This window comes from Tetrao urogallus (genome assembly GCF_951394365.1).
Source record: "Tetrao urogallus genome assembly, chromosome: 3".
In the NCBI taxonomy this organism is placed as follows: Eukaryota; Metazoa; Chordata; class Aves; order Galliformes; family Phasianidae; genus Tetrao; species Tetrao urogallus.
Window position 1 is genome coordinate 11,559,204 of NC_136815.1, and position 144,179 is coordinate 11,703,382.

At 44.0% G+C, this 144,179-nt stretch overlaps 6 protein-coding genes across 7 annotated transcripts; 3 read left to right on the forward strand and 3 right to left on the reverse strand.

Annotated features, from left to right (window-relative positions):
- Positions 1–3,465: 3,465 nt before the first annotated feature.
- Positions 3,466–6,090, forward strand: ZHX1 (zinc fingers and homeoboxes 1; the record flags this gene model as incomplete). The annotated part of the gene is made up of 1 exon (XM_079533414.1): positions 3,466–6,090. One exon carries the CDS (start codon positions 3,466–3,468, stop codon positions 6,088–6,090), a length of 2,625 nt encoding a protein of 874 aa, XP_079389540.1.
- Positions 6,091–21,699: 15,609 nt separating this feature from the next.
- LOC306944715 (uncharacterized protein C8orf76-like) lies at positions 21,700–29,514 on the forward strand (the record flags this gene model as incomplete). Its single annotated transcript, XM_079533304.1, has 6 exons — positions 21,700–21,813; positions 21,946–22,041; positions 24,922–25,065; positions 25,837–26,348; positions 28,109–28,241; positions 29,308–29,514. 6 exons carry the CDS (start codon positions 21,700–21,702, stop codon positions 29,512–29,514), a joined length of 1,206 nt encoding a protein of 401 aa, XP_079389430.1.
- Positions 29,515–34,569: 5,055 nt separating this feature from the next.
- FAM83A (family with sequence similarity 83 member A) lies at positions 34,570–44,345 on the reverse strand (the record flags this gene model as incomplete). The annotated part of the gene is made up of 4 exons (XM_079533056.1): positions 34,570–35,113; positions 38,913–39,037; positions 40,256–40,423; positions 43,773–44,345. 4 exons carry the CDS (start codon positions 44,343–44,345, stop codon positions 34,570–34,572), a joined length of 1,410 nt encoding a protein of 469 aa, XP_079389182.1.
- A 3,675-nt stretch (positions 44,346–48,020) lies between these two features.
- TBC1D31 (TBC1 domain family member 31) lies at positions 48,021–74,361 on the reverse strand (the record flags this gene model as incomplete). The annotated part of the gene is made up of 22 exons (XM_079533845.1): positions 48,021–48,163; positions 48,832–48,948; positions 50,878–51,028; positions 51,447–51,641; positions 52,642–52,782; positions 54,244–54,336; positions 55,167–55,302; positions 56,335–56,487; positions 57,085–57,317; positions 58,383–58,562; positions 59,133–59,266; positions 60,248–60,381; positions 60,754–60,900; positions 61,003–61,082; positions 61,864–62,040; positions 63,229–63,429; positions 63,659–63,818; positions 64,224–64,375; positions 69,435–69,613; positions 71,418–71,533; positions 72,081–72,227; positions 74,285–74,361. The coding sequence occupies 22 exons, from the start codon at positions 74,359–74,361 to the stop codon at positions 48,021–48,023; spliced, it is 3,246 nt and encodes a 1,081-aa protein (XP_079389971.1).
- A 359-nt stretch (positions 74,362–74,720) lies between these two features.
- Positions 74,721–86,973, forward strand: DERL1 (derlin 1; the record flags this gene model as incomplete). 2 transcript variants are annotated; one of them, XM_079533847.1, is made up of 8 exons in its annotated part: positions 74,721–74,873; positions 75,854–75,965; positions 79,475–79,539; positions 81,182–81,208; positions 83,417–83,512; positions 84,165–84,221; positions 85,426–85,472; positions 86,835–86,973. In XM_079533847.1, 8 exons carry the CDS (start codon positions 74,721–74,723, stop codon positions 86,971–86,973), a joined length of 696 nt encoding a protein of 231 aa, XP_079389973.1. The 2 variants fall into 2 exon arrangements, with proteins under 2 accessions (XP_079389973.1, XP_079389972.1); XM_079533846.1 differs by having other exon boundaries at positions 84,165–84,217; positions 85,362–85,472.
- A 23,647-nt stretch (positions 86,974–110,620) lies between these two features.
- ZHX2 (zinc fingers and homeoboxes 2) lies at positions 110,621–113,110 on the reverse strand (the record flags this gene model as incomplete). The annotated part of the gene is made up of 1 exon (XM_079533588.1): positions 110,621–113,110. The coding sequence occupies one exon, from the start codon at positions 113,108–113,110 to the stop codon at positions 110,621–110,623; it is 2,490 nt and encodes an 829-aa protein (XP_079389714.1).
- Positions 113,111–144,179: the final 31,069 nt, after the last annotated feature.

Genomic DNA, 144,179 nt, shown 5'->3' on the forward strand with positions numbered 1-144,179 from the left:
GCAAACATAATGGCCAATATTAAATGAGAGAGCAGAGGAGGAGGACATGCAGAGAATTACACATCAATTAACAAAATATTCGTACCCAGAAATATATAAGACAAATTTACTAAAAAAAAAAAAAAAAAGCTATCTTTAAGCACCTAGAGAGTGAGATTTTTTCTTTTAAGGAAAAAAGAAAAGGTGAATTTCTCAAAACCAAGCCCCACACACCACGCCAAGCCAATTAATTTACTTTCATTCCCTGTTAAGGGAACAGGATGTCACAGACCCTGCCAAAGACAAAGTACATGACGGGGCTGCACTTGGTGTTCTTGTAAGAAGTACAGAAAGGATGTTTTAGAGGAACTTAAGCACAAAGGTGATGCATAATTGCTTTGATTTTTTATGCAAGTATGAGTTTTCATAATTACCTGATAAAGTGAAAGAGCACATCAAGCAGCATGCTGCAGATGAAGTAATCCCATTGGTAACCAGTGCAAGGGAGTGGAGGTTTCTGTACAGTTTGTAGAGGACAGAAGGCTGAGAAAGGTTGCAAACATCTGGCTTTGTTGAGATTTTAGTGAATGCTGTTGTAGCTCTTGACAGCTCTTATTTACACAGGATTCTAAAATCACAGTGTCCTGTGGGGAAAAAAAAAAAGAAAAAAAGAAAAAAAGAAAAAAAAAGTAGTGTAATGAGTATCATAGAACAGTTTGGTTTAGAAGGGATCTTTAAGATCATCTAGTTCCAGCCCCCTGCTACAGGCAGGGTCACCTTCTTCTAGACCAGGTTGCTCACAGCCCCATGCAGCCTGACCTTGAATGCTTCCAGGGAAGGGAGGAGAGTATAGGAACAGTTTCCTGCTCAGTAAACAGCAGAGGAATGGGATAATCTTCTGTGCACGGTGAGCAAAACCAAACCACAGCAAAAAAGGGACATGTTACAGAGATTAAACTACAAAGGCACAGATGATCCAATTGCACGTAGGCTTATAGGCACTATGAATGTTGTTTGCTAAGGGAGGGAATAGGGGAGAAACGCTTATTGATTTGTTGGACAGGGTTTGCACTTTATTTATTATCTCAAGCTTTATCTAGGCATGCTGCAGTATTGTGTGTGAGGTCAAACATTGCTTTCTTTCACTTGTGCTCTGGGCCAGCCCACTGTGCCCCTCAGCAAGCCCCTGTGCCCGTGCAGGCAGCCGCATACTGATGGATCCCATGTTCTCCATTCTGGATGGGTACTGCAAGGCATCTTAGTTACCTTCCAAACTGCAACTTCAGCCAGCTTTCCTGGCTGCCAAGAAGCTTTTGAAAATTGGTATTCCTGAAATTGTACTCAAGATGGCAGAAGGATTAGGTAATACCACCCAGCTCTTCTCCAAGAGAACTGCTCAGCGTTCAGTTTTGGCCGCTGTCTGCCTTTTGTGATGAGCCCTCTGGCTCCACACAGAAGCAGCACAGTTAATGGCACCCTACCTCTCATCCCTCAGAACGTGGAAACAAATGGATCCATTTGGCTTTGCTTCCTGGTTTTCTCGCTGCAGAGATAAATGAGGTGGCCTGTGATGTATACTTTGTATATACATTAAAATAAATACTTTTTGCACCTCTGTGCTATTTTCCAGAGTGCCAGCACTAGTTTGTGGAATACGAGTGTCTTTCAAGTCTGGTGCTGTTAAACAATTTCAATCCTGAAATGATGATCACCTAAGATTTATCTGTCAGCGCTGTTGGTGTCCTTAATGCTGTGTAACCACACCCTTGGTGTAAGGAGTCCATTGTGCCAGGCTGTGCAGAGAAGAAATACAGGTAGATTTGGAGATCACTTACAAACATTTGGGGAGGATTTTTGCAGGAAAGTGTGGTGATGTGCACAGTGTCAAAAACAGAGTTTACAGAGCAGCGCTGTCTGGTAGCTATAGATGAATACTAATGTCTTCGGCCTTAGGAAAAAAATGTGAAGTTAAGAACAGCCTTTGCTGCCCACATAATGAAAATTTTGTGTTTGGAGTGGAAATGGTATTTTTTTTTTCCCCTTCTCACTTCTTTACTCTTCCTTTTAACTGCTCTTCTTTTTCTTTTAAGATTTGGTCATGAGCAAAACTGGCTTTCTTTCTGTTTTTAACCTGTTACGTGCTGTTACCTTCATAAACCTTCTGAAACAGCTGCTTGAACCTTCCTCTTGCACTTGAGCATGCTACTGCTTTGGGAAGTAGGTTATGTCTTGCTATCTAAAAATTCATGAATCTATGGGATTTCTGGCACGAGAAATCAGTGTCTCATTTTATTTTAAGAAGGAAACTATTACAGAGTTTATAACCCTTTTCAGTAGCTTGTGCATCATTTCCAATAGACTAGTTATGGTCCCCATGGGATAAAAACTCACTCCAGTCTGGGCAATTTAAGAACATATTTATTCTCTGAATTTATGTAGGCATCAAATTTAATTTGTACTTCTGTAGTTTTTTCTTAGAAATGAAGTAGGAATTCTGAATAGAAAATATATAATTTTCTTTGGCTTCTGCCTACTGTGTCACTATTTAATCACTTTTCTCTAGTGAAGTTTGTACAGTCAGTCTTGTCCCAACTAATGCATGGAGCCATGAAAACAGTGTAGTTAATTGCCACATGCTAACAATTTATTGGCCTGGGATTGGCCTTCAGTTGGGAGAATGACATCTGGGGAGTAGGATGAGAGGACTGTCATCCTTGTCTGTTGGAGTGCCTTGAGAAGGCAGTGTTTTGTCTGCTTTCAAACTTGGGAGAAATGACCCAGAGCATGCATATATGTACATACATAATGCAGTAGAAAAATATGCTAAACATGCCTTTTCTAGGAGCCTTCACTCCGTTGGGCATAGCAAACAAGATCATCGTGGAGATGTCATGCTGGGGATGAGTTTGTGATGGGAAGGACTTGAGTTTCCATTGCAGCTGAGAGAGAATGTCGTAGCCTAGATAAAGCAGCCCAAGAGTAAGACTGCCAAAATGATGTAGGGAAACAGAAGATTACATTTTCTATGCCATTCTCTGTCTTATGCCTTTCGTTGCATTCATTGCATAAATTTCAGCCGATAATAAGTGGGTTGGAATTTGCCTTTCTTACTCTAGCTTTGAGGATCAGTCTCTTCTTGGAATGGGTCTGCTGGTTTCAGGGGTGAACAGTGGAAGATTGAACACCAAAGGGTTGAATTAAATCATGCTGTATATCAGAATAGAATGTACTCTTTAAATTGAACTAATTATACTGTCTCTTCTTTGCACAGGTGGTGGATGTGGACTTTAAAACAGTGTCTCAACATTTCATCCTCAACTGTCCCTTTTTAATCTGATTGCACTACAAAAGAAAAGCTGCTAATGGGATAAATGTTGAGACGTTACAAGAACTGACTTGAAGTACCAAAAGCCATTATTATTAATCAAGAAGAGCTTGAAGCTAAGTCTGTATCTGACCAGTCAATACCACTTTCACCTAACAGGCATGGCAAGTAAACGAAAATCAACAACACCGTGTATGGTCTTAGCCAACGAGCAAGATCCAGATCTGGAAATGGTATCAGACTTGGAGGAAGGACCACCTGTAGTCACGCCAGCAGATAATAATCCTACAGCAGAGAGCATAGCAAGTGAAGAGGATGTTCATGAGAATGTGGATTCAGACAATCAGAAAAGTACAAATAAAGTAGAAGGTGGTTATGAGTGTAAATATTGTACTTTTCAGACTCCAGATCTCAATATGTTTACTTTCCATGTGGATTCAGAACATCCCAATGTAGTATTAAATTCATCCTACGTTTGTGTAGAATGCAATTTTCTTACCAAAAGATATGATGCTCTCTCAGAACATAATTTGAAGTACCACCCTGGAGAGGAGAATTTTAAGTTGACCATGGTGAAACGTAATAATCAGACAATCTTTGAACAAACAGTAAATGATCTCACTTTTGATGGGAGTTTCGTTAGAGAAGAAAACGCTGAACAGGCTGACCCTTCTGAGGCCCCCTCCGCGGGGATCTCCATTAGCAAAACTCCTATTATGAAAATGATGAAAAACAAAACAGAGACTAAACGCATCGCTGTTTTCCACAATGTGGTCGATGACATTCCTGGTGAAGAGAAGGGAAAGGAAAATGAGCCAAACTCCGAAGAAGCAGTAGAAAACCAACCAGCACCGGCAGTTTCTGAGTCCAAAGCGAGCCATTCGGTTGTTTGCGGTGCAGCCGATGTAGCTAGCACGGTTGTGACCCCAGTGATTCAGCCTGGGGTGGCACAGGTTATAACAGCTGTTACAGCTCCACAGAACTCAAACCTGATCCCCAAAGTCCTGATACCTGTAAACAGCATTCCAACCTATAATACTGCTCTGGACAACAATCCTCTTTTACTCAACACCTATAACAAATTCCCGTATCCAACCATGTCGGAGATCACCGTTCTTTCCACTCAAGCTAAGTACACAGAGGAACAGATTAAAATCTGGTTTTCTGCCCAACGTCTGAAACATGGTGTGAGCTGGACACCAGAGGAAGTGGAGGAAGCAAGGAGGAAACAATTTAATGGCACAGTGCATACTGTGCCACAGACAATTACCGTTATTCCGGCACACATTTCCACTGCCAGCAATGGTTTACCTTCAATTTTACAGACATGCCAAATAGTTGGTCAGCCAGGACTTGTTCTCACTCAAGTCGCAGGTGCAAATACGTTACCAGTCACGGCCCCAATAGCTTTGACTGTAGCAGGAGTCCCAAACCAAACCCAGCTACAGAAGAGTCAGATTCACACTGCTCAGCCTATCGCAGAAACCAAACAAGTCGCTGCCGTTCCAGCCCCTCAGCCTATCAAAAATGAAACTGCACTAATGAATCCCGATACCTTTGGCATGCGAGCAAAAAAAACCAAGGAGCAACTGGCAGAATTAAAGGTCAGCTACCTTAAAAATCAGTTTCCTCAGGATTCAGAAATTAGTAGGCTTATGAAAATAACAGGCCTGACGAAGGGAGAGATCAAAAAGTGGTTCAGCGATACACGCTACAATCAGAGAAACTCAAAGAATAACCATGGGATTCATCTCAACAGTGACTCATGTGCCACCATCATTATCGATTCAAGTGACGAAATGAATGAGTCCCCAACAGGAGTTGCTCCACAGAACAAGCCGTCCTGGAGTGCATTTCCTGACTTCACCCCACAGAAGTTCAAAGAGAAGACTGCTGAGCAGTTGCAAGTCCTCCAAGCAAGTTTTCTTAATAATCCTGTCCTTACTGATGAAGAGATGAATAGGTTAAGAGCCCAAACCAAACTTACCAGGAGAGAGATTGACGCCTGGTTTGTGGAAAGAAGGAAATCTAATGTCTTAAAGGAGGAGGGAACTGAGATGAATGAGAGCAATGCCAGCAGCTCGAAAGAAGAAGCTGGAGAAACATCTGCAGGGGATGGAACAGCAGGGTCAAAATCAGGGGGCTCTGCTCCAAGCAAAATAGGCAAAAAATCACCAGAGCAGTTGCACATGCTTAAAAGCTCCTTTGTTCGTACTCAGTGGCCATCTCCCCAAGAATACAACAAGCTGGCAGAAGAAACAGGGCTCCCAAGATCAGAAATTGTGAGTTGGTTTGGAGATACTCGCTATGCCTGGAAAAATGGGGGATTGAAGTGGTATTATTATTACCAGAGTGCCAGTGCAAACAGTCTGAATGGCCAGGGCTTCTCAAGGAAGAGAGGGAGAGGAAGACCAAAGGGGCGAGGAAGAGGGAGGCCTCGAGGGAGGCCTCGGGGAAGCAAGAGGTTAAATTGCTGGGACCGAGGCGTGTCTGTCATAAAATTCAAAACTGGAACAGCAATCCTGAAGGACTACTATATGAAGCACAAATTCCTTAATGAGCAAGACCTTGATGAACTTGTAGCTAAATCTCACATGGGGTATGAGCAGGTCAGAGAGTGGTTTGCAGAAAGGCAGAGAAGATTAGAACTCGGAATAGAGCTGTTTGAGGAGAATGAGGAGGAAGATGAAATGTTGGAAGATCAGGAAGATGAAGAGGAAACGGATGATAGCGATACTTGGGAACCCCCACGACATGTTAAGCGTAAACTTTCAAAATCAGATTGATGTGCAGTTTGGAATCTCGGAGCCAAAAACCCGTGAATTAGGCTTGATGTTATGGTGAAGAGCCAAACAATTTTTCACGGCCTTCAGCTTCAGCAAGCACCTGCTTAGCATCTTCGTTGCACCTGAAGGAACGTGGGCAAGATGCTGTCTGCGCAGGCAACAGATATTTGCTTCCTTGCTACCAGAGATGGACGTCCTCGGGCCTAGCTGAGCATGTGGGGTTATAAATCAGCGCCAGTTCAGCTCCTCCTCTTCCACGTGACCAATGGGAAGGTTCATCATTCACGTGACTGCTTCTCAATATTTAATTGCCTTATCTTGTTTAATTCCAAAAAACAAACCACAGACACATTTTTTTGTTGTTGTAGGAGAACATTACCTGCTCGCAAAGGAGGAAAATGCAAAAACCTAAGATGTCTTTTTGCAAACATCACTTCACCTGAAAGGTTTCAAGGCCTGGGTTTATTTCTTAAGGAAAGAATTCAAAAGAGAAGGGGAAAAGTGTGACAAAGGAATCAATGAACATAGGGGTGAGGATTGCTTGGTTTAAGAAAATGAGGTGATTTTGGCACCTTTTGCGTATCTTCAGAGTGTTTTGGGTTTACAGAACTTGTGTTGAAATGTTTCTTGCTGATAATTACAAGCTAACTGAATGAGTTTACTGCTAGAACATGCTTTTTGTTAAATTTAATCGGCGTATCTTACATCAGTTTAATTTAAATGCCTGGCAGACTTGATGCAGTTGATAGTAACGTTCATTTTTAGCTTGTGCATTCTTTACTTTTTTGGAAAATGGTTAGAAGCTATTTGTATTTCTAACGAACATGAGTAATTTCTTGAAATCTTACACTGTATTTTAAGGTAAACGTGAGGTGGGAACTGCCTAAAAGTCGTTCACCATCGCTTAGGGTTTTGTATGAATACACAGATACAGAGATGAAAAGTGTCTTCAGGTGCTAGCAAGAAAGGTTTTCAAGTATGAGGTGGCAGTGACCTGCTTTTTAATTTTCAAGCAAAATGAAGCTATATGCCTTTTAGGTGCTTAAAAATGAGAAACAAACCAGTGTTCAACTGTTTGTTAACGGTAGCCCAATTGAATGTTTTGCGTGCAAGTTTAACTTAAAATTCATCCTACTGAATTGAGCTCACCGATATAACAGCCCTGTTCTTAGGGCTGTTGGGTGAACACTTATTTGTAGAGATGGTTTCATCTACGTGAACTGAACTCCAAAAGTAGTCTAATCTGATAGGGAACATCTGCATCTTGAGTAAGTGCTTATGTATATATATATATAGAATGGCTTTTTATACGTGTATAAAAAGCCATTCAATTTCAAGGTAATGAAATAGTGGCATAACCAACTTAAAAATAATGGGCCAAATTCATGAAAGCTAGGCTATGCAGATATCTGACATCATAGAAAACTGGTACTCCAAGAAGAGTAGTTTGTGTTCTGGCTACTGTCAGTCTGTATTTTTTAGGGGTGAGTTATATTTAGATGTCAAAAATGGATGATGAGTTGGTGCTGCTGTCACCAGCATTGTCTGCTTTACATGGGCACTACCAGGAACTATCCTAGTAGCTCCCTTTACACCTCCGCCAACATCTTCTCTGCAGGCATTTGCATCTATTGACCTACAAGAGAGATTAGCGTGGAGAAAATGTTCCCTAATACTTCTACATCTCCAAGAAATACTCTTTCTTCCTTACTGTGATAACTGACTGTCCAGAGTCCAAGGAAATGCTTTCAGTGATGATTTTCCGAAGCAGAGGAGTTCGTGTTAGATCTGTTTTTCATGTCAGATTGTGAGTGAAACCTGGGTGAAAAAAAGAAAGGGGATAATGTCTGAGCAAAAAAAAAAAAGAAGTGTTGTTAACTTACCTGACTCACCTTCCTCCCTGCACACGTGTAGCTACCTTTCTGCTCTCTGATTGAATGGGCTGCCTGAATTGCAAGACGATGTTCCGCTTGAAAGCCTTTTTCTGACCTTCTGAGATTGCTAGAAATACTGATGTGTGTGACACAGTTTTGGTTATCAAACTGTTTCCTGGCATCCAAGACTCAGGTCAGTGAAACCAAGGCACAAAGCAGCCAACAGTGTGATGCCTTTATCTCTTGATGCTTATCACTGTGAGGACAAGCCTAGAATCCCTCAGCTTGACTTTGGGGTGGGAGAGAAGCAGAGCTTTGTTGGCAGTGTTTCTCTGGAGTGCTGTGACTTTGGGTGCAAGGTGATGTAAGAGAGATCTGGGTTTCCAGCATGAATTGCTACAGTGACAAGGAAGTAGAGAAAGAGATGCTGTTTTTAAATTTATGAAAAAATTAAGGCTAATCTTTAAACTGCTTGGGAATATGCTTTTAGCAACCAAAATCTGGAGTTGCCTTAAATCTTAAGGACAAGCCAGAATTAATTTTCTTTCCCCCCCAAAAAGACCCAAGAAACCTGTCTGAACATTCCCATTTTTTTTAGCAGAGATTTAATGTAGGTTATCACTGCATCGAACCTTCTTTAGAAGATGGGAAAAATAAGGATCCAAGTTAATTATATGATTAAACTGGGAAATTTTCCATTTTGGCAGTGTTCTGTTAAATAACACTGAATTATAATGGTAGGCCTTAGTACATCTGATCTCAAAAACACAGGAAGAGGAAATGCATTGTTTATCAGACTAAATATAGTTGGATTGGGTATCTTCTTTCCATAAAATGGTCAGAGGGGATGGCTGATGTATCTGGATTTTCAAACACCGTAAACATTACAGTTCTTTGTATTCCAGTGTTTTTAACAGTATTTGCAGCCCATTGAGACCCCATTTCAGAATGCAGATCTGAATTAAACAAGCTCTGGGTTGGATAATGAGAGATGCAGGGTACCTACATTTCCTCTAGGCTAGATGCACATTGTAAGTCTTTCAATTATGCCAAGGGTGAGAAGAATCCGGGTGAGTTCAGATCTGAAAACATCAGTTGTATGCACTTATTATTACTTATAATCTGTTTTGTTTTAAAAGAAGAATCCATTAATTACCAGTTTATTTCATGTTTACAGCATGTATGTATTTGCACTGTGTACTGTGGGAGAGAGGGAGACACCTTCCAGAGGCCTCCTGCATCAGAAATGACAAGAAAAGCACTGGAAAGAGCTGTCAGCGTGCTGGTGGCTGACAGGACGGACTGCTTTGTCTGTAACTTGTGGTCGTGGCTGGTTGGAGCTCAAAACTGCTGGTGACTGTGGTTAGTCCAGATTCATCTCATCTTATGTTAGGCTGCTGTGCTCCTTACCATGGTGCCCAAGGCATACTGCATAGTCTGAGAGAAATAGAAATTGTCGAGGGGATACAGCACATCTTCATTCTCCCTGAATTGATGTGAGCATCAGTTCCTCTGGAGCGAAAGTTGAGCTTTCTCTTTCATCTGCTGTCTCTGCCAAGAGTACCTGATGTTACGATGCTAGTTAATGCTGTCTTTGAAATACAGTTAACTGAGGATGAAGGTAATCCTTTGCTAGAGTTGAGAGGGAGAAGGGCTAAAAGCAAGCAAGCAGTGTCACAGCTGGTGAGCCATCCACTGTCCCTGGCCACGGTGCTTCATAGCATGTTCTGCTCTTGCTTCTGAGTACAATGGAAAGCACAGTTCTGTCTAAGTAATGCTGGCTTCCCAGTGACACCCTCTTAATAACCCCAAGATTGGTGTGAGTTAGAAAGTCGGAGTTACTCTCCCTTGCTTTGAATGAACTAAGGGAGTGCTTGTGTGGTGTGCAAAGAAGGGAAAATGCAGAATCTTGAAGAGACTGTCTGTTGCTTGCCCTGCAGAATTCACTTACCTAGAACTTGCTGAGCAAAACAAATGTCATTCTTGCTGTTTTGACAGAACAAGTGTTGCAGTCTTTCGTGTTTAGCATGTAGAAATTTCTGCTTTGATTTGAAAGCAAAAGAAAGATATCTGGCACCTCGTGATTAGAATTTACTGGATTATCTCTAATACACCTTAGTAAATTAGGCCATTTGATTTTTCAGCTTTGTCCAATAATGATTTTAAAACTTTTTTTTTTTTTTTTTTTTCCACAGCATTATATGCAGTATTGTTTCTGTCTGTAACTTTGAAGGAAACTCATGCAGAATCCACACATGGCATGAAATGTTTTTTCTCATGCATGACTTCCTGACTTTGGGCAAAATCCTGTTTTCCTCCTGCTCACCAAGGCAGGCAAATACACTCCCTTCTCCTCCTCAGAGCAGAAAAAGGACTTTTGAAGCCCATGCAAAGTGATTCACAGCGCGATGCAGTCCCAAAGGCCAGAAAGCCCCAGCATGCAGACATTCTCCTCCTCCTTCTCTATTTTCTCTGAAATGAGAGCACAGCAGTAACTCTGACAACTGGTCTCTGGCTGCTGAGTAATAAGCTGTAGTTTAAGGTCAGGAGTATTTTCCCTTTTGCACTTAATGGAGTACTGTGTATTCGAATTGGATCTCAGTGTTTGCTTTTGTAGATACGACGGTCCCAATTTGCATCCTCCACCACCTCCTCCTCTCTGTATATTCATATCTCCCAAGGAGAGAAGATAATTGTTAAAATTCCGTAATGTTAAATATCCCTGCCCTTACCTGAATACACACAAATGTAGAGCGCAATGAAATATAGTTGCTTTCTTTAATTTATTATTTATTGGAAGATAATTTTGCCTGCATTTAGTAGTAATGAAAATATAGTATTGATGAGAGAGCAGTAAAACAGTTGAGAGGTGTTCACAGTGCCTGGGATGATCGTATAAATTCCGGATGGGAAAGGCAAGTGCAGGGCTCATTTCCCTGCCCTGAGCAGTGCTGCATTATGCCTGTGTTCTCCACCAGGCTTTTGATATCCTAGGGCTGAGTAGATGTGGTATGTGGCATGACACAAACTTGTTGGGTCAAGTGACTTAAGGTTTGTGATGTATTAAAACTAGGTAGGAAATGAAAGCTGTAGCAGAAGGCGAACATTTCTATAACTGTACGTGCTCAGTAGCTTGAATTTGTGTATTATTATCTCACTTTTGAAAAGGGAGGTTTTGAAGCACAGGCAGTTTGTAGACAATATTTTCGAGCTTTTGGGTTTTTTCCTTCTACAGTGAAGAGCATCTGCATTTTTTTCAGTGGATACTCATTTAAAAATGACTTAATGCAGCATTTAAAATGTGGAATGGTAACTGTGGATCCCACGGCACTTTTCATGAATTAAGGTGGGATTCACCTGATTGTATGTCGATGTCTGCACGTGAGCAAGGCACCGCAGTAGCTGATGGGTATAGCTAACGAGTGCGTGTCAGCAGCTCATCCTGACCGCCTACAATCGATCAGACGAGCTGCACCCTAAACTCCACTGACTGTTACAAGTGGCTGGCAGACACTGGAGCCATCTGAAGTTAGGTGAGATGCAGCCTCACCTTGGAGCGTGCTGGCTGGCTGGCAGCACTGGGCGTTGTGCCCCGTTAGGCTCTCCTTGTGGTTAGCCGTGGTTCTGTCCTCCGCTGCCCACCTGGTGCATGTTGGGAGGTGTGAGGCCTTGCTTTGGTTTTGGTTGTTATTCTAGAGCAGGCGGCACTGCAGTGGTGGATAAAGTAACTGATCCTTGGTTAAAGAACTGTGGCGTAAACATGGCTTGGGGGTTTCTAAAGTTTTCGAGAACCTTACTATATGAACATCGGATTGTGCGTATCTTAAAATGTGGTAAGACAAGTAAGGCTTGTGTCCCCACTGATCAAAGCATTTCCTCACACTTAGTCAGTATTAGATATCTATAATGAAAGTTATTGTAAAGAATCTGCCAGAATGACGGAAGATTCGAGTTGTCTTCATTTGTGATACAAAACAGCCAACCACAAGAGCTCCACTACGATTCGGAAATGTTCCCCATGCTTACAGTTCCAGCTTACAGAAGCATTTCCAATTCTGCTTAGTTGGTTATCTGCATGTATGCTTACAGTTTGTACAGAAATGCACTAAAAATGAGTTGCCCGACCCGGGAAGGCTTTATATTGTATAGAAAATGTGGCACTAGGTACTGCTCTTCATGTGCACAGGAGAGTTAACAGGTGTCGATCTCGTTTACAGAAATGATGGAGCTTTGCAATTTTCTATAATACATTGCAATATATTTAAATGTCCTGTTTGACATGTGAATTGAAATTAAGTTAATGCATCGTTATGTATTTGAATATGAGGAAGACGATTCACTAACGACCAGCAAGGTTTTTAGAAGGTGTCCAGTATGTAGCAGTCTGTGTGATCTGTCTGGTGTATGTGATGTTGTTAAAGGAAGCAACACTACTAGTATCGTTTAGAATTAAGAGTTTCTTACGAGTGATGCAATAGCTTACAGTGTCTTTCCTTTGTAGCTGCCCAATGTGGTGAAGGGGAAGCAATTGTTGAAAAAGTTCAAGATAACTGGTTAACTGTGAATGGGCCTAATCTTTCGTGAAACCAAGAAAATATTTGGACACACACAGGACTTGAATACTCAAAAGGATTGGAACTTAGTGTTGTGCCAAAGTTAAACTACTGCAGTTGGCAGAAGTTCTGCACTGTAAATAGAAGACTGATTAAAAGACAGCTTGTAAAAAAGAAAAAAAGATCAAATTTTAATACACTACGTTTTTATTCTGATACATGACGGAAACATTCTGTTTTAGACCTTTTTTGAAGAGGCTTCAGTGACCACTAGATTTTGTCCTCTTATATTTTGTTTGGCCTAATACTATATGTTCTAGTAAGATGGGCTTTACTGCCTGTGTTCTTTGATACGTGATTAAGCTTATAGCTTTGAGTGACCAAACATTTTACAGAGTAAAAGTTCTTAGAAACACTATAACGTAACTGATATTTCTGTGTCTTATTTATCAGGCTCTGCACAAACTTGGGAAGTTGTGCTGGACTTGTACAACTTACATGTGGGAACGCAGCACACTGCTTGGTATTACAAAGCTAAGCCTTTGAGGCAGTACAGATCTTGTCTTTGGATTTATTTTTGTTATTTTTTGAGGCAATGAGATGAACGGATGCTGCTGTAAAATATTTGTAATATTGCCATTATTGCTTTCTGTAGCAACTACTGCTTTTGTTTCAACAGATAAAGAAAATAAATCAGAGATAGAAAAATCCCAAAAGAAGCCGGTAGAAGAAAGGATCACGTGGGAACTTCTGAAAATAAACTTTGTACCAAAAAATTTGAAAACAGAAATAATGGAATAAATGTCTCCTTACTGACTGTGTGCTTTTTAAAAAGGATGTGCAGAAACCGGCAGCCGCGTTCGCATGAAAATGTCACCATCTTCTTGAGGTGTCTTTTTTCCCCATCCACAAAGCCGAGTGTCAGCGACGCCTCAGGTGCGTTAGGTTTGGAGACGTGTCCTGGCTGAGGAGCCGGCACGAAGCAGCCTCACGTGAGTCAGTACAGCAGGGTGGTGCTGCCTCTTCTGCCCCATCAGCAGGCCAGGGCTGCGTGCAGCATTTTGCTCTGCGCTCACATTGAAAGTACCTGGTGTTGGAGGAGCAGGGGCGAGCAGCAACCACTTCACTTCCCTGCTGGAGTCCTTGTCGGTTGGATGTCACGCTTGGTGACTTCAGGGCTGCTGTAAAATGTGTGTTTTCCTCCGAGGGGACCGGGTCTGAGCACGTTCTGTTGAATGCCGCATCCCGGCAGGGCGAGTCACTGCAGCGCTCCCTTGGAGGCAGCAGCGCTGCCTTCCCTCAGCGGACGCACTGCCCCACTGTGTGGTGCCCTTCTCGAGGCCCAGCTGGAGAGGAGCTGGCACCCTGCCCTCAGCTCAATCCCTGCATGAGAATAAGCTGAAGTCCGCAGAACCGTTCCCGTGCTGTGGTGTGGGCCAGTCCTGACAAATGACAGCCCTGGCTGAAGCGGTGACCTGTGCGCAGGGCTGGAGGCGAGCGCTCGCCGTTGGGACAGCTTGGTGCTGGGCCAAACAGTTTACTCAGTTCAGTGAAAAAATCAGGAGGGAAAATAAAGAATGTTTGTTCTAGATTCCATCAGCTAAAGAGAGAGTTATGAAAAGCTTTGGGCTGTGTTTCTTTAAACAGTTACCTTTTTGTTTACCGTGTTGTCAATGACTCCAAAACACTGCAGCTCAGTCCCTATTTTGACAGGAGACCAGCTGGCCCTCTGGCTTGTTTCTCCTCTCCCAGCCTTCTCTTCCCAGCCCCTTCCATCTTCCAGTTGTTCTCATAACAATACTGTCAACTGCTATTTTTAATAATTTGAATACCACTTTGTGCAATGCTTTGCTTTTCTCTCTGCACCAGAAAGTCCCTTCTGGAGTGACGTTAAGTTGCTTCCTGTGGAGTTTGCTTTGCTTTGAAACGCTGCTGGTGGTGGTCTTCAGGCTGTTTGACTGTTTTCCAACATTTTTGGTTGTTAAACAACTTGTTGCACTTCAAATATGCATATTTCTACTGCAGTAATGTTGGACTGTTAGCATTGTGGCTGTTTCCTTTCAGTCTCAGATAATATCTATTTGGTAGAAGAAAAAAAAAGACAGGAAAAGGGAGATACATTGGTTGGCTTATCTGGATGATTTGGGTGAAGATCAAGGTTGGTGTTGGTAGTAATTCACTGAGTGATTTCTTATTTCCCTAAATGAAAACCAAACAGGAGAAAACATAATTGCAGCAAAGTCCATCTTAAGTGACTAACGTGAAAGAAGCCCCACAAAATAACCTCTAGTAGTGGCACGCTCTGAATCAAAAGAGACGGTGCAAATATTAATACAGTTGTTAACTGCTCTCAAACCTTCAGTTCCTCCCCAGCGTTGCCCAGTGCCTCCAGGTGAAATCCATCTGCGAAGATTTCTGTGCAGGCATTGCCCCCAGCACACACAGAGCACAGGGACTGGGGCTCACTGACGCCCTGTGAGGGAAATGCCTGTGCATTTTTCTTAGCAACGCCACAAAGGCAGAAACTGCACCACAGGTATAAGTTGTCTGGTGTTCATTTCACTTCCAATGATTTAAGGAAGGATGTAATGGTGGGAAAAGTCCATTCTCAATTTCTGCATTTTGTTTGCATGTGTGCATTTAACAGTGCTTTCCCTCTGCTTTGCCTCGTGCTTTCTGCAGGCATCGATACTTGGACAAGGCAAGCGTGAAAGCCATATGAGCTAAATTTAATAGCAGTTTCCACTTGGTGCTTTCCAGCTCAGCATGGGAAACAAGGCACTGGAGAATCAAAAAAAGCCAGACGGGTTACTTCCATGTGGAGGCAGTTACCTCTCCATACGGACAAGGAGATGGGGACTGGAGAAGCCCACAAGTCACTCAAGGGCAAATCCTGAAGCCCTGGATCTGTGTCTTTGATGTGCCTGTTTTTTTCTTTATCTTTTTTTGCCTCTAATTCTATTGATTTGTTTCTCAGTTCCTGCAGAACAATATTGTAGGGTGTCAGCTTAGTTTAATGGGTGCTGTACAACAGAGGTGTGCAGCAGCCAGATGCTGATGCTTCAGTGATGTCCTGGAGGAGATGCTACAGGAGTCCTCCCAGTCCCAAGGACCTCGTAGCTGTGAAGTTTTAACACAGCCTGATTTAATCCCAAGTAGCAATTAAGCAACAAGCACAACTGTTGCCATGTTGCCAGGGGAAGTTAATGAGTTTTCAATGAGGCAAACCAATAAAACTGAAAAAAAAAAAAAAAGGTGCACAGAAGGAGGCATACACATCTCTCTGCAAGTCTGGGGTTTGGTCCAGTTAGAGCAGCAGGTCAGTGATGCCTTTGTGGTGGTTTGTGTGTCAAGTTTGTATCCGCTGATTGTCAGGTGCAGCCTTAATGCTTGCCACAGATGGCTGAGCAGCATCCTTGTGACTCCTGTCAGTTCAGGAAGCGTGTGGAGCTGCAAGGGAGGATCACTGCTTGAAGACTGTCCCAGGCATCTGATCACCTTTCTTTCCAAAAAGCCTAATTCCTGTTTTCAGCAGCATTCCTGCCCAACCCAAGGGCGTGCTCGTTCTGCTCAGCATTCATCTTACAAGACATGAAATAGTTGCAGAGCCCATTAATGGCCGAACACATCAGTGCTTAGCGCACCCTTTTGGCAATAACAACTTCATTGGGTTTTGTGAGACCTGAGGGGGAAGGATTATGGCCTAGTTAATATGGCTTACCAGCAATTTGAAAGGCTGCGCTGTTGGAAGGTAGATAAGCAAATGAACTGTCTTTGGGGGATGCATCCTCTCTTATCCGTCTTAAGATAAGGGAGATCTTCTGGCTTCTGTTACCAAGCAGTTCTTTTTTTTTCTTATTTCTGTGATGCACAGCCCTTCATCTCCCCATTCATTTTGGTCCTGTCTTCATAGAACTGTGAGCTGGCTGGCTGATTTACACAGAAGAGGAATTCCATGGCCCACTGGCCTGCACACTCCTGCTCACGCTACTCTGGTTTCAGAATCCTGTCCTCCTGTTGCAGACTGTGAGGGTAGGGTGTTGGAGCAGTTTGTAGGGTGAGGAACCATTTCATCTCCCTTACTTGCCTTTCCTTAGTGCTCGCTTTACCTTCAAGGACAGACCTACACTTAGCAAATGAAGCTTTGTCACATTTGGCTGGTTTCTCAACAAGCTTGAGATAGATGGAGGTTCATCCTGTTTCTACCAGCCCTTCTTTGAAGATATGCTGAGTTTGAGACAAGTATCATTTTTCTCTAATTTTGGTTGGTGGCATCTGGGAGCTTAGGCTCAGGGGTCAGACTTTCACCACTCTCAGTGTGACCGCCTATTGCTTGAGAACAGACTGCGCTTGAGGTCTGCAGTTGTGTCTCATACTACTGTAGTAACATTTGCTAGTGTTCATCAAAGCTCACCAGAGCTTTAACTGCAGTTTTGCTTGTTGAATCACTTTTTCTTGTCTCTTAGTTTGTACCAGAGATAGCCTTGGTATGCCCTTAGCCATGAAATGCTGTTTGTGTTACCCTCCTGTGCCAGTCATGGACAATATCCCATTATGTTTGGCACCACGCAAAGAGGATGAAAGATGGTTTCTGCTGTAGAGATCTTGCAGTCTCAATAAAAGGCAAGAGACAATAAGTGCGGGGAGAAAAGGACACATCAAGACGATGTCAGCAAATAAAGAGCTTCTCTTCATGAACGTGTTTAGAGAAGAGCCAATGTTATGACTGTCGAAAAAGAAAACTAGTCTTTCCCCCAAGGTATGAATATTTCACAATGTCTGGAAGATCCCACTTGATGACTCAGGAACCGCCCATCCTTTGAGGAACGCTGCCTGTGGGCCTGAGTGCTCTCTGCACTGCAGGCAGCACGCTTTCTTTGAGGAGAGAATGAGTCTCTTGCTTCCTTCCAAGGGCAGCTCCTTTCCAGTCTGCTTTATTAAAACTATAAACGATGTCAGAGCTGCATTATTCCTTAGCCGACGTGTGTGGGTAGTGCCTACCAAAACAGGGCCCTCATTACCAGCCGGGATTTCTCCTTTCCACTGTGTGTGCTTGATGGTCTCTTGAAACCTCTGTGGTGTGTGTTCTCCTCCTGGAACAAGTGTGCAGGCTGTGGCAAAGACCCATAGAGCCTATCACAATACAAGAAATAATATCAGGAATTAAATAAGCACCAGTGGAGGGAATTCTTTTGAATTAATTCTGCCTCTGACAGGGCTAAAGAAAGGTTGACAGGATTCAAACAAGCTCTGTCTGCCACGCTGTGTTTTCTTTTCCTGGCTGAAAGGCTCAGGTCCTATGGCAGCAGAATGAATTCCTGCCTGTCCTTTGAGATGCCTTTACTGTCCAGGCTTCCTCTGGGCTCACCCTGATGGCAACGTGGAACACATAGGCTTGCCTCCTTGGTTCCATTGGTCTGATTTTCATACGGGGAACTGGTGCTTTAGGCTAGCAGTGCAGCGTGACCTTAGCTGTCTTTAGGAATATTCATCTCTGGCTTCTTTTTATCCGAGAAGCTGCCTACACACAGCAGCTGCAGCAGTGTGGGCTCCCATAGGGCTCATGTATCTGCAAGCCCCTCAAAGCTGCTTCTTCCAGGGCTGTTGGTTTCTGCTGCATGAAGCGAAGGCTAACAGCACCATGGCAAATCATGCCTCGCAAGCTCAGGCAAACAGCTTTACTTAAGTAAAATGGGAATTTGTATTCTGGCAGCTATACTGATGACTTGGGGCTTGCAGGAGAAATTGAGCAAATCTCCAGTGCTGACAAGGCAGAGGAATTTCTAACAGTTGCACTTTTTTATATTGTAACTAATACACGAGGAGCCTTGTAAATGTCTGAGGGGAGGTGGGGGAAGGGGAGAGCCAGGGAAGGAAGAAAGAAGAAAAGCAGTGTTATGCTGTGACTTATGACTCAAACCATGCAGTCAGCTGCTAGGCCCCCTGCGTGGTGCTCAGGAATTGCTTCTCTCCTATCATTGATTCACCAGACAAAGGCATTTTCTGCATTGCAACACACAGCCTTTGCAGACCACGTTGGTATCCTCACAGGCAATGGTGGCTGAAACCCTGAGCCCTGCAGGACTCCTCAATCCGAGCTGGCAGCCAACGGGCTGCTCTTGGATTTGCCCCTGGGAGCGCCTTGCAGTTTGTGTTCTACTTTGTGCTGGGGCCGCATTTCACTTTGATTACTCATGATTCTTGTTCTGTTTTTCTTCTTTTCCATTTGTTCCTAGCCGTCTTGCTGGATTTTAGTGCTGTACTCAGACTGGTGTGCTGCAGCATGACTGGCAGTCCTGGAGGACTGGGAAAGGAGCGCGTGTGTCCGGTTAATGCGAGGAGAAGCGCAGATGCTGCAACTGTTCAGACACCAGAGCTGATGACTGCAGATCCATTTCTGTGTGCTCTGCCTGTCCTGTAGGAGCTCAGCATACCAGTCTGCGTGCAGAGGGAAGCTGGAAGGCTTTTGTGTGCACATATAAGAAGCCTCAGCTGTACTTGCCTACCCTGACATAACAAAACAATCAAAAGCATCATGTGGAGCAAACTCCTGTTTTTCTCAAGACTCACCTGTTAAGCAATTTCCTATGTTCAAGAGCTCTTCTTTGCCAAATGTCAGTTTAAAAGCAGAAGAAACCTCAATTTGATCAAATCTACCTGCCAGAGTATAGTTAATATCCAGGGATTTATGCCAGCTTATCATAGACTCGTGGAATCATTAAGGTTGGAAAAGACCATTAAGATCATCTACTCCAACTGGTTGGCCCATCACCACTGTGCCCACTAAACCATGTCCCTAATGTCTTGATGCTACATCCAGGCATAGCTATGCTCGTATGGAAGATATTTTGAGCATTTATCCACCATCACCACCACCACCACCAAACCAAAACCAAACATCTCTATAGAAGGAACCCTTTCAAATGATCCAAACAAGAACTATGGCCATAAAGGATGTTCTAGTAGGCACAGGTTCATCAGTCTACTTTTTGGATTAAGGAGATACAAGGATAACTTTTCATCTCAGCCTCTCTGAACCTGTATGGTAGTCAGATGGGAGGCAGCAGGTCTTCCTGGAGGAAAGGACTGCTGGGGCAGGGTGAGGAAATAGAACTGCAGTACGCCTAAAATACAAAGCACCTTGTGTCTGGCAGTGCCATGAGGCAGGACAGACAGCTGGAATGGCAAGGTGCTGTTAATCTGCAAGGTTGTCTGAGCCTTTAAGTGTTGCAGAAGCTCTAGGATGGGTCTTTGCAGTGTACCCTTTTCCCATAGCACAGCAATGCAGTCTTGGGAGATTTGGAAAATTCTGTCTTCTGAAAGCTTGAGATTTCACAAGTTTCCCATTCTGCTTTGGGGAAGAAATGAAATCAAATGGAGAAGTTACTGAAATACACTCCCATGGACACTGGCATGCACAGTGGACCAAGATGCTAAAAGAATAATTCCTCAAATGTGCAAATAATTTAAGCATGGGAAACTTCGGTTTAAGTGTTTGTTACAGTATCTTATGAAGTTTCCATTAAGTTGTCTGGTGACCAAAATGTTCACCAGGACTATGGAGAATGCAATGTTCCTGTTCCAAAGGGGAGTACAAGCTTCATTCTCTTAGCACCTTCCTCCCAAAAAAAAACACTTCACAGATGCCAGCAACCAGGTGCCATCAGCTGTCCCAAAACATGGGATCCTTTTGCTCTCATTTTGGTCAGAAAAAATGAAAAGGAAGTTGGTTGGAGAATGACTGGAGAGTCGCAGGCAAAGGGTTGTGATTAATGCTCTATGTCCAGGTGGAGGCCAGTGACAAGAGGTGCTTCCCAGGGGTCTGTCCTGGTACCAGTACTCTTCAACATCTTTATCAAAGATAGATGATGGGATCAAGTGCACCCTCAGCAAGTTTGCAGACGACACCAAGCTGAGTGCAGTTGATACAACAGAAGGAAGGATTGCCATCCAGAGTGACCTGGACAGGCTTGAAAAGTGGGCCTGTGTGAACATAATGAGGTTCAACAAGGCCAAGAGCAAGGTTGCACTTAGCTCAGGGCAATTCCAGATTTGTACACAGACTGGGGGTTGAATTCGCTGAGAGCAGCCCTGCTGAGAAAGATTTGGGGATCTGGTGGATGGGAAGCTGGGCATGAGCCAGCAGTGTACACCTGCAGTGGACAGTTGAGAGCATCCTGGGCTGCAACAACAGAGGGCTGGAAGCAGAGAGAAGGAAGTGATTGTCCTATTCAGCCTCATGAGTACTGCAGTACTGCATCCAGGCTGCGGCCCCCACCACAAGCGAGATGCAGAGTTGTTGAAATAGAGGGCTGTGAAAATCAGAGGGCTGGCGCAGTTCTACAGCGTCAGGCTGAGGGAGCTGGGCTTGTAGAGAAGACTCCAGAGAGACCTTTTTGTGGCTTTCCAATATTTAAAGGGAGCTTATGATCAAGAGGGAAGTCAGCCTTGTATATGGGTCCACAGTGACAGAACAAGGGGGAATGGTTTTAAACTAAAAGAGTAGAGATTGAGATTAGGGGGAAGACTTCTACTGAGAGGGCGGTGAGGCACTGGCATAGCTGCACAGGGAGCTGTGTTGCCCCGTCCCTGGAGGCTCTCAGGGCCAGGCTGTACAGCCCCAGGCACCTGATCTGGTGGGGGGCAGCCCTGCCCATGGTGGGGGGTTGAGAGTGGGGGATCTCTGCAGTCCAACCCACGCCATTTTATGATTCTGTGATGGTAAGACCCCCAGTGCCACACAGCATTTCTGAGTGATGACACTCTCGCAAGGTCTATTCCAGCACGACCACCTCTGATCGTCCTCACGTTGACTGGGGCTCCCCCTGCCTCCTGCGGGACGGCGATACCCCGTTACACACGGGACAAACCCCAACGCTGAGGAGCCGGCACATAAGAGGCGCAGCCCGAGCTCTATGGCGATATCCCCGCACCACGGCGTCTACGGGGCGGCGCTACCAAGGGCAAAGCGGCACGTCTCCCGCCCACCCCGCCACGCCTCAGCGCGTCGCATCGCCTTCCCAAGATGGCCGCCGCCGCCCCTCTACCCCACCGCACCCCCAACTCGTTGACCCCGCGGCCGCGCCGCCCGCCATTCTCGAGCCGCTCCCTCACGGCGCCTCCCGGCCCGGCAGGGGGCGCGCTGCCGGCTCGCGGCCGGCGGAGAGCCGCTCTAGGAGGGGATGGAGCTGCCGCTGGGCTGGGAGTTCGAGGAGGCCGTGTTCTCCCAGAGCAGGGAGCGGGGCGCGGGCGGCGGGGCCGGGCTGCCCTACAGCGCCAAGCGCTGCGAGCCCCGGGTGAGGAGCCGGGGCGGGGTGGGGCGGGAGGCCGGGGCCGCGGGGCCGGGGCCGAGAGAGCTCGTGGGAGCGACTCGGCATGTGGCAGCCGTGGGGTTGCAGATGCTCTGTACGGGTTTGTTTGTGCTGCAGTGGTTCTGCGGTGAGACGAGCGGCGAGGAGGACGCCGAAGTACTGACGGCCCAGAAGTTCCGGGCTGACCTGGCCTACAGGGAACGGGAGTTTGAGGTATTCTCGTGGCTCCTGTGCGCCGGGGCTTTGGTCAGCGGCCGTGGCTGGAGTGTAACTTCAGGGCCTGTAGTCCTCGTGTGTTTAGTGAATATATCTGTGTCTGAACAACCATAGAATATCCCGAGCTGGGACCCAGCGAGCATCGAGTCAACTCCTGGCTCCATCCCTGCAATCCCCCAAACTCTGTGTCTGAGCACTCCCTGGACCCCAGCAGCTCAGGGCCGTGCCCACCCGTTCCGTGCCCACCGCCCCCCGGTGCAGACCCCATCCCTGACCCCCACCCGCCCCTCCCCTGCACAGCTCCATGCCGTTCCCTGGGCCCTGTCGCTGTCACACAGAGCAGAGCTCAGCGCTGCCCTCCGCTCCCTGTGAGGAGCTGCAGCTGCCATCAGGCCTCCCATCAGCTCCTCTGCGCTGAGCACACACAGGGACCTCAGCCCCTACCTCACATATCTTGTCCTCCAGACCCTTCATCATCTTCATAGTGCTCCTCTGGATGCTCCATGCCCTGGAGATGCTAGGTCCTGTGGTATAGAAGTCCAACTTGATGGCACTTTGCATCAAAACCACCCCATTCACCTGAATGAAATCATGATCTGAGCAGGAATCACCGGGCTAGTTAAGATGTGTCCAGACTGTAACAGTTAACTTCATTTTGGCAAGCTTTCCCAGCTGGATGTCATCTCCTTCCCCCATTGTCATTGTGAAGCTGATACAAACTGCGCAGCTCAGCAGAAATGGTGTTTTTCACTTGGAACCAATTCATACCAAAGATATACATCAGAGTGGTTCAGTAGTGGTCACAGTTGCTGTTGGCAATCATTAAAATGCTGTTCGGCCATAGTTCAGTGTGCATATTTATCCACTCGTGGAGATAGTGCCGTGTTCCACCAAGGCTGTCAACATCACATTCGCCTTTCTCAGAGCTCCCCCTGGCTGTCAGGTTACAGCTGGCTGCAGTTGTCAGTCTCCTGAGAGTTGGCTTGTGCGTCATTAGCTGTCCTCCCCCTCTCTTGTCTCTGGTGGCTGGTTATGCTTTTGAGGTGCTTCCATGTTCCCCTTTTGGGTTTCTGCCTGCTGCAGTCCTGGACTCTCTTCTCATGCTGCTTCCTTAGCTTCATTGCTAATCACTGATGATATCTTGCCTCTACCGTCCTGGTTCTAGGACCCTGTCTTTTGTTCTCCCAGATTTGTTTTCTGGTGACAATCAGCTTCTTCTGTCCATGTTTCCGCTCTCATAGCTTCTTGTTCCAGGCTATGGTTTGCATTGCACTCTCCCTGATATCAAAGCCACCAGGACAGCGTCTGACTGCACTCTTCTTGCCCTATCCGTTGGATTACTGGATCTGGTTTTGATTCGGCTTTTTAACATTATTCCCGTGTTGTTGTCACCTTATCTGTTCCTGACAGACATTTTCCAGTCTGAAATGAACGATGATCTGAAGGAATTCACAGAAGTGTGCAGAGAGAGAAGTACCTGAGGCCGCATCAGGCACCCTGCTCTGGCTGCTGACCTGCCTGAAGGGAGGTTTGCTCCCTGCCATGCGCTCTGATTCCCTTCCCTGAGAAACTGACACAGAGAACAGAGCGTCCATTGGCTTCTGTCATGCTGATTCATGTTGGCAGTGTCTGGCGTCAAGTGTTCTTGGGTCTCTGTGGCAGAGCCAGAACCAGGGGGGAGAGTGACAGATTTGAGAATGCTGCCTTAGATCGGTGCCTGGAGATAAGGAAACGGGAATCTCTTCACTCACTGTGAAAAGTGTTGATGCCAACCTAAGCTACTGGATGGGAAATGCCAAGGAGAGCAGTGATCTAAGCCATGCTCATTTTTAGGACAGAGCTGACTGCAGAATCTGCTTGGGATTTATAATGCCGAGTCTGCCAGCGTCATACTCCTTCATTGCATAGCAGAGCAAGCAGAGTGTCCTGCAGCCCTTCTCTGGTCTGTCTGGACAGAGGGGAACTCTCACTTTGCTTGAGAAGGATGTGAGCTTGGCAGGGGAAGAGACATACTTCTGCCATTATGCCAGGAGCTACTTAGGGTATATTGCCTAGAGGCTCTTCTTGTTAGAACTGATCAAATTTGCAAGGAATACCTGAATTTTCATTTTGAGAAAGCTCTGCTCTTTGGTCTTTTGGTTTGAGCTCTCACACAGTGGGGAAGGAACGAATATTCCAGTCTTAGCATCACTGAATACTTAATGTAATGTATTTAAATGTTAATTGGAGTCTTGGTGAGTGCTCTGAGCATTAAGATACAGCATATTGCTCATTCTTGTCTTTTTCCTGGGGCCAATTAATATTTAATAATTTCATGCAAATTCCAATGACCTTGTGAGGAATTTATGTCAGGAATGATGGAGACTCACTTTCCTTGTGGTCTGCTCCGACTGGCTGCTTATTCTGATGGGCTGAGGGACAGACTTTCTGGTTCTCACCTCCTGTTTCTCTCACCAGGGAGTGCACGGGTTTGAAGTGAGGCCTCTCAAAATCAGGATGAGTGCTCTGATCCCTGATTTAGTTGGGATAAAGGTGCCTTATTTCACGTTTGGCCCAGGCCTGGGGGTGAGCTCATACAGTCCCTTCTGCATCAGGCATTGTGTGGGGGAGAGGTGGAGAATGTGAATCCTTACAGGGCTGAGGCATTAATTAGGACTGGGGCTGCCCATTGCTGTCCAGGCTGGGGCAGCTTGGAGCTCAGCTCTTGGCCTGGCCATGTGGTACTGGGGCCTTTGTGTGCTGCTGCCAATAGGTGCTAGCTGAGTTGGGATAAAGAAAAATCGGTTTGGGGATTGCTTTTAAATGAAAATCTCTCATGTTTTTAAATGAAAATGTTTCACTGCTTTGCTTGTCTTTTCTTTTTATCGATGCTACTAGAAAGCTCTGTGTGAATACTCAAACTGCTTGCAGCATTTGCCTCCCGGTAACATTGCCATGAGGCGGGACGTCCAGGAGGGCCAGGCTCGCTGTTTGTCTCAACTAGGAAGGCACAAGGAAGCTCTGGATATTGCAGAAAGAATGGTAAATCACATCCTTTGAACACAAAAAATATTACCAGTAGTTCTTTTATACAGACCATTTTCTGCAAAAATAATCTGTGTGTGTTTAATCCTTCAGGATGTTCAGTGCTCAGAGTATTTGGTAAACAGAGGGTAACTGTCACTGCAGATATAATCACTCTTTAGAAATCAGAACACCCTGTACCACAATGAGTTCCCTGTGCAGGGAGCTGGTAGTCCTGGAAGGGACTAAATATCATGCTCTGCCAGGCAGAATTAATGTAACGTAATAGGAATTATAAGAAAGGGGATAAATGAATGCTTAAGTCTTTCCACTATAAAAGCATCGGTTCAACACTTCCTTTTATTTCCATGTACTTTTCTGCCAAACTGCCACCAAGAAGAGTATCTAACCACAAATGGAGTTTTTCCCATAAAAGAAGATGTCCGGAGGCTCTGAAATCTGCTGATTTTATTGCTGCTGATCATTGTATATAAAAGGTGTTCATATTACTAAGAGGGGCGACTGCATAACATAAGCAGTAATGCATGTAAGCAAACAGCAGTGTTCACGGGCTTCTTTCAAACTGTGATGAGGCCACTGAAGGGATCGCTGCCTGCTTGATCTTGCATGATCTGTATCATGTTGTATTGTTTAAAATTAAGAGAGCGGTAGTGAAAGCTACCTTTAGAGATGTCTGTCTGTCATTACCCGGGGAGACGTTTTCTTAAGCTCTGAAGGATGGTTCTGTTGTTCTGCTCCTGTTATAATCCTTTTTTCTTTTGTTTTCAGAGAAACGGTGCCACAAACACGGATCACTTAACGACTGTTCTCAACCTGCAGTTTGCCATTTATCGGGATCTGGAAAACGTAGAAAAAAAGATCGTGTGTCTGCAGCAGCTGATCTGCTTACATCCCTTCAACCCTTGGTACTGGATGTCACTTGCTGAAGCTTATATGGACCTTTTGCAGGGCTTGTCTCCATTATGCATTCCAGAAACAAACCTACATTGGTCCAGAGAGGTTAGTGATGGTAGTTTCGGAATATCAGCTGGAGGAGAGATTAATCTCCAGCCTCACAGATCGGACTGCCGGAGCGAAGGCCCTCGGTCCTGCCCAGCTGCAGAAACAAAGAGTGAGAGCTCAGCGACCTGCAGCAGCAGCCAGGCTGTAACAGAAATGCTCTGCACTTCAGACAACACTGGAAGGAAGGCTGAAGGGAAACAGGCAGCCTGCGAGTCATGGGAGCCGGACTTGGCAAAGCATGTTGGCGTAAAGGCGTGTGCCTCTTTTGTTAGAGCAAGGTAACAAAGTACACTCTTAGAATGGTGTGAGATTCTCCCAGTCCAGAGCAATTTTAAGCATGTTATTCCCCAGCCTTAATGTACTCAGTTTACATCTCTGATTTAAAGATTTGTTCCAGCATTGGTAACACCAACCTAGAAAGAAAAGAATGGACTCGTAATTGAGATGTAAAAAGTGAAACTCACCAGCATGGTAGCTATGAACAACTGACATTTGGGTGGAAAGACAAAGCCGGTGTCACGTGTTGTTGAGAAGTAAAGCATTTTTTAAATAATCCCATTATACAACTCCTTTCAAATAATTATATACAAAAGGATTTTTTCTCCTCTAAATGCTCCTGCTAGAGCGTGGCTGTTCCTGCTTTGGTATTGAAGATGCAGCAGCTGAAGTCCCCCAAAGGGAAGTGAGCCCGTCTTCCTTCTGCAAGTGCCACCTGGCTTGTTTGCCTGCAGCCTCTTGCCTGAGCGAAAATGTATTATTTTAATAATACACCAATTTGCATAACGGATGAGGTTGAAAAATGAACTCTGTGGCAGCTGACTGACAGGGCTGCATTAACATGCTCTTCCTCTTTATTCCCTCTCTTCCTAAAATTCTTGCACACAACAAAAATCTCCTAAATATAATAGTTCAAAGAGATAATTAGGAAATGTTTCTTGTTAAAAGAGTCTTGTTTTTTTTCCCTCTTGCCTCTCAATAACATATCAGTACTGAATGTGATTAGTGCAGTTTTATGGACTTCTGAACATGTTTACAGAGAACACCTTATAACTGCTCTCTGCGGGCAACATTTGGGAAACATAAAGACAGTTTTTATCTGTACTTTGAAAGCAAGTGACTTTATTTGCTGCCTGGGAGAAGTTAACAGATTGAGTACTGGTATCTAATAAGCTAATTCGTATTAAAATAATCTGTGCTTCTCATCTCAGTGATGAACCAGACGTACTGAAACAGTGGAGGCAGTTCTGGGATTTCCTTGCTTGACTGCACGGTGGTGGTGTGCTTTGTTTCCAGGCTGGATGTGGCTCTGGGCAGCCTGGTCTGGTGGTTGGCAACCCTGCACACAGCAGGGGTGTTGAAACCAGATGATCATTGTGGTCCTTTTCAACTCAGGCCATTCTGTGATTCTGTATTGGCATATGCACTTCTCTATGTGAACTTCCCATCGCAGGGTTACGTTTTAGCTTATCTGGTGCTTTCAGCTCTGCTGGGTTTATGTGAGACGTGGGTGCTGCATGGGTAAATTCACTGCTATATTCAGTGAATGAGGATCGACTCCTCAACTTGTGGGCCTCTGCCTTCAACTTAAGAGTGGTGGAAAGTTTTAGAAAATACCCCCACACTAACCTGTGCGAGGATGTTTGGTGTTTGTTGAAACAAAACCAAATTTCTCTCTTCTCAGGTTGCGAAGATGGCCGCTGCTGCATGCAGCAATGCACTGCTGTCTCCTTAGGCCTTAATGAGGATGAGGGATACTCAGTACAGCACTGCTAATGCTCAGTGCCCCAACTGCACGGGGGGAAAAATGGTTGTGTAGAGGCACCAGAGATACTTGGCATTTCCTTATTCTGAAGTTCTTCTCTGTATTTCTTCAGTCATTGTGTGCACACAGAATGACCTTAATAGATCGATATGGATGTATTCAGTTTCCTCAGCTGGCAAAGGTCAAGAAGAGCTGTTTTAAAGTATTGTCTCGTAGTTGGATTTAGTTTAGTTTAGTGCCAGTTGTACCCTTTCTAACTGCTTATTTTCATTCCAGGCTTTTACTTCAGCTTACTCAACTGCAACAGTCATCCTTTGCTCTCGAAAATAACATAAAATGTCAGAAAGAAATTGATGACAAAGTGGCACAGTTTGGTTTAAATGAAAACTCCCTGCTGCAGGTGACCAAGGTAAGAGAGTGTTGTCTGCATGTGTGTTCGCCAGGTCCTCGTGGAGGGACGTGGGCCAGCTCATGTTTGCAGGTGCCTGACTCTCCCCTGGGCTAATTAACCGTGCCAGGAAGCAAGGTACATTAGCCAGGGCGATGTCCTGGTACTGCATTATCTGGGACTGACTGTGATAGCTGTGTAGCTGGCTTATGTCATGCGGGTGTATCTCTGTTCTGCTGAAATTCTCCTTACAGGAATGCTCACGGTTGTTAGGTTTCTCGCTAGACTTGTATTTGCAGGTGCATCATTGCTGTGCATTTCCTGGGAAGCAAGTTTTATCTCTGCCACTTTAGATGCCACAGAGTGAATCACATGTATGAAATGCAAATGGAGATGTCACCGAGGGCTACTGGATTATTCAAGTCTTCGTTCTTTCAGCAAATTTTCAGAAAAAGTTCCTCTTACATTGTTTCTTTGTTCCATTTGATGTACTGGGTTCTAACTTAAAAGAACCACAGAGGAGGAGAATGATGTTGTATGGCTTTATTCATAGAGCTTAAACATTTCTAGCGTCTATGGAGTTCTATTTAAAAGAACAAAAGGAAGCCAAAAAATGTTTAACTTCACTGTCAGCATTGTCAGGCTTCAGTTAATAAAAGCCAAGTCCTTGCCGAGTTGGCAAGCGAAGCTGTGGGCTTTCATCCATGAGAGGGCAGCAGCATGCAGACTATCCCAAGTTTCCACAGGGCTGCCGACGAGCAGCTGCTTTCCTCGCTTCCCTTGGTCTGAAGCCCCCGGTGAGAGATCGCTGCTGGTGCTCCTGGGGCAGGCGCTGATCGCAGGGCTGGCGATGGGGCTTGTGCTGCTGTTCAGAGGGCAAAACTCCCCACGTACAGTTGTACCAGAAGTTGGGAGGGGCTGTGCAGCTGCGAAGGTTGGGCTCTCAGTCCTCCATATTTATGACAGTGCAGCAGGCAGACAGCTTGGTTGTGACTTGGAAGCGCTTCCTAGATGGCGGATGGTTCTTGTGTTCTGTTATTAATGTCACATTACTTGTTTCCTGTCTTTGTTCTTACTGCGGTTGCAGGTGATGGGAGCAGATCTTATACCAGAAAAACTAAAGGAGGAATTTCAGGGCGAGGTAAAATGCATAGGCTCTTCAGCACTGTCATCACTGGTAACCGCATCGGCCGCGGAGTTTGAAATCAAATGGTTCGATATTCTGCGAGATGATTTATGCCACTTGGACAGGCAGTTCTCTTCAGAGACACACACCCCACCTCTGGCAACGTAGGGCTGTTGTATTTATTGTCATGGCTTCAGAGGATTATGGAATGATGCACGCAAAACGTTCGTGTTGTATTTTTTACGTTTTCTTATAGTATGTATTTCAAGAAAGTAAATCTCTGCATTTGAAGTCGTGGTGTCTGATAGTTTTTTTTTGTTCACAGATTTGTTTGTATTCAAAATAATAAGAGATCCAGTATAAAATGGAGTTTTCCAGGGTAGCTGTCCATCATAAACCTCACAGTGTTCTTGAAGCACCAGTGATTTTTTGGGGCCTGTGATGCAGCTCTTCCTTCCTGATGTCCAGTTAGAAAATGTTTTGGTTTTGAATTCTATGTTGTTGCACTTGGAGCCACAGAATTAGCCATTTTCTTAATTAAAAGTGGTAATATTTCTAGATTAATTGACATCATAGTGATTTTCTTTTCAGAGCTGGATGGCTGGATCTTAAATACATTTATGCTGTGAAGTTGTCAATAGGAATAACTTCATGTTTTTGGGAAAATATCTAAATAGTGACTGTTTAACTTAGGAGTGGAAGCAGATTTCCTCTAGGCTGAATGTTTTTGCAGGCACACAGCTCGCTACAGCCCGCTCCTCAGTGTGCTTACACATGGAAAGCCAAAGCTGCCAGGGTTGTTTATATGTAGTGAAGAGTGTTCAGTCAGAGCATATCCTCTGTAAAACCCTGCGAGGAAGGAAAAGCCTCTGCTGTGAAAATCAGCAGCATTGTTCCTGCATCGTGCAGATCCTTACCTGTGCTTTCAGCTCACAATGCCACCACTTTGCTTTATGTTCTGAAGTGCTGATGTTACGTGCTTTGGGCGTGCAGAAGGCAGCAAATATCTTCTTTCTTTTGTTTGAAACAATTTACATTTGAGGTAGAAGTGTGCTCTTGCCCCATTTGATCCCATTAAACTGTGACTCTTACTGGCTTTTTGTAAACCTATAGTTTATAGTGTAAAAGGAGGAATCTCTCAGATGTAATTGACTTTTCTTCATGTGTCTTTTCCTCATGTTCTCTTGGGGTTTCATTCTGCAGTATTAAGGAGTGCTGAAATTTTCAGTAACTCACAGTGGAAACGTACTTCACTGTACATGTACAAACTTTTTAGATGCAGCTGCAACTTTGAGATGGGTTTTAAAGCTTTAAGGTGCATGTTAAGACATCTGTGCTAACACTTGGTATAGTGTATCCTCCTGCTAAACCGGCTGTAAAACGTCTCCAACAAAATGGAATATTGCCTTCGGCCATGTCGAATTATCTTTGATAGTTTGGTGACTTAATGTGATTAAACCACATCCTGGCCAGCTCGTTACGAAAGGTGATGCCTTGGCAAGTACACATGGCTAAGCATTAATTCATAACATATTACAGAATATTCATTTTAGTCATGCGTGTGTTTGCTAGGTGGAAATTGTTGTGTGTGTGCATGAGTTGAGCAGGCTGGGATGGCAGTGAAGCCCACCTGGGATGCACACACTGCTTTCATCAAGCAGCCTGCCCTTGTGTTTTCAGTAGTGACTGTCCTTAATGGATTATAAATTAATTACGATGTTGCCATCAACAATAGAATGCATTAAAACAAAGGCACAGCAAACATAATGCCAAACATATCAGCAAAAGTAGTTGAGTTACTGGAACTGGGACTTCTCCCAGTTTCTTCTTAAACTTATGGTCATGAGCAGCCTCAGGGGACATCCCACAGCTCCTAATCAAGTTCCATAGTTACAGTGTTGGAACAAGCTTTTGTGGACCCGGGTTTGTAGAGATATTTCATGGGAACTCACCAGATGATTTGGCTCCACTGTTTAGAAGGTGGAAATGGCAGCGTGTGAAATGCTTGCCAAATGCTGTCATTTCATGGCTGAGCTGTCTGAAACACACAGTGACATGGTCAGCCCCATTTGGGGACTTTGGTGTGTGTGGCTGGTGAACATGTGGCTGTCTCACACTGGCAGCACAGCAGTGAACTCCCCAGCACTTGGCAGGGCGGATGCAAGCAGCACTCCTCAAGAACAGGCACAGTTTTCTCAAATACAGCAAGAAAGCAAAAATGTTGTTTTTAACCACTGCAAAGAAAACAACATGAATGTTGCTCCGAATGCGTTGCATAGTTACTGCTCAAGTCAGCAGTGTTTATTGTGCTGGGCTCTGGAACATTCCTTGGTCTCATTGTGCTGGCTATCTCTCACCTCTGCTACTTGCACTCCTCCTTTTCTGGCCCACTCCTCACTTTCAGCATGCCATCTCCAACCCCAGCTTTCTGCTTCTAATCTCAGAGGGGCTTTGCACTTCCATCTTGTGTCTGAATGCCTCAGCATCACTTCAGTGCTCACATAACTCTACATCTGCCTGCAACAGCTTTCTTTGTGTTTTGGCTCTTACAGTATTAATCTTATTGGTATTAATACTTGCACTGGTACTCCACACTGAGTAGTTACATAGCAGATTTAGCATTGCCAACTCCAAGAATCTGTTAACTGTTGCCAGGGCTGGGCTTTGTCATTCTGATGATCTCTCATGATCCAGGCCCTGGGGCAGGACCCTCTAACCCCAGTCCTGATGCTCCTGGAAGGATCAGTGTGTGCAAGCACAGGCTCCTGAGATGTTGTGCTGTTGAGCATTTGAATCCTGCTGCCTGCTTCTGAGGTGAAGGAAGGCATTACTGCTGGAACTAGCGAGGCTCACGCTGCTCTCAGCACACAGTAGCGGTGTTTGTACCAGCCCTTCCCTTGCAGCAGGCTGATGAGGGATGTCAGCATCCAGCTCCAACCTTTCCAACAGGTACTTTCTGCAGCTGCCTGTAAGCACACGTTCCCTTCATCGCCGAGCGATCGAGCCTGTGGGAGCCTGCGAGCATTTTTGGCATAACTCCTCACTGAAATGGTAAACTCTTGATTGTTTTCCATCAAAACTGAAATTCATTCACTTAACATTCGGGTTCAGCTGTCATCTGAATTAACGCAAGCTGTATCTCTGGTCCAGAGCTGAAATTGGCTCTTAACTCACAACACTCCATCAGTGCTGTTAGCATGTCCCTCACCTACTTCTCATTAGCTGCCCTCTCTGAGACTTCTGCAGGCAAATCGTGTGGGCACAGTGATGAGAAGGGCTTCAGTTTGGATTTCACGGGTCGTGACTGGAGGGAATGAAGGCTTCAGAGTGAGAGAGCAGTGAGCCCACAGCCTCCTCCATGCCACCCACAGCTGGGATGCAACAGGATCGAGGGACTGAACCAAACTCAGAAGAAAAATCACAGTTAGGCAGTGGGGACACACGCTTCATCCTGCTCCTGACAGTTTCAGAAGGAACAAAATGCAATTCCTTATCAGCTGTGCTCTGGCTGTATGGAAATGATTTTGGAAACAAAGATAGTAAGGTGCACAAGAGAAGATGAAGCAACAAAATGATTCTCAAAGGCATTTTAATGAAAGTCTTCTCTTTTATTTACCATGTTGCCTTGTCATATTTAGACAACTCAGTAGAATTCTCATAGGAATGAAAACTTCCCTTCTTCCCAAGGAATCAAAAAATGTTGTTATGTACAGACATTTACAATGATATGCAAGGGTTTAGTGTTATTTTGTTCTCCAAAATCTGACTCCATAAGTAAAAATGTTCACATGCCCATGTAGCATGCATTGTCTTTTACCTTTTACAATGTTCTGTAAATGCTACTGGTGTATTTTTAAGGCTGTAGCTCTTCCAAGGGTGAGAAACTCCTCACTTAAAATTTTGCTGCTGCGTGCAATTTTCATCATCCACAGAAAAAGAATGCAATTTAATTCCTTAACCTTACTGAACAAGGGACAAGCCAGCGAGGTGCATCAGATGAGCAAATGTGTTTGGGTTTCTGGCTTTTGTTGGGGTCAGATGAAAGATAGAGGAAAGAAGATTAGAAAAACAACGAAGTGCCAATACATCAGTAAATTGTGTGTATCGAGTGACTCTGGGACATGGATGGACATCCCTTATGTCGTTTATATTTCAAGAATTATCTCACTATTTGTTGCTTTGAGCTTACAGAAGCTTCCTTCACTCTCATGGGTTATCCGACCAAACATTTCTCAGGTTTGCAGGCATTCTGGTTCAAGCTGCTGAACCCCTGTTATGCCCTTTTATTCAAGGCATTCCTTTACATCACCTTTATCTCCAACTCAATGTTCTGTCAAACAACCACTGAGAGCATTTCCAAGATCCGTGTACTTTTATATGAACTGGAACTCAGTACTGGAAAGATGTGTTGCTAGCAGGACTTTGCTTCCTTCCTTGGCTTCATTTTCCAGTCTGAATCTACACAGCTGCTCTGCAATGAGGAAAATTGCTCTGAGCTGGTGGGACTGGAGGTTTTGACAAAGCGTGCTGGAATGCACCCATGTTGCTAATGAGTGAAACTGAGCGTAGGACGGCTGCAGGATGTCCTCTGTGCCCTGAGCTGTTGGTCTCCATCCAGTTCATGGCCTGCAGGCCTGTTCAAACAAACCCTGCAAACAGGCACCCTTGTTGCACACCTCAAGCAGACAGCATCATGGACAGCACGAAGGTGGGAGCTGTGCTTTCCTGTCAGCCCCCAAAGGAATCCTCCTGCATTGAGACCAAGCTGTGATGATGGAGTGAAGGTAGACTGCTGTGCTAGCAGCATGTCAGTCCGGCACGTAAATAGCAGCCTTCACCCTCCTGAATTGGCTCCTTACGCAACTGCTTGAAGTGCAGAGTAAGAAACTGACTCAGCCTGCTTTCAGGTGCCTGGCCACACGAAAACCACCTCAATCTATTGATACACAAAAATGGTACCAAGGGCAGGTGCTTGGCAGCAGCAGTGTTGCACTGTGAGCAGCATCGTTAGGTTTGTTCTTAGTGGGACTGTAATGCAGCCAGTGTTTACATGACAGCAGGTGGCTTTTTAATTAGGGAAACGAAGCATCTATAAGCACCAAAACAAGAGACCTGAAATCATCCTTATTTTGTATTATGCAGAATTTCTGTGTTCGTCAGTGTACAAGTGATTGCTAAACAGGTCCTCACTAGGTTTACTTGCAACTCAAAACAAGGTGGCGATTATGCAAACAGGTTGCCTTTATGGAGGCATCTCCAGGGTGAGTTTAAGCCTGTCCTGTTTGGTTCCTCTTGTCTAACTCTTACAGGTCGGTAAATGTTCATGTTGTTATAAAGAGCTGTGGGGCTGTCGGCCACGTAGTGCGGCTGGTAGAAGTTAGCCTGGATGGGCTGTGCTGGGGGGGGTGTGAATGAAACAAAGCTGTGGAAGGAATTAACTCGATGCAGAGGTGACGGGGGGGTGAAATTGCTGCTGAATATGAGAGTTCTTGGGGTTTGCTTGGTCTGATGGTTGCTTCCAGTTGAGAGGCTGCTCAAGGGGTCTGAAAGAGTGTTAGCACTTCCCTCGTCGCTGTCAGGGAGGCTGCGCGGCAGGGCCCAGCTCTGGCTGAAGAGGAAGGGCATGGTGCGTGGTGGAGACTTCGGTCCCCTCACTGGCTTGGACAGTGCATAGAGGTGGCGGAACTCCTCGTCAAACAGCTCCACAACTTGACCAGTGAACTTGGAGAGGAGGTTGCGGTGAACCTGGCCACATAACCATGTGAAGCTGGAAGGAGAGACATGGTAAGGGTTAGCCATTGGCAATGGGAGGTCCCCAGTGAGTTGGTACTGAGGCTCATGGTCCAAACACAGGACGGAGGTGGTGTCCTGGCTGAATTTTAGGTCAGTTCATATCAGTGCTCTCTATGGCTTTTGGGTCAAACCTTGTTATTGCAGCTGCCGCTAAAACCTCCAAGAAACTCTCTGTAAAGTTTTACGGCCTCCTAAAGGGAGTGGTGGAAACCAGGACCTGTATCCATGTCAGCACATCTCAGATGCTTCGTGTTTGGCTGTCTGTTCCACAGCCTGGCTTTAGACCCCTATTTAGGAACCGCTCTTCCTCACGCAGTGCTTGAATTAAGGTCTTATCATGTCTTGTCTGCAGAAACATAAATTGTATCTTCCCTGCACAACAACATGCTCATTTGTAAATCTCACTCACTCAGAACTGACACGAGGAAAACTAATGAAGAACAACTGTTCTTTGTCTGCACTGTGCTGTGCGTTTGTTTGCACTGGTCAGGAGAAGCACACAGGAACCCAACCTTCCTGTGGCATCCTGCCCCCACAACGCAAACCACCACACCTGCATTGACAAGTTGAACAAGTGCTCATTTCCTTCACTATAGGTAGAATGAAATGAAAAATATTTCCACAGCCTTTACAAAATTAGTAATAATAATAATAATAACAAACCACCTACTTTGCTGTAAAGGATAAACACTACAGCAGTTTTTATTCTGGGATCCAGAGACACGCCTCAGAACACTCCATGGCCTGTAAATGATTTTTCTTTTACACACTACCCTAATCCACTCGGCAAACATACATCTGTGCTCTTTTTCCAAACCACAAGCTCACTCAATTGAGCTGTGCAGACTGCCTTGTGCCACAGCATCATCAATAAAACAAAATGTAATTACTCCCTGAGCTGAGCGGGGCTTGCGTTGTGCAGCAGAGGCTGTAGAGCAGCGCTGGTTTTGAACCCAGGGTTACTCAGTGTCAAAAAGAACCAAAAAAACGTGTCCCAGTTATTCCTGTGGGAATTTATTAGCTATGCTGGATTTGCAGAAGCATTACCAACAGCCAGATTTGGCTGTAGGTGTGTGCACTTCACATCCTGTTGTTGCAATGTTTTGACAAAACTCCCGTGAAACTCAGAAGGGCTGACGGCCTCAGCTGACACTTAGACACAGTTTGCATCTGCTGGTTTGGGGCATTCTTGAAGAGGGTTAGGTTTGGGATGTACATTGTTTCTATACTGTTAATTCAGGAGCAGGGGGAGGGGTGAAGGAACCACAACTTGGGCAATTCATAGAATCACAGAATGGTTTGGGTTGGAAGGGACCTTTAGGATCACGTAGTTCCAATCCTCTGCTATAGGCAGGGACTCCTCCCTATAAACCACGTTGCTCAAAACCCCATCCAGCCTGGCCTTGAATGCTTCCAGGAAAGGGGCATCCACAATCTCACTGGGCAACCTGTTCCATCACCCTCACAGTAAAGAATTTCTTCTTACTATCTAGTCTAAATCTACTCTCTTCTGGTTTGAACCCATTTCCCCTTGTACTGTTGCTACCTGCCCTTATAAAAAGTCCCTCCCCAGATTTCCTGTAGGCCTCCTTCAGGTACTAGAAGGCCACTTTAAGGTTCCCCCAGAGCCTTCTCTTCTCCAGGCTGAAGAGCCCCATCTCTCTAAGTCGTAACATACAGACTATACATTTTATGCCTGAGCATGACAATGCACAGTAAGTTACTAAAATGTGGGTACTACTCATCCACTTTAGGGAAATCATTCTAAACACCTAAAACCTTGAGAGTTGAGGTAAGCAGCCCAGCAAGCCAGCTCGCTGCTGTCTGGTAACAGCTGCTGCACTAGTGTGGCATTGACTTTATTCACAAAGAAGCATTCGGAATCTTTCCCTGTCCTCCATCAAACTGTTAAGAAGACTCCAAACAAGAAAAAAAACACAGTAAGTGCATCTGGTGAGACCTATGTGATGTTAGACGGCTGCGTGTGGATGTGTGCTGCTTCCAGCTCTGGTGCTGAGGAAAGAGGGACAGCTTATTCAGGAGCTTCTTCTTGGTTCTTGGCGGAACCAAACGTACCCGCATGACTGAAGCAACAGATTTTTAATGTGCTTTTAAACACTGCTCTGGAGCAGGAGATCCCAATACGTTCAGTGTGGTTCATTTTCCTCTGATTGCCAACTTCAGCCCCCCTTGCTGTCTTTGAGGCCAACACATTTTGTTCCCAGACACTTTGGCTGCGAGCAAAGCAGCCCCAGTCCCTTGCAGAGCACTGGGTACCAAAGGACTATTTTATTACCTCAGCCTGCTGTCAAAAAGTCATGCAGACTTTTTACAGTTCTGTGAGTTTTCATAGACTCATAGATCATAAGGATTCTATCCTTAGAGTTGGAAGAGAGCTCTGAAGGCCATCAAGTCCATCTCCCCTGCAATGAACAGGGATGCTACAGCTAATCAGGTTGCCCAGGCCCTTATCCAGCTCCACTCTGAAGGTCTCCAGGGATGGGGCATCAACCACATCACTGGGCAGCCTGTTCCAGAGTCTCACCACCCCCACTGTAAAAGATGATTTCCTTATATCTAACCTAAATCTACCCTCCCTGAGCTTGAAGCCATTTCCCCTTGTATTTGTAAAGGTATTTGCTTTGAGGTATTTTGTGTTAGTTTTGAGATCTACTCAAATTTCCTTTCCAACACTGCAGAAGAGTCTGTTTTACTCTCTTTTAAGATCCTTATTGTTTACACCTGCAGAGATTGGTGGGAAAGATGTGGTGATGATAAAACTTTCAGATGAATGAAGTGAGAGCCAGAAGCCTACAGCAATGCCATGTATTGATTGCCGTTTATAAGCTGTGTGAATCCACAAATTGAGCATGATGAAGTCAAATAGCATATGGATTTGTTCCTCACCATTATCTCTGCTTGCTTGCTGCATAGGAGATAATGGATAACGTAGGATAACTTTGACAAGGCTCTTGAATTTAGAAGATAATGCAGCAGCAGAAAAGAATGAGAGGAGTGACTCTGCACTGCAGGGGACTTGAAGGGTTTTTCTTTTTTACTCTCTTTTTTTTTAATAGGATATAAAAGCCAAAAGGGTCCTTCTTGGCTAGAGAAAAGTTGTCCTGCTCAGTCCCTTTTCTCCCACATATCTTCTTCTATTCTCCACAAAACTCTGTTTTTGCACTTCTAAATAGATTTGATGAGAAATTAAAACAAAACTGAAGAACAATTAAGCTGTAGAGTCCGATAAATCAAACAGAAAGCCAACAACATGGTTTGCTCACTCCTTGTCTGACAGTTCGTTTGGAAAGTGAATGAAAGAATGGGCGCCTGCCTCTGGAGACAGCTGAGCTCTTACAGCCTTCGCTGTCCCCACGTGTTCACATTTACCTTTGTTCTTACAGTTACATAATCTTCCTGCTGGCACAGTTTATCGAAGCAATTAAGTTCCAAATCACAAACCTGGATTAAGGAAAACAATCTCATCCTTTTAATTAAATAATCACATATGTAATTTTTTCCCTTGTCTTTTTTGTATCTGAGTTTCTAGGATACACCTCAGTCATTTGTGATGCTTATCTACGTAGCCATGAGGCTTAGGAACTATTTATTTGATGCAAACTCAGAGTCTCATGAAATTCCCTGACCTGAGGATTGTGGACCTTAATGAAAGGCCCAGTTGAGATGCTACATCCTGTGCCTGAAATCATCAAAACAACTTGCAAAAAAGGAAAAAAACAAACAAAAAAACCAACTGCAGTGGTGCATCTCACCTGTAGGATCCAGAGAGAACGTATCTCCAGTCAGAGATAAGAAATTTTTCTTGTATTTGTCCTGAAAATTTCCTGCCTGATTTGGCACAGTATACCTCTCCAGTAACACTGCGGACTGAGATATTCTAGTAAAGAGAAAAGAATTATTTGAACAGAGTGAATTACATGTTTGTTTGTCTGAACTAAAAATCAGAAGGAAAAGGCCTCTTTTCCCTCTTGTCTTCAACACTTCACTTCCCACATTCCTGTTACGGTTTCATCATGGACTCCATTGTTATATTTAAAGGTTTGGGCACAATGGAAGCCCAGACAAGTTTTCAGGGCTAATTTTTCAGTGGGAAAATAAACACACAGGAAAATTTGCACAGAGGAGCTGCAAGCTATGACAATATGGCTGCTCCCCCTAGTCGAAAGAGTACTAGAGATGTGTCTATAGCCAAGAATAATCTGTCACCTCTGCTGACATCTCAGCTCTAGATCTGATCCCTCTTGTTTTACACTGATCAATGGCACAATACAGCAGGGCAAAACCTTTCCTCTTCTAATCAGTACAGGCAACTGAATGGCTGGTGAAGTCCAGACAAGCCATCGATGTTGTATCAAATGTAAGTATATGTGAATGGAGCTGAAGGTGTCTTCGGCCCATGGTATCAATTTGTAGAATCATTTCTATGGCTGGAAAGACCACTAAGAGCTCCTAGTCCAACCATCAGCCCACCTCCACTATGCCCACTAACCATGTCCCTCAGTGCCACATCTCCATGGTTCTTGAACACCTGGTTCAATGGTTAACTTTAAGGTCAATTTCCTCCAGCAGGGATGATGTTGGATTAAGCTAGCAGACAGCTAAATTTGAGGCATTACCCTTAAAGCAAAGCCTGAACAACATAATTTTATTACATTTCATGCAAACACCCAGGGAATTCAACTAAAACACTGAGGCTGAGGATCAAGAGCAGCAGTCAAGTGAGCCAGGCAATGCCAGCAGAACTCAGCCCTCACAGCCCAACTGAGAGCACCCAGTTCAGTCTTTCTGGCCACCCAGGATTTTCATATGCAGGGCTACGTGTGCAGGTAGAGCTTCCTACTACCAATGGCTACCAGACCACCTTTGGGTCTAATGGACATCTAATGGGCATCCAGTCTAATGGACATATAATGGAAATGCCTTAGCTTCCTCAAAAAATGCTTGGAAAAGTGTAGGCATTTTTAGAGAATAATAAGATTACAGTACCTCTGGAAATCTCCTTCTCTGCTTTAATTACATGCTAGGGATGTTAGAAATGACCCTAGCTTAACTGTGCTTCTAACCCAAAGCCTAAAGAATTTCAGAGCCACAGTACCTTGAAGAGATCCTCAGCAATCTGCAGCTTGTCACACATCTCCGAGAAGAGATTTATATTGCCATGGTCCAGCAGCAGGTAGACAAACACCATGCGCTTGTTGGCTGCCTCCAGAAGGTCACAAAGGATCTCAGTGTCTGTGAATACATCCATCACGATAGCCAGCACCTAGGGGAAAAAGCAGAAGCATTAGTTGATGTCATGGTTGATTAGTTGAAGTCATGGCTGCCTGAAATGCACTGGGTATTTCATGGAATCACAGGATCATAGAACGGCCTGGGTTGAAAAGGACCACAATGGCCATCTAGTTTCAACCTCCTGCTCTGTGCAGGATCACCAACTAGCAGACTAGGCTGCTCAGAGCCACATCCAGCCTGGCCTTGAATGCCTCCAGGGATGGGGCATCCACAGCCTCCTTGGGCAACCTGTTCCAGTGCCTCACCACCCTCTGTGTGAAAAACTTCCTCCTAATACCTATCCCAAACTAAACCCTGTCTCAATTTAAGACCATTCCCCCTTGTCCTATCACTATTCACCCTCATAAACAGCCATTCCCCTTCCTGTTTATGTGCTCCCTTCAAGTAGTAGAAGGCCACAGTGAGGTCTCCTGGAGCCTTCACTTTTTTTTTTTTTAACTCCAACAAATAAAAAATTTGAAACATATGTGTGGATATTTATTCTGTTTCTCCATGCATCACTGAATCAGTGAGACACGTTGCTTCACTGTTTTATTGCTCATATAAATCCAACATAACACGCAATGTACACACTTCAGTTACGTTCTTTTCATCACCAAACATAATGTGAACCAGCAAATTGTAGGTGAGATTTCAGCACTGGGAAGGATATTAAAACACTAATCAGAGAATAATAAGGATGTAGCTAAAATAAGAGACCTCAGCTCTTGCCAAGTGACTTTCATAAGTCACATGCATTTAGAAAGTATTGAATGATGCTTTCCCTGTTACAAATTAGGTCTGGAGCAGCCCTGTTTTTAAATCCGCTCCCTGCAGTTGGTAGTGGGCTGACAGACTGCAACAGCTTCATGTTTATTTCTTTTTATATCCAACTTTCACAATGATTTATGAGCTAATTGTTTCAGTTTAAACATACATCCACATTTCCAAAGTCACAAACGGCAGGAGCATGTGTAAAAGCCTTGGAGCAGCACGGACTGCCCGTTAAAGACCCTCCAGCTGCTTAAATTCACAGCCTCCAGGCAGTGCGTAGTTGAAGGAGCCATAAATGTGCTGTAAAACCAAGCTCATGCCACAGCCACTAGGCTCAGCACTGAGGTCTCACCATCCTCCCTGCTGTTGTCCACAGAAAGAGGTGTCTGCCAGGGCAGCTCAGTGCAGCCATACCCACCTTACCTCCAGGAGGTAACAGCTGGAGAGGGAACCCCTCACAGTTGCCCTCACAGGGCATCACGTTCAATAAAATACAGCCCATGAAAACAATTTTTACAGATTTCTGCAGATCTGCCCCACTAATTTCTTTCAACTTTGGCTCAATCTTACAGAAAGCTTATTCCCTTTCCACCCCCATATATAAATCCCGCAAGACCAATTGCCAGATTATTTGAGTAGCAGTGAGGATCGCACAGCTTCATTCTGCTGCCGGAGCACAGTGCTTCAGAAAGGGCCCTGTCAGGGCCAGGTAATGGCCCAGTGCTGCCCAACACCTTATCCTCACACTTTGTTAGCACATTTTGGACCGCGCTTGCGTTTATACACAGCATAGAACTGCTGTCTCACACTCAGCCTCACCACAGCTCCAGACCACTCTGCTGCTTCTTCACCGGTTGTTCTCAATTTATGTTACTGCACTTGGCACTTCTCTCTTCCTGGCAGTACTCCTCATTTCTTTTGCCTGAATTTCACTTTACAGTTTGTGCCTCACAAGGATGTTAGGGTTACAGAGTCATACAATCATTAAGGATGGAAAAGACGTCAAAGATAAACTAGTCCAATCGTTCATAATCCAACTGATTACAGACTCTATTAGGATTGTAGTACTCTCAGCTCTCCAGCCCTCCACAGTTTGATGTCATCCACAAACATATTCCTTATTCTATTTATGCTCTTAATGGATACCTTAAGTACTATGGTATCCAGCATGTCCCCGTATCACACACTAACTATTCCCATCACTGAGAAAGTGTACTCAAACAGCAGTTGCCAAATGTATACTGTCAGCAGCCCATTTGAACCATGGATGTATGGTTCCCCATACATTTCCCATTTCCCATTTTTTCCCCTGGAATTTTTCTCTTCTTGAGATAAGACGTTTTTCTCTGTTAATACCTTTAGCATTACTAGTGCCAGCTCCAACGGCTCTGACTCTAGAGGGCTCCACAGCTGTTCTGGAGAGCAGGACCCACAAACCTCCCTTTCCACCTGGGTATGTATGGTCTTGCCTATCTCCAGCCAGCAGAAATTTGAGACTGAAGTTTTTGGAAAGGAATAATATTTTGTTTACTTAAAAGCTATGGGTGCGATCACAATCGCTAAAAACACAGTTTTCAAGAAGTCAGCAAAGAGCACCATTTCTCTCGGAAAGCAGCTGTGTTCCCAGCTTTTGGGCAGGGCCTCTAGCTCCTCACCTAAGGCTGAGGACGTGGCCAGTACTTTGCCATACAGAAAGAAATGCAAGAAAATAATTCCTTGCATCCAATGTGGCCCAGTGCTGTGACCCTTACACCCCGCTTGGGGATTTCATTGCTGCTCAGGAGGCCCTACATTTCCCTTCTAATACAGCAGTCACAAAGAGTTTGTTTCTGACCATTCATCTGTGAGGCTGCCAATGGAACCTCAAGTTTACATGGGCAAAATCTCTTAACAGTAATAAGGAAAGATCTGAAATATTTTCCCCTGAAAACTGAGCTGAGCTGTCACAATACCACCAGAACACACCACTAAGGGTTTTTGTCCCCTTCAGCTGTTTGTCCTCAGATTTTCCACTTGTGCACACTGTGACAGGCATCTCTCCATGTCCCCGTAACTTGTCTGTATTAGACTTCCCCTGCACCTCTCCCACACTCTGAGTGAGGCTCTGAGGCTCTGTATGGAGCCTGTGTGACATTTTAGTGGCACTGATAAAGTACTGGGGATGAGATGCCTTCTGAATGGGTTGTTCCCTGGGGACATCTCCTGGCACACACGTGCCCCCTTTTCAAGGAGCTCTGTCCACCCACACCTCCCACCAATCCCTTAAAACGACCACTGTTTATTCAGAGCTTGCTTCAGCTTAATTTTCATTCACAGTAGGACAGCGCTGTGCACGGCTCCTGCAGCCTGGCACTGAGGTGCTACAGGCCAGTCCTCCATCATGACCACAGCCAGGCGGATGCACTGAGGCAGTGACAGCGATGCACTTGTTCAATAGTGGGCTTTTTCTAGAGCAAAGCTACACGGTAATGCACAAGATTGGCTCTAAACACACACCACCTTTACCCAGTCTTTCTAAGGGCAGGAGGACAAACACATGCAGAGGAACACGAGCTTTCTCTCCATACCTGCGTGGTCTTGTTGATGTATCGGCGTATGATGTCTCTGATGTTGCTGTTCTTCTCTGTCTGGAAGTACACGGTGGCCGTGGACTTTTCCTTTAAATAGGGCTTGTCCGCTGTAATCCATGTGTGCAGGAGAGCAGGCTCACTGCTATCAGAAATGGTGGGGAAGTACGTCCCCGAAGGCAGGGAGCCGCCATCGTTCTGCCTTTGCGCGGCTGCCCCATCCGTGGGGGATTCCTGTGCATAATAGGACTCCCGGGCGTTCTCCTTGATGTACCGAGCTTCCACCGAGGAGAGGAAATCCACCTCTCCCTCTTTGCTTAAAGTCTGGAGATACGAGTCTGTCCCACCATCCAGGAAAGCGTCCGTGGCCAATCTGATGCTTTCGTTGTGGCTGAAATCTGCTTTTGTCGACTTCAGGGACTGGTTCTTGATGTCCTCCAGCCGCTTTTTTATCTTGCCCATGTGTCTGGGGTGGCTCATGGCTCTGTGTCTCAGCAGCCGATCTGCAGAGTAGGCACCATGCATATGCGTGGTGCAGGCGACGCAGTCGCCCGTCGTGTTGGGAGTCTGCATCCTGGCGTAAAATCACCTTGACCGAACGAATTAACTCTGAATAAAAATAAAGAGATCTTATTACCTCTGGCAAATTCACACTCCCTGATTCTGTCGGTACAATTATCTTCAAAAAACAACCCAAGCTTACTACTCAGGTGGTGGTGTTCTCCAGCAACACTCTGCTTCCAGATGGAACACACGCACAAAGCTGATTAGATTACTTATCTGTGAGGCACCCACCTCACCCCAAGGGAATCCGAAGGATTTGCGTCCAATTACCAGGGCTGTTTGATTTGGCTGTATTTCCCTACTCGGAGCATCCTGTGAAATGCGAGCAAGGAAAGTATTCAAGCAAAAGCAGGTAGGCTCCCAAGTATCGTTGCACAATCTTCAAAACAGCTTGAGGCTTCTCTGTCCTCCCATAGCATTTGCTATGGAGCAAAAACTTTAACTGGGACAAAGACATCAGCTGCATCCATAGCTTCGGAACAGCAGAAGGGGCTACGGACTCCTGTCTGTACCTACATGCTGTCAGGCAGGCTTAAAAATAAACCTGAAATTCGTCACTGAGCCCCGTTCACAGTATGTTGCTATTACCATGGACGATTCACTCATTTATTTCTTTAAAGCTTTGTGACTATGCTGTCCTATTAAAAGAAAAACACCCCTTCCCAAACATCCTGAGCATTATGTGGAGGAAGGGTTGTGAGCTGGCCTCAAAGCATCAGAAATACAAACACTCATCATTTGATTGTGCACATTTAGCACTGTTTGTTTGGTTTCCTATTTTTTTTTTAAGGCTGCAGCTCTGGAGTCACGTTGTCACCGTGGCAGCCTGGCTGCTGTCATTAGCAGCACAGGGGTTCGCATTGGGGTGAGAGGCAGCGCCTCTGGGAGCCAGGCGGACTGGTATGACTGCGCGGGGCGAGGCGAGGCAGGGTGTGCAGGCACCGTGCCCCAGGTGTTCCATAAATACTTGCGTGCATGCTTTTACACAGAGGCACGTGTGACACACTTTTATCACACAGGTCGGGTTCGCCATCGCTCTGCTCCACGCTGCTTCAAGGTGCTGTGGCTTTGGAGGGGGCCATAGGCAGAGCAGGGTGGAGCAGACATTGCCTGGCCTCATGCAGGGGAAGGGCTGCTCAGGGCACCTCTGAGCTGGAAGGAGTGCTGTCCCTCTTACCAGCAGCTCTGGAGCACAGGTGTCCTCAGGGCTCGTCAGAGGCCTGTTTTTCCAGGGTAGCTTCCCAGATTCTGTGTCTGTGTCCCCACAGTCTATTTTCAGACTCCTTATGGAAAAAAAAAGAAAAGAAAAGAAAAGAAAATAATTATATGCCAGCACGACACAAGCATCCATATAAAAACAGAGAGGAGCGTGAAATGGTTCCTATTTCACGCGTAGATCTCTGGGGGAGGGAACACCCACCTCGGGTCGGAGAGGTGGTGTGCGGGCAGTGCAGCTTGCAATGTGACTTTAGGAACTGTCCCCTGCCCTCCCCCCACCCCGACATCCGCCCACAGCTGTCAGACGCAGCAAAAAGTCATTAATTATCTAGTGACCTGCTCTGCGCAATTATGTTGAAAAGGATGCCGCCTAATTAATGTGACGTGAGAGATCGCGCCCTGTCAACACCAATCAGGTCCTCCCCGGGCCCTGCAGGGACATCACTGCCCTGCCTGCCGTCCAGCCCCAGCTGTGCCAGCACTGCCACCTTGGCTCTCACAATCAGCATAGGGTCCAATATGGTCACCAAAGGGTCCCTCATGGCCATCCCGATGTCCTGAGGTCCTTGCATGCCCACCTCAAGGCCCACACTGTCACCACATGGGGTCCCTCCTGGTCACTTTGGGGACCACACAGCCAAACCAGTGTCCCCACAGTTACCCTGGAGAAGACCACAGTGTCAGGCTGGGGCCCCATAAGGTCACCTCACGGCCACCTTGAGGCCCTACACTATCACACTGACAACATGCACAGCCACCACAGGGTCCCACACTGTGACCTTGGGGCCCCACGCTGCCACACCGATGACACCCGTGGCCACCACAGGCTCCCACGCTGTCACCTCGGTGCCCCACAGGGTCACCACGAAGAGCCATGTTGTCTCCACAGCCCTACACACTGTCACGGCGGGGTCCTGTATGGTCACCACAGGATCCTACACGGCCACTGTGAGGCCCCACACAGACGCCATACGGCACTGCGGCACAGAGCCCGTCCCAGCAGCCGCGGGAAGGGCCGAGCTGTTTCTCCAGCCCTCTTTTTCCCGTACTACAGGCAGAAGAGGCCACCGTGCCCTTGGCGACCGGGAAAAGGAACACCAAGATTCACCCCAGCATCGCAGGGCCAGGCCAAGCTGGATAGTCAGCGGGGGAAGAACGCTTTCAGCCGCCTCGTTAGCGCAGTAGGTAGCGCGTCAGTCTCATAATCTGAAGGTCGTGAGTTCGATCCTCACACGGGGCAAAGGCGGGCGATGTTTTTCTTCTTAGTTTCTGGTTCCGACCGCGCTGTTGCCCGCGGCGAGGTGTGCGAGGGTCGCGCCGTGGCTCGTGAACGTCCTTTGGCTGGCGTTACTTTTTCAGAACCCAAGCTTTTCTCAGCATTTGGGAGCAGAGAAAGTAGAGGTCAGCGCTGGGAGCTCAGAGGTTGTGCAGTCCGACCAGAGGAGCAGCAGGCATCGCCAGCTGCACCCAGCTACGGCTGGGCTCGGCTTCCCCCTGCAAACCTATCTTACGCACAGTGCTAACATCTTTACAACCCATAAGCGTGTGCACATAGCTGCCAGCCAAAAATGTATTATTTAAATATAGAAATAATCACATGCAAATCCCAAGATTTCTAAGTGTGGAGGCCAACGTGATGAACAGCTGCCTCTGTGCACTTAGGTGTCTGTGTGATGCGATGGGGAAGGGGCTGCTGCTCTCTGCCTCGCGTGCTGCCCTGCCCTGCAGCATCAATGATCATCCTTTTCATTCAGCTTTACCAGTGTGTGCATTACTCATTACAGAATGACAGAATGTCCTGAGTTGGAAGGGACTCATAAGGATCACTGAGTTCAACTCCTGGCTGCTAATATATATATATATATATTTATATATATATATATATATATATATGTATAACAGCACATCTCCAGCAGCTCAGGTTGTACAGCCTCCCTGTACCCTGCTTTTAGCACTGTGATGGTGGTTTGCTTCTTCACGCAGAATGGCCAGAGCTGGAAGGGAGCTCGAGGATCATGAATCTCCAACCCCTGCCACATGCAGGGCCACCAACCTCCCCATTTAATATCAGATCAGGCTGCCCAGGGCCCCATCCAATCTGGCCTTGAACACCTCCAGGGACGGGGCATCCACAACCTCTCTGGGCAGCCTGTTCCAGCAAGTTCCTGTTCTTCAAGTCGGGGCTTTGACTGGAACAAATAAAGCATACAAATACTCTATGTATATGCTATAACTTAGTGATAAAAAGTCAGTTTATTTTAGAAGTAAAAATAATATTACAGTTATGGAGAAAACAGTGAGGTTACAAATGCTGCACATTTGTCTAGCTAGAATTTTATTTTTATATAAAAATATTTCCAAAAGCCTTTATGATAAACAATCTCTAATCGGTCCTTAATCACATCACACACAGTCGGGGTTTGACTGATAATCTGAAAGTACAGCTGAGGTCCAGAGCAAACCATCTCAGGTTGTCCACCGTGTGGGTGAGACATGAGCTGGAGGACGCCTGGTTTGGGCCCGCGCTGTCAGCTTCTGTCTGAGCTGCCTGACTTCTGCCATCAGCTCCCGCTCCTGGCGTGCCAGCTCTTGTCTTCTGTCTAAAGATGCTTAAATGGAAGAAACTCAGGCTTAATGTTGCAGCTATTTTCCCACAAATACCACAGATGCTTATTAGGAAAAATCCCCTGGACAGATAGGCTCTGCGTTATTACAACCCCTAAGCTCCTTGAAATTGGTACCATGGCAGTGTTATATTTTGTTACAAAAAGGTTGGATGTTGCTGGGGTTCCCTGGCAGCTCCAAAGACGTTTCCCGGTGCATGCAGGGTGATACAGGTAACATGCAAGGGATTTTAAAGTGCGCCTTCATTGGCTGGGACAGCCTGGAGTAGATTATTGGAGACTACTTCTTAACTGTAACTCCGCAGGATTTTCATGCAGGATGGTTCTACATATGCTCAACAACCCCAAATCATACATAATTATGAAGCCTGAGCAAATATAGGTAAAATGATCAGGTCAGAACGGGACTAAACTAGGTTGAGGCTTAAAATGACTGGTCTCATAATGCAACACACTTCAGGCATTTCCTACTGAGCTATTCCTGGCAGTGATTCATTTTTTATGTTTTTCAGGTGTGAAACAGAAGACAACAATAAATGGGTTTACTACCCACTAAGCACCATGAATAATGACTCAATCACCCAGCAAGGTGTTCCAGTAATGCCCCTCAAGTTAAACGTGAGAAAAAAGGGGGCCCTCACTTAGAATCTTACTGTGCGATGACGACTGTGATGCAGATAAATCATTCAGGCAGATGTTCCCAGACTTTGGCACCTGCTGGAATTCTACCCCTCTCTCTGCATGTCTGGCCCTTAAAGCACGCACTCTCTCTGTTGGAAATGCAGAGAAAGCATTGCTGTGCATGTTTGAATTTCTAGTGATTTTTTTTCACTTGAGGCAAAACAGTTTTTCTCTAGGGAGTAAAACTGGAACAATATCTCACTCCAGCTAATGGCAAGTAAAATTTGTTCAGAATTTAAAGACAATTTTTGGTCTATGGGGCAAAGCCATGCATCACTGCTTTTCATTTTAACAAATTACAGTTCCATATGTGGTGTTTCTTGCCATATAATTAATCTTCTGACAAATGGGCCACTGAATTCATGTGGAATATGGCTACTCGTACTTGCTATTTTAGGAGACACTCATTTTAATAACTTGCAGTTGCCAATTAGTCCATGTTAAAACCATCAGACAAATTAGGGCAAAGTCTGAAAAAGCTTGCTGGAAGCAACACCAATCAACTAATCTTAATACCAGTCACTGGTATTCTGCTTGTCTTGAGGAGATGGGATATGTATCTGCGAAACTACACAAATGCAGTATTTCAGAAGGATAACAGAGTCATGGAATCGTTTGAGTTGGAAAGGGCCATTAAAAGTCATCCAGTCCAACTCCCCTGCAGTGAGCAGAGACACCTACAGCTCAATCAAGGTGCTCAGAGCCCTGTTCTGCCTCACCTCAAATGTCTCCAGGGATGGGCATCCTCCATCCCCCTGGGCAACCCATTCCAGTGCCTCACCACCCTTATTCTAAACATCATGGTAAGCCCAAGGTGTAGGTGTCTTCTGGTAGAATAGAGTATTACAGGTTGAGGTTTTCAAATTGATTAAAAAAACAGTGCAAACTATCCTAAATTTTCTGTTTGTATGTGCTCTACAAAAAATACAAAATAATGTACTGAGAAAAGAATACCCTGATTTGGGGATGCACAAGGCCAACACTGTGTCCTTGAAGCCAAGAATGCCAATGGTATCCGGGCTTGCAATAAGGAATGTGGCCAGCAGACCAAGGGAGGTTCCCTTCCCTCCCTATGCTGCCCTGGTGAGGCCACATTTGGAGTACTGTGTCCAGCTCTGGTCTCCTCAGTTGAAGAAAGACAGGGATCTTCTAGAGAGAGTGCAGTGGAGGGCCACAAAGACGATGAGGGGCCTGGATCATCTCCCTTATGAGGAAGGCTGAGAGACCTGGGGCGTTCAGCGTAAAGAAGACTGATAGGAGGGATCTTATGAATGCTTACAAATATCTAAAGGGTGTAAGGCAAGTGGATGGGGCCAGACTCTTTTCAACAGTGCCCACACTGGAAATTCCATATGAATATATGGAAAAGCTTCTTTACTTTGAAAGTTACAGAGCACTGGAACAAGCTGCCCAGAGGGAACCACAGACACCTTAGGGTTGGAAGGGACCTCTGAGAGACACCTTGTCCAGCTCCCCTGCAATGAACAGGGACATGCACACCTAGATCAAACAGTCGAGGCCCTTATCCAGCCTCACCTTGAAAGCCTCCAGGGATGGGACATCAACCACAACAGTGGGTAACCTGTTCTAGTGCCTCAACACTGGCTGTGGAGATACTCAAAACTCACCTGGATGCTTTCCTGTGTAACCCACTGCAGGGAGTCTGCTTTAGCAGAGGATTGGACTAGATGATCTCTAAAGGTCCCTTCCAACCCCTACAATTCTGTGATTCTGTAACAAAGTTTAGATTCCCATCCATACAACAAGATTAAAGTAACCTTATGAATAATTTATAATGCTGCATCTGATGGATATCAATTGAGGTTCCTATCCAAGCATGGCTTTATACATTGGTTACATGAAAGAATACTGCCAAAAAACACTCATGTAAAAGGAGTTTAACCGATGTTTATCTTTAATGTTAGATACTTTGTTTGTTTTCTGCTGATCAATCCAGACCTTCACACCAATATCCAGTCTGTTGATACTGGAAAAAACTGCATATTCTACATACTCACCAAAACAGCCATCCTCCCTTTGCAGCTTTTCAGCCAATTCTAATGCATCATTCATTTCATCTCCTAAAAACTGCTTCCTGTGTTCATCTGCAGCAGCAGCTGCCTTCTGCTCTTCCTCCAGTTGTGCTTTTCTCCATGTAACTTCTTCCCACTGTGCAACAGAGATATTGGGTACATCCTCAACAGATTTATTACAAGAAAAAAAAATAACACGTAAAACCATCTGGATTATTACAGACTACACTTCCTCTTTAAATCAGAAGGTGTACTATTACACTGAGCGAATGCTTATTTTTTGAAACATTTCTCCTTCAAACACCTGGAGTTTGGTGAAAGTCTTGATATAGAGAAGAAATGAGAGAAGCTTACACAATTAGGAATGCGCCTCTTAAATCTAAAATATCCTCACTAGTTTGCTCTAGACCTTCCAGGAATTTCAGGCCGAAACAAGAAAGGAATTACTTAAACTATTTCTTCTTGTTCTACCTGTTTTATGCTATTCTACGCTATAGGCAGAAAACAGTTACACTACTGCCAGTCCCACTTAGGAAAAGTGGAAATGCAGATACCTTTTTTTCTTCTGCCTCCCTCATGGCTTTCAGCAGCTCAGCTTCTTTCACCCTGTTGTCATGCAGGAGCTTGGCTATCTCTTCGTAACGCTTCTCACGGTCCTCATCATCGCGCCTTAGTTTCTGCAGTGCTTGCAGCCTCCATGCGTTGTCAATGCAATTCTGCTCTGCTTTGGCGAAATTTTCTTCAGCCACCTAACAAAGTATTTTTCTTAACAGGACTCCATTTATTTTATTTCCAATATATAGCCTTACATACAGATAAGGGAAGGTCTTTTTCTGTCAAACTGAAGTATCCTGTGGTATTGCTGTTAGACATCCTTAGCAGGAGTCTGCACCTGCAGTGCCACCCCTCCACTCATAGCAGGCTGTCCCTTCTGCCAGGGCTGTCTTCTGCTCCTTTTTCATCCTTGTTATTCTTTCCTTCGCTGAGGGCCTTCTAAATGAGACATACACCCCCTCCACGATTTAGAGGATTTTGCTATCTTAGCATGGATTTCATATGACTTGCAGGTGCACTTAACATGAGATTGGTACCTGAATGCCAATACTTCCACCCACGTCCATATGCTTCCAAGAATTGAAGGCTGTTTACAAAAATTCAGGCCCATATGTTTATTTCTAGACAAAATATAAATGCAGATGCCAAGCATATGGGTAGTGGGTTAGCTGCAACTATTTTTCCAACTGTGCAGTTACAAGTTCTGAGCTTGAAAATCCGAACAATTCCTAATGTCAAACTATGCACATTCATTACTGTGATCAGAAAGACAGCTCCTTGAAATTCATGCCAAGTGCCATCAACTGAAAGTTCCTTTGCGGCTTCCTTTTGTTTTAGTATGATTACAAATAAAACATGTTTCCTAATAGGAGAATGAGTTATTCTGAAGAGCACTTCTGAGTTTTTAATGCCTTTTAAGTTCTGGAAAGTAACGAAAAATTAATATATGGTGGTCCCAGGGAACTTCAGCTTTGCATATCAGTTTGGATGCTTCAGGCAGATTTTTGAAGCCCTCAAAACTTTGAACAAGCCACCCTGATCTATTAAGATGGGTATCTAGAAACTCGATCTCCTTAAAAATATTTTCATGTTAACTTGTATTAGCTCACTGCAACAAATACTATTAAATAGTGTACCAGTTAACATAACTGACTCCCCCATGTGAAAATCCATGTGAAAATCCAGCCATCTTACCATCTGAGCCTTCTGTCTTTCTTCTTGATCTGTTTCTACCCATCTCTGAACAATGTGGTCTTCAAGATCTGCCTTTCTTTGTCTATCATCTCTCTCTTCTCTCATTTCCTGGGTAATTGTCTCTCGATCTTTGATAAGACGCTGCCAAACATACAAGCATAAATTACTGTTGCTATGCTACTAACCATAATTTTGATTCTCTCTTTAACAATTATTAAAACTTAATTAAACTATTATTTGAATACATCCACACATCTCGTTCCATTGCATAGCATAAACTACCGTAACTGTCCAAGAAAGTGATATTCCCTGCTGCTTTACCCACTTGGAATTGTGCTAAGCCTGAGTCATCAGAGTGATCTTCCAGCTTTATTCTGATGTAATTCCATCCCATGGATTACAATGGGGCATAGAAACAGAATTTCAACTGAAATTAATTAGATTCATCATGAAAATGTTCTTCACTTTTATGGCATATGTTAGCCAAGACCTCAAAATGTTTCACAAATATAAATCAAGTTTTGTGGTACTGAGACTTACAATAAACACAACTGCAGACTGAATGCAAAGCAGTACGAATCCACTCTGGAAATAGAAATTTCAATTCTCAACAGTTTTTCCTGATATTTTCAGGAAATTTATTGTTTTCCTGATATTCATCAGGGCATATCTATGCTATTTTCTGAAGAAGGCATAATTCTCTCCCAGTCCTGCTGGAATCTGCTGAGTTGTATCAGCAGGGTACAGAAGCACAACTGACATACACTGCCTCTCAACAGGCCTTCCAGCCCTGCAAATGGCCTCTCACTGACAGCAGTAAAACGGTCAGTCCAGGGCATGGGCAGGGAAAGCCTGCCTGAACAGGCTCTTGTGGGCAGACATAGCCTTGGTTAGTTAAATAATTGCAGTCTTTCTAGCCTAAAGAGGATGGTCACTGAAGAAATAGCTCCTTTAAACAGATGACTTTACTGGAACACAAGTGATCTTAGCTTGGTTTGTTTTATGTAGCCATAGGACAGCTCTATTTAATGCTAGAAGAGATTTAGCCCAGTTATGCTCAGCATGAATGACAAAAAGTATACAGCCAAAAGCTTTAAGAAGTAAAACATAAGGAGACACATGCTTCAGAATAAGGTTTAGCAGTTTTGATGGCCACTTCTGTTTGCTTTCCAGCCAGATGTGCACATGTGCAAGAGGGGGACACACAGCTCTGGTTCTGATAAAAATGGACATTACTAATGTCTTTGATTGGCAGTCTGGCTTTTCAGTCATATTTAATTTTACATTTAAACAATATTTATTGATATAAAAACCTTTAACACTGAATAATGATCTTTCTGGACTACATGTAAGGCATTTGAGAAAGGAGGCACACCTTCCCCACAAACCACCCATTCTGTTTTGCTTACTGATGCTGCTAGCATCAACTACATCAATCTGTTATTAACTGAGGGTTTATTCTAGAAAAGGTATCAGAGAGGAAACTTAAAAAAAGCCTTTCTTTTCCCTCACATAGTCTGATAGAACGAATGCAACCAAATCTGAGAACTGCATAGGAAGAACCACTAAATATAAACATCTGTATGGTTCCCTAGCAATTACCTGTTCAAAAAGCTGTCTTTGTGATTCAAGTTCCATCTGTCGTATTTCTATATCTTGAAGAGTAGCAGCTGTTTCTTGCTCTCTCATGGATGCCTTGAGGAGAAGAGAAACACGTGAAAATGGAGCAAGGAAGAAAAAAAAGCAAGAAAATCCAAAACCTGAAGTGACATTCCACTTCTAAGTCCTAGTTAACTTTCTGTCGTATGATGAACAGTGGAAAATACTGAACATTGAAAGTATAGGACAAGGTGAAAGCAAGAGGCACAGGAATAATTTTGAATCCAGTCACACATTAGGGAAATGTCAGGCTAATGCTAATAACCTGCAAGATACAGCCACAAATTAAATAGTCTCTGAACCCAAACTGCTGTGGAGGACAGCAGAAAGATGCAAGTGGCCACCTGGGCTGAGCTGCAAAAAGAAGAATCTGACAGTGCCCCAACTCTGCAAAGTGTGCTGCTGAGATGCACAGAGTAGCTCAGCAGAGACTAGATTTGTGCCCACGAGGTTCACAAGCTCAGGCTCTGCTCTCTCTCGGTATGGTGCTTGAGCTGCTGAGCCTGCAGGAGCAGAGGCAGACCTGGCCAAAGGTTGTTCCAGAGTTAATATGCAGTCTGGATATACAGCTCACAGACAACCGATAATTGACGAGTCCTTTAAGGAGTTAATTACATTTTTCAACACTGTTAATATAGAGATATATTTGGCTTTTCCCAGGAATTCTGCCAGCTAAAACAAGACACGGGAACATAGGAAGTGCCAAATAAAATTGTTAAATTATGCATTTACACTTTAAGTCATCTACCTCATGCTAAACACACCCCTGGGCTCACAAATCCCAGTACATTTTAGCTATGCATTTTTTTCTTGGTTATTGTTCCCAATAAACCTTCAAGAAAAGAACTGCTTGAGCAATACTCAGCCTTTCTTGCAATGTCATCATCAAGACGTTTCAGCTCCGTCTGACGCTGATCTTGCTGGTATTTCAGAAAACGCCTTCTTGAAGCATCTAGAAATTGTAGCTCCTTTACTTTCAGTTCTCTTCTCACAGCAGCTAGTCTTCAAAGCCAAAAAAAATCAAAAGCGAGGGAATTTGTATGTATGAAAGGTCAGTAAAAAGGGACACAAGCTCACACCACAGTTACTCACCAGTTTCTGTGAGCCAATCCCTAAAGCACAAAGCGCAGGGCAGTCACTTTCATTCTTGTAAACTACCCGGTTTTCATTTACAAGCCAAAATTAAATTCAGAGGCACACAGGCATCCTCTAATGGCAATCTCTCCCAATTATGCTTTGAAGCCCCGTGTTCTGCTCCTGATGTACTTTAATAAGCACTAGTTTAGTATTATAATGATCCAGACCTGGAAACTGTTCCTTAGAATAATTGTCAGCACCCTGGTACCTCTTTCAGCACAAAATTAGTCCTGAATTTATTTGCAAAACATCAAACCCTTTCAAGGAACAAAACCACAAACTCAAGAATTAGTTTGCAAAGAAAATCCCACTGCTCATTTCTTAGAATAAGAACCTAATTTGTAGGCTGCAGAAGCTTAAGGGAAGTATTACTTTTAGTTGATCTAATAAACTGTGTTAAAATTCTCTTAAGCCTTCACAACTGCAAAATGTCTGAGCCACCAGATTAACTTTGGTACTCCTACAACTGTTTGCTCAGCAACTTATACATAAAGCAGCCTTTTTTCTAACTCCACTAGAAACATAAGAATCTGTACAGTATATCAATACTTCCAATACTGTAACTTACTCTTGTATTTGTAGAGTAAGTCTGTCCACAGTGCAAGTATGACAATTAGCTGTCCAAAAGCATTCACAATCTGAAGTGACTAGGCACAAGGCTCAGAGCTGAGACAAAACACAAGTGTCTTGGCCTCTGATACATTCTATTTCCTTGGGCAAGGCAGCAATACAACCCAGATCACTTCATTCTCACCCCAAAATCTGACCTACCAGATCACACTGCTCTCCCGCACTACAATTTATAGAAATTAGTGGCCATTAATCCTTTACTCATGGTTAAAAATGTAACAGCAGGATACTGCAGCCAGGTCCCTAACGTCTGCTATGCTGTAATACCTCCGCCTCCGTTCTGCCAGCTTTTCTTCTTCTTCCAGTACCATTTTTCGCCTTTGTTCTTCAGCTTCTCGGAGCAATTCCTGCTTTCGGTAGAAGGCTTCATCTTCTGCTTTCCGTTCCTGTGCTTTAGCTTCTAATTCATGCATTAATTGCCTAAATGGAATGAGATGAGAGGTGCGTTCGTATATCAAGAAGTCACCTCATTACTTTGAAATTTATATCTGTACTAGCAAATTAGTACTGAAGTGTGATGCCACGAGAGAATGGCAGCCCTCTTTATGCACTGATAAAATACATGGGAGTTACAGAGCTGACTTTCACAAACAGCAGGGCTTTTCAAATAAGTGCAAGCATTTCCTTCCTCACATTCTTAACAAAAAACCGGTTTCTACAGGTGTCTTGTAATCATGGCTCTCACTCATTTCAATGGTGAGCAAGGAACACCTGGCCCTACACAGAGTTGGATGTGACAAGGTTAAGGGAGATTTAGGTTCTGACTTCTAAACTTTCAACTTTGAAGTCTTTCAGCCCAGTATTTTCTGTGAATTTATAAATACATTTGGTTTAAGATAAGACTGCCTATTTAACTTAAAGACCACGTCAAACCCAATTGCTATTCACAGGTTCTTTAAAGTCATCTTCCCTACATTTTTTTAAATTATTGCCTCTTTTCTCAAACATGCACATTTTAACAGAAAAACTGAACTGTGTCCACTAGCCCCTCCCAGTCTTCAGCTTTCCCATCAATACCTCTCTCTTAAGTATTCAATTTCATCCTGTCTGATCCTCTCCCGTTCCCGAGTTTGATAATCCACTACAAACTTGGGGTATTTATTAAATACAGGGTACTGTCCTTTCGTAAGTGGCATGAAGTCATCAAGCACACGTTGCGGATGGATATCTGGTGGTGTAGCCTCCATAAGATGATAAGCTCGTTTAATCACAGTGTTAATGTCCAGGTTGTTGCGGTGATGAAAGAAATACTGTAAGAGACAGGCTGCCATTTACATTCTACAAAAGATTAAGCAAGTTTTTAATACGCCTATGTAGGAATAATTAAGTAGATTAGCAAATTCTACATTCCAGAAGTTAAAAAAAAAAATAAAACAAGGGATTCTTTAGTTAGCCCTATCAGTTATTAAAATGTCATGCGCTCAAGTGGCTTGAGCCAAACTTCATCCAAGTTCTAAAAGTGTCCTTGGGTTCTTTTTCTTGTGTTCCAACAACAGTTGTGTAACACACCTGGGAACCTGGGTGTGACGTGAGAGTGTCACACTGCCCACACAGAGGTTCGTTCTGCTGGGTAAACCTCACTCAACATTTAGTGTTTACACATGAAACATGGAAGTTCCTCTTCCAACAGGATTATTCTTCCTGTCAAAGTCTTCACCAGGAAAAATTTCCAGTTAGCTTTGGAAAGATCTGATGCCTGTCAAAATGCTCACAAGCGCATTTCCAAGGTGAAACCATTTGTCTGCAGAGATGTTTTCACATGAACAATCCTCCTCCTTCCTTCTAAGGCTAAACATGAGAAAATTTTAATTTAGCTTCAGAGAATGTCAAATAATGCTGCCTAATTTTGCAGTCTGAAAGCAAAATAATGAAGCATAACAGAATCACTGCCTTTTTTTTCACACGCACAAGTCAATATTAGAACCTCAGATAAAAGGCAGAATTATTGTGGCTGATGAACCACAGACACTTACTAGGCAATTTTTAGTGGCATTAGAAAGCTTATGAAAGCTGTTAGAGATTTTACTGCATGCAACTGCAAGAAATTAACTGGGAATAGGTGAACGGTTGGACTGGATGATCTTTTAGGTCTTTTCCAACCTTGGTGATTCTATGATTCTATGATTCTAAATTGCTGAACTTTTTATTCATTTATTGTACATTTGTCAGGTGTTAGATGACTGTTCAGTAATGTAATAATATATTAATATGGCACTGAAACACCTTCAAAACTCGACAGCAGCAGATACGGTGTTCTACACTTTTCTGTAGCCACACTTTCAGATGATCAGCTTAAAAAAAAATCAGATGTTTACCTCAAAATCCTGACTTTGATTACAGAGAAGCAAAGGAGTTCTGGAACAAATAATATAGGCAACGACAATCATTAGGAAGTATGAGGGATGGTTGGAGAAGATATTATCGAAGACTTTGAGCCATTCTTCTCTTGTTAGAACCTCGGAGAACAGGGTTTCTAGAAGAGGCCAGGCATAAACCTGCATCATTTGGGAAATGTGACAAAATAATCCATTAGCAGAACTCACAGGAAAAAAAAAGAAATATTCCTGCCTTATACCAAAGATCTATTTAGTTATGAAAGAAACTGAAACCACACTAAAATATAAGCTTTATTACCCACTATAAGCATTCAAAATAATATGAGACAATAATTTTCTTATTTCACTGGATGTTTAAATACTCTGTTCAGCTTTGTGAAGCTAAAATAATCCTTAATGCTAAATATGAATAATTATGGCTTAAACTAATTTACAAAATTCACTACACCTATGTCCAATTAAAAAAAATAAAAGTAAACATGCATTTATAATTTGCCCAGTAGATTTTCAAGCAGTGTGCACCTGAAAGGGAAGGAAATTTAAGAACCAGTAGCACATATATGAGATTTATGACCATGCAAAAAGAAAAGCTTCAGGAAAACAATGATACGTTCTTCACTTTTGTATCATTCATTATTATTTACTGAAAACTCTCGTAACAGATTTATGTCAAAATAAATCACTAGTGCACTACTGTTCCCAGTACTGACACTTCATATAGGACATTACCTGTGAAGTCACACTGTATTTTATTAAATGCTGAAGGAGTTCTTTGTCATGATGTGCTAAAATATTTTCCACCATACTAAGGATATTAACCGGAGGATTGGGAAAATATTCAAACCAGTGCTGACAAAAATTAACTAAAAAGAAAAACAAAACACAGACCACTGTAATCCAGAGTGATACTCTTGGCAACCTTAAGGCTTCATTGAAAGACTGCAAACATAAGAGGAAATTTTAAGCAGCAAAGCCTATTAAGATACTCCTATCTCTCTTCTTTCCAACCATTTATACTGAAATCACTCCCACAGCTCACTGCTCCTCCAACTGCACAGGCATGAGTGTTTGGTCAGTGCACTGTGAACCAGACTGGGGAACTAACCTGGCTCAAAGGTACAATATAAAAAAGTTGGTGTGCTGTGGGACTAAGTGGTTGGAGGCAGGTGGGAATACTTCAACCAGTATTTCTGTCTCACAGAACTGCAGCCTGGATCGAGTAATTGTGAACACAGTAAAGAAAAATTCTGTGAGCTTGGCTACTTATTCACTAACAGCATGTGTTTGCAAAGTGGATGTGTATGCTTGGCAGCACATATCTTCTGCAGACTTAGCAACAGCTGCAACAAATAATTTAAGGGTAGTGCACTTTAATTTAGTGTGTTTCTTCAGCAAACAGCCGTAGCGAGCTTTCAGCCAAATGTCTAATTTTGAGTTACCATGTGTTTAAGACAGCTAAACACAGTAAAATTTTATGAGAGATCATTCCCTTTTGTCTGGAGTGGAGGTGGGTTTAAGTACTTTTCCCATGCCTGAGATACAGATTTTAGCTATTCAGTATGATACCATTATGCATGTTCTTACTGAGACTTTGCAAATAGTACAAAACTGCTAGCTTTTGCTATAAACACTGTAGAAGGAAATCTAGTATCTTGTTTTGATTTAAAAACAAATTTTGGACTTCAGTATACAGTTGCTACATATTAATTCCTGGCAATACCTTTAAAAGTGAGTCTGCTGAGTAATTAGGAAACCACCTCATTCATTTCATCTGGAAAAGATTTTTTGTATAGGAAAGCTTAAACATGTTGCTGCATATTTGACTTCTGAAAATCATTGCTTACCTACCACTGTAGCAACAACTTCAAAGCAGATCAGCTGGTTGTTCTGGAATAATTTTACAAATGGGAATGCTAGCAAAGGAATATAAGGTGTCTCACCAAAGATAGCAGACCAGTGAGCTAGAGCTGATAAGGTCCTATACACAAAGGCAAGCAAAGATGTAGAAAACATGGTTACAAAATTGAACAAAAGTATCATGTGCATTTTAAAACTATCGTTTAGAAAGACTGTAAACTTCAAAATAGATGTAGGCTTATACCAGTTATAAAAACAAAAAAGCATTAGGACACTACTACTGCATTTTAGCTGATTCTAGCTACGGGATACATTTTAGATCACTTATGAATATATGGCAGCCTGGTCTGGGTGTTGGAAACCCTGCACAAAGCAGGGGGGTTGAAACTAGATGATCGTTATGGTCTTCTTCAATCCAGGCCATTCTATGATTCTGTGATTCTATGAAAATATGAATCTACAATATTTAAATAAACATAAATGCACATTTTACCTCTGTAAAACTCTCAGCAGTTTCCTGCTTTTGATGGGATACTCATTCTGAATATTCACAAACGCGCTGTGGGTGCCCTTATCTATCAGGCTACTGAACGCTAAGTGGTTTTCAGGAAGTTGTAACAAGGAACGCCAAACAAACATCCTGTAATTAAAATGCAGACTTAGTCAAGCAACTTCTCTTTCACAGGCCATTAGACACAAGCAAACTGATTTTGTGCAAGCATGAACATGCATACAAACATACCTGTATTTTGCTGGATACTCGCCATATCCTTTCAGTAAGGCCTGTAAGCGTTTCTTGTTTAATCCACCTGGCAGTTCATTCTACAAAACAGGAAATCAGCAGTAAATGTGAGGATTTCTCATTCATTAGCTCTTTCCTTGCACTCTATTCAATGGCAGTAGCTAAATATTGAAATTCCTAGCACATCTTAAAAATATATAGTGTGTACAGCTATATTATCCTAAGTCTTTCAACGACAGAGATCACTCATCTGCTTAAGTCAAGAACAGCTGCCACGGATTTCAAATCAGACCCTGCCTGACTATAAACTATATATAGTTAAATGATTGATACAGTCAAACATAAGACATACGTCAATGAAATAACAGATTACATTGTGATGAGTATTACAGGAGAAAAACAAAGTATGTGTGTATACATATTCTCATATATGCATATATATACACATGAGACTCGAGACAGAGACATGAAGAGAAGGCAGCACAACAAGGGAAAGACACATACCAGTAGTACATCTTCTAAATGATCAAGAAAAACAAAGTAGCTGCTAGGCAGATATTTTAGAAGTGCAGTTTGCTAGCAGGGAAGCAGATTGGATTTAGCAAATATCCAAACGTGGCACAAGTTGAACAACTTCAGAGGTGCCCAAACCTGACTGGAGCAATGGTAGCTGTGGTTGCATCACATAATAAAGGAGTTATGGACACAACGGAAAGAAGAAGCGGTGTTAAATCTCCTTTAACTCTGCTCAAACATCCAAGTGAATCAGTGCCTGAACTTATTCTTCAAACTTTTTCTTTCTTTTTCCCAAGGAGCCTTAAATGCAGACTGGAGAACAAAGTATTTGCAACTTCTTCCCACCTCTTTATTTTCAAGTGGTGTATTCATTTGCACTTTCAGCAATCTGGTTTGAATTTTGCTTCCTTTGGATTTCCAAGGCTGCTCTGACCTTCCTGAAGTCACTCTCGTTGTCAGCTTGTTTGCTTCTGACTTGCACTTGGGCCAATCTTCTACTACTTTGAACAGTGGAGGTGGAGGCTAATATTAAGTGAAAATGACTCAGTTAACATCTTGTAAGACAGAATAAATAACGCTATAATTTGATGTCTATTTTATATGCAATATCCTTGAGCTTGAAGGCCATAGTACAAAGAACAGAGACATATTTATAACAGAAACAAATACATGTGATCTGTATACTCCTAAATACACATGACAGTGAATTAAACTACTGTAATAAATAGAGAGACTGTGAGAATGTATACACAGCTTCCAAACATCCACTCAGACATCATGTTATTTCCTTGTTTAGCAAACACTGAAATATAATTGAAACAGTATAAATGCATATCGTGTAGTGTTCGGGTTATTTATTTCAGTATGTTTCTCAGTGTTACTAAAAGATTTTGCATTTCCATAGAACCTATTAAAAAGAACACAAAAGACTTTTACAAACCTTAATTAATCTTCAGTGTTAGGTAGGTATTAATTCAATTTTAGAGACTGGGAAAACAAGGAACAAAGTGGATATCCCAGTTCATGTCAACCTGGCAGCAAAAGTGCAAATGGATTGCATATGTGACATCTTTACACATCCTTCCTCAGCTCCAACTCCTTCATTATCCAAAGTTGGTTACTGTTTACTTCAGTGACACAGTGATTAAAGATATGTGTAATTCTGGATTTAGAAACCTGACTCCCATTAATAAATTACTTTAATAAAATAAGAACTGGTATTTAGAACGTTTATTATTTAGGGAGGACTGGGAGTATGATTGTGCCATAATGATGGATGCTGGGATCGAGTAACACAGCAAGAACCATCCAAGCCTGCAGTTTAAGAGAGCATTACTTGCAAAACATTTCTTGGTAGGAAATGGAACACAAGCAGCACACTGTTGTGCTGTTTCCGTCTCTCCCAAAATGTCATTACAAAATAAAATCAGTCCCCATTAATTGCTGCAGAAAGAAGTAACATCTTCCCTTCCTCCCAAAACCAAAACCAGAGTGATACACTTTAAAAATACTGCATTACCTGGCAGGCTGCAATAGAAATGAAGGTAACTCAGCAAACCACTTTTTCTGTTTTTGTAGGGTTAAGTATGGCACTCCAACACTTCTAATTCAATGACATGTCAGCAAACTACTGCTGATACAAAAGTTATGTGGACAGGTGTCATCCTTAATGGGATCTACTGCAATTATAAGAAATATAAAACACTGTACCTTATTCACCTCCTGAGTCAAAGCTTGGACACTGTATAAATTAAGGCTACCATTTTCCATTACTGATGCAATATACCGTCCACTGGGGCTAATTGCTGCTGTACTAATTCCTTCTTCATGACTCCCAATGACAAAAAGAAGTTTGTATGTTTCTATACTGATAAATCTCATAATATTATCTTGACTTAACACTCCAAGGACCTATAAGTCAAAAGGATTAATCAATAATGCTGTCAATGTCAAAAGAGAAATACCAAATTAAGAAATGCCATTCCATTAAGCTAGAGGAGCAATTCAACAAATATTTAGCACAGCATCTTTCCTTTGGGATGGCAGGGGCCCACCTCCCCACTGTCCTCAGAAAGCCCCTAAAATATATGTGTTGAATCACGTAATCAAACATCCATTCTCAAGTTTGTATGTAACTGACCTGATTGGAGCCCCCATCAAAACTGTCAGGGAGGAATTCCAGGTGACGGACAGCTCGTACTTCTGTAGGCATCTGGATTATTCTCACCAACTGCTTTGATTCTAAACACCATAAGTGAAGATGGTTTGATTTTCCACCAGCTACAAAAATCCGGCCATCTCTGGGTCACAGATGAAGCAAAGTTTCCATCAGAATATTATAGTTTAAGCTACAAAGAAAGAGATCATACATTTCCTGCTGTGCCCTCATATCACCTTAGAATCTGATATTATTCCTGTCATACTCTCCTGAAAGTACAAAACAGCTTCTAAATAATAACATTTCTTTTTCATAGCTTAAACCTTATTTTACTGGTCATTAAATCAACTTCATTTCAACTGCTATGGGATTGTAATAAAAACTGCTATGGAGCCTTGCTGCAAGTATCAGTCACAGCAGATTTCAAATGTTTATCACTGCATACTGTTCAATACTTCCATAAAACATTTCATAAAAGAAAAGCAAACCTGTTTTAAAATTACAGGTTTTGTAGTCTGCCTTTAGAATGTTTAAAATAGCAACTTACCTGGTAACTGCAAAGACCTTATACTGTAATGCAGAACCTTCTACTGCAGTTGGCAACTGATATTTACAGTGAAGAGTATCAAATTCCCAGGCAAAAACAGAATTATCTTTGAAACAGCTGAGGATGGTGTTACTCAACGGAAGAAAAAAAACCTGAAAGAATATGAAAAAAATAAAAAATGGAATAATGTCACCAAGGATGCACTCTTTAAACTGGATTGAAGTGAATGGCAGAACAAAACACAACAAGAAGCCATGACAGTATAACTATTGCTGTAACTTTGTAAGGAAGTTACAATGCAAGGCTTCAATCCTGGTGGTGCATGGAGTTGTGGAGGTGAGTGGAGGTAAATCCAGCTGGTGACTGGTCGTGAGTGGTGTTCCCCAGGAGTCAATATTGGGGCCAGTCCTGTTTAATATCACCTGGATGAGGGGACTGAGAACACCCTCTGTGAGTCTGCAGATTACACCAAGCTGGGAGGAAGCTGATCTGCTTGAGGAAGGCCCTACAGAGAGATCTGGACAGGCTGGATCAATGAGCTGAGGCCAATTGTATGAGCTTCAACAAGACCAAGTGCTGGGTCCTGCACTGTGGTCACAACAACTCCTGCAATGCTACAGGCTTGGGACAGAGTGGCTGGAGAGCTGCATGGCAGAAAAGGCTCTTGGGATGTAAGCTGACAGCTGGCTGAACGTGAGCCAGCAGTGTGCCCAGGTGGCCAAGAAGGCCAACAGCATCCTGGCTTCTATCAGTGTACTCAGCACTGGTGAGGATACACCTTGAATGCTGTGTCCAGTTTTGGGCCTCTCACTACAGGCAATTTATCTCACTGAAATGACACAGAAGTTTATCTAGGTAATTTTCAAAACTGTTCCTCCCTCTTCTGGAGAGTTCTAATGATTGTCAGAGGAGGCATAATAGCAATGCTGGGAAAATGCACCCAGCTACAAGAAAGCATGGGAGCCAGGAGCCAGAACTGCTCACTGAGCACAGGTGGGTTTTGAATAGCTTGCTGCATCTTCTACAAACTCACCTCTGCTTTCAACAACCTGCAAATGCACTCTGTGAAGCACTTATCCTTAGGCTTAATCTCCTCAGTTTTGCACAGATCTACTAAATGTAAGAAATGCTGTACAAAGTTTAGCAGTCTGTTCTGCAACTATGAAATGCAGTTTGTCATTAAAAAAAATGAAACCAAACTTGAACTTTTTTGTTCAATTATTCCAAACGTTTACCATTTATATGCAATTCCTTTTTAATAAAGAAAAATAAAAACAAATTTTTTAAATGTATGGGTGTTATTGGATACATTTTTGCTTAATGATACATCTCTGGTCTAGATCAGAGGTTCTACTTAGGTAGCAGCACAGGTAGCTTCAGACAGTGCCCTGTAAGTATAATTTTGAAGGTTAAACTCAAAATGTTTTCTGCTACTTGAGCACTGAGGCACTGACTACCCGAAGGACTCAGTGGCTGAGATCTGCAGTCAGTACCAAAGTTCAGAGTTTTGGTCTGAATGGTTTCTTTGGACCTTGAAATTTGGATGCGTGGGATGGGATTCATCATGCTGTGTGTTAGTGACTTAAAGTTAGATGTCCAGCCCAAATTAGTCACCTGACAGTGAACAAAAGTTGCCCGTAGGACAACCTCACCTCACCTACCACGTTCATGTTTAAACACACTGAGCTGCACGTCCTACCTTAGGGACTCTGAGGAAGCCTAGACAAAAATCTGAAGACAGACTGATGCCTATCGTGCAGACGGATAAACTTAAGCAACATGATTTCCACCTTTTCTTACTTCTAATTATAAAAGTCTGTGGATCCTTCCAACACCAAATGTAGCCCAAGAAAAGCTTCAAGTTTCGATTTAAGTTCTGGCATACTGGACCAGTTCCTCATTTTCTGCTTTGTCCTAGAAAAATACCACAAGCTGGTCACAAGCAGCTGTTGAATAAGCAGCAATGCTTTGAAAATTGTCATTACAGGCGTCTTTTCTTTAGCTCTTCTTTATTATTTGTCTTTTTTTTCCAACTGCTGTTCTTAACAGCATGCAACTCAGCCCCTGTCATATTAAATAAGCTTTGTCTCATACCAACTGAACTGAGGGTGTGCTTTGGAGTGCAAACTGGGCTTAAATTAAGAGGCACCACAAAGTACACTGCAGATCAGCGTGAAAGTAACACAAGGACTCAAACAGCAAGTAGGAATCCAACTTTGGACAGTATGTGTCATGGTTGTACCTAATGATAAATCTGATCCTTAGTCAAGCGCTTATCTGAATATTTTGAATTGTGGCATGGGAGCAAACATCATTATCTCTGTTCTAAACACTGCAAAACAAAATCAGATAAAATGGATTATTGGCGTTGTCATGTTAGAAATGGTAGAGCCAAACCAAAATTGTAGGCTCTTAATTCCCAAATTCTTGATTTATTCCCGCAGTGATAGTCATAGAATCATAGAATCATAGAATCACTAAGGTTGGAAAAGACCTAAAAGATCACCCAGTCCAACCGTTCACCTATTCCCAATAGCTCCTACTAAACCATGTCCCTCAACTCAACATCCAGTCTTTCCTTGAACACCCCCAGGGTCGGTGATTCCACCACCTCCCTGGGCAGTCCATTCCAGTGCCTGACCACCCTTTCTGAAAAGTAATACTTCCTAATGTCCAGCCTGAATTTCCCCTGGCATAGCTTGAAACCATTCCCCCTGGTCCTATCACTAATGACACGAGAGAAGAGGCCGACCCCCAGCTCACTACAACCTCCCTTCAGGAAGTTATAGAGAGCAATAAGGTCTCCCCTGAGCCTCCTCTTCTCCAGGCTGAACATTCCCAGCTCCTTCAGCCTCTCCTCATATGGCCTGTGTTCCAGACCCCTCACCAGCTTCGTTGCCCTTCTTTGAACACGCTCCAGGGCCTCAATATCTTTCTTGCAGTGAGGGGCCCAAAACTGGACACAGTACTCGAGGTGCGGCCTGACGAGTGCTGAATATAGGGGAACAATCACCTCTCTGCTCCTGCTTGCAACACTGTTTCTGATGCAAGCCAGGATGCCATTGGCCTTCTTGGCCACCTGGGCACACTGTCGGCTCATGTTCAGCCGAGCATCAATCAATACCCCCAGGTACCCAGTCAGTAGTGCTTGGACTTAAAAGTTTCTTTCCATACTGTAACATCCTGATCCTACCAAATTCTACAAGTCGTTTATCAACAAGAAGTCTCTACACTTAGCTTCAAGAAAGATATCGAGCAGCAGAAAAATCATAGAATAGAATGGTTTGGGTTGGAAGGGACCTATAACACCATCTATTTTCAACCCCCTTGCCATGGGCAGGGACACCTCCCACTACAGCAGGTTGCTCAAAGTCCCATTCAATCTGTTCCGGGGCCTCACCAACCTCATAGTGAAGAATTTCTTCTTTATATCTAAACTAGCTCTGTCCTCTTTCAGTTTAAAACCACTACCTCTCATGCCATCACTACAGAAGTCTCTTTCCATCTTTCTTATAAGCATCCTTATTAGTATTGAAAGGCTGCAATAACAGAAGTCGTATCAACTACAGAAACATCTTCTTTGAATGGAAGACATGATAATTATTTTATTGATAAGTTTTTCAACTCTTTGCAAGGGTTGATAACAGCAGGACAAGGGGAAATAGTTTTAAGTTGCAGGAGGGAAGATTTAGGTTGGATGTCAGGGGGAAGATCTTTCCAGAGAGAGTGGTGAGGTGCTGGAACAGGCTGCCCAGAGAGGCTGTGGATGCCCTGTCCCTGGAGGTGTTCAAGGCCAGACTGGATGGGGCCCTGGGCAGCCTGGTCTGGTATTGAATGGGGAGGTTGGTGGCCCTGCATGTGGCAGGGGGGTTGGAGCTTCATGATCCTCAAGGTCCCTTCCAACCCAGGCCATTCCATGATTCTATGATTCTGTGATCCTATGATTCTATACTACAAAAGAATTTTAATAAAGCACCAAAAAAATGTATACATAATTTCCCACAGTAATTGCTAGGTGACATTGCAGGTTAACAAAATTTCTGCCTGACTAAGAACACAATGAAAGTACTCAAAAGAATATCCTTGTCCTCTGCAAAATCAGCGTAGTTTTTTAGTGACCAACTTGATGAGAAAGTTGGTTTGAAGTGGTATTTGTAAGACTGTGTTGTAGAGCAGCACGTGTGTAGGCAATGATCTGGTATTGCAGTGGCACTTACTGTAGTATTTATGCTTACGTTTGACATTTGGTGGTGTCAGCACACCTATTAAAAGCAGCGTAATGCTACAGTAGACATATTAATATCACACCCTGATACAAAGGGACTCTTTCTTGTTCCCTAGCTCTTCCAGTATAAATGTCTGTGCAGCAAACCAAAACAAAGAAACCAATAGACTAAAATGCAGCATTTTCTTTTTTGCTGCATTACTTTTAGCTTTATTTGCACCCACATTCCTTGCTGTGTGCGTAGGAAGAAGAGAAACTCTGGAATAAGGAGCTGGATGGGCTAAGTGGTGACTGTTCAAGTTAGAATTATCACCTCAAACCTGTTTTTTGAACAACACTCTTAGAATCACAAATTAATTCAGGTTAGTCTGAGTTGATCGAGGTTACATCCAACCTAACATGCAGTATCTCTAAAAGTGAAGATTCCTTAAATGCTTTCAGCAGATTTTTGTAACTACTGCCTGCCTGGAGGTCTGACTGATATGACAGAAGAGTTAAGGGAATTAGCCAAAAGAACACAGAAAAGATTTTAGCTGCATTTTTCAAAATATCATAGAATCACATAATATCCTGAGTTGGAGGGGACCCATAAGGATCATTGAGTCCAACTCCTGGCTCCACACAGGACCATCCAAAATACAAACCCTGTGGCTGCCCTGGGAAGGCTGTTCCATGCCTGACCACTCCCTGGTGGAGACCCTGTCCCTAACCCCCAGCTGCCCTTCGGCTGACACAGCTCCATGCCATTCCCTCCAGTCCTGCTGTTACAGAGCAGAGCTCAGCGCTGCCCCTCCATCCCTCCCATGAGAAGCTGCAGCTGCCATGATGCCTCTCCTCAGCTCCTCTGCTCTGGGCTGAACAAACTCGGTGACTTCAGCTGCTCCTCATATATCTTCCCTCTGTCTTCAAGCACTGTGATTTTAATGTGTGGTGTTACTCCTCCTGAGGTATGTTTTTTTACCCTTTAGCAATTGCTCTTTACTCACCTGCTGTATACCCACAGACTGACGAACATTAAGCTTCCTTTTTCTTTGAAAGGTGTCCAAGTCCCACAGCTGTGCTGTATCAGTGGAGGTGGTGATGGCATATCTGCCTGAGCCATGGACAGAGATGGAAGACACCGAAGAATCGTGGCCTCTCATCCAACTAACGAGTTCCTTAGTTTCTGCAGGATGAAAAGAAAGAAGAAAAGAACATGAAAATCATTCAAAAGGCAATGACTACTACTTTACTTTTTGTACCACTTTACACCTCGTACAGCACTATGCTGTAAAAGTGACTTTTAATCATACCTGGTGTACGACCATTTATCACTGCAATCCAACAAACAAGAAACAAAGTCTTCATTTATTATACCACAGAGAAACAACTTTCTCATCTGTAAGTGACAGGTTTTATTCTCAGTTCTCCAGAGAAATCCAACTTGCACAGACTCGTTTAATTTAGCCCAAGAATCAATCTTAAGAAGTCATGAACATTGCAATCAAGTAAAGTAAGCATGCCTTGTGGGCCGATTATTTGATGAGAACATCAGCAGAAATATCAAGTAGTTGAGACTGAATGTTCTGCTTAGTGTTCCCCACTTGTTTTAACTTGTGGACAGTTTGTATGAGTGATTAGGCAGCTATTTACAGGTGCAAGGAAAAAAAAGTTTAATGACAATGGGCTGTGACTACAGGAAAGCACAGTCAGAAAGCAACACCTCATTAACTGTTTCAGAGTCCGAAGCATTTTTATGCTGTGTAATACATATTCAGGAAATAGTACCTCTGACTGCATGATTTCTCACTTGTGAATGCATGACCACTAATCTTTCCTCAGCAACTAACCCTGTTAGTGGCAAGACTTACTTACATCAGCTGTTTTACCTGACTGACCATGGGGTTGCTCCAGCTGATCGACTGCTATGGCATCGAAGATGGGAAATGGCTATAAAGCAGCTCACAAAGACTAACAGTCAAACTTTCTGCTGTGCTTACAGACATTTGAGTGTTTCAAGCTGTTGCCAGATGAGAGCACACCATGGGATTACAGAGAATGTCTTCTAAATTAGGGGATGGCCCTCACTATTATCTAATACTTTGCTAAGGATAGTCCATCCAGTAGTACTTATAGGAAGGACGTCTATACTCAAAGACATTCTTCAGTGTGATTTGGTATCTGGAAACAGCACTATCTCAAAATGCAGGACTGTGAGATCATAGAATGAATCATAGAATCACAGAAGGCCTGCGTTGAAAAGGACCACAATGGCCATCTAGTTTCAACCCCCTGCTGTGTGCAGGGTCACCAACCAGCAGACCAGGCTGCCCAAAGCCACATCCAGCCTGGTCTTGAATGCCTCCAGGGATGGGGCATCCACAGCCTCCTTGGGCAACCTGTCCCAGTGCCTCACCACCCTCTGTGTGAAAAACTTCCTGCTAAGGATTTCTCTGAGTAAGAAAAATTTCTCTAAGTGCACCTGAAAACTAAGTTTGGCCTTACTATTTTTGAAGAAAAAGCACAGAGGATTTCAGGCCTTATTTTTCTTCTCTTCCTTTATTTTGGGGAACACTGTTGCTTTAAAAACTGCACCAATAATATCATACTCAAACCTTCCAATTGCAGGCAAGTGACTCCTAAAGTTTTTTAAAAAGATGTAAGCCCGGATAATACAAGACACTACAGCTGGAATTTTTGATTGGTTACTTTAAAAAAAATGAATTGTCAATGCCCTTCCCCATTTAATCCATTCAGAGGCACACAACTAGCCTATGACATTAATTTAGAAGCTGTTTCTGAATAACGATACAGATCTACCAGCATTCTCAAAACAACTGACAGTTATTTCTGTGTTTACAGTCAATTAGTTGACATGTATTACTGCAAAAATAGTTTAAAACGGAATCAGTTGCAAACTGTCACACTAAAATCAAAATTTAAATGAGACAGTAACAATCCACATATTAAGGCTTTACATTTCTCCTTACCTGTATCAAAGCACTTCACAGAATAATCAGCCAAAGCCACCAGGAATTCTGTCTTTCTGCGAAGATTAAATGCCAAAGCAGTGCAAGCCTGCATTGTTCGCTGAACAAGCTTGAACCTATTTGAAAATACATGTTCTCATTGTGTTAGGAAGCTTTGGCTCATAATGCCAAGTGAGGAATTACCTTAATCAGTTTCAATATATGCTGCACTCAGAGAAAAATGAACTCAAAAGAAGAGAGAAAAGAAATCGTATCTTCTTATACTGCGTGTAGGTAGCAGTGCTAAGTTGAAAGCACACGCTTGGAAAGATATGCATGTATTTCTGTAAATGACAATACTAGGCTGTTGTAATTCCTTGCTTGTATTATTAATTGACAGCACAACTCCTCTGGTAGTTTTCCATCACCGAAGTTCTATGAAATTGCTGTTTGTTCAGTTTAGTTACAAAGATCTCATCCTTTGCAGCAGCTAAACTAATACAATAGCACACAGGGAACCACATGAAATAGTGGCTTGCAGCTTCAGCTCTGAGAAAACCACCATCTGCACAGTCATGGAAAGCTAATGGTTAAAAACCCATGGCACAGCGACAGGTAACTTTCACACCCCTGAATGTTGCAGGTATCAGGACAGTTAAAATAGCATTGTATAAACATTCTTACCTGTTTCCATTCAGGTCAAAAACATAAATATTTCCTTGGTGGTCTCCAGCAAGCAGAGAATCTCCAGAACTGTCAAAAGCCACATTCAGAAAACGTATCACCTTGGAATGATATCCTGTGGCACTATGAAATATGTTTACTACAACTCTGTGGAGAAAGCAGACAAAACAATTGTTTTGAGTTGTTTTATAACCATGTATTTTTTCCAAGACCTAAGATTAAAATCTCCCTAGATCACTGTTTTACAATTCTAACCATTCATAGTGTTGTGAGGAATCTTCCATGAAAAATATGTATTTGTAATATAAAAAAAAATATACTAAACAAAGGAGATTGTTCATTATGTTGAAAAAATGCTAGAGTAAAGCAGGCAGGAGGAATTTCACCACTCATGGTCCTGTTATGTAGCTCCTAGCTACCTGATTTTCATTTATATTATTGCGTGACACTAACTTGTATGCTGGCTTATCATCAGCCATGCTATCTGAAAATCTAGATGCAAGGAGGTTGGGAGGTGGGGGAATCCATGTTAACCTCACTTCCTTCCAGCCTTCAAAAGCATGAAGCAATCCATTCTATCATTGTTCATATGAGATATTATGGAACAAAAGTTTCTGCTTTTTCACATTCTATCATGCTGTTGACACAAAATAAAGCCAGATGCAGAACTGAAGCCCACGTGCAGCAGAAGCTGTAAGAGAAAGCAGCACACTAAGGTTTGGGAAATCTGCTGCTCCTGGATTTCTTGGATATTGCTGGGCAAACCAGTTATTTTCTATAATCATCTGGATGTAAATGCAGAGTCAGATTAAATAACTAAAACTGTATGGAATACTGGATACTGTGGCCATGCTAATGTAAGATAGGGATACCTCTGAGTCACCGAATGCCAGGAGAGCACTATAACCACTGCCTGTATGCAGGTACTGGTGTGTACACCAAGTGCAAATGCACATCTGTATGGCCATGCAGCTATTGCTGCAAAGCAGAGATAAAACTAATAGTACTTTGCCCTGCTACACCCATTCCTTTCTGGGAGAAGAGGGAAGGGCCATAAAAATGAAACTGGAAAGCAAATTAGCTGTTCAGATTGTCATTACAAGTTTGTGATGTTAGTATCATTAACATCAATAAAACATATCATGTGACCTGTGATTCTAAAAGTAGCCTGAAGTGGGAGTACCATCAGTGTCGTGCCAGTACCTCCCAGAACTTCCTCAGCACTGCTCCCTGTGGTGCTAGAGCTCCTTTGGCACTGAACTAATTCAGTGGAGCTGCACCCAGATTTCCTGTGGCAAACACCACGTAGGCACTCAAAAGCAGCATTCTTACTGCTCTTCCCCTTGGACCAGACAGTGTTCTTCTGATATTTCCTAATAAAATATTTTAGTTAAACTATTGTGGGAATTTGGCCATGGTATCTTCTTAATGGAGAGAAAGAAAAAAAAAAAAAGAAAAAATGGAAAACTTGATCAAGACACGTTTGACATCCACAAGCTAAAAACTACTGCATTGCTGGAGTCATTACAGCTCGGAAGGACCACTAAGATCATCAGTCCAACTGTCCACCTATCACCTGCATCGCTCTCTGAACCACATCCCTCAGTGCCACACCTCCATGTCTATGGAACACCTGCAGGCACAGCGACTCCACCGCCACACAGGGCAGCCTGTGCCAATGCCTCACCACTCCTACTGAAAAGAGTTTTTTCTTAACATCCATCCTGAACCTCCCCTGGCACAACTTGAGGCCATTCCCCTCATCCTATCGCTGTTACCTGGGAGCACAGGCTGACTCCCACCTCAGCACAGCCTGCTTTCAGGTAGTTGAAGAGAACAATAAGGTCTCCCTGAGCCTCCTCTTCTATGACTGAACAACTCAGCCGTCCCCATAAGATCTGTGCTCCAGACACTCGCAGCTTCGCTGCCCTTCTCTGGATACGCTCCAGGCTTTCAGCGTCTGTCTTGCAGCGAGGGGCCCAGCACTGAACGCAGCACTCGAGGTGCAGCATTACCAGAGCCGAGTACAGAAGAGATAAGCTCCCCGCTCCAGCTGCCGTGTGCTGCTGACACAATGCGGAGCGCCGTGCGCCTCCTCGGCCACCCGGGCACAGCGCTGGCTCATGTTCAACCAAACGCCGTCCGACAAACACCCTCCGATCATTTTCCTCCGTGCCCTCGGCCTCTCCCCGCCCCGCCGTTACCCGCCCCGTGCCGCCGGGCTGGGTTTGCGGTGCCAGATGGAGCCCTGCTCCCGGCTGCCCAGATCGCAGCTCGGCATCCTCGGCCGCCGCCGCTCCCGCGCTTGCTGATTCCCTTCGGGGTTCCCTCAACGGCCGCCGCCGCGGGGGGTGCCGCACACGTGGTACAGCCCTGTTCCCCCGTGCCGACGGAGAGCGGCGGGAAGAAGGCGGGAGATTTCCCCCCCCTTCCAGAGTGGAATGGATCATCCCGAATCGAGCGCGAAGCATGCCGGGAGCTGTAGTTCTCACGGCAGCCGGGGGCGGGGCCGGAAGTGCGCGAGTCGGCCGAACTCGGCGGCGCCACGTCTGGCTCGGGGCTGTGCCCTTCCGGCGCTGCTCTCGTCTCTCCCTCAGCCGTCGGTTCCTGTGAGTCCTCGGCGGCGACGGTGGCTGCGACATGTCGGACCTGGGGGACTGGTTCCGGAGCATTCCGCTCATCACCCGCTACTGGTTCGCCGGCTCCATCGCGGTGCCGCTGATCGGCAAGCTGGGTCTCGTCAGCCCCGTCTACCTCTTCCTTTGGCCCGACGCTTTCATCAACCGCTTCCAGGTACGGGCCACACTACTGGTCCCGGCGTGCCCTGCGGCGCCGTCACCACGGCTAGCCTGGGCCGAGCGCGCGCGGCATGCTGGGAATTGTAGTGCGGGGTGCGGGCGGAGCTCCTCGCAGCAGGAAAGCGGCCGTGCCTCGCTGCCCTGGCCTGCGCCCGGCTGCGGACCGGTTGGGTAGTGCGGCCGGCAAGGTGACACGGCCCCCCTGGCACCCTGTGTGGGTGGGAAGGCGGTGGAGCTTGGAGTTGGCATAACTCCGTGGCCTCATCTTCGTGGTTTCTGTTGAGGAGGTTCCTTCACATTTCTGTACGTGGCTGCATTGTTGCTCGAGTGAAAAGCAGAACAGCCGTCTGTTAGCTTCACCTGCCGTCCACAAAAGTTAACACCTCAAATTACAGTTTTCTGCATTTCTGCAATGGAAATGTGACGCTCAGCATTCTGATGCACTATTTACACGGCCCATTGAAGGTGTTTATGCCCATTGAAGATAGGCAGTCACCTTCTGTCCTGGCTGTGTGCTGCCCTGCACTTAGCTGTGCCCGGTGCTGATGGTTGAGAGATTCTCAGGAGCCTCGCAAATGTTCCAAGCACCTTGTGCTGTCTGCAGATGCACACTGAAGGTTGCTGTGGGAGCTCCTCCTGTGCAACAGGTCAGAGTGGATTCTGTACCCCTTTTAAAATGGGGTCTGATCCCTGCAAGCAGATCCCTTCTGCGCTGCAGTGAAGATTTGGTGCTCTGTGGGTGTGATGGAAATGCTTGGGAAAGTTGTGTGGGATTTCTGTTGTAATCTTAATGGATTTGCTTATCAAATTAAGAAGCAACTGTTGAGGCTGCTGAAGCAGTGGTAGGTGATACTTGGGCTATTTTTAATCTAGTTCTTAATCTTCCAGTTAATTGTTAGCAAGTGAAAGGTAATAACCCGTGTGTGTATGTATGATCTCATTCTGCAGTGTATAAATGTCCTTTTCTTTGTACAGATCTGGCGGCCAATAACAGCAACTTTCTTCTTCCCAGTGGGACCTGGAACAGGTTTTCTCTACTTGGTGAATTTGTATTTCCTGTATCAATATTCATCACGTTTAGAAACAGGTACATTGTCCATTATGTTGTATGCAAATGGTAAACTGTCTAGAGTTAATGGAGTCCTAACACTGCCAGACAGAGCTCCTGCTGGGACTGTTTGGGGGTAATGGAACTGTGGCTGGTTCAGAAAGAATTGAGGAATAGGGCTCATCTCTGTGCCTTCTTATGTCAGTCCAGGGAGAAACTGCTCTGAAAACTTTATGGCTGCCTCTTTGGGGCAGGGAGCTTGTTCAGTTAGGATCCTTTCTGCAGGAGGACCTGCTGCTTCTAGCTGTCAGATATCAGGAAGTGAAAGAGCGACTAAAAGATAGTTTCACTTCTGTTTCCATATGTCTGATGTCTATTAATATGAAAGTGTGATGCAGCGTATGTAATAACAGGTATCTTTCGTGAGGAAATAATGATGTTGCTTTTTTTTTTTTAAAGGCAAAGATTCTTACTTGTATTCTTCTGTAGGATATTCTGAATTGAGAGAGATCCTCTACAAATGAAGCATAATCTTCCGTCAAATAGAAATGTGAAAAGTTAAGGAACGAGTTGGTTTTTAAGAGTAGAAGGCAGATCAGACAATGGAAAAAAGAGTCATGTTAATTAATTAATGGAATCCCAAAGCTGATGGTTGAAGCGGAAATGCACTGCAAGATGGGGGGGAATTAGGGAAAACCTGCTGTAGGGAACTCCCCTGTCTTCTGGAGAATCTTGTGGGATACCTTTTGAGTCATAAGAAGAATAACAGGGGAATAAAGGAGCGTGGCCGTGGTGCAGTATTGTATTTGGTTGTTTCTTAACTAAAGTAAGTAGTAGTAGTTTAGTAACTAGAAATGGTTCCTTGTCTTTTGGTGGAAGGTTATAAACACATGCTTGTAAGTGAATAAGGACAGTTATAACATTCAATTGTGCAAAGCTATATGGAATGAGAGTTCATGATGAATATAGAGGATTATAAGACATCACTGCTTGGACATATTCTAAAAAAAAAAATATGTGCTAGTTGCGCTGTGGCAGAAGTCTCCTGGAAAGAAGTCAGATATTTCAACAATAAATTTACATACCTGCACTACATACCTGTATTTTGAAACTGGGAAGTCAGCTGTGGTTCTGTGGTGTGAAACAAAGCATTTCACCATATTTTAACAGTAAATTTTCTGGTATAAAGTTCTTGATTATGTCAGTCTTTCTACAAAAAATTCTTGGATCCTTCTGCACTTCTGATAGTGCAAAGCGTGTAAACTCCTGGTAATATGTTTACGGGTTGACATTGGCATAGATCTATTACTAAACTGAGGAATAAAGATTATTATTTTCAGAGTTGCACGTGAGTTTTGAGCGTACACAGATGTTGCATAGTAACTTCAAAGTTAAAGGGAAGGAGGTTTAACTGGGGGACAAAAATCCATGTGGTTTTATATTGTACTTGTCTTCCTAACAAGCTGATGTTTAGTTTCCTGAGGGAAATGAGATTGATGTGTTTTTTGTTTGTTTCCATTGGAGAAGAACATGACAAATTTAATCAGAGAAACAGTAATGGGAATATGTGGAGTTCACAATAGTATAAATGATGGGACTGTGAGTCTGCAGCACTTCACTGGCTTGTTGTAAGGCAACAATGAGGGGAAAATTCAGTTTTATGTTGTTCTTCAAATATCAAGCTTGCCCAAATAGTTTTTTAAAGGTTTTTCTTTCTTCTTTCCCACCTGTTGTGTAACATGCGTGGCTAAACTCGAATAATGTGAAACAGATACAGGAAGCCACAAAGTGCTAAGATTAAGCAGTGGCACTCTGTCCTTTTGGATGTTTTAGTGTGTAAATCAGAAGTCAAAAGTTTAGTGTGTAAATTTGGTCGCAAGTGGTGTTCCCCAGGGGTCAGTGTTGGAGCCTGTGCTCTTCTGTATCTTTAATGAAGACCTGGATGAGGGCATTGAGTGCACCCTCAGTAAGTTTGCAGATGACACCAAGTTGGCTGGAAGTGTTGATCCTCCTGGGAGTAGCGAGGCTCTGCAGAGGGATCTGGACACGCTGGATTGCTGGGCTGAAGCCAATGGGATGAGGTTCAACAAGAACAAATGCCGGGTCCTGCACTTTGTCTACAACAACCCCACGCAATGCTTGGGGCAGAGTGGCTGGAAGACTGTAGAGGAAATGGACGTGGGGGTATTGATTGATGCTCAGCTGAGCATGAGCCAGCAGTGTGTGCAGATGGCCAAGAAGGCCAATGGCATCCTGGCTTGCATCAGAAACAGCATTGCAAGCAGGAGCAGAGAGGTGATTGTTCCCCTGTACTCAGCTCTGGTGAGGCCGCACCTCGAGTTCTCTGTCCAGTTTTGGGCCCCTCACTGCAAGAAAGACATTGAGGCCCTGGAGCTGGTTCAAAGAAGGGCAACAAAGCTGGTGAGGGGTCTGGAGCACAGGCCTTATGAGGATCGGCTGAAGGAGCTGGGATTGTTCATTCTGCAGAAGAAGAGGCTCAGGGCAGACCTTATTGTTCTCCATAACTACCTGAAGGGAGGCTGTAGTGAGCTGGGGGTCGGCCTCTTCTCTCGTGTACCAGTGATAGGACCAGAGGGAATGGCTTCAAGCTGCACCAGGGAAGATTCAGGCTGGACGTTAGGAAATAGTACTTCTCTGAAAGAGTGGTCAGGCACTGCAATGGGCTGCCCAGGGAGGTGGTGGAGTCACAAGCCTTGGAGGTGTTCAAGGAACATTTGGATTTTGTGTTGAGGGACGTGGTTTAGTGAGAGCTATTGGTGACAGGTGGATGGTTGGACTGGGTGATCTTGTAGGTCTTTTCCAGCCTTGGTGATTCTGTGATTTTGTGAAATCAGCTTTTTTGTGATGAACTTTTTGCTGCTGGGTTGTGGGTCTGTGTCAGCAGTATTCCTGGGTATTTTTTGCCTGAATGAAGTTATATGAAGGTTGATAGGAATTCAGCTCAGATGCTGAGGATTCTGCCAGCATCTTACCAAAGTTGGGAGTTTTGTGTTTTTAACTCCTCTCTTTGCCAGGTCATAAACTCATCTGTGCATCTAAAGGTAATTTAATGTTATATCATCTGCAGGGAATGTTGCTGTTTTGGTTTGTTTGTTGGTTGGTTGTTTTTTTGGTTTTTTTTTGTCCTGGAAAATGTTGACACCCATTTGGAATGGGAAATTAGGCAAGTGTTTCTCCTTGGAAGAAGGTACTGAATGCATGTGTAATGTCTGTCATAGTAACTTTCTGGAGTGTAAAACCATCTTGGTAATGTAAGGAGGACATGATTTGCTTAACTGGACTGGTTTTCACATGACTTGATTGTTAAACTTTGCATTTGTGCTTTTGCTGTGTAAGTACATCTTCCTATTGTTGTTCTGCTTCCTATTGTTGTTCTAAGACTTTTAAAAATTAAAAACTAAAAATCATAAGCCATTGACGGTATGTAGAGTAACTCTTATTTGCTGAAGATTTCTTAAAACTTTTGAAGGTAGAGTTGTAATTTCTTATGAGTTTGTACCATCCCTAACAATTCTTTCTGTTTACAGGGGCTTTTGATGGAAGACCAGCAGATTACATGTTCATGCTTCTGTTTAACTGGATCTGCATTGTTGTATCCTTCTGTTCATCTTCTGGAGTATTTTGGTTCTCTGATTTCTGTCTTAAAGACCAGCTCTTAGCAACTAAGTTTTAAAGTGTAGAAATGTTTGTAAGCTTCTGTCTTCTGGAAAGGTAACAGGTGGCTTGCAGGAGAATGCTAATGTGTGTACTGACACAAGTTTGTAATTTGCTGAGAGAGCTGGAGCTGTTCAGCCTGGAGAAGAGAAAGCTCCAGGGAGACCTAATAGTGATCTTCAGTGGAATTCAGGAGTATCTTGCAAAAAGAGCCCTTACCTGCTGGGAGCAAGGCAGCTAAGGCTGTGAGAGCAGTGTTGTAATAGCTTCTCTGGCAGACTTCCTGAAGAAGCTGGATTTATTGGTCTAGGAATGCTGGGAACAGCCCTGAGCTGTGCTGTTCTACCTGAATTTTCATTAGATCTCGGATATAAAACTGAGAGTTGTTGCACCAGATGGTTGTGCTGCCGTTCACAGGTATCTTGACAGGCTGGAGAACTGGGCTGATCAGGAATTTCATGAAGCTCAGTATAGCCCATGGGGAGCAGCCTCGTGCACTAGAAGAGGCTGGGGACTTGGTGTTTGCAAAGCAGCTTTGCAGAAAAGGACTTGGAGGTGCTGGTGGTCACCAGTTTGACTGTAAGCTGGGAATGTGCCCTTGTGGCTGAGTGCCTCCTGGGCTGCACTGAGCAACGTGTTTCCCGCAGGGGAAAGGCTCTTGCTCAGGTTTGGTGGGAAGACTGAGGGGCTGCATGCAGCCCAGCTATAAGAGATGCAGAACTTTCAGTACTTCTCCAGTACAAGAGAGACTTGGATGTACTGGAGCAGCTCCAGTGAAGAGCTGTGAAGATTAAGGAACAAGAGCATGTGTCACATGAGGAAAAGCAGAGAGAGCTAGGACTGTTCAGGCCAGGAGAAGAGAAGGTTTAGGGATATCTCATCCATATGGATAGCTACCTGATGGGGGAGGGAGTAAAGGAAAAGGCAGATTTCTCTCATCCTTGGTGGTGAGAAAAAAAACAGGCACAAAATGAAACAGATTTTCTATTTAGATGCAAGAAATAACCTTTTTACTGTGGCACTGATCAGATGTCACAGGTTGTATGAAGTTTTGGAACCTCCATCCTTGGAGCCATTCCTGTTCTGTTGGTGCTTTTCCCAGCCTCCTTGCAGCAATTTGCAGTGGCACAACATGTAGGAAAGAGGGAATGTTAACACCAATGTAAACAAGATGCAGTCAAGAAAACTATTGTAAAACTATTATGTAGAAATGCCACCTTTTATCAATAGATTAACCATCTCTAGTCACATTCCACTGCATGGAGGGAATTCCTGCTAGTCCTGTTGAGCCACAGCTGTAACTAGGAAAACAACCTGTGTTGCTGAAAAGCCATCTGCATTACTGTGGTTGTTGTCTGCTGGCTGTGGACTATGAGATGAATCTACTGGTTTGACTTTCTGACTTGTCATTTTGAAAGATTCCAAGTGCTTGTTCCATACGTGGTGTAAGGGAGCAAGCTGAATGCATGATGTAGGCAAAACCTTGGTGCCATGTTGTGTGTTTGTGAATTGCTAAATGCATTCTGTTCATAGCTTCTTTTTGTCTGTCTGCTGCTCTTTCCTTAATGGTAAAATGGCAGATAACTGGCTTGGCAATGGACATGCAGGTAAGTGCAGTGCAGCTTTTTTAGGTAATATTCTTCAGTTTTCTTGCTATTTACCAGCCTTACAGGCAGTGTTATCCACATGACCACAGAACACAGTTAAAGCTAGGTTATTTTAGTCTATATCAAAATATTTTGGCTTTGTGTGTACTATTAGTTTTTTTTCAGTTTGAGTACTTGGGGATGGCTTCAGCTAACGTTGTAAGCCTGGATTGGACTCTGGAGTCAAGGAGTGAGAATCAGCTCTGGCAGTCAGGAAGTATCTGCATTTTACTAAAAGAGTCCCAAGATTTCATATATATATATATATATATATGATACATATGATATATATGATATATATATGATACATATATATATGAACTGTATATATATATATATATAATACATATATATACAGTTTCCTCTAATGACTGTGTTTCTGTATTTTGACTCTTCTAGTTAAATGTGGTTCCTAGGTTAGTCTTCTCAGATTCATTCCTTTCATTTGCTGACTGAAGACTTTATTGTACAAAATGCAGCTTCAGATTCATATCAGAACTGTGAAGTGCAAAATGCTCACAGGAATGATTAAATAGCAGACTGAAGAACCAGCTTCAGTGAGGGAGTTCTTTTCTGCCCAAATGTTAAAATGGAGGGAATAAGAGAAACATTTCTTGAATGCAGTTGTGTCAGATAACTGCATGTCTTCAGCATCTTTGCTGTTATCCTCATCTTATTTCTGTTCCCATCAAACGAAGCTCACACCAATATCCCCAGTTCTATACAAGATTACCTTAGTGTTTATTAGATTGTTCCTTAGGCTCCTTTCATAGATAGACATAGCAATCGTGCATTTGCAATCAGGATTTACTTCAGTTTAGGGCTGTTAATAATTTTACATTTATTTTGTTTTATTTATTTTTTGTTATGGAGAAGGATCCAATTTTTTTTTTTTTTTTTTTTTTACAAAAGAGTGCTGAAATCACATTTCAGAAATTTTAGACTGACTGCATTGATTTGTATCTTTTTGTTAAAAAAGAAAGATAAAATGTTTTTTAAATTTGTGCACAAAATATTGCTTAAAAGAAGGTTGTTTGGGATATAAATGTGTTTTTGTTAGAATGGAGTTTTCCCTTGTGTTGAGTGGCTTGCTTGGAAAATGAGATTATAGAGTAGGACAACTGGTCTCCCTTTCAGTTACATTCAGGAACTGTTTTTCAGTGAAATAAAAATCATTTTAATAATGAACTTAAGGTGTTGGTATGGAGAGTCAAAGTGCTGGTATAACTTAGGAAAGGCTGCTTTCAGTGGAACCTGTTAACTGTACCACTCTTGAAGGAGTGTGCTTTATCATCTCTTCCAATCACTCAGGCACTATTGATGGTGCATTCTCCAGTTTAGAAATCAGCAAACAGCTGCAATAGAATATTCTATTTGTTTCACCAAAAATAATCCCATCAGCTCATGCACAGTTGTGTAAGTATTTGAAATACTCTCCTCACATGGAGCAGAGGTTGACTCCAAGCTCTACCAAGGTAATTTTGCCGTGCCTGGCTGTGGTACTTCACAGTGGTGGTTTGCTGGCACACCTCCCCTCGGTGGTGGTCTGAGAGACACAGGACTGGAAATTACGTGCAGGAGCCCTTCATCTGGCATGTTAGAGTAGTCTCAGATGAGTACGTGTTCGGGTTGTGCCTTGGATCGTACATGGAGATGATTGTGGCACAAACGTTGCTGGTTGCTGTAGGTGTGGTACCAGGACCTGGGACCAGTGCTTATTGTTCCACGTAGTTGCTTTGGAGTCTTGGTCTTGTGATGCTGTTGCTACCCTGAAGCATGGACTGCACATGTTAGAAGTGAGGAGAAGTAATGTTCGGTCAGACACTCAGGGCAAACCTATTTTTAATACGTGACTTGGTAATTTTGTACCTTATCACAAATTGCACTACCTGTTTGGGCTTACAGGCTCACCAAAGCTGTCTTAGACTGTAACCTAATGGGGACCTTGTCTTTGTTAAGAATATTTTCCAGCACAGCAAAAGAGAATGTCTGTGTTCTCTTGCTTAGCTTTCTGATCTTGTGTGCAGATGCGTGGCACGTGGTGAACATTCTGAGGCAATCTTTCAAGACTTGATATATCATGCTTTTAAACCTTAGAACTTCTGGTGACTGAAATTTCTCAGACTTCTGTGAAATTGATGGTAACTTTTTGTCTTTTTAACATTGCAGTTGCTGATGATTCCGCTCATCATGTCTGTTCTTTATGTGTGGGCCCAGCTGAACAGAGACATGATTGTATCATTTTGGTTTGGAACAAGATTTAAGGTAAATCGTATTATTGGAAAGGTTTCTGCCTTGAATATGCTTACAAAGGCAGTGAGGGACAAAATGGAAGTATTTTTTCCGGTTAAGGATGTCCTATGCTTTCATGAAGATATATACTCCTTGAGATGCAACAAAGACAGTTCTCTTCATTGTCTTCCATATGATGTGAGGACATCTCTTCAGTAAAGCCACTCTATTGAGTGACAACTGAAATTCATTGGTTTGAACAAAAGAGGGAAAAAAAAATAATTAATCCAACTAAAAGCTGAACAGTATTGAGAAAATGTTTTGAAATTACTCTTTCCTGTGCAGGTTGGTTTGTTTCTGCCAGGTCTTGTGATGAAAACTCTTTTGATTGTTGTTTCCAGACCCTCTTAAATTCAGAAATATTAGGATTTTGTTTCAGATGGGCATGGAATGTAGATGGCAGAAGATGTATCTACTTAAAACAAGTTTGATTTGTCCGCACATTGGTGGTTGCTCAGGTTAGAGTAACCACCTTTTTGGTTGTAATCTACTTAAGTTAATATAACAAGATCTGTGCAGTGCTAAAACATTAGGAGTCTAATCATACTTAGCAGTGCAGTGGATCTTAAGCAGGTTCAAATTCCACACTTGCACATACAATTTATGTATCCCTGTTCTTTTTCAGGCCTGTTACCTTCCATGGGTTATTCTGGGATTCAACTACATCATTGGAGGATCGTATGTATTTACAGATAAGACCTATTTGAAGTTATGAAGTCTTTTACAGCTCTCTCTTGTCACTCATCAGCAGCATTACTAAAATAAGAGGCTCAAAGCTGTATAATTGGTCTGATCCTGGTCAGTGTTGTATGGTGATTGTCTAAGGTAATGCAAAGAGGAGATGTGGACATGAGAGCTAGAGAACGTAGGTGAGGAGAAAATAGTAATAATTTGATTGGTCTGGTAGATCTGTGCATTTGGCCATTTCCTTACTAAGAGCATAATGCCCAATAAAGAAAGATTTCATCCTGTAAGACCAGCCGTTACTGCTGATTTTTGGGAACAAACATAATTTGAATCTTCTAAGTGGTGTTCTTTCCATCAGAATCTCATCCAATGTGCTGCTTTTATCAGCATGCAAAACATGAAGAAATGGCGACTGCAAGCCTGTGGAGTGCCATATTAGCACTTTCTGTCTCTGTTGGCTTGTTTGGCATTTCTCTGAGCAAACAGTGATGCAGAGATCTCTCTGTGCAGTTTCCTATTAGTGCCCAGTATTGGCTGTGGCCACTTGGTGCCGCTGTAACACAATGACAACAGCGAGTTGCATGGTTGAGTTATAAAAGGAGGAGATGGGAATAGGGCAAAACCAATTCCCTTTTCTGGCTGTGCCTCCTACTGACTCATCCGTTACTTGAGAAGGCTGCTTGCTAGATACCTGCTGTTTCTATGCATGACAGAAAATACTCAAGGGCCTCCATTCAGCAGTGTTCCTGCAAAATTAGGAACAAAACAGTGCAGCAGGAGACAGGTTGTCCAGCAAAAACAGCAATAACTTCTCAAGCTCTACCAACTATTATTTTAGGACACTGATGGCTATACAGTCTAATTCTCTGCAGTAAACAAGCATTTAATTGCATTTTCAGTACAGTCTGTGAGAGTGCTTGGAAGGGAGGCTGGAACAGCCTGTGGATGCATTGGCACTGAATGCTGGCCCTTCTAAAGCAGTGGTTGCAAAATGCTGAGGGAAGGGAAATTTCTGTGGTTCACGGCGCTGGCAGTGCCTGCAGCAGGTGAACAATAGTAACTGGCAGAAGATGAGTACTCCTTTATTTCTGGGGAAAACAGCCTGCAAAACTGTGCTTGTTCTTTTTCCTTGCAGAGTCATCAATGAGCTCATAGGAAATCTGGTTGGACACCTGTATTTCTTCCTAATGTTTAAATATCCAATGGATCTGGGAGGAAGGAATTTTCTGTCCACACCTCAATTCTTGTAAGCTGACTTAATGCTATAGCTCACTGTTTATTTGGGCCAGTTTTCTGGATGGTTTATAAGGACGTATATCTTCTGGGAGTGCAGAGTGTAAAATATTTTGTTAAATGAGCGTGCTTCAGCATTTAAAGGCTGTGCTATTGTGTACAGATTGAGTCATCAAAATGTTTTTTTTTTCTTGTAGATGGTCAGTGTTCCTTGTTTTCCCAATGGATTACTTGTGTTCCATACCCACTCTTGAGAGTGAGAGGAAAAGCTGTGCCTCTCCTAGTGAATTAAACTGTAGCAAAGAAACCTCACTGCCAATTATCAAACAGTATCCATCAGATTCTTTTTAAATTATTTTTTCCTGTAAAGAACCTTTTTCTCTATTTCCATGTATCATTACAGTAACTACCAGTTAAGCAATACATAATGACAGAAATCTGTTGTAGATTTGTTGGGTGCCTTTATATGTATCTGCTCTGCAGTTGGTATCAGTAACCCTGGCTGAGAATTCAAGTCTTGGATTCTGAAGTGCTCTTTTTGTAACTTATTCATTGTTTTGGCACTGGAATATTAAGATCAGAAGCCAAAGACTGCAGTTTCAATTCCTTGTGACCACATCCATTTGAGCTGTAAATATTCTTTCTCTACCAAGCTTCAGTTAGTGATGTGGTTAGTTAAGGGTTTGCCCTATAAGAAGGTTAGAAGATGCAAAGATGAATTACAGTTGCACCTCACAGGAGCTATAGCTAACTATTTATTATAGAGCTGAAGCAACTCTGCGTTGATAGCACCCTGGATTGACATCTGCAGAAAAGCTGTATTTTAGGTCATTACATTTCAGTGGTAGTCTGAGTTGGATGATGTGGTCTTACAGCCCCAGTTTGTGCTGTCCAGGTCACTTAAACTTTGACTTAATCAAAGTAGGTGCTTAGAGCCTTTGGTCTGCAGTTCCTCAGAATGGGTTATTTAGAGAGCAGTGAGATAATTGTAGCTTTGTAACAGTTGGGGAGAGAGATGCTCAGAATTAATTTGGATTTTTTTTTATTACTTCTTCGGGGGGAAAAGGGAAAGGAGTTCAGGGAATCAAGTTTATATCACAGTGTTTATTCTCAACAGTGAGTCAGTTCGTATTATGCATCTTTTCTCTTTGTTTGGATTATTATATATGAACATATCCTAAAGGTGCATGCTCCCCAGAGTTCCTCTTTCCAATTTTAAGCCCTCAGTACAGTAAAAGAATTCTGTGAGATACTGCTTTCAAAAAGTAGTTTTATTGCAAAGCCTAGCAGGTAAAAGGAGTGCATAGGAAAGTATTCTGGTAATTACTCCCAAGATACAACTCTTTCTCAAACTCTCTCTTTTGGCTTGTCCTAGGTACCGCTGGCTGCCAAACAGGAGAGGAGGAGTGTCAGGGTTTGGTATCCCACCTGCTAGCATGAGAAGAGCTGCAGAAGATCAGCAGGGTGGTGGAAGACACAACTGGGGTCAAGGTTTCCGGCTAGGTGACCAGTGAAAAAACTTCTCCTGCCCTTGGGAAACAGCAACTCTTTGGTTTTATTTGCTTGTAGGATTGATCCTTACTGGTGCAGAGCTTGCTAAAGAACTGAGCTCTCTGTAGTGCTGTTGGATTTTACTGTTTTGGAACAATTTTTCTGGTGCAAGAGAAAATTAAGAAAAATGTTCAGAAGGGAAAACATAGATCTTACTCCAGGCTAGCCAGTAGTGTCAGACTTGATTCTGCCATTAAAAATAAGCTGCCTTTGTACAGTCTTGTCTGTCTGTCACAACAGGCTTCCATTTTTGCCATCTTGTTCTGTGCTGTGATGGAAAAATATACTGATGTTCTGTCTCGCCTGTTAAAAGCTTTGTTGGTCAAGAATTCAGTGTGTGACAGATGGATCAAACTAACCCTAATGTCTAGGAAGCTGATTTTTTTTTCCATAGCTGTGCTTAAGTCCTGGGGTCTTTTGAAACATTAAGTGATATTTTTGTGCTGCATTCATAAAGTAAAGTGCAAATGTTTGTTTCCATTATTAAGCTGTATTTTTGAGAGCAGTTTTCTCTTGTCATGCAGCATATGTCCAACCCGATACAGCATGAGATGTGCAAGACTAAGAATAAGAGGGCTTTCATTTCAAATGGCAGTTGCAGATATTCACACAATTGAAATTTCTAATTTTTCATGGCATGTCCAAGGCTTGCTCTGTTTGAACTGAAGCTGCCTGAATTTGGTTTTTGTTTTTTTTTTTTCTTCCTGAGATCTTTTAAGTTCTTGGCTTCTGGCGTTGTGTTTTGATTGTAAAATCGGGTATTACAGACAGTAACTTACAACTAGAAAATGTAGCATACTGTGGTTAATATAAAGGGTACTCAGTGCAGCATTATGTTTATAGTAACTGAATCTACAACTTTTTCTTAAAAGCTTTAAGAGGTCAGAGAATCAAAGCTGGAAATAAACTTTTCCAGGTTAAAGGTATAATAGATTATTATTTTTTTTTTTTTTACTACAGGATTCTTTCATTGTTGAATGAGGAACTGTACACGGTTTATTAGTATCTCAGTTTTTCTGGTGAATCTTTTTGACATGGAGAGGGAATGATTCTGTACAGTAGTTTTCCTAGTACTGGATTCTTGTAGGCAGAGCACAGGGCTGAGATCCAGGAAGCTGTAAAGCTGACTAGCTACTTTCTCACCTTATGAATTGAGCACACATTACTTATCTCAGTTTTTCCAGTGGTGAAGTGGACTCATGCATCTCTCATAGGATTCTTAAAAAGTGGGCACCCCACAGTGTTCTTGGGTCATAGCTGCTAGTGGAAAAAAAATAATGCTTAAGGTCAAGTGAATAACGCTTAAGCTAGCAATGCAACTGTGCTAAATTTAATCAAGACTCATAAGTTGGAATACAGTTATCTTTTTTTTTTTTTTTTTTTTTTTCCTATAGCAGAGAAAAAGGAGTACTGTCACTTTTCTAGGATGAGATTGGAGTCTTTGAACTTCCAAAGACTTTCAGTGTTTTTCATTTTACTGGGTAGGCAGGGCACAGAAAGCTGTTCTGCTCCAGCTTGCGTATCTCAGGTATCTACAAGTAAGTGATGTGAATCTGGGCCAAAACATTTTTATTACTTGTTTTTTTCCCCCCCTTTACTAAATCTGGATTATGAAGGTTGATAAACTTGTAAATACTATTTGATATGAAACTGGTTAGAAGATTTCAGCCAGCTTGCCTGAAAAATATGCTCCCTGAAAAATATGCTTGCCTGAAAAGCATGCTCCATTACTTTATTGCAACTCCCTTTTGTTGATGAGGCATGTGAGCGAATGTAGAAAAGTGATAAGAATCACAGTATGTGCTTTGAATTACAGGAACTTGGGAGTTTGGAAATCACCTGCCATTTTTGCCTATATAGTTGTAAGTTTTAAAGATGCTCTTGTCTCTGTCTTTATGTACAGTGGTGGGCAGGAAAGAGTACTGCAGTGTTGTAAATACTAATCTGTTGTTGACCAACACCTGTTATTTGATGCTAACTTCAGAAGTTTCAGAACCATCAGTTTTATAGGAGTCATGATGCAGCTGATGTTCTTAGTTATAATAATCACATCACCGTCTCCAGGCTGATACCTTGTCTTTTTGAGTCAGGAGCTAACTGCTAAGTGAAGATGCAGTAGGTTGTGACTCAGCTTAAATTCTGGTACACTCAAGTTGCACATCTTTTTACAGAAGGCCATAAAGGGGGCACGAGTGGGAGGAAACATGGCAAGAGTCATTGTCCTGGCCCTGTGGGTTGCACTGTTTTCAGCTGTAGTGCATCCACCTTCTGTAAATTAAGAGGAAAGGGATTTGCAAGGAAGATGCACTTTTAATGAGTCCTGGTTTGCTTCTGAGCTGCTTCAAGTCAATTTACATTGCTGGTATGGAAGATTCACTACAGAATTCCATATTGTAAATTCACTTGATTCATTTCTCGCTTGCCACTTGACCTGAAGCACTGTTTGTCCTCTAGTGTACACTGAGAATGGCAGTCTCTTGCTAAATGAGTACCTCCTTTCTTATTTTGTACAGATAATTTCCCTTTTTGTAATCACATTTTGTTGGCGAAGTTTTAAATTAAAGTTTTAATCTGTTATTGTCTCTGTTTTGCTAAATCATAATTCTACCTAAGGCAAGTTTTCTGATGCATGTGTCTCTAGAGAATATCTGACAGCTGCATTGTGACACAGTGGGGGGGAATCTTGTTTTGTCTGATCATTCTTTATTTATAATTATTTCTTTGTTTATCACTATGAGTTTTGGCAGTCTGTGTCCTGACTTGGTTACTATCCTTTTACAGATTTTTTGGGGTGAGTGCGTGCTTAACAATTCATTCAATCCTTATTGTCCTCTGAGAAAGAAATGCCCTTCTACTAACTCAAGTTTTGTGAGGTCAATAGAGATCCTGCCAGATATCCCCAGATGCCAGGTTTTTTTGAGGGTCTGTTATCTCAGCTGATCTTTCTCAGCTAATCAGTCTCCAAGACACATCCTCCAAATGACTCTCTTGAGTCTGATCATTCATCTGAGTAATCGTAGAGGTGCCAAGGAAGGTCACTGACTTGGTACATAATACGCTGTGTGAATTTGTTGAGTTCTTTAAAGTGCAACATCTTGGTCCATACTCAATACATCCAACAAAACAAGTGTTTGCTTTTTTATTTTATCAAGCTGTATAAATGGTCAGTGGGAGAGCCAGGAATGTGAAATCAAATGTCTGCTTCTGAAATCCTTCATCTTTCATTCTTATTACTTCTTCTTGGTGGCAGCTATTCTCTGGTAGCTTGGTGATTTTCTTGGTGCAAGAAAGGGACATTGAGACCCTGGAGCATGTCTAGAGAAGGGCAACAAAGCTGGTTGAGGGGTGTGGAGCACAGGCCTTACAAGAAGTGGCTAAGGAAGCTGGGATTGCTCAGTCTGGAGAAGAGGAGGCTCAGGAGAGACCTTATCACCCTCTGTAACTGAAGGGAGGTTGTGGTGCCATGGGGATTGGCCTCTTCTCCCATATAACCAGTGATAGGACTAGAGGGAATGGCCTCAAGTTGTGCCAGGGGAGATTCAGGTTGGATGTTAGGAAATACTACTTCTCTGAGTGGTTGGGTGCTGGAATGGGGCTGCCCAGGGAGGTGGTGGAGTCACCAACCCTGGAGGTGTTCAAGGAACGTTTGGATTTTGTGTGGAGGGACATGGTTTAGTGAGAGCTATTGGTGATGGGTGGATGGTTGGACTTGTAGGTCTTTTCCAACCTTGTTGATTCTGTGATTCTGTGATGTGGTATTGCCAGTGATTTAATGAGAAATGCTAAGTTGCTTTGACCCATTTTGTTACCTGATTGCCTCATGAGGGAAACTGAGAGGCTTTACCTTGCAGGATAGCATATTGCATGCAATATAGTATCAGATCTTTTCTGTGTTACTGTATTACTGAACACAGTACACAGGAAGTTAGACAACTTTGCCTTGACATGATAATGAGCTCAAGAAAAACACACTCTAGTCTCAAGTTTCTGTGATGACCAGTCACCTGATACCTTTACTTCTGTTGCTCATATGTGACATGAAGATGATTCATATTCTTTTCAGCCCCATATTGGATTAGGATGGTTGATCAATTTGTACTTGCCCCACAGTATGGCAGGGCACTAAATTTGGTGCAGGTCTTAGAGTTATCAGTGCATGCAGTAGTAAGCAGCTTTTTTAGTTCTGCACATCCCTAGATTCTTCTTACTTTGCCATGGATGATAGTAACAGTGTGACTTGAAATTCGGAGTTGAGTGTATCATCTTGGTTTTATTAATGAAGTTAATTATGCAAGATATGCATATTAAGCAGAAGTATTTCTATCTAAAAGATGTCAATGTGCTGTTTTTTAGGATTGAAAAGTTAAAAGGACTTTTTCAGTTTACATTTTTGAAGCCTGTGATTTTGGTGATGAAAGGAATTTGGTTTGCAGCAGTGGCTCATCCTTTTGGTATTTGGAACAGGATCTAGGAGGAATGATTGTAACACTTGTGAGCAGGAGTTGCTTAAAAGGAACTGTAAGTGCAGGATGCTGGCAACATCTTGTTGATGCTGGGGAGGGAAGAAGTGATGATGAAACCTTAGTTCTAGTGCTTTTTGTTTTGGCATTCCACCAAAACAACAGTATCCCCGCAAAATGCCATTAGAGCTCAAATTCCTTCATAAGGCCAAGTTTCTCTAGCTGTCAGCTGTTGGTCACTCATGTTGAAAATCACGGCGGCTGGAGGTAGCATTTAGAAGCATAAACACAAGAAGTCTTCTTGCATCTGAATGTTTTCATAGAATTCTTCAAAGAAGTGTAGTTAGTCTTGAACTGACTGTGGATTAATGAACAATGGGTAGATCCCAGTATTAATGATTTTTTTTTTTTTTCCTTCATTGTATTCAGGGATGTAAGGATTCTGTCTGCGCCAGCGTATAAGCTTGTCAAGCTGAGTGGTTGACATGAGGTTTACATCATCTTACACAGCTGTCAAGTGTTGGAAGCTGCTTTGTAGTGATGCTTCACTGTTTTCAAGTTGTTCTGTTGGTTAGCTATGGTTAACTGTAGCATACCCCTCAGCTTAATTTAAAACAAAATAGCCACCGACTGGAAATGCTCCTTGTAATAGTTGTTTTCACTCGGACTTGCACTGCTCGGTATTGTTGCTGCAAGAAGTCTAGCAGGTGGTCAGCTAAAAAGTTCATTTTGAAGCCATGGGAGGTAAGAATAACGGGTTTTCCTGTGCTCACCCATACCTCTGCAAATGGTGATGTTGCTCTCTTGCTTGGATGAGGCTAGAGGGACTAATTGTCTTTCCTTGCAGTCCACATAGTCCCCCTGCTGCGTATTGCTGTTCCTGAACGTAGGAGGGGCTCTCAAACCCACACAGTCAAGTCTTGTAGCTTGCTCAGTGCCCAAGCAGTGGTGTGTGATCATAGACGTAAGACTGTGGGCAGTGTATAGCATGACAGAGGATCACAACTGAGGTCATGTTGGTGCTTTATTTTTTAAAATGAAACTTTGTGTGTGTGATGATGGATACATAAGGTAGAAAAATACACTGATTTTTGGAGTGAGAACATTTCAGTTCAAAAATCTGAAGGGATTTTGATCCCTAAATTTAATTTCCTGAATGGAAGATTCAGGGATCAAGAAGGGGATGTGAAGGTGCTGAGAAGTTTTTTAACTGGACTTGTGAATGGTCTGGTCAAAAATATTTTTCCAAGTGCATTTTCACAATGCAGGCTGTGAAAATTGACAGTCTCTGGTTGTAGAGAAAAGCAGCACTTGTCTCTTTTTTGCCTACTGAATCTTTAATCCATGATGGGGGGAGATGAGGCACTACATAATATCTGTACTTGTAACTGGGATAAGAAGATAAACCTTTCATAACGAGGAAGCCTTGAGCTTGTGCCTGTAATATGACTGTCTTTCTAAGCAGGTACTTGTTCACTCTGAGCTAACTGTGCTTATTGCTGCTACTTCAGCAGGAGAGAAAAGAAAATGACAAGGTGTGTGTCTTGGGCTGTTGGCTACTTTTGTTTTGGGGATTCAGTCTCAGGAGTTAACTGACTGCCATCACTGTTTCAGTATTTTCACTTGGAAGCTTCTAAGCACAGATTACATTTTCTTAAACCTGGATGCTGGAGGATTTGGTTTTCTAATTTATGCATAAATGAGTAGGAAAGTTATTCTTGCCGTGTTTTCTGATCTGTCTTACCCTTCTTCCCCAAAACACATCATGTAAGATAAAAATTCAATTAGTATTAAAATCAAAAGAGCACAGCAAAGATGCTGGGGCAGTATCAAGAAGATTAAATAAGTTGCTTTATGCAGCTGATGGCATTTGGAGCTCTTATTCTTTCAGTACTTTCATTGTGTAGATCCAGAAAACAGATTAAATCTTGCAGGAGCTGGTATTCGTGGAAGATCCTGGATATTCCCATGCACAGGAGAAGGATGTTGCAAGCATTCGAACTGTTGCTGAATTTGGAAGTGCTCTGGATCGTGCAGTGCAACAATTTTTTTTTAACCTGTTCTGCATCTGTCATAGCAAAACCCAAACTTAATTGTAGTCTTCACTTGTTTGTAGGAACAGATGTGCTCCTTTTCAGCTGTTTTGGTGTCTGCTTTGGCTTTGTCTAAAGTGCATGTAGCCAAGGGCAGTAGCTCCTTATGGGAACCAGCACACCCAAATGCAAAATATGGGAAATAAGAGAAAGAAGTGTCAAGCATGACAGGACAGTCAACTTTTTATCTGACTGTCAGTTGGCTTTGCTAAACAGTTGGGGTTGTACAACCCAGAAGTGGTACAGACAAGAATGATTGTTGTGGCTGAAACATTTTGGCTCGCAGCTGAAGATCAGTCCTTGCTTGCAAGGTTCTTGCACTGGGTTGATTTCACTTAAATAGTATCAGACATCTGTGTGGTGTGGGAAGTCCTTGCAGTGTGAGAGTATTTGATTTGGATGACAGTGAGGATGTGATACTTCAGTTTTTATTTCTAAAGTGACTTTTCAAGTAGGTTAGAGTATACAGTGAATTTTTTGTTTGCATTTAGAACTCAAATCAACCCTTAAATTTGCTGTCGGTGCATACTGCTTTGTCTAGGGCAAAACAGTTATGCTGCCTTCATTTTCAGAAGTGCTTTGGTAGTGGTTTAATTGCAGTAAGCAAAAACTTCAGAGGTTTTAGAAAAAGACCTAGCTTGGATCACAGTCTCTCTTGCTCTTTGCATAGAAGGTTCTTAGAGATGCTTAAGAACTTAGGAGTTCTATACAGGCAGTTTCTGCATTTCTGGTGAGAGTTTTCTAATACATCTGCTGCTCTTGTTGGGTAGTTGCAATCTGATTTTTTAGTTTTCCTGTATGTTTTAGTGAGAACAGTGTTGTCTCATTAAAATCTTCCTTTCCTCTTTTTGATCTGAAACTGAACTCAATTTTGTGCCAATTGAATGTTTCGGGATAGGACTGGCGGAAGGACAGGGTATTCTTTCAGCAGCCCTATCACTTCAAACCTGCACCCTCTCCCTGTGCTTTGTGAGCCTGTGTTCTGAAGTGGAAGGGAAGACTTGTCACAAGAATCACCAGATGCATCTGCAGAATGGAAATAGTCTGTTTACCTGAGCAGTTTGTACCAGAGACTCTTCATCCTTTGCCTACCATGACAGCCATTATATATAAGAAAGAACTTCATTTTTAGAAGTGTAGTCTTGATACTTAAAATCATGGTCTCAGTAACAGTATTGGTTTTATAACAACTTACAATCTTTTTTTGTCTCTTCTGTTAGCTGTTGTGGCAGCAAACAATCAATCTCTCCCTCCCCGCTCCCAGGGAAGAACTTGTTTTAGTACCTCTTCCCTTGTTCACATCCATCTCTGTTTTCTAGATATCACCAACTCATTCTCTCACGATATGATGGAAGTAACCAGTAAAACTCAAAGTAATTGTCCTCAAATTCAATATATGCACTTGGAGCTCGCTGCTGCTATTCCAGAGGATCCTTTGTGCAGTTCTTTCCAGCTCTGTTAATCAAAGGGATAACAGGTTCTCCAGATCTCCACATTCCTCACAGCTCGTCCTTAGAGCTTGCATAGATTGGGGTACAGGAGCAGATGGGAGTGTGGAGGGCTGTGGCAAACTGAGCTGTGCCATTTTACCTGGGCTGTCTGCTACAACCTTGTGTCTGGCACTGGGAGGTTTCAGTAGTCTGCGAAGTCCTCGGGTAGAGCATTGCCTTGATAAGGGATGGATTTTTGTGGTTCAGAAAGACGTCCATCAGTAAAAAAGTTTTCATACCTAACAATGTATTTCCCTACTTTTGCTCTCCTCACTTTGTCCTTTTCAAATGATTTATTCTTCTGTGCCATGTGCTTGGCAGGGGATTGGAAAGAAGAAGCGAGATAAACTGATACAAATTGATGCTGTTCAAGTTTTCTGAGTGATGTGATAGTGGATTTGAAGGGGAAAAATCCTCTATCGATGGTGTATGTGGTGTAGTGATACAGTGCTTGATGGTCTGGTAAATCTCGAAGAACTGTGTCAGCCTGATTCCTTGAGGGCAGACAGATGCAACTGGCCCTACAGCTGTTATCTGGTTGAGTAACTAAGTGGATGGAGGATATTTAGCTGGCTGCAGCTGCAGGATTTTAGATCTGTAGCCGCTATTAGAGCACAGCTCACTGAGGCCAAATAATTACTGTATAATTTAACGTCAGTGCAAACAACATAAGCTTATGCATTTGCTCCCCTATAGAAGTGCTTTGTCCTCTAAATCTGTTCCTGCGTGTTCCTCAAAGTCATCCTGCAGCTTTCATGTCCCCTTGTGCATCTTAAATTAGATCAATAACTTCCTAGGCTGGCTCTGGTGGAGTGGCTTGCTCCACAGAGCTGCTTTCTGAAGCTGAAAGCAATGCAATCCTCAGGAAATCCTGCTGAGTAAGGAGTGCTTCGGTTAATGTGTAATCAAGTCATGATAAGACCAGCTAATAAAGATAAGGTTCTTAACAAGCAGCATGGGACAATGAGCAGGGAAATGGAGAATGGCAAACAATGTGATTAATGATGACCCCTAGCTGCACTGCTCCCAGTGAAACCAAACCCACAAACCACCAACCCTGAAGAGGATGTGTGGGCATGATGCTGAGGGGGAAGGAAAATGGGAGGAATCTAAGGACAAGTAGCAGGAGAGTAACTGTACCTGTATAACTGCAAGGGTAACACCTCTGGCTGCAGGCATAGCTGGAGGGAATTCAATTCCACGCGTGCGAGTTTGTTGGTCTTTTTTATTTTAAAAAGTGGAATTGGAGTTATTCTCTCCAACTCATTAGGGGAGCCTCTGTAGAACGAATAGGAAGCACACAGACTCAGGAGGAGCACCCTGCAGTGGAAATGCCCATGGGCATGGAGCAGCAGTCGCTGGGCAGGATATTCTTTGTATTTGATGATCTTTAACTCAGTGCTGTTGCCACCACTGAGATCACTCATGTTGAATCTGTACCTTATTGTATTGCTGCCATTGTTTTGACTTAAACTAAATTCACCAGTGGGCCTTATCAGTAGGGCTGACACTCCCACTTCACTACCTTTCTTGTCTAGAAAGATGCACTCTTTTCCCCTAAGTAAACATGAAGATGCAAGCTTGCTTACAATGAGAGGCTCCTCACTATGCATGGAGCAGTGGTAAACTGCACACTGCCCAAATGAGGGCAGTTCTGTGGACATGCATTTATTTCTGACTATGCCACTGTGTGTCAGACTTCAGCTTTGCTATGTATGTGCTAACACTGACTGGAACTGCAACCCCAACAGAGAGCTGATGAACACAGGTGAAATAGGAAAAGGTTGGAAGGAAGAAGAACGTTGATCTAATCTCTTTTAATAGCAGCAGCAGATAAGATGTGGGCATAATTTTTGCCATGAGCATTGGTTTTGCAACCCGAGCAGTGATGGTTTTAAGAAGCTGGTAGTCTGGAGCACATTGAAACGTTAATCTAGTGTTGAACAAGCATAATTGTCAATCAAGAAATTGCTGCTTGCATACGGTGATTCAGGAAGAACATCACCCCAGAAAACTGCTGATCTTGTCCGAGAGTTTGTTCCTTGGCTTGTTCAGGCTCTGATGGCTGTTGTTCGGGAGCAGCAAATTAACAGCAGTTATGCAAGGCATAGAAGTAGGGCAGTTCTAGCTAGCACTGAGAAATAGATGGTGAAAGCCTAATAAGCTCTGAAAAGCTTTTATATTTAATCTTACGCTTGTAACAGCTTTAATAATTTCTTTTCAAAAATGAAGATGAACTCAGAACGTGAGTGTGCAGGTTGCTGGGGAGACATCAGTTTTGGCTCCGCTGCGTTTGTGGAACCAGGAGGAGTTACTGCCACAAGTCTTAATGTATCAGCAGGCGCTGTTGATGTTAAAAATCATCCCGTGTCTGTATCCTTCAACTCTTTTGCAACGGTTTAGGTAAGTTGGCAGCTTTTGTCAAAAAATTGAGAGGAAGAGAGCAAGAAGTTACAGTTCTGGCACACAGCGGCTGCAGATGGCCATAAGCAGTGGCTCGGGGAGAGGTGGGAATCGCTCTTTTTCAAAGGGGTGTCAACACCGCCGTGAAAATTCAAACACAGTGCGATTTCTGCTTGCTGAAGGTCAGTGCGGCAGCATTTGCAGTTATCCTGAGTCGGTGGGTGGTGCTTCTGCTGAGTGAGACCATTTCTCTCCTGACAAGGGACACCTGGAAGTTATTTGTGAGCGGAGGGGGGGAAAGCTTCAGCAAGTTGTGTGAACTCAGCTCCCAAACCACTTGTGTATATACAAATATATATATATAAGAAAAAATCCTAAACAAGTCAGGGGAGCATAAGTACTGAGAAAACAATTCAACCCCCTGAAAGGCCAGGCACATCAGCACTAAGTCCATTCTGCAATGCGACTTGCTGCTGTGCAGCTGAGGACAAAGCATCGGAGCCATCCTTCAGTGCCGCCGCCCCACCGCCTGCTTGCTTTGGGAGAGACGTGCCTCAGCTTTGTTTGGATGCTGGAATGCCCTTGAAATCAAAATCCACGGACACTCAGTGGGCTGGAGACACGTCTGTGTTCGTCACAGCCTTGTCTGATGAGATGCTGTCATGTGCCACCTCGATGGCAGTCAGCACTGTGGGCACTTCCCGGCCATCAGAGGTGCTTGGTCCGATTCCCCTTCCCTTAGCACAGAATTCATCTCTGTGGGTCTGGAAAGAGAGCGAGCTCCCTAGGTTCACAGTTAGGCTGAGCATGAAGAAAACAAAGCAAAGACTCAGCAGCTTGCTGTCATTTAGACAGGCAAAGCTCACACCAGAGAAAAAAATCCCTGTGCTCTCTGGGTGAGTGCTTATCATTCCTGGAGTTGGCACAACAGAGCAGAGCTGCACATGCTTCAGAAAGCAAAGTAATTAATTCTCCTTGCTCCCAGCCACAGCAGTCTCCGTTGTGCAATGTTGCACCACAACCAGCCGTGGAGAAACTTTCTTTCCAATCAAAAGAAGTATTCTTTTTTTTTTTTTTTGCTCTGACACAGCAGGGTTGGTCTTCCTTTTAGTGTTACTGAAGACAATGTCTGCCCTGCCTTCCCATGACCTTCAGTGTGTGGCTTCATGTTAAAATTTCCATCTTCCTCATTCAAACACTGGCATTCAAACAAAAAAAGATTAAAATTCCTTTTGTTTAAATCCCTAGGAGAGAGCCTTGGAGCATGCTGCTGGTGAGATGCTGGGGTCCAGACTGACTTGTGCTTCTGGCTCTGCTCTGGTCACCTGGGTTCTGGCACTAGCGTGGATCTCAAACCCATGGACCCTCAATCTGGATACCCATGTTTCTGGCTGTTTGCTCAGTTGTGGTTTAAGCCTGTTCATAGTTGGACTAGAGAACAGGCTTGGAGCTTGGTTTTCCCCAGCCTGGGATGCATCTCTTCTCCGCCATGGCTCCAGAAGTGTCAGTGTCCTCTTTCTTAAGATGTCAGGGGAAATTTTTCACTTGGAGGACAGTGAGACACTGGCACAGGCTGTCCAGAGAGTCTGTGGTGCCCCATCCCTGGAGCCATTCAGGGCCAGGTCGGATGGGGCTCTGGGCAGCCTGATGTGGGGGGCAGTTCTGCCCATGGCAGGGGGTTGGAAGTAGGTGATCTGTAAGGTCCTTTCCAAGCCAAGTCAATCTGTGTTTTTGATGCAGCTGCTTCGGGTGTGCTCCCCAGAGTCCATCTTACCAAACTGTCCACTCCATCTCTGCATGTGTCATGGTATTGACTGATTCAATTTAGAGGTAATTCCAGGTTGTGGCAGAGCTCCTTGGCTTTTCAGAGCCAGCTTCCTCATCAGTATCCACTTTTTACCTTGAGGTGAATGTAGGAGAGCTGGGCCTGGACCCCTGAGGAGTCAGCGTGACCCATAATGTGGGGCAGTAGTTGGCATGAATCGTGAATTGAAGCTATAGCCAACTCAAATGGAGGTAGATGTTCATGGGAGCAGAGCTGGATTTCTGTGAAACCTTGGCTGTGACATCCCTTGTGTCATTGCCTCTTGGAAAAGACTTTGTGAGAAAGAGTAAGGAATGCAGGACAGGAAGAATTGGATACAAATGACAAGAAATAATAATAATTTTTCTTCTACAAAATAATAATAATTTTTAAAAAGTATGAAGAGAAAGATTTTGGGTATAAAGAAGTTTCATGGCAATCCTGTTTACTTTGTCCAAGCCAATTTGCTGGCAGTGAGTATTTACAGATTTACGTTCAAGAGCCATAGACCTCATTTGTAGATTTCCATTAATTACTGATCAAATGACCGTGGAAGTCCTTCATTTCATTGACTCCTATGGTCTTCCATCTTTCTCTGTTTTGGAGAACAAAAAGCTTCCTTTCCATATACTTCCCTTGCTGCATAGATGCCACACTGCCTTCTGCTACAACGCTGTGTGTGCCTTTATAGTTAGTAGTTCTTTTTCTCCCATTTAAGACTCTCTTTTTGCTACAGAACATTAGCCAGGGCTACCAGCCAGGGCTGGAAGATGATGGGCAAATTTGCAGTGGGGAAAGTCTTGAATGCTACTTATTCAAATTCAATGCATAAATATTGTTTATCTTGGTTGCTGTTTTACCTGTGTAATTCTTTAAATTCTGAATTCTCAGTGTGTAATTACTGCTATGGTCATAATCACTGAGAACCTATACCTTGGTCTGCAGAAGTCCAGAAGGTACTGAGCTCCTATTCTGGGGGTGATCCCTGCATCTGCAGTGCTGCTGTTGCATGCGGCCTCCCTGCCTCCCTTGCCACTTGGATTCAGTGATACTTCCAAAGGTTCACACCAGGGATTTGAGGTTAGAAACAGTGCCCCTGCAAGGGCTTGGTTGAGAAATGGAATTTTATTTAAATGCTGACGTTTCTGCCCTGAAACTTTCCTCCCTCTGAAATTCTCAACTCTGAGGGAAGCAGATGGGGCTGTTATTTCTCAAGCACTGCTACATGACGTGTGCAGCTAAACTGTGTCACAAATGATTGCTGCAGCAGAGATGTTTGGTGGCACATTGCAGCCCTACTACAGTTGGAAAAATCAGTGCATGGCAGCTGAGCATTGGTGACTGGCTCTCAGCGGCCCTCAGCTGATGGCAGGCAAGAGGTGCTCACATAATCCCTTCCTGGACAGAACTTCAAAAACCACACAATCCAATCTATCAGCATTTGGAATCAAATCAGTGCCACGACCCAGGGCAAAGTTTAAAACTGGCATTTTCTGTGCTGGGTGTTTTTTTCCATCATTGTGGAGGGGATACTCACAGCACATCTCTTCTGGCAGGAAACCTGCTACTTCTAACTGTAAGATGGGAATTTTCCTGCCTGGTACCCAGATCAGGTGTTTGTTTTGTTTCCTTTAAACATATGGAAACAGTCAGCCAAAAAAAAAACCTCTCAACCACTTCCATAAAATCAGGCTAACCAATTTGGCCTGCAAGAGAAATTCCTAGCAGCATTGATTTTGGAAAGCTCCAGTGCCTTGCAGAGGAATTACTGCAGAAGGTTAATGGCTGTGCCAGTGCTGCTTTTCATCACCCCTAGAAAGATACATCAAAATTTGATCAAACTATAAGCCACTGATAGCAACAGTAGCAACAGCACGTTCCTCTTTATGGCAAGGCTGAAGGCATAGTGAATTTCCAGGGATTCTGTGGTGTCTGTTGACAGGGGAGTTGTCAAATCTCGGTGGGCTCTTCAAGCAGCTTGGTCACCGTTGTTCTGTGATCTCTGCCCAACACTTCTCAAATGCCCCAATTCAGCTTCTAGCTTCCTCAGGCAGAGCTGTGAGGTGCCCACCTTGCTGAGAACTGGTGCAGGAGATATAACTTGACTGGTTTGGGCCCAGACAGAACAGTAGTGTTATTGAAGAAGTGCTGAGAAGAAGAGGAATGTTGGTATTCATGCTCTTCCACTGGCAATCGTGGTGGTTTGGCATCAAACTCAAAGCAGCTCATCCTTCAGTGAGATGCTCCTTATACAGAGTGTGATCGTCTGGGATTTGTTCTGCAGGCAAGGTGAGAGCATGAGGTGCAGTCAGGTCAGGGGTAATCCCATAACATACAATAAAAACGCTAGAAAAGGTCAAGCATAGCAAAAAAACCCCTGTGGTTGATGGCTGTTTTCAACCATATTCTGCATTAGGAAGACCTGGATGTGCCTTTGCTTCAGCTTCCTGGCTGTGAGAGAGATCAGTGCCCTGTCACTGTACTGTGTGCCATCCTGGAAGCTCTTCAGCCATGGTGGAGTCTTGTGCTGCAGTGACATCAGCTATAGAAAAACCTGAAAAAAAAAAAAAAAAAACCAAAGAAGAAAACTATTTTCAAAGCAAGGCCTAAATAATGGCAGTAGGAGGCAAATGGTGGCTTGTTTCTGATCACCATAGAGTCTTAGAATTATTTGAGTTGGAAGGGCCTTTAAGGGCCATCTGGTTCCACTCCCTGCAAGAACAGGGACACCTACAGCTAGATCAGCTTGCTCAGAGCCCATCCAGCCTGATCTTGAGTGTTTCCAGGAATGGGAATCCACCCTGTCTCTGGGTAGCCTGTTCCAAGTGTCTTATTGAACAGGCAGGAAAGTTGTGTATGCATATAAAGAAAGAACAGCCTCATGTCAGCGTACAAGGAGACATCAAGAAAGCATGGATTACTTCGTTCAATTCATTCCTGTCTTCTGAGTGTGGGTTTTTTGTTTTTTTTTTTACAAGCAACATCATTAAAAATAAAATAGCATCACACAAATGCCTGCCCTAGACAGGCCATGTAGAGGGAAGGCAGAGCGCTGCACAGGGAAATCCAGCATCAGCAGACTGCTTCCATCCATGTGCAATGAAATTCTGTGCCCAAGGACATCCCCGGTCACTGCAGAGCACAAGCAGCTCCCTGACTGTGCCTTGCCCTCTCCTGACGTTCCTAATTATAATGAAGCCTGCTTGTGGTGCCCATTTTGCAAACTTGCTCAGGCATCCACTTGAAAGCAGTCCTTGTGCGGCACTGGGATGTTCCTAAAGAGGAAACAGGATCAGTTTTCTGTGATGAACCCTTGCATTTGAAGTCTTGGTCCCAACCATGACCTGCTCATACAAACCCATCTGCTTCCAACCGAGGCTGGCAAAACTGTATTGTTTTGCAAGCAAAGTTTGTTTGCTCCAGGAGAGCCCTGACTTTGTTATCTCTGCAATAACAATTTCCAGGGCTGCCACTGTTGCTCTGACTGAATTGCAGCAATCTTCCAGGGCCCTGGTCTTGGCCTCAACCCCACTGTGACTGGTGCTGTGCTAATACTGAAACCCCAGGTGGGTCTTGTTCTGCCGAGAGCTCCTGAGATCCATGGAGCACTGCTGGTTAAACAAAATAGGTCAGCACTCCAGACACACATCCTTACACGCACATTAGCCAGGAGAGACGCAAACTGGAATATTAAGCTGCCAAGTGGCTGCTCAAAACTGTGCACAAGGGCAATTAAAATATTAGCATCCTTTCATGTAAGCAAAGCAAGCAGAAGTGGCAATTAGTTTCTGTTACAACTTGCAGCCCCAGAGGAAAGGCATCAGAGGCATTTTCTCCTTTGCCACCTGACACTCGCATCCATCCACCCGACAGCCCATGTGGGGACATATGAGGCTGTGGGGGAAATCCAGCTCCACCAGGCAGCGTTGCTCTGGGCTGCTTCGTCTACTGCTGTGGTCAATGGCACAGCCCAGGTATGTGCTCACCAACAGGCCGCAGGTGCTGCTGGAGCACTGGGGTTCTTTCCTTACCTTAAATTTCAGCCCCAGTGCTGCTGCAGCACTCACAGGGATAAGGGACTCCCCTGGCACAGCCTTGTGCCCTGGCGTGGCACCTCTAGATGCTGGTATCGCAGACGCCGCTCTCAAACTCTGCAAGTACCCCAAGAAGAGGACAGACGCTTGGTTCCCCATTCCCAGGCACTTTCATGTGGGAAACAACAATCTGACGTCAGGAAACCAACTATCTGCAGTGGGCTGAGCATTCATTTTCATCTGGCTGGTGTTTGCCAATCACCACAAACCCAAATCACAGCTCTAAAGCCACCGAGCTCCTGTTTGCAGTGCAGAGTAGGAAGAGGTCAACGTTTGTTTTCAATTAAGAAAAAAAAAGAGACGAGAAAAAGGTTACCAAAATGTCTAGCCTTTGTTTTATTGAGTTACAACAAATGAGCAACAAGTTAGAAAAGTAGGATTTATTCAAACTCCCTAGCATTGTACTTGTGCAGTGTGCTGAAACAGGGGTAGGGCCAGGCAACGCAGCCAGCTTGCGCTCCCGCACCCACGCTGCTCCTCCTCAGACCCGCACGCAGACACCCACACAAAGGAAAACTAGCAGTACTTGAAAACAAGTGCACTCAGGGATCTAGAACTGATCTAACAATTTAGTGGCAAGGGTTAATTGGAAACGTCAGTTGTGTGCTACAGCTTCTAGAACCGGAGGATGGACGTTGGTTTCTGCTGTCCATCTCAGTGCCAGCTGAAGAAAGGCAAACAAGTTCAGGTTATGAAGCATCATCGTTTTGTCACCCCAACCCCCCTGGGGGTTGTACTACGTGTTCAAACAAAAAGTGCTGAAAACAAACAAACAGAAAAAAAAGGTGTTCCAGCGAGATCATCGGAGAGCCGCGGCCCGGCCCGCTTTGTGAGGAGTGGAGCACAGGAGCTGGAGAAGGCGCACTTCAGAGGAGCACAGGAAAGCAGAGATTTAAATACTTCAGTAGCAGATGGCCATAAAACAAAACAAAAGAAGTCAAAACAGGAAAAAAAACCCAAAGCCCCAACCGAACCAGACCGACCCAACCCTCCCCAAACCCATAGCGCACTGTGTGGGCTGAAATGTAAACGGCTGTGGGGTGGGAACCCAGGATCGGATGTTGATTGGCACCAAAGAGATTCCAAAAAAATTGCAAAACTTTCTTCAAAGGCTTAAGAGAGGCTGTGGGCTCTCCTCCTGGAGGTCTCCAGAAGCTGCCTGGAAGCGACCACGGGCTCCCTGCTCTGGGTGTCCCTGCTGGAGCTCGAAGTGGGTCATGTGGACCCTGAGGTCCCTGCCAGCCTCAGCCATAATGGGATTCAGTGATTCAGAAAAGATCTCCTCTCCCTCCTCCCCACAAAACACACTTCCCTCCCCCAAATCAACTGTAACATTCTCCCATGGCATTGTATGCAAGAATAACTCGCACCTATTAAAAAGTTAACAAAATTTCCACATTGTACAAATCTGTTCCAGTACAGGAAGAGACTGGGCAGGAAAGTGGGTAGGAAAGAAGCTGAGGAGTAACCTATATACAAGGACCCTTTTTTCCTTCTCTCTTTTCTTTCTCAATGCAGTAGTAGGACTTTGGCACTATGAACAACCCCACGACGACGCTCCACCAGAGGATTTCTCACTGTGCCTCCGCAAGCACGATTTGAGACGTGGAGTCGCAACACGCTGTCTCACCCCAGGCAGGAAAATAGATGTTCTATTTTCAGACAGAATTTCCCCTTCATTGTCAGGACAGTGCAGCTGATGAGTATCCCTGCAAAAGATTAAAGAAACGTATTACTTTAAAAGGCATTCTGAACAAATACTTGAGCTGTCAGCTAACACAGCACCCAACTTTCACTCCTGAGGATGCACGCAGCGGCACTGCATTTGGTAGGAACCACACCCTGAAGCTGATCCCTATTGCATCCTGATGCTGCAGGAGGATGCCAGGCTGGTTCTGTGGTACCAGCACACTGATGATACCCCCTGCAGACTGCTGACGGGAGCACACAGCCCAGCCTTGCCTCTTGCTGATCCCTTGCTGCCACAAACCCCTCAGGCAGAGCTTCACACTGACAGAGCAGACAGGGACACAAGGCAAGGCTTCTCCATTGGGGATGACTTTCAGCATGGTTTTCCCACTGAGCAAAATGTGAGAGTGCAAGAAGTGAAGCACTCATGCTGAAGCAGCATGCAGCAGCACAGGGTTGCTCCTCCACACCCATGCTCACCATAACCCTTATTTCACACCTTTTATGAAGGCTGCTCTGTTATCTCTCACAGAAGCAGAGGGCTCTGTCTGGCATCCACAACTCCTATGTCAACAGAAAAGGCAAAATCCTCCCTGTCCCAGCAGCCTTTTCTCAGACAACCCCCTGCTCCTTCTAAAAAAGCTGAGAATGTTTAATAGTTGCTTTGGTTTTGCTTCTCCCTCTGAAGTCCTTCATTGCTGTTCAGCCTGAGTCTCCAACATGGCTTACTGCTTTCAGGGGAAATGGCAAGACAGTTTTAGTTCTGCAGAAACCACTGGGAAGTCCCACAGTGCCTTCAGGACACTCAATCTGGGCAGCAGGCACTGCAGCCATTGTTAAAGATAGAACATCGAACCATAGAAAAATGGGAACTTGAACAAAAAAGGAAGGGAAACTCCACTGCTGGTGGCTCTTAACCATCTCGGAAACTGAGGAATGTGCAAAGCCACCAACAACTGACGTCAGCTCCGGACCCACTGATGCTTATCAGCATGATGCAAGGAGGAATAAAAATCATAGAATCACAGGCTATCCCAAATTGGAAGGGACCTCCAAGGATCACTGAGTCCAACTCCTGGCTCCACACAGCACCACCCAAAGATCAGACCCTATGTCTGAAAGCATTGCTCAGATGCTCCTTGTACTCTGGCAGCTCGGGGCTGTGCCCACTGCCCTGGGGTGGTTGTTCTGTTCACCACCCTCTAGTGAAGAACCTTTCTCTGGGGCTTTGTGGCATGCAGTCCCAGACCTGGCTGTTCTTTGGCACATCTCAGCACAGCTCCTGGAGCTGCAGAATGTACCTCGTAGAGTCACAGCTGCATAGTGCAGCAGAGATATACTTCAGGACATTGTATGCGTTTATGTCTGTAAAGAGCATTTTCTACTTTGCTCATTTCCACCACAAACTACAGGCTTTGGTGTCTGCACTTTGCAGGGCTGGGACAGATGGGAGGTGTGGAAACAACAGTAAATTTCTGAGGAAAAACAGAAGCTCTGGTCTGAGGATATCTTCGGAAAACCCTATGGGATACAACGCTGTGAAGAAAGCCAGCAATGGCTGCCAGCCTGCTCCTACCCCCATGCTTGAGCTGTGATTCTTTACTCAGAGGGTGATGGGACACTGGCACAGGCTGCCCAGAGCAGCTGTAGATGCCCCATCCCTAGAGGTGTTCAAAGCCAGGTTCGATGGGTGGCAGCCAGCCCATGGCAAGGAGTTGGAAGTAGATATCTGCAAGGTTCCTTCCAACCTAAGCCAATCTATGATTCTATGATTTGATGGATATAACATAAGGCCAGTTTATATTCATCCAGCTTGCATAAATGGTGAAAAGAGAGCTGATTTTGACCCATGCTGTCAGAAGGCAGGAATCTCCACTGATGGACGTGAAGTAAGGCACTCTACTGGTACATAAGGGATATGAGACTTCATTATGCAGCATCAGGAGCATTTGGAATGATGGCTTGCTGCAGCCACTCAGGATCATGAAGGCACCATACTGAAACAGCGCTACTGTTCAGGACACCTGATCTTGCTCCATGGAATTCATGTGACTTTTTCAAAAGCTTCAAGCAGGCAGAAGTGTCCCTAGAGGTCTTCAAGAAGCATAGAGATATGGCAGTGCGGGACGTGGTTCAGTAGGCATGGTGGTGATGGGTTGACGGTTGGACTGGATGATCTTAGCAGTCTATTCCAACTTCAATGATTCTACAATTCTAAACGTAACAGAGATTTTATCAACCTGTGAATAAGATTTCAGAGTCATGTGTGAATTCTGCTCCACTGAGGACTGGTGGCCATGAAAAATCCCACCAGCTGCAACAGAAGCAGCAACCACTGAACATACATCACTTCAGAACAACCCATTTTCTAAGGCATGAGGTGCATTTAGGCTGTAAGGCAAATACACCCTAATGGCTTCTAGAACTACATGGGGAAACAAAGAGACCTGAAAAGTTCTGCAGCAGTTCAGGTTTTTACAGAATCTGCACATGAATTCCTGCCACAACAGAAGTGTGGAGACTGAATGCAGACAAATGTTCACTTTAAAGTGTGCATGTCAGGCTGAGAACATAACAACAAAGGAGCATTTCTGCACAATGTGAAGTTCAGCAGTGGAAGTTTCACATTGTGGCTGTGGCTGTGCAAGAATCAAGAGGAAGAGAAGTTCCTGTCAGCAGTTCAGCACTCGGCAGTGCCTCCTGCCTGCAGCCAGGACGGTAACGTTGCCCCTGTGAGGTGCTGAGATGTGAGGAAGAATCAGACTTCTATGTAAGAACAAGCAGGAACAATCTCATCTCCAAGCCTCTTGGTCTTTCAGCCATACTCTGGATGTCACCTAAGACAATGGCCTGTTAGTTCAACTCCAAAGCTATAGTTAAAAATTAAGGAAGACAGTAGATCGCCTTCACTAAACTGAGAGTAAAAATCTATCCTGAAAGAAAAAGCACATGGATTTTTCACTGTTTCCATCAATGCAGAGAATAAAGCTCCCATCTTACATGTCACCATGGCTGGTCCCATGGCTTTCTGGCACCAGAAAGCAGGTGTCAGCAATTCTGGGCTGAGATGTGCTGGGAAAGTAAAGCAGAAGAAAAGAGAGAAAGGCTTTGGGCCTCTGTCCTGCAAAATGGTCATCTGAACTCCTGAGTGACCCACATGGTGAAAACCCTGCTTTGGTGCATCTCTTCTCAGCAGGTGCATTTTACAGCCCTTTCAAAGCTCCTCAACAAAAGAATAAACTGATGGAAGTTTATTGCAAAGTTCCTGTTAAAGTTCATCTCTGATGGCCCTTGGGTCCCCATCCAGCTGTGAAGCTCCATGGTCTGCACCAGGGTGCAGCACGAGAGCTCTGTGAGAAAGCAGTCCAAGGTCCCTTCCTCTGCTACAGAATCATAAATCATTAAGGTTGAAAAAGGCCACTAAGATCATCTAGTCTAAACATCCAACTACCACCAGTATTACCCATTAAACCTTATTTCTCATGGTCACATCTCCACATTTCTTGACCTCCAGGGACCACCTCCCTGTTCCAATGTCTCATCACTCTTCTGAGAAGAAATTTTACCTAACATCCAATCTGAACTCTTGTGGCACAACTTGAGGCCACTGCCTCTCATCCTATCGCTGTTACCCGAGGCTGACCCTCACCTCAGCACAGCCTCCTTTCAGGGAGTTGTAGAGAGCAGTAAGGTCTCCCCTGTGCCTACTCCTCTATGACTGAACAATCCCAGTTCCCTCAGCCATTCCCCATAAGATTTGTGCTCCAGACCCTTCACAGCTTCATTGCCCTTCTCTGGACAAACTCCAGGGCCTCGATGTCTTTCGTGTAGTGAGGGGCCCAACACTGAACACAGCACTCAAGGTGTGCCCTCACCAGAGCTGAGTACAGCGGGATGATCGCCTTCCTGCTCCCGCTGGCTGCACTATTTCTGCTAAATGCCATGGGCAACACTGGGCAACACTGCTGTCTCACGTTCAGCAAAACATTGACCAACAATCCCAGATCCTTTTCCTCCGTGACGCTTTTCAGCCTCTAGGTCTGCCCCCATTACCAATCCTCATTCACAGCCCATCTCTCTCCTCAGTTACATTAGTGTAAGTATCCATAGCTGAAACAGCAAAACGATGTGCAATAACAAACCTAATAAAAATAAAATAAAATAAAATAAAATAAAATAAAAAAAAAAGATAAAATAAAATAAAATAAAATAAAATAAAATAAAATAAAATAAAATAAAATAAAATAAAATAAATCTGACAGTGCATTTATTCATCGCTCATATAATTTAAAATACCAGATCAGAACCAAGCTTTGGTTTCCTATGTGGCTGCTCCCCATGCACCTCTGCAGCACCAGCACAGCTACAAGAGATACTCCTACCTCTATGCAACCAGCACAGACTGCTAAGAAAAATCTGCACCTCTGCAACAAGGAGTGGATCAGTCCCAGCACTAACTCTTCAACAGCAAATGGCCTTATGCAAGTGCGGGGACCTCTACCAGTCCAGGTTAGTGTATTTCCTTTTCAAAAGTTTTTAAAACAAATACTGAAGTACCTTATACTTGTTAGACATCAGGGGACTATTAATTCTTTCTGAAAGATGTGTTCTTTAATTGTCAATGCTGTGCTTTCTGTCAGGTATATCCTAGCTTAAGGAGACCCCAGCTTGAGAGAGACAAGATCTGATCCTGTACATTCTCATACATGCACAAAATATTAAAGGTTGGTGAGTTCAGCTCAACACGCCATCAAGAAGCACAGATGGTACTTGCTCCAGTTTATACCTGTCTAACTGTGATCAGAAACAGACTTCAGGTCTCTGAACAACACATCTTTTCACACTGAAATATCATGTAACACTCCCCTCCTAAAAAAATGGCCCCGCAGCTTGCTTTTAAATTCAGGATACTGTGAAGAAAAGCTGCTAAAACACCCACACAGCTTAGTCTGGGGCATTTCCTAAGCATCTATAGAGCAAGCAAGCAGAACAAAGCAGGCTGGAGACAGTTCTCACCTGCAAGAGGAAGAGGGCACATTTGCATGAGCCGCTTCATACCCAACAGCATTTTTTTTGCTTGCTGTTGCATACATCTCTGGCCCAGGCCCTTCCCCCAGACAGCTTTTATTCTGTGTCAAAAGGAGAAGAGGTACAAAGCCAGGCATGGTCTCTGTTCATGGGAGATCAGCAACCTGTTAGCAAGAGGACTGCTAGAAACTAGTGTCACCTAGTCAGTCTCTGCATGGCTCCACTGGTATGTTTTACATCAACCTCTGCAGAAGTTACATTTAAAGGAGACATTTCAGGATTTAATAGATTGATGCAAAAAAAAAAAAAAAAAAAAAGCCCTTACATGGGATTTGACCTACAAGGAGAAAAGGAACCAGGCAAACAGCGCTAATCCCTGCCTACCAAGCAGCTGCTTCCATTTACAGGATGGCCATGCCTTGTGTTCAGGCACCCAGCAGGCACCAGGATCCAAGTCCAGGGATTTGCACTGAAAAGGGGCTACGGGATGCTGGAAGCACCCCAGAGTGAGGCAGTTCTGGGAAGCAGGGCACCCCAAGCATTACCTGTCTATATGTGGGCATTTTCTCCAGATATACTTTCAGAGTCAAAGTCTGCCAGCTCTGCCTGGCCCTCAGGTGCTGCCTGGCTCCACGTGTCCGTGCAGTCCGATGCGGCATCATCCTCGCCCACAGTCACCTCCACCCAGTTGACCTCCACTGGCCCCTCATTCTCCTCACGTCCGTCACGGCTGTTGCACTCCAACCTGCCCGTATCCTCTGCTTGATTCCCCAACAAAGAGTCTTTCAGTGGTTCGCAGTCTCTTTTTGGTCTCATCACCAGCTTCCCCGAGTTCTCTTCATTCAGCTTTTTGTGCTCCTGGTAATGCTGCCGAGACACCTCATTACCATTCTTTGGACTCTCAATGAGTTTTGATCCCTTTTTCTGATTCTGCTCGTTATGGCCATCAGCATACTGCTGCTGGTACTGGTCAACCCATTTAAGCAACCCCGATCTTAGCGAGGACCGGTTTTCCTTGAACCAGCGAACGATTTCAGTTCTTGTGAGCCCAGTCTGGGACGCTAGCTGGTCATACTCTTGTGGTGTTGGCCACTGGGTTCTTGCAAATGTACTTTTCAGTAGATGAATTTGCTCCTGGGTTTTCTTAAGTGTGGCAGAGGATCCCGATAAAGCACCAGGGAGCTGGGAGCTGTTCATCAGTTCTGCTTGGTTTATTGCACCATTAGGCGTTCCTTGTTCCTTAATTTTTCGGTATGACCCCATTGAGTCCAAGACGGCTTGCTCCATGCTGTCCCTTATCTTTCTCCTCTCGGAGAACCACGAATCAATCTCTCTCCTGCTCAGCTTTGTCTCCACTCGAAGCCTGTCCAATTCTCCCTGGGTCGGAAAAGAACATCGTAGGAAACTCTCCTCAAGGGCCCTAAGCTGCTCTTGGCTTTTCTCTTTGAACCTCTGGGGTGCATAATCTGCATATGGGTGGAACGAGCGGCTGTGTCGGCCCAGTGGAGGTGCTACTGGATCCTTCCCTAAAGCATCACCAGCGACTTGCACGATGCCCCGCTGACTTCTGTACCTGTGGTCACTGAACCACTTCTTGATCTCGCTCCTGGAGAGCCCCGTTGCCTCTATCAGCCGGTAGACTTCCGCGTCATCGGGAAACTGGCTTGCTATGAAACTGGCCCTTAGCTCTGCTATTTGCTCCTTGGTCTTTTTTCGCTCGCTGGCAGGTGTCAATGGTACAGCAGTCAGCTTGGCAGGACTCTCAGGCACCTGAACTACGTGAGGTCGCTTGGCCTCTGGAACGTTTGACAGAGTCTGTATTGTCCTCTTTTGTCCCTGGTTTGGGGCAACAGCAAGTGTGATTGGTGAACAGGAAACTGCTGACCCATTTGAAACGGGAGTTAAAACCAGACCAGTCTGGCCCAGTATCTGACAAGGCAAAGCTGTCTGGATGATAGGAGGGGGAATTTTTGCAGTTGTCAAAGGAGCTGGCAGGACAGTGATGGTTTGGGGGACTGCCTGGATAGTACCGTTGAACATCTTCTTTCTTGCCTCTTCTACTTCTTCAGGTGACCAGCTGATACCATGCTTCAAACGTTGCGTAGCAAACCAGATTCGGATCTGTTCTTCAGGATGCTTTGATGCTGCTGTCAACCACGACAATTCTGCTTGCGTGGGGTAAGGAAATTTGTTGAAGGAGTTGATCATGGTTGCATTAGTGTCCAGTGCAGAGTTGTATTTGGTACTGTTCAGAGGTACCGGGACCTTGGGTACAAGGTTAATATTTGGTGGTAGCTGTACAGAGGGCATAACATGAGCTAACACATCCTGGAGAAGGTCTCCATTTATACACGCGATAGCTTCAGTGGCTTCAGTTATGATGCGGGGGAGAGAACCATCCACATGGTTTTCTGAAACTCCCTCTTCTGGCTTTTTGGGACCCTTCTTGGTTTCCCCTTTAGACTTTCCCAATTTCATCATTGGCGTTTTACTCACACTAATTCCCCCATGAAGTGAATCCTCACACTCTGCATTTTCCACCCCACTGCTCGTGACAGTGACATCATTAGTGGTGGTCTCAATGGACTGCTCTAAAACAGTCTGATTATTGCGTTTAATTAATTTCAGTTTAAAGTTACTCTCTCCTGGGTGATATTTTGTGTTGTGGTCAGATAAAGAATCGTATTTTTTGGTTGTGAAGTTGCATTCAGCACAGACATACAGGGGGTTGAGAATGACATTCGGATGCTGAGTGTCAACATGCTCTGTAAATTCGTTTAAGTTCTGTGTAGAGTAAGGGCAGTATTTACACTCATAACCACCCTGGGGTTTCTTAGACTGATTTTCAGCAGGGGGCTTAGCCTCAACCACTTCACACTCTTTCACTGAGCTTTCTGAAGGCCAAGTTTTTTTAGCATCCTGCTGTGGTGTGCCAGGCCCCTTCTCTTTAGCAGTTTCTGCACCCTCTGGGACTTCCTGCTCCATCACTTCAGAGGTTCGCACCATACAGGGAGTTGTTGACTTTCTTTTGCTAGCCATGGCAGCCCAGGCTGCGCTTCCAGAAGGTGACTTCTATGACAGGTTGAGCAATAAACTGAAAGATCTTGTGAACGGCTGCAACCTTCCTTGTGCACTTAACTCTTGTTTTGTTTAATACAGGATTTCAGCCCCAACTGTGACCATCAGCTCACATTTGCTGCATGACACCTGTGAAACAAAGCACACCCATTAGGCACTGATCTGTAAAACATGGCTCTTGCAGAAAGCTATCACTCAAGATAGGTGCATTTACAATACCATTTTGGACAACACTGAACTCTTCCTCTTGCTACTCTCCCCATCAACTTAAGAGGAAAAATCTGTCCACGCAGAATGAAAGCAGCGGACAGTTCACAATGAAGTGTGCCTCAGGTAGAAAATGGCTTTGAAACAAACAGGGGAAGCTGAACAGACAGGAGGTTTTAATCTCCATGAGAGTCAATGCATTGAGCTGGAAAGGAAAGCAGACGCTGCTATAAATACTGCACCTTTTTATAGAAGCTGTAGTTTCTATTAATTATTATTTTGAAGCATGTAGATTCGAAATTGAGTGTGATTATTAAATTTAATTACTTCCCACTGTCACTTACCTTGTAAATATGTCTAGTAAATGATTGTGGTTACTAATGACGGGTGATTTCTAAATAAAGCTATGGGGCTTGCCTTGCTCGTAAAAGTAAAGGCAGTGAGAGGAGTTAATGCAAATCAGCATTTTCAGAGGTCTGTGTCTTGATTAGAGCAGATCAGTAGAGGTCTGTCAAGTCTCTTCTGGAATGAAAGTTTTCTTAAAATGCCCTTATCACGGAATACTGATTGTCAGGCAGTGAGCAAAGATCAGATGATCTTTGACCCTCAGATCCCTTTTAAATAGGTCCTTTCCTGTGACCCTACTGATATTCCCATCAAGTCCTGATCTGTGCACTTAACTGCCTACAGAATTAAACAATATTTTTAAAGCATGATTCACACACTAAAGTGGTTTTGGAGTTCCCAAATGTAATAATTCCATCAAAATACATATTCTTAAGAGGATATGAAGTCAGTATCAATCAGTATGACCACAAAGGAAGAAAAACCACACTGGCTGTGTTACAATCTACCCATGCTCATCAGGACTGAGTGAACGGAGTGTAATTTAATAGCTGTAACAGCCTCATCATGCAAAAAAAAAAATTGATATCACTCTCCTATTTGACAAGATACCTTTTCTAATGATTCCTTGACTCTACTTTGCTACTCCTCCTGATCAGACAGGCTTGGACTGTAACACTTTCAGCCTGATGGGAAACTCACTGTTTGCCATCCATTGGATGGGATATGGGGGGGCACCAGGGCTTACAGGCTGTCATCGTCATTGCCCAAAGCATCAGCAGCTACAAGCAACCCATGTTTTGGGTTTCTGCAATCTCTCTTTTAAAAAAATAAAATAAAATCCCTTTTAATAATAAGCAAGTAGATGAGCAATGGAACCAGTGATGCCCGGTTTTCTGCAAACTTGTGCTGACCTTTAAACTGGATTACACTGAATATTCTGTTATTTTTACATATTCCTTCAAAATTCCCCTCTATTTCCCTTCACAATCGTCCTCCCACAGAGTATTTTGTCTGAGGTCTATGGCTTGCAGTGTCCCACTGCAGATGAGGTCAGAAACACAAACAAACAACTGTCCAAACACTCCTTTTCCTGCCCAATCATTTTTAATGAAGTTTGCAGAACTTCAATTATCTCTGATGCTTCTTCCCTTATATCAGATCTGGCTGAAATGGGTTAAAAGGTGAAAGAAGGGTGCAGAATCAGCTCCCTAAGCCAGGCTGCTGCTGGAAACAAGGTGCAGGTCACCTCCTTCTGCCCTGCAGATCCCACTGCACTTGTGATGTTGATGTTTGTAGACAATGGAAGGAAAGTGCAATGCCTCATCCTGGAAAAGGGTGGTAGGCATGAGGACGGAGCACAGCTCCCTGATGCTCTTTTGCTGCTCTGCCACCTAGGCCATGCTGCTTCACTTAATGGTCTGCTCCTTTTCTGATGTGTGACCTTCTGCAAAATTCATGCGGCAACATCAGCGAAAGGAAAAAAGTCAAAAGGCACCAAAGACAGAGTAAGGCTTATTTATATTTCACTATCACCTCCTCCTTACCCAAAAAAGAAGTAAGAAAAGGCTAAGAACAAAAAAATAAAGGAATGGGATGGAAGAACAAGAGTGGAGAAAAAGCAGTATCTAGGTTACTGCATTGGAGCAATAAATGTTTCTTAAAAATGTTGAATGTGTTGACTTTCTGAAAGCTCAGCAAGCACTATGCCACATCAGGCAGCTGTGCCAAACTCCCACCTCTCATCAGGACAGAGGGATCAGCAAGGATGCTCTGACATTAAGCGAAGGCCAAGCTCTCTCCAAAACACACATACAATGGTGGATGGGTGAAAAATTCTGTCCTCAACGATTTTAATAGAAATATTTAAACACTGTTTCTTTTTTATGGCCCAGTGTTTTTCTATATTTCTAACTGCTTTGCTAACTCTACACTGAATAGCTTTTCTGCCACACAGGAATCCTTATCCAACATAGCGGATAGTTTTGGAAGTCAAGAACAAAACAAATGAGTTCCAACTCCAGATGTACTTGTTTTCAGAAGGAAAGAGTTAGGAGACCACAACCAGTCAGATCACATTTGTCCTTCAACCTCAATTCCTGGAGCTTCCTGAAAGAGGGGGAGGAAAGCAAGGCCCAGCAACCGTGTGAGCGAGGGGTTTATTGAGACTTCCAAGCCACTGTCTTCTGAGGACAGCAGTGAGTTCCTCACTCCAGATAAATCCATGTCAAGTTGCTCTGGATCTCCTGGTCAGTTCTAGCAAAGAACATGGCCATACCACAGTTCTGAGAGACAGGCAGGGTAAACACACACTGACTACATAAACCAATGGATTTTACCCACTGGTGGCTGGTCCTCCAGTTAGCGGTGACTCCCAGCATTTGCTGGGAGACACAAGATACCCCTCAGCAGCAACCAAAACTTAGCAAGCACCATATCGAGGTGGGAACACAAGTCAACTTCACCACCTAGCCCATGTTCACCATGCTCCAAGGGACAAAATTCACACCCAGTGCTCAATGAATTGGGCTGCACCAGGAAAAGACTTCTGACAAACTCTGTCACTAAATCCAGTGGTTGGATCAAGGCAAGTGACTTCAGTTTTGGGCTGCTGTCACCATGATGCATGGCTACAGACCGGTTGCAGTTTTCCCAAGCATGGAGAAAGGCAGCCCTCGCCCCTGCAGCTGCCCTGCTTATCTTCTGTGAGGTCTGCCATACTGAATGAGGGAAAAGAGATCATAAAAAATAATTTTTGCTTTATTGTTTGAAATTTGAATTTTTGTTTTTAAATGAGCAGATGCATGAAGCAGCAACAGGCAGCCAGGTTAAAACCAAAAGCACTCGCCTCCAAGCAGACAGCTGCCTCTGTGAACCAGCTCCAAAGCAAACCACAGAGACCGTCTGCAGCAACAGGAGCTTTCGGTTTGCTTTGCTTCTGCAAAGCAATCACGATGGGAGCACGTAGGTCAGAAGCAATGTGTTCTTTTCAGCATCTCTGCTCAAAAAGTACAGTTATGAGGGAGCCCCCAGCCTGGTTTTGTTTAATTTCCAAGAGCTAACAAACGAACCCAGACACAGCCCTCTGATCTTTCAAAGCCCAGCTCAAAAGGCTCCAGTGATCAGGCAGAAGAACAAAGTGGCAACTCAGTGGTGACTTGGTGCATGAGCAGAGCAACGCCAGATCCCCTTGCTGCTTGCCTGGTTTCCAGGCTGGGAAACTGCAGAGCACCATGCAGAGAAAATAAGCCATGTTTTCAGGTCTGCCTGTCACTGGAAAAATGTCTGCTTGGATAGCAATATCATCTTCCAGCAGAGAAAGGTATCTTCTGCCTCTGTGGGTTTCTAAAGTGAAGAAAGTTTGGGTGGTGAAAGAACTTCCACCTTGGTAAAGCTCTAACTGTCTCAGTGCATTCATCAGTTCAGAGCTGTCAAAAATAAAACCCCTGGGCAACCTGCACCAGTGGTATCAACAGGACCAGAGCTGCTGGTGTGCACTGGCCTTACAAACAACGTGGTTCATGTGAACAGCTGGAAAAATAAATCACAAAGCTTTCTTGTGCTGGACTTTGCAATCTTTTCATTGCCTATCTTTTCCTTGTACACACTTCTATACTACTCCCTTAACCAAAAAAAAAAAAGGGAAAAAAAAAAAAGCAAACATTCAGATAGAGGCTGAACTTCTTGTTGCTGAGCTGTTCCCCACGGGCTTTGGTGTCAGGGTCCCCAGAAACATGAGAGAGACTGGGAAAGGCTGTTTGAAGGCTATTCCAAACATGAGACATGTCAAATAAAAAAGACAGGGAAACCCTTAATTCCCACATGAAGAGAAATGCCGCTACTTCACATGGCACCTCACTTCCAGGGCTGGATGAAATGGATGTAATAGAGACTGGAAGGGTTGAAACCCTTACTCAGTGCAAATGGATCTTCACTGTTCTCAGATATACTGCAGTTTTGTTTTTTGTTTTGTTAATAAAAAAGCTATTACAGTTTTTTTTACCTGTGATTTTCCACCAAGTTCTTTCCAGCTAGGACACAGGACACAAGTCCCCATGTTTTGGAATATTACCCTTCCTTACCAAGCAGCAAATCAAAAACCAGCTGACTATTACCAATGTCATGTTTACGATTTGGTTCAGAGAAGGAACTGCTGCTGCTGAGAGCCCCATAACCCCCTTATGGCCTTTTACTCCACACCTGTGGAGGCTGCTGGCATGGGAAGGTGCATGGTACAGCAGAGCTGCTCTTCTGCTCCCTATCACAGAGGCCAAACTCATAATCCTTAACATTGCAGTAATATTATTCTTCTACAAATGCAAGGATGAGAGACGATAGATTTATTTCATGGTGTAAGGAGGAACACGCCTCGGGTGATGTTTTTCCTGCCTTACAACTGTTTTTAGCATGCAGCTGCTGCAGCACTATCAAAAAGCATATCAGCTAGCACAGCAAAAATGCTGTTGGTCTCCACTGTGACAGTACACTTAAAAACATTGCTTAATTACATGCAGGAGAATAAGCAGAAGCAAACCAGGGCAAATAATTCCTGCATGATGGATCAGGGCTGTAATGATTCACAAAAGGGAAACCACAGAAAGAAAGGAAGGTTTTGTGAACTGCAACGCTGAGCTTTTAAAAAGCATTTAAGTTTGAGCAGCCAAGAGCTCTAACTCTTTCCCAGCTCTTTATAAGCTGAGCAAAACAAAACTGATGGGGAGGTATACAGATTGCCACAACAAAAACATGAAAAAATAAATTTGAAAATGCTGTATGTTTTCAGATCTCATGAGCTGCTGTAGACGTTTCTAATTAGAAAATAACCGTGTAGATACATGTGGCAGGTGCCATGTACAATGGCAATGCGTGTGATGGCCATGAACTTTTCCCTATATGGGAGAAGCAATTTATGATTTTTCTTTCTTTTCACAGGTGAATAGCAAAGCAAAGTGCCTCCAGGACTTCTGACTCATGTCAACACAACTTGTGGAACTGGGTGCCACTCTGCAAAGTGGGGCAGATGCAAACGTGATGCATGCCCAGCATGGGGGAATCCATGCCTGCAGCATGGCCAAGAGGTTCTGAAGAATGCATGCATAAAACACGACACACAGACCAGTGAAGGACTGTGGGTGGGATGCAATGGCTCAAAAGGAGCCAACAATAAGAGAAAAACTTGGAGAACAGCGTGCCAAAGCCAATTCACACTGCCTTTTTGCATTACATCTCAGCTTCTATTTAACCATTGTGTAGAGGAAAGACATGGACAAATGTATTCTGGAAAACACAGGTGTCCTGGAGAAAACACCAGTAAGCTTTCCTAGATCAAGCTGTGTTAGCCAGCAGCCTGCTTTTGACGTATTTCAGTGTATACTGCTCATAGTATATTCGCTGAACTAAAATGCTCACTTTCACACTGTTGCAAAGCCAAAAAAATGGCAAAAACTGTGGGTTTTCTGTGCTATCGGTTGTATGCATGCGAGCGGCCAATCCCATCCAAGAAATGGGTAAGTTGAACATTGTGTACTGTGAATTTTCTATTTTAAGTCTTCATCTGCAAACACTGGCTTTTTTTTTAATTTCTCTTTTTTAAATGCAAGTTTAAGTTTTTGCCCAGAGAGGTTGCGGATGCCCCCACCCTGGAGGCATTCAAAGCCAGGCTGGATGGGGCTTTGAGCAACCTCCAACTGTTCTGCAGCAGGAGGGTTGGAACTAGATGACCTCAAGCGTCCCTTCCAACCCAAGAACAGAATATTCTTCAGGCCCATAGAATCATTAATATTGGAAAAGACCACTAAGGTGACCTAGTCCAACCATCAACACATCCCACCATGCCCACATCCCTTAGTGCCACAAATACATGTTTTTAACACCTCCAGGGACAGTGACTCCACCACTTCCCTGGGCAGCCTGTTCCAACTACTCACCACTCTTTTTGAGAAGAATATTTTCCTAATATCTGAACCTCCACTGGCGCAACTTGAGGTCATTACCTTTTGTCCTATCACTAATTGCTAAAATCTGGACTAGGCCTGTTTTTAGCATTTTTGCTTTCTAGAAAGTGATAAGAATAACCTACCCAGAATGAAAAGCACCATCTGGTTCAATATTTATATTACAGCAACGTTTGCTTGTCCCATTTAAGAGACAGGTTTTGCTTTGGGAGGTGTCACTGTTCAGTGCTGATGGGATGGGGCAAGCCCAATGGGCCTGAGGTCATGTCCTGTGCCTGTGGTGGAGGTGAGGAACACAGCCAGGATTCTTCACTTCCTGGCCACCTCTTCCTCCTCTGGAATACGAGTCAGCAGCTTACAGCTTGAAGACCAAATGGGGCATGTGGCAACCATGACTGGTGCAGAAGGGCCAAATCTCCTACTGATTGATGAACTTGGCACAGGCTGGGGAAAGCCATTTTCCTTCATAGTTTGTGCTTCTGCAAAGGTTTTAGGGTCCCACTGGACACATGGCTCTATCCATTGGAGTCACCCAATGGACACCAGTGTGCTTTCTGCACATGACAAGAAGGGACCTAAAATCTCTATGGTGCCTATGGTTGCCCAGGCTCAAAACTCAGAAGGTACCAGTGAGTGTGCTCCTGTGGCCTTGCTTTCTGCCTGGGGAGGGAGAAAAATGTCAAGTGGCCTCTTCCAAGCAACAGGACACATGAATCACCCCCAAAATGCCACTGGATACAAGAGCAGTTGTTCAATACCCGCCCAGGGGTAAAGCTTCTTTCCGACATCCTCCATCAATGTCTTCCAGAGGCAGTGAGTTCCAGAGATCAGTCACGCACTGTCAAAATTATCTCCTCTCATCAGCAAGCTAGTAGGGTGGGTACTTGCATGTTCATCAGAGAGAAATAAAAAGCAACAGATTTCTTAAGAGAGAAATAGAGACACTATAAAAACATCCATTCTAATTAGTTTAATTACTTGTCTGTGCAGCTCCCTGAATCCTCCTCACTGAAGTGGATTAAAGTCGCTGGATTTAAGTAATTTTTCATATTGAGTTTTACCCAGCATCATGTGGTGGAAGGACAAGAAATTCACAAACACAGAACAAAAATTATTTGTACACAGTATCTTCAGCTACGTGGCCAAAATCTGCATGTAGCCACGTTTGATTTTACATATTAAAACCGGATTATTTCACTTGAATATTCAGGTAATTTACTATTATATTATTGTTATTCTGAGTTATGCATTAAGCAAAGGATTCCTTGTGGGGCTAAAGTTTGCTCAAGCAACTACTAGAAACCACTTCCCATTTGTGCAGGTTAAACCTCTACAGCAATGTCAGGTCTGCTTTCTACCTCATGACTATCTAGGCAGTTGTATATATTAATATAGATTTCATATTTCATTATGCATTCTTTCTGTTCAGACTTAACAGTTGTTATAGGGGCACCATCAGTTAAATGTCTGCAGAGCAGGAAGAAAACAGGTTATTACAGAATCAAAGCATTTAGTTTCTTTACACACTTGCAAAACTTTAAGTGACAACACAGAAGTTTTCCTGCTTCAGGACTTCAGGAGCTGCTCATCTCCTTCAGCAATTAATCCTGCCCTGGGAATCACAGTACCCAGCCAAGCATCAAATTTTTCAAGTAAAATTAAGGCACTCACAAACGTTTTTGCCAGTGAATTGCAAAGGGAAAACAAAAATCACATGTGCATACTGGGTGTTCCTTTTGTAAGACTTCAGGATAGAAATGAGCTCTAATGTTATTAAAAAGAAAGTTTTAATTTATCAGAAAGCAGTCCCTAAATCCCACTCCTGGCACAGGCAGCACACATCACAGCACAAAAGGGAAAAGTGCCCAGAGGACCTGACAGAGGGGAAGGAACATGGGCTGAGGGCAGGAGATGGATGGTGACCATTTCTCAGCTGGATTTAGATTTACATTTGAGGGAGAGAGAAAAAGAAGTCTGAGTATCAGGATGCTGAATCTGAATGACAGACACTGACTTACTGGATGTTTGGCCAACACTATTTGTCCGACACGTGGAGCATCCGTTGGATCATCCTCACTCAACACAGCAGCAGCAATGAAGGTGTCTACGGAGTTCCCAGAAGAGAGGAAGGAGCTCAACGAGGAACACACAACATTAGTAACCTGCGTGTCTTTAGCTGTACACCTCCCTCTTTGACTCATTCAAGATGTGGTAAAAAAACGCAGATGGTTTGTGATTTATAATGCTGGTGACTCACTGCACCTCTTCCCTTTTCCCCCACCCCCAAGGGCTTCTCTGCATATCTTCATGTTTCCAGATGAGGAGATCAGAGGAGAAAATGCTACAAACTGACTGATGCAACATCTCCCTCCCACAGAATGACTCTAACATTGCACCCTACACCATGCCATTCTTTTCTCCTGCTTCCATTTCCATTTCCACTTGCCTATGCTCTATCAAACTCAGTGGCTATCACTTCACACCTTTCTGATTGACACTGCAGTCTGAACCTTGGCACTACCAGAAAAGGCTTCAGAACAGTTTCCCATTTTATAACATTAGGTCTTAGCTTATAATCATAACACCTAAAAATATTCCCCCTCCAAATGAAAAGTCCTGAGTTACGGTGTCATAAGTTACCATGGGGTTTGAGGTACAAAGCACATGACATGCACAGTGATGAAGAAATGTTCCACCACCTTGAGACTTCCAGAAGCAGGAACTTCAACACACCTTCAAAACCAAACCACTTCAAGAACTGCCAGCCAGGTTTTCACAGAACCTGGACACTCAGCGTCCTCCAGATGAAGCCAGAGGATGTCAGACAAACCTGATGCTCCAAACACTTCCAGAAAGCACCAACTTTAAGCAGATGAAGAGTCAGCTCACGGTTAGATGGTTAGATACTGTAACTCAGATGGTTAGATAGTCTAATGAACTCAGGAGACCAAACTCAGGTGACCCACACTGAAATGCCACATATTGGTCTGGGGGTGCAAACAGACCCCAACACACATGCTTCTGTCAGGTTGGCAGCCTATGGTCACTTTAGATCACCTGCTCACTAGCCAAGTTCAGGTGAATGACCCTAAACTGCTGGCAGGTGACAGAGGTGTGCTTCCCTACCTGGATCTCTACTTAAGAGACTTCTGTGATACCGACGAAGCATTTGGGACATCTTCTTTTCCCCAGTATTGCTGGCAAAATACAACTTATTGCTTAAATCTGATGCAACTTCTCTCCAACCGCAGCTGGTGCCCCCTCTCCAAACCAAGATAGAGACAATAACCTGGTGTAAGGTCAGCAGCTCACCTCTCTGCCATTCCCAGCCACGAGACAGGCAATCACAGACTGGCTTAAATTGGAAGTGACCTTAAAGACCATCAAGTTCCATGCCCCCTGCTGTGTATCTTGGTGTACATAAGGTTCACTCTCATCCTGTCCCATCTTAAATTTTCAAGCGCTCTACCTGTTTAAAGGACTGATTGTTTCAATAGAGGACCCACCCCACACTGTGATAAAATGTAGTTCCTCTTTTGGAGGTTTTTCTTCTCTAAAAGAAATCATGCGATGTCCACTATGTAAAACAGGTAGCTTTCCTAGGTTCTTTCCCCTCATGCAGGAGTCTGTCTTGGGTAGTTAATGACCTACAGTGTTCAGAGGATCCACCGTCTGACAGCCTTACAGCTGTTGAGGCAGAATCCTCACACTAGGGCTGTGAATTAAGGCAGCACGATTATCCCCATGGCTCAGATGGGCAATTAAGGCATGAAGACATTGTGGCTGAGGCTTCATTAAATGGCCAAGCCAATTTATCACTTGACGCTGTCAAATGTGATAGGGTAGAGACAATGCAAAAAATCATGTCCTACCCAGGATCATGTGGGAAGTAAGCAGGGCTGGAAATCATACTCAAGATGTCTGTCTCCAGGCTACCACTCCATCCTTCTGCAAATTCAGATCATCCTCTTGACTCACAAGTTAACGATATTTAACAGCCTATGCCAAAGTGGCTGGGACTTTTAGTTTAGGTCCCAGTGAATGAGTACCAAAGTCTCAAACACCCCAACTCTCACACCCCAGCAGGCTCATGGCAGGAAGCAAGCATCTGAAGATCAAAGGCCTGCCCTATCTGCCTTCCCTTAGAAACCACTCATCAGGCCCAACAGCAGAGACACCCGGCTCTGCATGTAGGCTGCAGAGAAGCCCTCTGCTTCTGATGGTGCCAAGCCTCCCTCAGTCCTTACACAAGCTGAAAGTGTAGAGGCAGCTCTTCTGCAGCTGCATAAACGCATGGCTATCCAGTCTGTAACAGTTCCTGCTGGTCTTTCTTTGCTTGAACGTTACAGCTCTCACTCTTCCTTTTTATTTTTTGGCCAAATTCTTGAAAATCCAATATTTTAGGGGGGCTGTTCCATGCGACAACGACCTTCTCATGACAACATCTCATTCAATATACTTGCTCTCTCTTGCTGTCTCTGGAAGCCCTGAAAATCCTGAAGCTGACCCATGCCCGCCCTGACACCTTTCAGTCAAGGACAGCCTTTCTCCTCTATTGTTAATACAAACCGAGTGCTCCTAGTGTGCATCAAATTATCCCTTAGTCAGTTCCTTGGTCAGCTCTGAGGTCAAAGACTGAAGGCGTGACCCTCTATAAGATGCTCAGCCACTGTTTTCCATCACCATTATCACACATCATGTCTGCTGAAGTTGTTTTATCATACCTGCTGTCTTGTTGAATTTGTTTTATTATACCTCTGTCCTTCATCTCCTGCAATTCCCATTTAGATCACTTCTGCACATCATTTCCGCCTTTCTGGCTTTCATTTTTATCTCAGCACTTTGTTTTCAACATTATTCGACAGTATTCAATTATCCCACCCAAAACTCATAACACATAAAACACTTTGCTTTAGTATAATCCTATGGACAGTGTGATAAAGAGAGGACCTACAACACCTTCAGCAAAAAACTAAAGAGACACTAAATAGAAGACTCTTGCAAACATCTGCATGCATCCTCTTCATAGCAGGCCACAAAAACATTTTCCCTTAGTTTACCGGGGTTTAGGGCATCTAATACTAGACCAAAAGCCACCTGTCTATCATCAGAAGCCAGCTGAAGCATCACTGATGCCCCCGATGTCTATTCCATCTAAAGCTTAAAATTAATAGTTGTTTGGATCTTAAGTTATTCGTGAAATTCTTGTTCTGTACCACTGTTCTAACTTGTCATCCAACTAATATGCTAATATGCAACTAATAACCTTGTATTAAAGACGAACATTTATTTTCTTGAGGATAATCGCAGATTATACATACAACTCTTCTAAGAAAACCCAAGCACAGAGTTAAAAGCCTTTCAAACCCATGCTAACTGATGGAGAATGGTCCTGCCATGCTCTGCGCTGCACTGAGATTACAGAGGGTATGTGCAGTGTACTCAGTGTCCCTCCTGGTGCCTACCAGGCAGGATAGCAAAGAAATGCATTTTGCCCCAGGGATGGGACCAAATAGAGCTCCTTTTTCCTCCCCCCTGCACCCTCTGCTGCTCTGATCTGTCATAGGACAGAGCCACTGCCCTCTGCACACTGCAGTGCTTTGCTGTTGGAAGCACTTGGCAGGGCCACAAAGGACCTTTGTTCACGCCAGGCCCTGGGTGCACAATGCAATCCTTCCCCCTTGTCACACACTGCTGGGTTTCCATGGCCGGGTCAGAAGCACTCCCCCCACTGCAGTGTTACCTCCTGCTTCCCATGGCAGTGCTGCAGAATGGAGGGGACAGAGGAGAGTCTGGCACTGCTTTTTGGGGCATGAATTCTGCAAACTCCAATGTGACGAGCAGCACATGATAGATCTGTGAGTGCCCGAGCTCTGCCCTCAATTTCTTCTTCACAGGACTTTTGCTGCTGCAAAACCACCTGAGTAAGATTCTCTGACTTCCAGGTATACTCTTGTTCTCCAGAGGCCAAGAATATGGCAGATAAATTGACCTAACATGATTCCTCTGAGTCACACTTCTCCACATGCACAAAATCTGCCAGCCCATGTGTGTGTGTGTGCCAGTGCAGCAGGGCTCAGAATACAGCCCTGAGTGCAGTGAGGGCAAGAAGTGTCCCGGGTTGAGGAGCTCTGGGAGGTCCAGGAAAAGATGCCAATGTGGGTCAGGGGAAGGCGAGCACAGTCTGAGATGATGCTGCTAGGAAGGAGTGGGATTTGGCAGCATGGGAGTGTCTCTGTGTTTTCATTTCACTGTGAAATACAAAGAAGAGATGATTGCTGGATCACTCACAAATTATTTAAAATCAGTTCAAAAGAAACAGTGCTCCTTTTTGAAAAAAGCAGAAGGGAGTGAAAAGTACTTCTGGTAGGAAATGAAGTTCCAGAAGATCTGATCATGTACTAAATACAGTCAAGAGTGACACCTGGAAATAGGATCAGACTAGCACGATCCACACCTTCACAGACTTCTGCCACAGAGAGAGCCACAGAGAAGGACACGCTTTGTTTCTTCCATTTCTCATTTCAAACATCACAGGATTCAGAACAAACCAGTCTCTATTTCCAAACCCAACTCTGATTTGGAACAGCCAAAGTTCAGATGCTTTGGCATCTGCCTGGAACGCCCCTTACACTCCCAAACCTCAGAGGGACAATGTTTCACCCAGACAGATTATTACTTGCCAAGGAATAAACTGTCAGTGACAACAAGAAGAAAGAACTGGCAAAACCTCCCATTCTTTTCTTCCTTACCAGTGTAAACGTTTGCCATCAGGACACCTTAAGCACAATGAATCCTACTTGACAGTTACCTCCTCCTGTCTCCTCCCACACGCTTTAATTCCACATACTCTCTGCTTTCTGCACAGAGTCATTACAAGTATTGGCCTTTCTGACTTCCTTGATCCCCCTTGGGCTGCTTCATAGCACGTCCAGATGAACAAATGGTAACAATGGTTCTTGAGCAATACTTCAGAACTGCAGAAGAGGGGAACCGCTCATTACAGCGACGTCTTACTGAGGAATATTTGTCTAAATCCTTTTGTTTTTTTCAACTGGGTTTTTTCTTCTCCTGTTTCTGGTGAGTAGGAGGGATCTCGGTTGAAAAAAAAAATCAAGGCTGGTTTATATGCATGAAAAACATCTCCCTGAGGGAATGTGTCCCAGTCGCCTCTTACAAGGTCAATTGATTATTTCATGTCGCCTTTTGGCACGTCAGAAATCTCCTGTTGAGCAATTCTGCTCCAGAAAAAAGTATCTGAAGAATTTATTTTTGAGTAGCTTCTTACACATGATTAATTCTCTCCAAAAGCAAGAAAATCTAACCACTGTTTTCCAAAAAGATGATAGCAGAACGTAATGCAAAGAAGCCATAGGAAGGCAGAAGCACAAAACCAGGAACCAACTTGGAAGGCACTCCTGCTGCTCTCTGCGTCATCAGAAAACAAGGCCTGAGCTTGGGTCTGTATCATCCCATAAGCCTCATTAGTTCAGTTCTCTTCTCTTTTTGTACAATTTAAGCTTTCCAAACCCAACTCTTCTTCTTGCTTTAATCCCCAAAGCTCTCCCTCGCCCCTCGCTTGCCTCACTCATGGATTATTTTCTTGCTAAAGTTTTCAAAGAAGGCCAAAGAGAAGTCAGAAAGAAAGCATTAACCCATGTCCACACCCCATGCCGGGCGCAGGCTCTGGCCCTGTCTGCAGAGGGATGGTGTGACAGAAGTGCTAAGTCTGTTTCCAAAAAAAAAAAAAAAAAAAGTGATTTGGGCAGCTCTTGCTGCTTCTGCAGCCAAATGGAGATGGAAACCCTGCAAAACCCTGAGCACAACCATCATGGAAAGCATTTGACAACAGCTCATGAAGTGTTTGTTCCATAAGAACCCCAAACTTGAGAGCTATTGCATGGTGCTGGCACTGAGATAATCTCCACTCAGTCCATGCATGCTAACAGCAAAGTTTTGCAAGAAGTTCAGACTCACATCTCCTCTGACACAGTATGTTACCAATCTACAATGCTGCCTACCAGGGCCACGGAGTGTGAAAAGCAGGAAAATGGCCAGAAAAGGTCTGCAGCAAAGCAACCAGAACATGCTCTCATTCCCAGTGACTTCAGCAAACACTCCTCCCTCCTTTCCTGTGTGCTGAAAATAGGCTCCAACCAACCAGTCACTGACATTCAGCGAGATGCTAATGTTAGGGATTTGTTTGCCAGAAAACGAACGTGTGGTCCTTCCAGGGGAGGAAGGAGAAGAAAAAGATCCTTAATGGCACTGATTTTGTGATCTGCTTGCTCATTGAGTTCATCTCCCAGTTTTACGATGTTTGTGAAAACTTCTCTCTTTAAAACAAATAACCAACAAAAACCCTGCTCAGAGATTGGTGCAATGTGGCAATTCTTGCCATGGCAACACATCAGCTCCAAGTGTGCATTTCTGCATGGACCTCACTGCAGAACAACGCAGGCTGGGAAAGAGCATGCAAAAAATTGCTAGTGGTTGAGACCAGCCTGGCAATCCCACCACCAAGACATTAAGGGAAGGAACCTCAGCTAAAACCACTGAACACCCACTTGGTCACTTGCAGGTTGGTTGATTTGCTTGCTTTGTAAAGCATGGTCCATGTATTTTGTTTCCCAAACAGCATGGAAAATTGCCTTTGAAGCACCAAAAGGGAGCAGAATTAAGGAAACTGGACCATGCTCCCAGATGGTCTGCATATACCATATAAAGTGCAATGTCTCCAGCCTGAGGACACTACCCAGCTCCCATGCTGCCCCTCCGATGGCACCACTGGATGTTGTACTACTAATACCGACCTGCTGTGCCTTCAGCACCCATTAAACATGTGCTATGCTTTCAAGCTTATCTTCGCAATCACAAGTCTTCCTCTGACACAGTCCCCTCTCCCTAGCCCTTTAATGAGTACTTTAGGAATTCAGCACCCTGAGACATTTGCAGGAGCTGAAACCTCCAGGCACATCTCATCTTAGGATATTCTTCAATCTAGCTACCTAGCCAAATTCTTTATGTAACTCCTTAGGATCCAAAGCTGGCACTCAAGCCAGCTTTTTCCTCCCTCCCAAAAATATTCCCTCTCCATCTTATCACCTGTGAGACTGTCCTAAGTGTTTGGATTACCCAGGCTGGAGTCATCTAGATTTATTTCTCCTGAGGCTTTATGTGAAAGTTTAGTTGCACAAAAGTTTCTGAGGTTTAGGAAAAACTATGTTCCACAGCTGAAAAAAGGCAAGAGCTGATGCTGTTATCTGCAATCACCCAACCCCAAAATCCAAATAAGGTGGGAAGAGAAGAAGCAATAGTCCAGTGGTTAAGGTTGGGTCTGACAAAGATTTGAAACCACATCTCCAGGGAGTGTTCAAAGCATTATCTCAATCAAAATTCCTTTTCATGATTTCTTTTTCTCATGGAAGGGTCACAGAAGTTGTGGATGCCCCATCACTGGAAGTGTTCAAGACCAGGCTGAATGTGGCCTTGAGCAACCTGGTCTGGTGAAAGAAGTCCCTGCCATCAGCTGCAGAAACTAGGTGGTCATTGAAGTCCCTTCCAACCAAACCATCCTCTGACCTGCCTCCTTTCTGATGCCTTTTGCCTTCTTCATTCCCACCAAAACATGAAGGGGTTGAATAAGCTTGGTCAGAAGGAACAGGGCAAACTACTCACATAGCTCCTGCTCTATGTGGCCTTCAGCAATGCTCCTGAGCCTCTGGGGAAGAAGGGTGCTCCTGCCTTGGGAGGCAATCATGCCCAATATGACCCTATGCATCCAATTCCTCTGGTATCTTTGTGGCCTCACATCAGTAAATTAAAGAGGCTGTTATGAGTCATCTCATAACACACTAAAATAAAGGGAATATGATGAAACGTAACACAATTACACACAACACTGCTGAGACATCTGATCTGGCTGCTGAAATCAGTTCCCAAACCCTTCCAAATACTGAAGTACACATCAACAAGCTGCATCAAAACCATGTCAGGTCAGGAGGGGACGGGCAAGAGGAAGCAGGTCACCCTGGCTTGAGTAATCTGCAAAATGGAGCCAGTGTCTAAATGCTCAATGGCCTCTTTTACCACTTGCAAAGGCTCAAGCACAGCACGCCTGTTTCCTAACAGTGAAAGGTGGCACTAACCAAAAGTTCAAGGGTTCTGTCCATAGGACTTCTGTCTTAACAACTGTTGCATGAACGAGTTAAGCGTCTTAACATTAGGTCTAGAAAGATCAGTGCACAAAGGGCTCTCTGTGTTCTTCTCATCCCCTTTTTTTAGTTCTAGATCTTAGTCTTTCAAAACAAGAATAGGACAGATTTTACTCCTTTTGTAGAATAAATTAGCCTAAATGCTGAAGTCAGTCTTTTTGGACCAACATAGATTCCACCAAGGCAAATCAGTGTTGTTGGATTCATTCTTTAGGACAGATGAAGGACAGCAACTGTGGCATTTCAAGTTTCTTCCTTGAACAATTTAGTGTTGGTATAAGATGGCAAGAACAGAAAAATGCCCCATTGCAGACTGCCCAAAGATACATTTCAGTGCTTCAAAAGCTGAACAATGGCATGGCCCAAGCTGTGAGGTTACAGAAACTGTCCTTCCCTGTCCACATCCCAGGAATGCCACCCATTCTGTGCCTTGTCCTCCAGACATTTAACCCATGTACAGGAGCCTGAAATGGGATCTAAGCCCCCGTGTTACAGAGGGACCAAAGCACTGCCTGATGCTCGCATAAAAACCAAATCCAAAACCACACATAGCAGAAACCCATCAAAAGCATACTAAGATGGGAAGAAAGCAAAAAGATGATCTGAGTTTTTTACCAGTTCTGAAGTAAGAAATCAACGGAGTGTTAGTGAAATATAAGCTTTTCCTCCTTGGACAACCCTGTTTCAACATGCAGGTGCACACATGCTTGATGTATATCAAATTATACAGTAACAGCACATGCCATCACTGCTTTTGTAGAGAGTAAATAGTGCCAGGAAAGAAGCACCTTTGAACCCAGCCCTCTGCTTCCAGTCTCAAGTGACTCAAAAGAAGGGCTGTCTGAAGATGTATAGCAGAGGGTCAGTTTTACTCACGAGCTAGGAGAGCTATAAATCAGTCACTTTAAAATAGAATAATAATAACGAAAAAAAAAAAACCCAAAAAACCCAAGAAAAATCCCTGAGGCTTTCTGGGAAGAAGTAAAATTGGGGGAAAAAAAGGTAAAGATGAAAAGCACCTGTAATCTCTTTAATGTGGCACTGAAGTTCTTATGAAGAGAAAGCAGAGAAATGATAAGAAAAGAAAAGAAAGGAAAAAAAGCAGCCCGTTGACAACTAGCTGCAGATATGTTTTTCTAATGGGCAGTAGGTCAGCAGGGCATTCCCATCTGGCATGCTTAAACCGGAGCTTTGATGATGTTACATATATGATTTCAATACAAATTTGATCTTTGTGGGGTTGAAAGTCTGTTCTGTATGTGTGTGTGCATGTGTATCACTGCATGGATGATGGCTTTCCAGTGGGGAAAATAGGGTGATCTGTAGGTAATGATGAAAACAGCAGGGGCTGGGTTACATCTCGGCTGTTATTAGGGTTGGGTGGGGGAAAGGAGAAGAGAAAGGAAGAGACAGCGACAAGGGGCTACAAAAGTCAGGACAGAAGGGAACAGGAGAATAACTAAGGAGTGGCTTTGCCCTCAGCCTCCTACACCCTGCTCTCCACCTGAACCCAGAGCAGGAACTACCACACCCCCCACTGCTGCCTATGCCCACCTCTGCTTCCAAGGCTCAACAGTTGGCCAAGGCAGTGATGGTAAAACACTTTGCTCCATTTTTAATGACGATCTGTATCTACATATAGATGAAAAGGCACCTTAGGCATCCTCCTCCAAAAGCACTACAAAAAAGGAAAGACCACGAATACACATTCTGCTTTGATGTTCCACAGTGTTTTTCCAATCTAATTCAATAATGACTGTGTAAACAGACTACAGTCTGTAAGAGTTCCCAGTAAATTAGACACTTGCCTTACACTAATGAAGTTAAAGAATGTTCGCAAGGAGCAGAAGTCAAGGTTTGAAGCACAGATTAGGCACAGACTGAGCAGATTTGGAGTCTGGCTTTTAGAAAACCCTACACTACAACCTCAGTAATCTCTTAAATTTAGTTAATGCAGGCTTAGGATAGGTTAGCAATAATTAGATGACACTATACTTTCTCTTAAGGTGCATAAGATCCCCAGAGAACATCACTGTTTGTGCTGGCATAGATTTGCTGTACACTCAACTGCACACAAAACAAAAGAACATGCAAATGCATTTAATCAAATAGATCCTAGGAAGCAATAAATTGCAGCAAGAACAAATAAGGAGTTAACAATTTCTGATGGTTTTACTTTGCAAAGGGCAAGATAGAAAGGAGGATGCTTTTTTTTTTCTTCAAATTTAATTTCACAATCCCTGTAGATTATATTCCAGGAAATTATTCCGTTATGTGAATACTGTTACTGAATGACATTTTGGTCCCATTATCTCAGACTCTTCTTGGCACGTGTGTCAGATGTGATTCACCATATGTTTAATGACATGCAGCACACTGGTTCAGATATATCCTACTAATGCAACCTGCCAAGAGAGCCTCTATTTTCTTACGCTTCGTGTTACAACTTAACTCAGAAATGCCTCAGTTAGTCACACAGTCCTCTTCCAATTTTAAGATCTCCCATGTAGATTTATGGAACTTTAAACAACAAAAGAAAACCTCTCGAGACAGATAAAACTGCTTTTCACAAACTTGAGAAAGACGGAATGCTATTTAACTGTTAGCACTGGGAGTATCCCAATCCCAATACTTTCTCCAGTATTTTTGAGCTATTCTTGTAGAGAGACTTCCCTGTGTGATACCATGTAGGATTTTTATAGTGAGACTGTTTTCCCAGACCAACAGTTTTTCCACAACTCCAGCTTGAGCACTACAAAAACAAACAAGCAGCAATCCCTGCCCAAAGAGTTTACGTTGTTTCCTTCCTCAAAGTGGAGTTAGGAGAATTACCAGCTGTAAACTGCTTTGAAGGTAGAAGAAAAAAAAAAAAGTAAATTGTGTGCTAAATATTGCTGTCCCCATGAGTCAACACAGACTCCTCAAGATGCTCTACTAACCACTTATACTATGATAAAAATAGTAATTTAGAGCAATAAGCTAGATGCTTTACAATTGGTGGCTCAGGAACAACAAGCAGCATCAAGTGTTACTGTCTGTGATTTGCCTGCAAGGCAAATCTGCTTGAAGGTTAAACCTAACAAATTTCCACTCATTCAGTCAGATATGTTTTGTTCAGTCCCTTCAGCCCAATGAAGGCAAAGAGCTGAAGATACTTCTGCCCCACAGAGAGCACAGAGCAAGTGGTGGTGGTGCCCATTACAACTCCAGGACACGTGGAGGTGTCCCACCCACACTGCCCTCACACTCACGGAGGCAAACAGGACAGCCGGCTCCTTTGCTCAAATATGTGAGGTGATATCTGAAAAGGAAAGCACAATTAGATCCCACTGAGTCACCATCATTGCATCTGAAGGTATGTGCTTCAGGTGGACACAAAAAAGAACACTACACCTGAGCACAGTGCTACTGATGCACCATGGAGTACAGTGGGGCTTTCAGGAGAAGCAACATTTTCAATTCTACTGCTGTCCAGAGATCTGATGGGAGCAGAATGCATGGATTGGGAGATGTGTTGCAGAAGGGTGATGTCAGAAACAGGAACACAGCGGTTGTACTGTGTACTTCACCACCTAAACTTACTGGATTTGGCTTTGATTATCTGGCTCTGAAGACTTGCACTGGGTTGAGAAAGCAATAAAACCACACACAACCAGGACAGGAGGGCAGCTGGGATGCCCAGAAGCTGTGCAGCATGCTGTGTGCAGCCGAGCAGAAGGGGATCTGCAAACACAGCCACGGCACAAAGCGGCAGCTTCAGGAGGAGGTGACGAGCTCTGGCAGAGACCTCATACGGGAGGGAAATCCCAGTCACACAAAGCCCCCATTGCAACCTAGCTGTATGGAAGTCACCATCGCTGCTTACCGCATCCCTGACCATGCTGCACTGCTGCTGCAGAGTGGTACTGAATCCATCTTGGGGGATTTATTTTTGGCTGGTTGGTCTCATTGAAGCTATTATCAGCTGGGAAGGGAGATGTGCATCACCATCACCTTATGCTTACCTCAAATGCACAGCTTTTCTTGTCTGCTTCTTACATCTCTAACCCTCCTCTGACATCCAGCAATAACACAGAATAGAACATCCTGACTGGAGAGCACCCAAAGGGACAACTGAGTCCAACTTCTGTCTCCACACAGGAGCACCCCATATCCAAACCTACATCTAAGAGTGTTGTCCAAACACTTCTTTAACTCCTGCACCTTGGGACCATGCCCACTGCCCTAGGCAGCCTGTTCCATGCCCACCGCCCCCCGGTGCAGACCCTGTCCCTGACCCCCACCCGCCCCTCCCCTGCACAGCTCCATGCCGTTCCCTCAGCCCTGTCGCTGTCACACAGAGCAGAGCTCAGTGCTGCCCTCCGCTCCCTGTGAGGAGCTGCAGCCGCCATCAGGCCTCCCATCAGCTCCTCTGCTCTGGGCTGAACACACCCAGAGACTTCATCTGCTCCTCAGTCCTTGCCCTCCAGACCCTTTTCCACCTTTGCACGCCCGAGATTTGGTGGCTTTGTACCACATCTGGCTGCCCCACAGCCTCCCCACCACCTCAGCACTCACCCAAGCCTCTCGTCACAGTCAGCAGTTCATCCAAGTGACACAATTACTCAGCCAGACGTGGATGGAACGAGATACTCAGCCATCCCCATGACACACAGAAAATGTACACTTCATTGCTTTTGGAGCTTCTCTTAGGAAGGAAAGCAGCACAGCTTCTGCAGTAGCAGACCCAAGCACAACTTAGGGCTGCAATAGGCAGCGCTACACATTATCCTAGAGCTGTGGGATACTCAGGTTTCTGCCCTTTTTATATTGTGTTTAATATAAAAACAGCCCTTACAGAATCACAGAATGGCTTAGGCTGGAGGGGACCTTAAAGATCACTGAGATAGGGTTTAGGCCATATTACTGACTAGTGACACTGGGTGTGTGCATGGATCCTAAGCCAATAACAGCATTTGGTCTCACTTTGCTTTGGGTATCCCTGTCACTGCAATGGCTCTGAGCACTGGGGAGATGCATCCTTTGTGCCAGCTTGGACCTCTTTCCTGGATTACTTACTGTGAATTGAAGTCCCTATAGCACCTTGCATTGTGGCTCACCCACACGAGCAGGCCAAGATGTTGAAGCTGTGCCAGGGATCTGGCAGTTGAGCTCTCTTACTGCAGTATACATTTGCAGCAGAGCTTTTATTTCCCTTTGCAAATAATATTTCAGCTTTTTTAGGAAGAATCCATATGACGCATCAATGGAATCACAACTCCCATTGTACCCCTGGATCACATTCAGGCTCCTTGAGACAGCCACCAGCTGTCAGAGAGGCTTAAACAGGGGGATCCCACGTACAGAAATATGGGAATGCAGAAGAGTGCTTTAAAGAACTGCTTAACGCACTGTTTGCAATACTACAGCAGCAACAATATTATCACTGAGATTAGTGCTGCTATATAGCATGACTTCAGCATAAACAGGAAGGAAAGCTTTATGTCTCAGTACTGTGCTGCTAAGCCCCATCCCAGCCTTCTGGGAGAGCACCAGTGCCAGGGACCTGGAGAGGCATGATGGAGATATGTGATGCACTACCTATAGTTTCAGACTCTTCTGCATATGTCAAAACACTGAACAGCTTTCCCTTCCCTCCAGGAAACAAAGGTGTTATTTTGCAAATGCTGTTTCACTACAAGATTAAGTGATGCGATGCAAATGGAGACAAAGTGTGCAATACTGGAGTTAATCAGAAAAAATAGGGACCGGGAGGGAATCCCATGGGGATGACACATTTATTTCATTATTATACCCCAAATGACATTAAGTATCCACCGAGTCCCCGAAGGCAGCATTCCTGCGTAAGAAGCAACCCCACTCACCAAGCACAACTGAACCTGTGACCATTCTATAAATAAAAGGTATTTACAAAGAGAGCTGTTAAATATTTATTTTTCTCTTTAGACCAAGTTCTCTGTTCATCTGTGTCTGCACAGCACCAGGGAGCAGAGGAGCTCACCTAAAAAAAGACCAGGAACCAGTCCAGAGTCCGGCCCCAGCACCAGCCTCCTCCACAAGCTGGCGAGGGAAAAGCATCCAACCTTGCATAGATGAACAGGCAGCAAACAAAATGGGCATGAGCTCATCCGGCAGGCAACGGTAGAGCGAGGAAGTCCAGCAACAAAGCGGCATTTAAGAAATGCTACCAAACCCCGTCCTCATAGAGCAGCTTGGTGTTAAGCATTAAAGAAGCGACAACCTTCAGTTGTCAAGTGTAACTGCAGATTTGCATTACATTTGCTTTGTGTCTTGGGAACACGCATACGTTTCTCACAACTAATGAATTACAGTGATTTATTCGGTTTTCTCCTTTGGGAAGCTGACAGTTCTGAGGGGGGGGGAAGAAAAAAAAGCCAGCAAAACCTGTGGCTCTGAATACACTTCACTGCTAACCCTTTGTAGTAGTGTTTGTAATAGTTTTTACTCCGGCTTGCCAAAAGCTGAGTTTTAATTAAATATTAAAAAGCTATTTGTTAAAATAACGTCGCCATAGCAACTGGAGAAAGCTAAAACACCTCAGTGTTTCTGACTCACGGCATATTAATCAACCTCCAGCTATTATATCATGAGCACCCCCCGCCAGGCCTGTGCCCCCCCAGCGGGGCAGCGACTCGTTGCTGGACTCTGCCCCGGGTTCAGCAGGGCCAGCTCCTGATCCCAGCCAAGCATGGGAGCCATGAGCTCCACTGCAGCTCCTTGTCTATTTCATAGAGTATTGCAGAGTCTTATCACAGAACGGCTTGGATTGGAAGGGACCTCAAAGCCCAGCCAGCCCCAACCCCTGCCATGGGCTGCTTGCCCCCCACCAGACCTGGCAGCCCAGGGCCCCAGCCAACCTGGCCTTGAGCACCTGCAGGAATGGGGCACCCACAGCTCCCCAGGGCAGCCTGCGTCAGTGCCTCACCGCCCTCCAAGTGAAGGGTTTTTAAAATTGCTGCTGTCCTGCAGCAGGTGCTTGCCTACCGCCAGGCCCAGTGTGTGGAGTTAAGTCATCAAGGACCCAGGCAACTTTGATTTGAGGAAGTGGAAGCAGAGGCAGAAGTGTGGCTGCATGGCTCAGATGGAGCCAGGGAGAACCTTCCCCTCCCCAGCAGCTTCATTTCGCCCTTTTAGCCTCCCCTCTGCTCATCTTTTTCTAATGGAGAAAAAAAAAAAAACCTAATTGCATAGTTATTAATCAAAGGGAATGTGATGAATATTACAGCATTTGTACGCCAGCATTGGTTTCCTGCTGCTTTGTTTGGGTGTCACAGACTGTGACTATGACAACCGCAAGCAGTTATTGGACTGATGTCATTTGTGACATCATGCTTAATGGAAAAGAAAAGGAAGAAGAGACACGACCAGAAATACAAAGAATGGAACAAAACCTGCTTTCTTCTTTTTTCCTCACTCCTCCCAAGCTGGGTCCTGGGAGATGGCTGCGCTGGGGCTGCTGGAAAGCTGGAGCAGCTCTGGTGTTAGCAAAGCCTGGGACGTGCTGAGCACTGGGGAAAAGCTGCCCCCGGCTGTAGGATGGACGTAGATCTGATGTCACATGGAGGAAATCTCCTCACCCTCTCCTGGCTGAGGGCCGAGGGCACGATCCAGTGCCAAAGCCCTGCACAGAGTGCTGCCACACACTGCTGGCAAAGCTTTGCTTTGCTTTGGTAAAAAGTGTAAATTCACTGCTGAATTCCAAATAATGAAAAACAATCCTGCAGCCCTCAAAACCCATCCAAATCATATGTAGCAGAGAAAGGCTTCCTGCAACAAGAATCTCCTTCACAGCACACGTCCAGAAGTTCCATCAGGAAACAGTCCATTTTTCCAAGCTTTTTCAATCCACAGAACGTGCTTCTTTGCCCTCCACACTCCCCTGCCGGACCTGCCATGTCCCACCAGCTCTGATGCTGCAGCCTGTGCCGGCATCTCCTTGTTCCCTGCACAGCATCCCAGTGTGGGACAGGTGCCACTCTGCTGTGATGTGTCTCCCTCATAGAATCACAGAATCGTTTGAGTTGGAAGAGACCTTTAAAGGTCATTTAGGACAACCCTCCTGCAATGAACAGGGACACCTACAGCTAGATCAGGTTGCTCAGAGTGCTACCCAGCCTGACTTTGAATATCTCCAGGGACAGAGCATCCAATACCTCTGTTCCAGTGCTTCACTGCCCCTATTGTAAAATACTTCTTCCTTATATCCATTCTGTCCCTTGCAGCAGGACAGTGTCTTTGCGAGCTGCCACGTGACACAAACTATCTCCAGCAGGCAGGTCGCACTCTGTGAGTGTCAGGAGATAACTGAGGGTGGATGGAGGAAAGCAGAAAAGCAAAGCAGCCTTCTCTCCCTCCTCTTGCCAGCACACCTTTCCAGGCTGAATGCCCAAAGCATTTTGCAGGACACCACCAGAGATCAGAGATAAAGGAGATGAGCTCTTCCACCTCTGGTTTCTCCATCACCTTTTTGTTTCTCAGTTGGCATTGCCATGCTGCAGCCATCTCCCACTGCACAGTTCCTCTTGGCTTTGGTCAAACAGCCTTTCACAAGCCAGAGCATGAGAAAACAGGAAAATGGGAATTTACTGTCTCCTTTCTCTGCTGAACAACGATGCACCTTACTGCAATAACTTCAGAGTAACATCTGAGATTACATGAGTTACCTGGGCAGCTTCCAAGCAATTCTGCTTTATCTCTCACCCTCTTAACACAGCCATGATATATCAGAGCTCCTGCATTGCTGCTTTGCTTTGACTTAACAACACAGACAGCATTTGCGTGGCACCAGCATTGTGCCTTTGAAGAGCTTGAGCACAGCACAAGCAGGTCCCCCTGTTTGCTCCTCCTGCAGCAGCAAGCACCGTGTGGATGCATCAGGACACACATTCATCAGGACTTCAGAGATGCTTGCAGAGCAGAGGCCAAATTTCAACACTGCCTACTTAACAGAGAATGAAACATCTGAAAGCAAACGTTGCCTGAACAGCATTCCTAATGTACGGTTATGCTATACAACGTGCTACACAGCACCTTTCAGCTGAATGCATCTTTCACACAGTCTCTACCCATCCCATCTCTCTGCAGCCAGCACAGTGCAGAGAACAAGGCCAGAGTCCCTCAGAGTGATGCTTTGTAAGCGACTGACAAGAAATAAACTCACACCTTGATTAGCAGCTCTCCTGTGGCAGCCTGAGCACCAAGGAAGGAGGAAAAACACTTTTGATTCAAAAGGAGACTAGACGATGGACCATACTGAGGACAAATCCCAAACACCATCATGATCTCATGCCATTTTTCTCCCATAACGGGAGTAATAACGGGACTCACTGCTGGAATCCATCACAAAAGGCTGAAAACAGGATTCCCTATTGCTGGGTTTTTGCTTATCCATTTCTGAATGCCTGCCAGTTATTTATTTAGCAATTTTTACCATGTTTTTTTTTTTTTCTGAACGCTGATGGACTCCATTTCATTCCTGTTAGCATAACAAAGCCCTTTCTTTTTTCAGGCTGATTTCAATTTGGGGTTTAATTCTGCTGTAGCCCAAATAGATTTGTGTTGGTGTAACAGAAAACAGGCTGTATGCCACCAAAATAAAAATGGAAACAAAATTCTGCTGATTTCCAAGTAACCATAGATTTCTACCACCAACAGAAGAGGGTAAAAATGGGGTTGGGCTGATTTTAAAAACCTCAAAAAAAACACAACCCTTGTACAAGTGCTCTGATAGGAAAATGTATGGAAAAGCAGTGAATTCTGGTAATGCAGAAGGGAAACCCTTGGTTTTCCTTTGCTTCCATACGTAACTATATTGGAAAACAATGTTTTCCATTGCTTCTATACATAACTATATAACTAGATACCTGTTTAGCTATATACATAACTACAATAGCTATGTATAGTTATATATATAGTGTGCATACATGTATGCACAGTATGCATGTACAACATTTACACACATATATATATACTCTCTCTCTCCCCCTCTCCTTCTAAATATAAGTTATGCATATATATATATATGTATGTATATGTATATACACACACATAAGATACTGGCTGAGCTGCTTTGAAGCAAGGAATGGAGCCAGGCAGGCAGATGTCTCACGTGGTGCCAAAGTACCTCTGAAGTTCCTCGATCAGATCAGACAGGAGCCAAATACTGTGTTGTTTTCTGTGTTGATGACAGGGCTGCGCTGCTATATGCACACACACACACTCAAAAACAACCTCATGGCAAATCCATCTTTTTCTCCCCTTTTGGAACACACAAGCTTTCTTCCTGAGAAATTCCTTGCCTCAAGTCTCCATTAATGTTTTTTGTCTTTTAATGTCTGGTAGGGTTTGAAATCAACAAACAAGTTTCAGACGGTGCTAATGGTCCATTCTATTGACCATATTCACAGTCAAATGCATTCATGTGGTTCATATCTGCAACAAGATAATTACTCAGCCTATGTGGCAATACAATGCTGACTTTATTTTGTGGGTTGCAAAGAGGTGCCAGAGACACACAACTGGTTCCAAAGTACTGGAGTTACTTGCTGTAAACAGTTCTGTCTTCTAAAAAAATTTCTTTTTATTCTTCCTTCTGTTCGAGCAAGCTCGGGTTTCTCACTTAAAAGGAAAATAGAAATAAAACATCTACTCACTGCACTGTATTTCTTACATCCTGGGAATTCAGCACTACTTTTGAAGGTGAGCAGAACTTCAGACACCTACAAAAGAAAGGGAAAGCTGTGTAAGCCCAGGAAAACTGGGGAGAAAAACAGCAAAACAGCAACCATCCCACCCTGCTGCAATTAAGTTTATTTGACAGCACCCAAGAATGCTGACGGATGGGAACTGCAGCAATGCCTCTTCCATGACTGCTGACAGGACCACGCAGATGTGCTCCAGGATGTCGTGCTGCATACCTCAGGAGCCCCTTGGGAGAAAGAAAATCCACATTTCCAAGGCCAAGCAGACAGTGGGGAGCGATCACATAGGGATGTCCTGAGATTCGGCTGCTGTTGGGCTGGAAATACCCACAAGCATCTGCAGCAGCAGACACATACCAGAACCAGCTCTGGCTACCGGGAGCCTCGACAAAATGCTTGTGGCCCACTGCCCTTCTCCTCCTTTCAAGGACTCACCAGCTGGATCCTAAAGCTAACATTAGTTTTCCTCATTTTCTACTTTTTTTTTTTCATTTTTTTCTTTTTTTTTCTGCAGATGGGAGAGAAAGGTCTGAGAAATGCCCTGCCTGAGAGTGAGGGAATAAACACCAAGGATATGTGAAGGAAAACGAGGGGTCAAAGGGTGACCTGAGTGAAAGCAATACATCCAGCCAAACTCACCCCTCGTGAGACAGAAGCTTATTGATTGTTTTGGCAGTGCCCAGAACGCAGCTAAAGCTGAATTTGAAACTTCACACACTCTGTGCTATCTGGATACGGAAAGGTTGGCTGGGAAACTTGACAAGTCAGAGAAATAACCTGAAGTCTTGTACTCCTTTCCAGCAGGCCAGGGAGTCTAAGGCTCTTTTCAAAGGAATCACAGAATCATTAATGTTGGAAAAGATGTCTAAGATTATCCAGTCCAACCATTAACGCATTTCCAGCATACCAATAAACCATGTCCCTCAGTGCCACATTTCTTCAGCACCTCCAGGGACAGCGACTGCCACCTCCCTGGGCAGCCAGCTCCGGATACAGCTTCCACATACGAGATACAACTAGATTTCCTGAAAGAATATCAGAGCTACTCAAGTAGCCAGGAGCTACACAACCGAAAGTACTTCTTAAGATCTCAGAATAGAAAAAGCTGCATGTTTATTCACAGATAAATGGCAAACTGCTTCCCGTTTTCTCCACCTCAAAGTAAGGCTAAATGCTAGTTTCATCACATCGTAACAGAGAACACCTCTACCTGCTGAAGGGGTGGAAACTGCCTGACACTGGGATTTTGGGATGGAACCTCCCATTCTCCCATGTTGTGCTATAATCCTAGTGCCAAGCAGTTGCAGTATTTAACGGGGTCAGTTCAGTGATCTTGTACAGAACCCACTCTCTGAAATCTGCCTTTTCAGTGCTGTGTCCAACATACAAGTGCTGCTGCCTTGTTAAGAGGCCTCAGACTACCCCTGCAAATAAAACGCTTCTAACCACCAACCAAATACCTACAGTGCTAAGTAGCCCTGTCATTCCTTTCATCTCCAAGCTCTAGTTAGAGAGTTAATGAAAATAAATACATTACATACAGGGTCATCGCTTTTTAGGACTGTGTAACGAGTCTTTCAGCTGTTGGTGCTTTTCCTTAACACTCAGCTGATGCAGTTTCTGTGAGGCTCCCAGCTTTAGGACACATGAAGCAGGAAGAAATCGCCGGAGTGATGAAATCCAGCTCCTTGCCTTTGTGTTTGTACCACGCAATCCTCTTCAGAATGCACGGTAAGAAATTCTACCCCTTGCTGCTATGAAAACACGATTTAACACAGCAGCTCAGAAACAAGTTGGGAATATACATATACATATATATATGCATACATATTCCAGATCTCACAAACAGTCTCCTGGTGCTGGGAGATGTACTACTGCTTTTGAAAGTTTGGAGTGAGGCAATAGTGAAATACGGAGTCACAAACACATTTTACATGGAAAAGTCTTTTTTTTTTTTTTTTTTTTGCAACTGGTGTGTGATTAGTAATACAAAGAAACCGGGTCTTGCTCAGCTTTGTTCAACCTGAGCAATCCTCCTTGAGCAGCTCCTCTTGAATGGACCAATGCAAACCGAAGCACCAGCCCGAGCCCTGCATGGTCATTTGGGATGCTTGCTAGAAAGAAGTTGCATACCATAAAAAAGCAAAACTAAACTAAAAAAGCCCACAAATAAACAAAAAGACTTCTAAAAGTATTTCGCTTCATGAACACCAGCAGGTTCCAAACATCACACCTCTAACCACCTGAAAATGGGATTATTTTTCACTGTTTGCAAAAAGATTTCCTCCAAAAAACTGTTGAAATAACTTTAGTGAACTCAAATGTAAATCTGGAGCTGCTCTTAGGGCATAGAAGAGAAATAGTTGTACTTTTTAGCAGCTCAACAGTAAAGTTCCTCTGAGACTCTCTCAACCTAAGGAAATACTCAATTTTGCAAAATAACATTTTACAAAGAGAAATGGAATTGGGAGTCCTGAAAGCATTTGCTTTCCCCAGCTGCGCTTGAGTCAAAATAAAATAAAATAAAAGCCAAACTTCTCCTTAATCTCTTTTCCTGAAAGATGTCAATTTGGGAATTTAACCCCACAGCCTGCCTGCCCAAAACACTGATGTGGAGTACTCTAACACCAACCCTCTGCCAGCTGCCAGCAGCTCTGTGAGGCTTTGGTGATCCATCACCATACTCCCACAGTGAGCTGCCTCACTGCCCAGATTTGGGAAGTCCCACGCTCTGGCTAAGGGAGATGCAATGGGTTGAGTTCTCATCCCTCTATCTGACCATCTAAGCTTGCTTGGCCATGCCCTGCCTGACATGGCATAAAGGCCACGGGACAACAAACACCCAAGTAAGCTCCTCAGCCCCGGCTGTCTGTATCCCAGGAGGCATTTACTGAGTTTTCAGTCTAGCTTAGATCCCCCAAAACTACCATGATAAAAATTACCACCTTAGTTGAGGTGAATTTCTTTGAGCTAGAACAGAAATGCCTTCTATCAAATTAAATATTCACAGCTGTGTAGGAAAAGGATGGTTTACAGCCTGGAGATTACAGACTGTTATTATGGCATGATTAGAAGACACAAGCTTTCCTGGAAGTTGTCTGCCTCAATGCACAGAAAATCCCCATTATCCTGGTGAGTCCTGAGCACCCTAGTGTCTATCAAGGCATTGCTGTGTGTTGTAGCTGCTCCACTCTGGGTATTCAACCAAGACTGGTGACCCTCTGCAGAAGGAGAGAATGCATTCATGAAGATCCCTCACTCCAACACACTTTTATAAAGCTTATGCATTCCCATATGTACGACACGTGCTTAAATAATGCAAGAACAGCACAGCTGAGCACAGACGCAGGGAGGAGAATACATGGATGGCACTTCTGGCAGTGTCGAAGTCCTACCCTGGGTTAAGCCAAACCACTTCCCATTTCCTCTGTTTGCAATGCAAATAATGAATGCACAGCTGGAAGGTTTAGTGCAAAGTTTAATTAAAATCATTACTGCTTCTATCCCTTAACAAACCCATAAGAGAAGTCCAGTGTCCATCAAATACCTGAATATGCACTGGACAAGCTATTAAAATAGAAAACATAGC